Source organism: Eulemur rufifrons, chromosome 7, assembly GCF_041146395.1.
Source record: "Eulemur rufifrons isolate Redbay chromosome 7, OSU_ERuf_1, whole genome shotgun sequence".
Classification (NCBI taxonomy): domain Eukaryota; kingdom Metazoa; phylum Chordata; class Mammalia; order Primates; family Lemuridae; genus Eulemur; species Eulemur rufifrons.
Window position 1 is genome coordinate 28,233,076 of NC_090989.1, and position 144,179 is coordinate 28,377,254.

The 144,179-nt window shown below is 33.8% G+C and overlaps 1 protein-coding gene across 5 annotated transcripts; it reads left to right on the plus strand.

Moving 5' to 3' along the window:
* Positions 1-4,990: 4,990 nt before the first annotated feature.
* LIPI (lipase I) lies at positions 4,991-68,568 on the plus strand. Of its 5 annotated transcripts, none has more exons than XM_069472451.1 (10): positions 4,991-5,147; positions 20,106-20,491; positions 23,028-23,136; positions 24,970-25,071; positions 30,686-30,775; positions 31,699-31,866; positions 33,607-33,711; positions 49,586-49,697; positions 55,581-55,757; positions 68,301-68,568. In XM_069472451.1, the coding sequence occupies exons 1-10, from the start codon at positions 5,039-5,041 to the stop codon at positions 68,386-68,388; spliced, it is 1,446 nt and encodes a 481-aa protein (XP_069328552.1). In that variant the 5' UTR covers positions 4,991-5,038; the 3' UTR covers positions 68,389-68,568. The 5 variants fall into 5 exon arrangements, with proteins under 5 accessions (XP_069328552.1, XP_069328553.1, XP_069328556.1 ...); XM_069472452.1 differs by having other exon boundaries at positions 33,607-33,693; XM_069472455.1 differs by having other exon boundaries at positions 31,804-31,866.
* Positions 68,569-144,179: the final 75,611 nt, after the last annotated feature.

A 144,179-nucleotide genomic window follows, 5' to 3' on the forward strand; every position in this document is an offset into this window, starting at 1 on the left:
GCTCCCAGACTGATAAGAGAAGATTCATTTGTCTCCAAAGAATAAATGAATAAATCATTAGGATATTAAGATTACATTATTCATAAAATAATTTTTGAAAAAAATCAATGCATGCCTGGATATGGGCACAACAGAGTACTAAAGTTTTCTTTACCTAAGAAGTGCTCTCTAGATGTGTCTTTGAAAGTGACCCACAGAGGTTTTAGGTGGACTCCAAAATCATCCTATACCAAGAAATACTGGTAAAAGTAGAGCAATTTTGTGCCTGAAACCAGAATTCTTGAGGATGGTGGTTGAGGGCTGTGATAAGATCCAATGGTTGTACTTTGTTTCAGGGTTGTACTTTTTATACTGTGTGCCAGGAAAAAGGGTTGGTTCTTACTTTGGGAGGATTTTTTTTTTAATCTTAAAAATAATAAAGATAATTAAAAGAAAGGGGAAAGAAAACTTAGAATCTCAGTACTTTGATAAATCAACTGCCAACTGTTAATTTGGCTTCCTTTTTGAAAGTAGTATACATCTACATAGAGCCCTGAAATCATCCTATAAATATCATAAAAGTAATCAGAGCACCATTTGGCCTTTAGTGTGGCATAGTGATGAAAATTCATTTCAAATTGAAGATCCATGCTTTTACTTGAGGGGTGGACCCTCCTCCTCCAAAATATCATCTTTTCTAATGGAAAGGGTCACATCTTAGGAAACCCTAATTTCTTATTGAACTCTGACATTACTTAGTTTTAGGACTTGAACAAGTAATTTTGAAACTGTCCCCCAAAGAGTTAAAGAAACCAGTGACTAACAGAAATTCCTGAGCTTACAGGATGGCAAATAAGGAAAGAAACAACTTGCTGAAATGCTGAAACTTTGTCTTCTTGTAAGATAACAAACTGGCTGAAATCCATTGGAACCAATTTGCCAACTGGAGTCTGCATATGAGCTTGCTGATATCACAGCTGGAATTTCCTCCATGTGTTTCATACCAGCTTCCCCCAAATCTGCATATGTGACCCTTGAGGAGGCGTGAAGAGATAACTATAGATGCCCAAGGACTTTCCAGACCTCCCCTCTCCTTCCACCAATCACCCAGAATCCACCCCCTAAACCTTTTCTAATAAATGTACTATCTTAAAGCCGGAATAGGGAGACAGATTTGAAATGGACTCTGGTGTCCTTATTGGTCCACTTTCAATAAAGCTTCTCTTTTCTGAAAACCCAGTACTATAGTATTGGCTTCTAGTGCATTGAGCAGCAAGCCCATTTTGCTCAGTAATGATTTCTATTTGGAATTCAGATTTCTTAAGGAATGGATTGAACTAAAAATAATTACTTCATTTAACAGGTATTTTCTGAATGCTTACTTTGTATAAGGCAGTCTTTAATCCTTGGAAAAGAAAGGTAAGTATAAAAATCTGCCCTCCTAAAGCTTACAGTCTGTGAAAGACAGACTCTATATATACAAGTACAATCTAAGTGTCAGTACCTTCAGTAGCTACCTTCAGTTGATATATGGTGAAACTATTAGTCCTGTCTCCTTTTTTTCCTTTCTTTCCTTTGTAATCAATAGAGCTATAGTAGGATAGGAAGGGATTAAGGAAACTATCACATTGTAGACAAATAATATATGGTGATCAAATGAATGGATACTTGCAAGTCTCTGTTATATGTAGATCTCTTGATACTTTTTTTTCATTTATCTCATAAATCTTATTTCCTCCTTACCTTCCCCCTCAGACACTGCTTATGTGGGAGCTAAATCTTCAGATTTCATTATAAAATATTCAGTCCATATATACGATTGTGCATGCTATAAACCTTTCACTATACTTGTAAATAATTAATGATCATATTATATTGTTATATTGAAATTTGCATCATCCTTTGTCTACATATTGCATGATTTTGGTGTTCTTATCACATCCTCTTCTGTTTTGGCTATATAAAACTTTATGATGCTTATAATTATAGAGTACTTACTCACTTTTATAAACTCTGAACATCAGCTCATGCACTTAGCTGTTTGTTCAGAATATGAAATCAATATATCATTTTCTTACATAAGCATACTGAGCATACAGTCTTTCCTAATTCATTTTGAATGCATGCATGGTAATAAATCTAGCAGGAGCTAAAAAATAATTCACTTTAGTCTCAGCCTTTGCTGGACCATTAGTCACTTATCAGGTTTTAATGACTTAAATACATGGAACACTCTATAAAAAATTAGCTTTTCTTCATTCATATCAGGATGTCTTATGCTCCTAACTATATGAACACATCAAAAATGAAAATGTACACACACACACACACACATATACACTACATATGACTAGAGCTCCTTTCTCTCTCTTCTTTTCCTAGATCTTATTCTCTTTTGTGGCTTAGCCCAAGCAGCATAATCTGCTGCTTCCCTGAACTCTGCGCTCCAGATTAGCAGTTTGTTCCACCTGTGTGGTTCCATAGTTCCTAGGTACACCTCTGTCAAGCCCTCCTCACTGTGAACTGCTATATGGCAAATATATTTCAGTACCTCAGACAATCTCTAATCTGTGCATATATAATAAATAGTTGTTGAAATAAGAAAGTTTGAGTAAATGAACATCTCTACTTTGTATACCCAGCTAAGTCTATGCCTGTAAATCAATAAGTGTTTAATAAAAGTTGCATAAATGAATCAACAACTAAATGAATAAACTTGGCAAATTATTGATAAGGGACTCTTTTGGATGCTTTTATTTTTTTTGATTGACCTCACTTTTGTCTTCACCTTTTTTTAACTCTCATTTTATCTTTATTCTGATTTTTCCTAACCATATTTTGCCTAAGTAAACATAGCTTTTTATTGTTGTTTTACATTTATTATTTTTTAAATTTAAAGAAATAAATGAGAAAGTAAAAATTACTAATAAATCTATCATGTAGAAATAACCATTTTGCAGGAAAACTTTCCAGCCTTTGAACCATGCATATATACATATAGCCCATTTTAGGAAATAAACAATACTATATATGCTGTACTAATATTTTAGCTTGCTCCTTTCCCCCTAAAACTGTAATGGAGGCTTTCTACACCAGTACATACTAATCTATCTATAGCATTAATTTTAATCCACAGTATGCACATAATTAGACTAATCCCCCATTGTTAGACATTTATACTGTTTTCATTTTTGGCTTTTATAATAATGCTGAGATGAACATTCTTGCTCATGTATCTTTGTGCACATGTGGACCATTAGTCACATACAAGGACCTTCGATGTGTAAGAAAGTACGTTGGATGTTTCTGTAGGAAAGTACCTTGGATGTTTAATTGCTGAGTCAAAAGATAAGATTATTAAACATTTTTGATGCATTGCTAAATTAAATAAAAAGTTGTGACAAAATGTATTGTCATAAACAATGACTCCCAACCTCAATAAACACAATATCTATTATAAAGTACTTAGAAGAATGCTTGGTGCATAGGGCTCAATCGTCAATGTCATCATTATGGGCAGCAGCAGCATCACTTTTGGGTTATTGTTTACATTATATCCATGTCTGTAATCATTTTTATATAATCATTTTTCATATCCAAGGAAAACTACATCAGTACATAAATAATGTCTTACTAAATTATTGACATTTTATATATTTTGTCATCCCCCAATATTTTTCTGTTTAATACAATAAGCATTAATGACCTCAACTTTCTCATATTGACAGGAAGTAAAATATATAATGAAGAAATTCAATTTTATATTTTAAAACTATGCTATGTATTATACTGCCTAAAATGCCAAGTTTATATTTTCCAATATAAACTCTTTAGAAGAATAAAATGAAAATGATGTGCAAGAGCCATAGTAGTGTCACATCAAAAGCACAAAGAAAAAGGAAATTATGTGCTAAATAGGAAAGATTTACCTTTTAATTTGTTAATTAAAAATTTGTTAAGAAAAATCTATTTTGATATGTATGACACATTATCTTTCTTCTCACATTCTGAAATGATATAGTTTACATCCTTGTTAGACAAGTGTAGTTACAGCTAAGTCCTGTGGAAGGACCTAGAATATTTGGTGGTCTCCAAACAAATTATAATGATATCACCCTTTTAAAAATGAAGTTTTACTTAAAATACCCAGAAATCAAACAGGTCAAAATAATGATGGAGTTTCATCAACTTACATTTTCATGATTTTTAAATGAATATCTTTTTGTTTGTAGATCTGAAACACCTCTCCAGACCTCACATTAGTTTCTGCTAATCTCTGATGTAAATTAAACACTTCTGTTCTTCCGGTATCTTTGGAGATTCACAAGCACTTGAATTTTCTAAAAACAAATTTAATATTTGAAGTTGTAATGCATGTGCTTAGAACAACTCTCAATTTTCCTTGCTTACTGAAGTCCACTGCTGGCAGGAAAATAAGAGGACAATTAATTAAACATATTAAAAGAAAACCTATAATAATTTTTAAATGGTTGTCAAATAAAAAAAAAATATGTGTTTTATTTTCAAATTTTAGCCTGAAGAAACAAGCCACAATTTTGAATTTTCAAATAGCCTATGTGTTGGGATGCAAAATGACATAAACGTGAAAAGCCAATATATTTTACATTTGACAGTTTGATGGATATGGATTTCATTATTGATTCTATTATAGTATATAAAGACAACTTAGTTTGTAATCAAAATGAACATAAGCCACAACTTTTTCTCCATATTTCTATTTCTAGCATTTTATAACATCACATTTGGTCTGGGCTTTCAGTAAACATATTCTTCCCGACCACTTCTGAAATCCTGAGGTTAAAAGGAATAAAGAAAGATATAATTAGCTTTTTTATTCCCTCAAATTCAACTTGTGTAGCTGAAGGTTTGTTTGTGGCTTATTGCAGTCTTTGACTTAAAAATCCTTCTCAAAACCGCAAGCCAAATGGGAAAAAACAAACTACCTCACCTTTTTCAACAAAGAGGGAGGAGCAATAGTCAGTGAACTTTTACAGTAAAACCTGCCAGACTGTGACAATTCTACCAAAGAGAAATCTTAATGAATTACAGACTTTCCTTTTGGATGAATCTGAGTGGTTCTTTTACTTTTATCAGATTCCAAATGAGAGTATACATTTTTCTTGGTTTGATGTGCTGGGTAAGATCTGGTAAGATACTTACTAATAATTTGATTTATCTTTTAAAAATTTCATGTAAAATAATCAGTATAGTCTGTTTTGGGATAAAGAATGCTATGACATCATGCTATGAAAAAATGTGCTATGATTATGGGTACTAATTATATCAAACAGATTACTATAAAGAAAGTTTGCCTGTGTATGTATATGTGTACTTGTGTGTGTGTGTATGTGTGTGTTAGGTAAGTTGAAATTTTGTATTTTATTTACTTTGCAGATAATTAGAAACTAGAAAACCTTTAAAAAAGTTGTGAATAGAGAATATATAGAAACAAGAGAAATAATAATTCAGGAACAGAGATATTAATTCAGTATTTGAAAATCATAACAATAAATGTCTTGTTTCAATTTTATTTGTTCAAGTAGCATTCATTTTATGGAAAGTTCTTACATGGATAAATTATCAATTGCAAAGCAAACAAAGTAACCAAATACTACAACTTTTTGCTTATTTAGCATACTAAAAAGCAAAACTGGTTTATGGTAATAAGGTAGAACTTTAATTTCCTGGTTTATTGGTTTATGATAAAAAAATACCAATTGTAGTAGTATAATTTGTTACTTTATGATAATATAGTAGAACTACTTGTTCTACTTTATAAGTAGAACTAATTGTTCTACTTTATGGTAATAAAACAGTAGTAAATTTAAAATTCAAGATAGTTTTCTGTACAGACTTTGTGAAAGCAGATTATTTACATTATGTTTTAAGTCTATTAAAAAATGTTGTATGACTACTTGAATCACCTTAAAAATATTAACTAAAATTTAACATTATTTCCTATGCTTTCAATTGGATACTTAAGCTAATCATAAATTCTGTAAATGATACTAATATGCAGTTTATAACTTATATTTTACTCCTTTGGAAGATTGATAGGCTTTTTACATTTGTGTAATGTATAATAGTGGCACCTTAATTTGAAAGTCAGAGAAATCTGAAGTCTAGGCCCATAATTTGGTATGCCATTTTAAAACAGTTTATAATCATTTTAATATCATAATTTATACTACAAACTTATTTGGAAGACTTTCTGAGATTATTATTTTGATTAGTAGTTAATCAGTTGCCTACATTTTCAATTGGGAAATCTCAAACATTAATAATTGCTAAGTATGTTTCTGTTTTTGTTGACTGTTTAATTCTTGTATGATAATAACTAAAATAGAATCGCAGAACTTTTAGACATTAAAAACAGTATGTAGAACATAAAGAAATTGAAGATTTCAGTGATTCTCACAATCATTTTTATTCCATGCTCACCTTATGCTTTCTCTCATTTTCTTTGAATCTCTGCACAATTAAGAAATTTTATTGATTTTTTAGTAGTTTATTTCATATAAGTATGTTTTATTCTAATTACAACATGCTCCCTTCTGCACTAAAGATTTTGATATAAACCTCTAGGAGGGCATGTCTCATACTTGTCAACATGAAAATCATTGATTACATCTTTTGGAAAAGAAAAAAACCTTCTGAAAAACTGACATTAGTCAGGTGTTTTCAAAAAATTATGAATAGAATAGAATGAGAGTGGAGAGGAAGCTTAACAAACTATTTACAAATATACAGTATATCGATATATGTACATACATATATATTCAAATTATATGCATATTTATTCTTAGTACAGTTGCCCACTCATAGTAACTGCTTATACTGCAACTTTTGTTATTGCTATTATTATTATAGCAAGCATCAGCAAATAGTTTTGTAAAGGTCCACATAGTAAGTATTTTAGGTTTTATGGGCTGTACATTCTCTATTGCATCTGTTCAACTCTGCCATCATAGTATGAAAGCAGATGTAGACAATACACAAGCAAATGAGTGTGCTCATGTTCTAATAAAACTTTGTGGGCACTAAAATTTGAATTTATTGTGATTTTCACATGTCAACAAAAACCATATGTTTAAAAACATAAAAACCATTCTTAGCTTGCTGACCAAACTTGACTCACAGAACATAGTTTGCCAACTCTTGCGTATTTTGGAGGAGATGTTAAAGATAGATTAATTCAGCTTACTCATTCACAGTTGAGGAAAGTGCAATACAGAAAAATGGAGTCATTTTTCTAAAATCATAGAACTTGGCAATATGTGGAATTTCATTTAAGGAATCCATGTAAGAATTCACCTAGGAATCTTGTGAAAACGTAAATTCTTATCTATAGGCTGGAGGTAAAGCCCAAGATGCTGTGATTCTATTAAGCTCTCAGGTGATGCCTATGGGTACCACCACATTTTGAGCAGTGAGGAGGAGTTATAAAACCTTAGTAGCCTATTTCTAGTTCAGTTATGTTTCCAAAACCCATGTAATTTTGAGCCCACTACCTTAACAAAATAATCATTATTTTTCTCTAAATTGTATCTCTCTGATGTGACCAGTGACTTATTTATATTGACTTACCAAAATCAGATTCTCACAAGCAACTTTAATTTATTGTACCAAAGTCTCTTTAATGTAAGAGCAATGTGAAAGAACATTAAATTTGCAATCAAAAGACCCAGATTCATGTCTTGTTGTCTTGGGAAGTCACTTAACCTCCATAAACCTCAGTTTCTTCGTTTATGAGTGGAATTAATAGTTATAACACTGTCTCACTGTGAAGCTCGAAGGAAATAACATAAATATGTGATCTGGTAAATTTTAAAGAATTTTAAATTAGGTTCAAAAATCCACTGTGTTTTTCCCCATATTCATTTTATCTTTAATTCTTTTGGATAATTTCCAGATGTAGGGCTTCTCCATGTGTGGTTTATAGACTACTTGCATCAGAATGGGTAACCCATTTAAAAATGCAGATATACCTATGAAATCAGAATCTCTGGGGGTGTCCTCAGCAAACTACATTCTGAACAAACTTGCTCTATCATTTTTATATCTATTTTTAAACTAATGGTTGGTAATTTCTGGTTTAAAAACTTTTTAGAAACCTACTTTATTTTGCTTGTGTAGTCAGATTCATTTCCAACAGTTTTCCAAACATTTGCCTATTGGTTTCATTCTTTTTTTCAAAAACTTTAAATTGATATACAATGTTCACACACATTTATGGTATACATAGTGATGTGTCAATATATATACTATATAGTGATGAGATCAGGATAATGGGCAAATCCATCATCTAAAACATTTATCATTTCTTTGTGTTGGGAACATTCAATAGCCTCTTTCCAGTTATTCAAAACTATGTAATGTATTATTGTTAACTATAGTCATCCTACAGTGCTATTGAACACTAGAACTTACTCCTCCTACCTGGCTATAATTTTGTATTCTTTCTAAATGTGCTTTGATTGCTTCAGAACTAGGGAATTAAAGATATTTTTGGCTTTTATTTAGCTTTCTGCCATGAGCCTTCAGAGATTTTAAACTTCTACCTAAAGTTTTGTGTTTCAACTGATTCTATGGCCATAGAAACCTGTGTCTTTGTAGCATCAAGTGGGTCAATTGTTTTGTTCCTGGAATTCTGCTGGCCCTAAAGCGTTTTCACTCTTTTTACAGATGAATAAACAAATGAGCTAGTGAACATCTGATAGGATCTTATTTATGTTGCTCAAATGTTTCCATAACTGGTGCCATAAATATACTATTCATGCTTTTCAGATCTTACTGAGAAATGTGCTGTGTCTTCTAATTGTGTGACCTCAGATCATTTAATCTCTTTAAACTTCACTTTCTTCATGTATAAGATGCTTGAGAGGGCTAGAGGCACTTGGGTGTCAGCCGTTCACTGCCAAGGCAGTGTCCCTGCTGCTGGACTGTCTGTTTCGATCCCCTTGTTCTCCTCTTCACAGACTTTGTAACTGTAATGGAAATATATTTCAGAGATACAGCTGAACAACCTAGAATGATTATTCCTAACTTCCTATGTGTCTTTGATATTTTTAACACTTTTACTGCTTCTATAATTTGAAACCTAACACGATTTTCAGCATTCTTTATCGGTGTACCATGCTATTGAGATTTCTGCTGGTGTCCGTATCTTCCTACATATTTGGCAATGAAATCTCATACTGGGCTCCTGCTAGTGAAATTCGAATCACAATAGCATTACTTACTCTAGTCTCTGGTCCTCAATTTGTTAATTTTTCAAACAGGATTGAAAAATTAATACAATCTTTCTGGTCTTGTCAGCTTTTTGCTAGTACCTTTACTTTTGGCTGTTTTAAGTTTTAATTGATTGAAGTCTACTGAAACCATTTTCCTCATTATAAAACGAATATACAAATATTTTAGATATAGAATACTAAGAAAATATTAAAATACAGACTATATAAAATTCATAGAAAAATAAAGATAACTAGAGGACAAAATTTACTCTAATAGCATCACTACAAATACACTTAAGATGTTGGTTAATATCCTACCATTTTTACTCAGTAAATATTTTTATGTGTGCATATATACAAATATTTATATGTTAATAGTGTCCTATATATATGCTATATAGTATAGGTAAAATGAGGACTAGAAAAATATGGACAATACATAGGAATTTATGTATATAGTTCATATATATGGTTTTCATTATCTTTTTATTGTATTTCATTTTACATAAGTGTTTTCTGATGTTATCCCTAGTTTGCTGAAACATAATTTCTTAATTTCTGCATAGTTCTCATCTTATGAATACACCATAATTAATATTTCTCTCATTGTCATATATTTAGTTGAATCTTAAATATTCACTATTAAAAATATTGTGATATACAGTGGTGTTGTCATTCGGCATGATGATAAAATGATATGGCCACATTATTTTAATTAATATTTATTAACCTTTTAAAAGAATAAGCTTATTTTAATAAGTTTTTGAGCTTTTTAAATATTTTATTTTGGAAAATATCTGTTCATATCCTTCACTTTGTGTTTAATTATAATATTCTGTATTTTCCCCTCATTTATAGTCTTTTATATATATATATAGGTTCCTTTCCTACCTTATACTGAAAATATTTTCATAGTTTATATTTTGTTTTTTGTCTAGTTTATAATATTTCTTTATGTACAGAAATTTTAAATTTATGTGCTGTGAAATCTATTGTTCTTATGGTTTCTTCCTTTGCTTTTATGCTAGAAGTCATTCCTCAATCTGAGATCATGTACATATTAACTGTATTCTTATTCTAGTTCATATAACCTTACTTTTACATGAAATGTTTGTAAATAACTGGTATTAAGTTATTAATCCCAGCATTGTTTATTTAAAAATCTATTTATTTTGACACCTTTTGATTGCCATGGTTATCATAGTTAATATAATATATTTCTGGGTGTCCCCATTCTGTTTCATTAACCTATCAATTCTTGGTTCAGTTTCACAGGCCTCTTTTTAATTGATTTACAATATAATTTTAATAATGTCTTTTATTATCTTCAAAATGTTATTTATTTTTGTTATACACTTTTTCCCTCCCCCAAAACTTCCCATTGAGACCTTCATTTAGTATTGTATCACACACATAAATTAATTTGATCAGAATTGATTTTATGGTATTATCTCTTACATTCTGGACCATGGTACATCTCAGTGCTCACTCAAATCTCCATTCCTATATAAAATTTTTCAGCTTTGTAGTTTTCTTTTATGAGTACTTGTATGTATGTTTAATTTCTTTTTTCTTCTTTTTTTTTTTTCATTTATCCCCCTTTTCTCTCTTCCTCTTTCTCTTTCTCCTCCTTCTTCTTCAAAGGATTAGTTAACTTGCAAATGATAGAAACCTGTTTTAAACTAGCTAAAACAATGACAACAAAAAAGGAATTTATTGTATACACCTAACTAAAAATTTTGAATCAAATACTACTGGATCCATGTACTGAAAAAAATTTCCTTTTTTCTTTTTTTATTTCCTTATAGCTTGAGATCTTGTAGGAAGAAAGCTACTTTCTCTCCCAGTGTCAGTATCTCTCCACAGTCAGTATCAACTCTCCCAAAACAATGTTTTATGGACCTATTTGGGTTACACACTCTCCTGTGGTCCATTCCTGGGTCTAGGGTGATTGGGTATTCAGATGTACCTGGGATGGAGAGAGTGTATACTTTTAGAGTTTGCAAAAAAAAAATCAATTAGGATGGGGAGAAGTTTCCAAAAGCAAAGATTGGAGAGCCTATAAAGCTACAAAATATAATCATAGCAATATTAATTGATATTTAATATTGCTATAAAATATTCCAAATATTTTTCTTTTATTATATTTTATGTTGACTATTGTCAACATGAGCCAAACTATTGATTTTTATATGTTTATAAGATTATACTAAAGTTTTTAATTGGATTTTTTTTCAGTTGCTGTCTTCTTATTTTTTAGGTAAAATATCACATGTGAAAAAGAATACTGTCTACATTCTTATGATTATATCATATATCTTTATATTGTCTCATTAATGAGTTAGAGTGTTAAAAATAATTCATAGTGTGATAGCATATTTTTTATACTTTCTTATTTTAGTTGAAATATGACACTAGTGTTTCATCATTGTTATGATAGTTACTAATGGTATGAAATAAGTAGCATTTTATCATTTTAATAAATTATATATCTTGTTTAACTTATTTAAAATTGTATTGATGAGAAGTGTTTTTTCTTATTTTTGTCTTATGCCATATATTTTTGTGAGTATACTATTTGGAAATTTTGCTTTTAGATTTTTGTATGATTGGAATGATCTATAGCTCATATATCATATGTGTGTTTATATTTGTCCTATCTTTTTGTTTGATATTAAGGCTATTCTAGCTTTTAAAAATGATTTGTTAAAGTTGTATAGTTTTCCATTCTTTGCAAAAGCATTGGAGCTTTACTATGCTCTAAGGTTTAAAAATTTATCTTTATTCAGGTAAAATTTAAATACAATCAAATGAACACACTTAACTATACACTTTGATGAGTTTTGAAAGAATAGGAGTTTTGAAAAAATAGGAGAACTGCAACCATGCCTGTCAAGATATGAAACATTTCCTGGACCCAGTTACTTCCCTCCCCACCTCTGGTCGCATATAACCTGGACCTGCTTTCTGACACTATAGCTTAGACATTACTTTTATATTATAGAATTTCATATAAATGAAATTAAATAATATGTAGTTTTTTTTGTTTCTGGGGTCTTTTGCTCAGCATAATGGTTTTGTGATTTATCAAAGTTTTGCATCCATAATAAGCTTATCCTTTGTATTGCTGGGTAACATTAATACATTGTATAGATATGCTACAGTTTGTTTACCCATATACCTCTTGATTGACATACATTTTTTTTTTCCAATTTGGAATAGTTAAGAAAAATAAACTATGAATTTGTTCATGTAGTGGTAAGAACATATTTTTATTTCACATGAGTTAACACCTAGAAGTGAATTTGGGGGGTCGTATAAATGCATATTTAACATATAAGAAATTAGCAAACTTTCCCAAAGTGAGGTATCATTTGTCATTTTCCCAATATATTTATAATGGTTTCAGTTGCTTTACGTCCTCACTAATACTTGGTTTTGTTAATCTTCTTATAGCAATTTTAGCCATTCTACTTGATCTGTAGTGGTATACTATTTGGGTTTTAATTTATATTTTTATGATGACTAATGATGTTTAGCTTAATGGACATTATAACATCTTTTGTGAAATGTCTCCAATGTTCTTGCCAATTTTTAAAAATTGAGTTGTCTTATTATACACATATGTGTACACACACACAGTCTAAATACAACTACTTTTCAGATGTAAATATTGCAAGCCTGTGTATTTATATTCTTTTTTTTTTTTTTTTTTTTTTTTTTTTTTTGAGACAGAGTCTCACTCTGTTGCCCAGGCGAGAGTGAGTGCCATGGCGTCAGCCTAGCTCACAGCAACCTCAAACTCCTGAGCTCAAGCGATCCTCCTGTCTCAGCCTCCCGAGTAGCTGGGACTACAGGCATGCACCACCATGCTCGGCTAATTTTTTCTATATATATTTTTAGCTGTCCATATAATTTCTTTCTATTTTTAGTAGAGATGGGGTCTCGCTCCTGCTCAGGCTGGTCTTGAACTCCTGAGCTCAAACGATCCGCCCACCTCGGCCTCCCAGAGTGCTAGGATTACAGGCGTGAGCCACCACGCCCGGCCTATATTCTTAACAGTGTCCTTGAGGAGCAGACATGTTTTATTACGACAAAGTCCAATTTATCACTTTTTTTATGTTTTAATGCTTATTGTGTCTTATCTTAGAAATCTTTGCTTACCTCAAGATTATCAATATTTTCTCTAAATATTTCGTACACATAGCCTATCCCCTGCCAGAAAATGAGGCTGAAAGAAAGTAAGCAGAGTTGAGAGAATGAGAGGGAAAAAGTATGCATCTAAATTCTCTTTTACTCTAGACCTGGTTTAACGCCCTTACAACTAAAGTCTGACTCTTCTAGAATGTCTACTTAATGTGCCTACTGTTTATTAAGGTTTCTCTACCCCAGCTAGTTGAAACTTCAGTGTCTCTTAGCCTATTTTGACCCCTGGAATTGTTCAGCTTACAGTTCTTTGTGGTTCCATCCTATGCATGCATAGGTTTGTATTCAGCAATTTTCAGATTTCAGAGCTCTTCCTCTGCGTGGCTTCTTCCTCTCTTGCACTCTGCTTTCAAATTCTAGTTGGCTTGGCCCCCTCAAACTCCATTGTTTCTCCCCAACTTGGCAAGACTGCCATGCTCTGATTGGGTTCACCTTTCCTGCATTGCAGTCTGGAAACTGCCTCCAGACCGAAAGCTATTAGATCCTATGGTTTAAATAATTTGTTTCCCTTCTTTCAGATATCACAATCCTGTGCTTTTTGTTGTCCAATGTCTAAAATTTTTTTCCATATATTTTATTCAGTGTTCTACTTGTTTACAGAAGTAAGGCAAATCTGGGATAAGATAGCCATCATGACAAAAACTGGATTCTGTAAGTTTCTGTTTTGTTTTGTTTTAATTGTGATAAAACATACACAAAAATTTAACATTATAGCCATCTTTAAGTGTCCAGTTTAATGGGATTAACTACATTCACATAGTCATGCAACCATTATCACCATCCATCTTGATAATTTTTTTATCTTCCCAAACTGAACCTCTGTATCCATTAAACAATAACTCCCCATTTCCCCTTTTCCTTTAGCCATGGCAACCAGCATTATACTTTCTGTATCTGTAAATTTGACTACTCTAGGTACCTCATATAAGTGAAATCATATGGTATTTGTCCTTCTGTAGCTTGATGATTTTCACTTGGCATAATATCTTCAAAGTTATTCCACGTTATATCATGTGTCAGAATTTCCTTCCTTTCCAAGGCTGAATAACATTCCATTGTATGTATATACCAGATTTTGTTTATCCATTCATTTATTGATGAATAGTTGGGTTGCTTCCACCTTTTGGCTACTGTGAATAATGCTACTATAAACATGGGTATACAAATATTTCTTTGCATTCCTGCTTCAATCTTTTGGGTGTACATAAGAAGTGGAATTGCTGGATCATACAGTAATTCTACTTTTAATTTTTTAGGAGCCACCATACTGTTTTCCACAGCAGCTGCATCATTTTACATCCCTATCAGCAATGCACAAGGTTTCCAATTTCTGTACATCCCTGCCAACAGTTGTTATTTTCTGTTTCCTTTTTACTAGTAAGTATCTTAATGGGTTGGAAATAATATCTCATTTTAGTTTTGATTTACATATCCCTAATTGTTAGTGATGTTGAGTATCTTTTCATGAGCTTGTTGACCATTTGTATATCTTCCTTGATATGTTTATTCAAGTTCTCTGCTCATTTTTAATTGAGTTATGTTTTAGTTGTTGAGTTGTAGAGGTTCTTTATATGTCCTGGATATTAATCTTTTATGAGAGAGATGATTTATAAATATTTTCTCCCATTCAGCGGGTTGCCTTTCACTCTGTTGATAATGTCCTTTGATGCATAGATGTTTTAAATTTTGATCAAGTCCAATTTATCTATTTTTTCTTTTGTTGCCTGTGAGTTTTTTTTTGTAATATTTAAGAAAGCATTGCTAAATCCAATGTAATAAAGATTTTCCTCTATGTTTGCTTCTAAGAGTTTTTATTATTTTAGCTCTATAATGCATTAATATTTCTTGGTCTCTTGCAACAGTTTTTAACTTAAAATTATTTTGTTTGATATTAGTAACAGCATTTCTGCTCTCCTTTGGTTACCTTTTGCATTGAATATCTTTTTCCATCCTTTAACTTTCAACCTATACATGTCTGTAGATCTAAAATGAGTTTCTTATAGATAGTGTATAGTTGGATACTGTTTTTTAATCCATTCTGCCAATCTGTGTCTTTAATCGGGGGTTCAGGGGTGGTTAATCCATCTACATTTAAGGTAATTACTTATAGTGAAGCACTTTTGCCATTTTGTTATTAGTATTCTGTATGTCTTAAAGCCTTTTTGTCTCTCATTTCCTCCATTAATGTCTTCCTTTGCGTTTAGTTGATTTTTTCGCAGCATATTTTGATTCCCCTCTCATTTCCTTTCTTATATATTCTATAGATATTTTCTTTGTGGTTACCATGGGGACTATAAATAATAACCTAAAGTTATAACACCCTTTCTTAAATTGATACTAACTTGACTCCAATAACAAAACAAACAAACAAAAAACCCTGCACTCCTTTACAGCTCAGTTCTTCCCTACTTTGTGTGACTGATGACACAAGTTACATCTTTATATGTTGTGTACCAATTAACATAAATTTATAATTATTTTTATGCATTTGTCTTTTAAATTCTGTAGAAAATAAAAAGAAAAGCTACAAGTTGAAATTACAATAATACTGTCCTTTATATTTTTCGTGTTTTTTACCTTTACTGGAGAACTTTATGTTTTCTGATGACTTCTAGTTACTAATCTAGTGTGCTTTCATTTCTATTTGAAGAACTTGCATTAGCATTTCATATAATGCAGATCTAGTGGTAGTGAACTCCTACTTTTTGTTTGTCTAGGAATGTTTTAATTCTACCTTATTTTTGAAGGATAATTTTTCTGGATATAGAATTCCAAGTTGATAGATTTTTCTTTCAGCAGTTTAAATATATCTTCCCACAGCCTTCTGGCCTGCAAGGTTCCTGCTGAGAGATACACTGACAATCTTACTGGACACTGGACATGGTCTTATGTCTGTAGTTCTCCTTACTCAGGAGGCTGAAGCAGAAGGATCTCTTGAGAACAGGAGTTTAAGCCTGCAGTGAGTGATGATTATGCTCTGCACTCCAGACTGGGCAACAGAGACTGTGTCTCTTGAAAACAAACAAAAAGCAACAACAACAAAAAAACCCCACAAAATCTTATTGGGTATCCCTGTAAGTTTCTGATGCCTAAAATTTTATTTTTATTTCTGAAATATAACAGGATTAAGTCAATTTAATGCCCTTTAAGAGTTTGACAATACACTAGTTTAGCTGTTTTCTATCATTTGATAACCTTTGTTTTTATTCTCTTTACCTGATATTAATATTGCCAATGAAATCAATTATATAATGTCACAATAATACTAAAGTAAAAAAAAAAAACTAACAAACAAACAAACAAAAAAACAACAACAAAATAAAACCCCAAACCCTCAGTCCATTTGATGTAAGCAGCTATTGCTCACACTTGTGGGAGTCAGGTGGGAGTTGGTTAGGAAGCACTGCTCTTCTTGGTTGGGTTCACAAGCATGTCTGGCTGTTGACTGACTCTCAGTCAGCTGGGGTGACTAGTGGCTAGCACACTGGGAAACTTTGCCTTTTACACCTGTCTCTTGTCTGCTAGCAGGCCAGACTATGGGTGTTTTTATGATGATGTCACAGTTGAGGGAGTCCAAGCCCCTATGCGCAAATATATTTCAAGCCTCTGTTTGCATTAAATCTTCTAAGGTCCAATTTGCTAGGACGAGTCCTATGTTTATGTCTATTTCAAGGAGTGGGGTAAGTTACTCCACTTATGATATAACTCAAAGTTTCAAGGCAAATGACATGGATTCAGGAAAGAGTGATGAATTGGAGCCATCATTGCACTATAACACATTAAAATACTTACCTTTTATTTTGTGTAGAATATACTTACTTCTCCATTTATTTAAAATTTTCTGTGTACTTCCTTTAAGTATTTTTTTTATAAAAGCAGATTTTTTTTTTTTTTTTGCTTTTTTGGCAGGGTTTACACAAGTTCATCACTGTTCACATATCATCTATATTTTTTCTCTAGTGTAATTTTTGTCATTTTGTTTCATGCTTTTTACTGTATATTTCCTTTTCCATTTCACCTTGCCTTTTGCATATATACATTATTTTGCTATAGTGTTATATTTTTAGTGTGTAGAAATTTATGTGTGCTATTTTATATAGAGCAGCAGTTAACATTTAATGTTTTTAATATCTTTTTAAGCCCATACTTATCCACTTCTTAAAGTCAAAAAATTTAAAATCTTATAAATCCCTTAGTTGAGGAATTTTTACACCATGCTTACTTCCTCTCTATACTCCTTTTAACAAACATTTTCATCTTATTAGTATAATTTGGACATACTGTAAAATAATAACTTTTGATATTGCATTTTTGTTTTACCCAGTTTTGTAATATTTAAATGTAAATCAGTGTCTAACTTGTTTCCATGATCACTTTCAATCTTTTTATACTGTGAGTTTTTCAGGATCTTGTCTTCAATAAATCTAACATTTATTGAACTGTGACAATGCCAGGAACTGTACTATGTCATTTATGAGTGGCATATTTTAGGAAAGGTATAAAATTATTATGCCACAAACCCTTCTACTTATAACCTTCATTCATTACACTTTTATCTGATGTTTTGTTTTAGAAGAGAAATGTGAAGTCATCAGGACTTTATTCCTTCTCAGAAATAGAGATTTGTAACTTGGATTTTCTGCCTTGATATTTTTAGGATATTTTTCTCTTTCATCGAAATCCAACCCAGTTTCTAGGAAGTCTCTTGGTGAGTTTCATTATCTGATTTTCCCTAGGTTGTGGTGAGCATTTTTCATTTGCAAACCCTGGTATGCAATTATTTCCTTAATTATTGTAGCTGCTGCCCTCTCCCCTCCCCAAAAAATTGCCTCCCCTGGAACAGCAGTCATTTTTAATGTAAATCATTAATCCCTGTCCTATATATGTGTTTCCCTTCATAATTTGGACTCTTTCTTCCTTCATTTCTTACTATAAGTAGAGCTTTCCATGTTTGTTATAGCATTTATAATGTGAATTTTTATTCTGCAATTGACTTTTTACCTTTTCTGAATGGAAATACTTCATTATTTCATTTTCATTTGATTTTGTAGATTTGTTCTGGGTGATGATTTCTTCCTCTTACTTTTATCACGGAGATTCTACTGGCTTATTCCTCATTACTCATTTGAGGGCCGGGTAAAATCTACCTTGGCTTGGAATGCACCAGTAGTTTGGAAGTATTGATTGCATTTGGCCCTTGTCCAAGTTCCAGTTGGTGGGAAGACAGATGTACATGATTTCCTACACAATTTGCACAGTATAACAAGAATTTATATTGCACTGTAGTTCAATATATGTTTCCTCTCCACTCCCTCATCCCCTGCTATTTAGAACAAATGAAAATAACTTGTCCAGGTATCTCTCAGCTGCCTGGGAATTGAATAAAGGTCTTGCTTCTCCTTCATTGCCTTCCTCCTTTTTCTTCTTCTAAATAATTAGATCAATATTGTATACATACTTGAAAGCTAAAATTATTGTAAATAATGCATATCATCTTCAGTGTTAAAATAATATATGTTAGCTCCTTTTTCTGGCTGTTTTTCTTGGCATAGATTCTTAGAAGTTGAATTACTGAAAGTGTACTAATATAATACTTTTGTGAATTTTTAATATGGATTGACAAATTGCTTTCCCAAATAGTTTTACCAAATTAAAATTCCAAAAGCAATATGAGCACATGCTTTCAAAAAAAAAAAAAAAAACACTCTTGGAATTATGTGCTTGATATGAAAAAATTACATTTATAAAAAACTATGAAAAAGAAAAAAAAGAAACCATGGTTTCACTGCCTAGCAGTTACTATTGCTATTAATTTGGCTTAGTAATTTTATTTTCTGCCCTCATTCTCTTTAATATGATAGATAGGTAGACAGATAGATAGATAGTAGATGTAATATACACATGAAAGAGAATACTATAATTGTGAGATTTAAGGTGCTTTATATTTTGTGCTATTATATATAACCCTGTGATTAATGTCTTTACACTTAATATAAATGGTTTATTTCATTAACATAAATCCTAAAAAAAAAAGAAAAGGAAGTATTTATTAAGTTTTCACATGTAAAATTTCAAAAGAATGCTGTATCACCTTATGATCTCAACATTCATGTATACGAATATTTGTTATTTACCCTCACCAGTATTGAGTATTAGAAAAACTTTTCCATTTTTAAAATTTTATAGGGAAACATGATACCTTATTGTTTTGATTTGTATTCATTTGATCACTAGTCAGGTAAAATATATTTTTTCTAATGCTTACCTATATGTAAGTGCTATTCTGTAAACCTTCTGTTAAAGTTCATAATTACCTTATCTACTTTCATTAGTGTGTATGACACTTTCTTTCTTGGAAATATTAATGATTTCCATCACACCCATTGCTCTTGTTTTTTGTTTTGTAAAGATAAAAAATTATTCTTAATGTTTAAACAATTACATTTATTTATATTTTCAATTGTAAATTTTTTATTTCTTTGTTCAGAATATCTTTTTCCTAATCAATTTGTTACTGTAAACATTGTAGTTGCTCAGTCAATCATGTTGAAGGGCTGATGATATGAAATCTTCCCCACCCTCTGCATTCAATTAGGTTCTTTACAACAGCAACAGGAAGCAAATACTGTCCCAGTACTCAGCTTAACTGACATTTTCTTATTTCAGACAACAAAAGAACATGCCTTGAATTTTCTCAGCTAAATGTAAAGGATTCCTTCAGAGATTTATTCAATCCCAGAATAGAGATAATTCTGATGATGTATACAAGGAACAACCTAAACTGTGCTGAGCCGCTATTTGAGCACAATAACTCACTTAATATTAATTTCAACACACAAAAGAAAACAGTTTGGCTTATTCATGGATACAGACCAATGGGTTCCATTCCATCATGGCTTCAGAACTTTCTAAGGATTTTGTTGAATGAAGAAGATGTGAACATAATCGTAGTAGACTGGAACCGGGGTGCTACAACTTTTATTTACAATAGAGCAGTTAAAAACACCAGAAAAGTTGCTGAGAATTTGAGTAGGCACATTAAAAATCTTTTGGTAAGTTTGGGAATTTTATGCACTATACATGCTATGCAATATACAATGTGTTATGCAGTACCACAAAGTGGTAATAAAATATATAATTTTTCCCCATACCCATTAAGAATTACTGCTTTGATGTACTAATGTATTAAGTCATCCTTCTTTTGTCTGACTAAATGGATAATTATATAATTAGACATGACCTGTCTTATTTAAAAAAAAAATCTTAAAGATTCAGTTATTATGTTCTTTTAAGATTTTTTTTTTAACTATACCTGTACCTACTTCAGGATAAAGTAGTGATTTTCTGAGGGCAGAGGGGATAAACTTTACAATTGTTACAATCTTTAGATATCTTTTTAAAGATATGGCTAACATATTTATAGTTAATCAAGTGTGAATTGTTAAAAGTGAGGGAAAAACAGCTTGAAAGTAACATTTTTGTCAGCATTGGAGACAGTTCCATCCAAGTCTGCTCAGGGTTTGTATGGGTCAGGTAAGTTCAGGCCAGTTTCAGGTGATGTTAGTTTGAATGATTCTCTTTTACTAGATCTGTGTCTATCCTAAGAGAAAGGTGGTGTGATGGGTACTTGAGAGAAAGATGGGTGATATATGATTTGGGGGCATTATGGGGCTTGAAATTTGTACTTGAGTTATATTGTGCTGAACTTTCAAGCTTCTGATAAAATTGAACAAACATAACAATCCAATAAGTGGTTCCATGTAGATGTTGTGAGTCAGACTAGATGGGTTCAATGTCCAAATCCATCTCTTATCATGTGTGTGACTTTGAGCAATCACATACCTCTCTGTGCTATGTTTCCTTATTTGTACATTTAGAATAACAAAATTTTATAATAATATTTATATAAATATATATATAAAGAAGTAATCAACTTTGGTTATTATTTTTACCTCTTCAAATTTGGAGAAAACCATATCATCTCTGTAGAGAGGCAGAGGAGGTAATTGATTCACCCATTCTTACCAATAGTTTATTAATTGCATAATTGATTTTTCCTGATGATAGTGGTCTTTTCCTTAACTAATAAACATGTACCTGAAAGAGTGGAAAATGTGAAGGTCAAATAGGGAAATTTAAGAAAATTTTTAAAAATTAGGAAAATTTGTAGTGTTAGATACATTTCATATTCAAGAGAAGGGATATAAACATCAGTAGTACTAAAGTTTGGAGAGATACTCCCTCAGAATTTTGGGCATTATCGTGAGAAATTTGAAGAAAATCATCACTCTGGGCCTGAAAATCCTGATTCTGGTTTCTCATTAGTGGCAAATGCTCCACTTCCTTCTGTAAGCCATTATGTAGGCTGAACAATGGTCTGCCTACAAGTTTCCTATTAGCTCCCTGAGAGCCTGGTGGAAGAAGTGTGCCCTAATGTAGACTCCCAATGCCACCTTTCACAGGCTGAGACTATGAGGTATTCAAATCTTGGCCCTGGATGTTTAGATTCCATCATACTTCAGCTTGTGATTGAGGGAAATCACTTAAAATCCATGAACCTTATAGGATATCATTCCATTTTTACCAGTCTTCCCAAAGTTTTTTGACACAATATTATCAGATAAAACAAGATTAGAAAGATCAGCATAAATTTTGGAGTTGAACAGACCTGGGTTTGTGTCTTAGTACATTTAGGCTGCTATAACAAAATATCATAGACTGAGTACCTTATAAACAACAAAAATTTATTTCTCATAGTTTTGGAGGCTGAGAAGTCCAAGGGCAATGCACCTAAAGATTTGGTGTCTGGTGAGGGCTTCACTCCTGATTTATAGATAGTGCCTTTTCATTGAGTCCTCATGTGGTGCTGGAAGAGTAAAAGGAGCTCCCTCAGGCCTCTTTTATCTGGACACTAATCCCATTCATGAGGGCTCCACCCTCATTACATAATCATTTTACCTCTAAGAAGGCCCTACCTCTAAATACTATCACCTTGGGGACTAAGATTTCAACATGTGAGTTTGGGGGGGACACAAATATTCAGACCATAGCTGCTTAAAATCCATCTTTTCCCTTTGTAGATATACGTGGCTTTGGGCAAGTCATTAAGCTCTGACACTGTTTCCTTAATAAAATGGGAATTGATCAAATATTATTTATTTAGGATTTAATAGGTACCAGAGACACTTAGGCAATAGGATAAAAATGAATAACTCATGAGGCATCTGGGAATATTAAATATAAGATTTATAAGGCACATATTAAGGTAGCTAGCACAAAGTAAACACTTAGTAACATTATTATAAAATGCATTGTTAATTAAATTGTTATTTTGCATATACTCAATATAAGAGATAAAAATTTTAAATTTTTAAATAAAATTTAATGGTATTATTAAAAATGAATAGAGAAAAATCAAATATTTTATGGCAAAAGTTGAACAAATACACAGTTGTTTTGAAACTATAAAGTTTCTTCCCTATCTTCAGAAATGGATTAAACCAGAAAACAATTTTTAAATATTGATGAATGGTGCATGATATGTGATTATTTGAAATGAATATTGTAACACTGCATTTTCAATTGCAGAAGCATGGAGCATCTCTTGACAATTTTCATTTCATAGGTGTGAGCTTAGGGGCTCATATTAGTGGATTTGTTGGAAAGACATTTCATGGCCAACTCGGGAGAATAACAGGTAAAACTACTTTTTATAAAATTATTGTTTTGGCACACTTTTAATCAGCAGAAGTTACTTTATTTAAAATTTAACAGTTACAATAATTAAACATTTTTTCTATATTATATTCAAATATTAGTCTTCATTTTAGTTAAACTTGAAAGTCTTATTTTTTTAACAGAGCTTAAGTTACTCAGATGGAAATGGGAGAAAAAGATTTATTTCTGCACTCCTATCTACATTTTAAGGACACATTATTGTAAGAAAACAGAGGAAAATTTGGCCCATTAAATAGAAAATACTTCATGTATTAGCTAGGACTTAAACTCTGTATCTAATTTTCACAAACTTTGATATATTTCAATTCTTCAAAAATTTTACTTGAATGTCAGAAGAGAATTAAGGGTTGGTATCCAAATTCAAGGGGTTCTGGATCCAAGTTTCCCTCATATTTCCATAACAAAGTTACTGCATCCAGAAAGGTCAATAAATGAGTAATGCTGACATGGATTTTCACACTTTCCTCTGGGGGTGTTAGTAATTTTAGAAATAAAAGGATAATATTCTTCCCTGACCAATTTACCTCTTTTCTTTATTGATGTCTCTGTCCATAGAAGATTTGTAATAATTTCAAGTGTGCATAAAAGATATTAAGAGTTTTTAGTTAAATTGCCAAAAAAGGGGGATGAGAGAGGTGAATAACTTACATAGTTAGGATCTTTATAAACCTTAAGGATACCCCAACTTACTCTGATCAGTTTTAATGTTAACCCCAAATGTACATATGTAAAAACTGAGGTTAAATGAATGAGTGTAGGATGGTCACAAAGCCACAGCTAAGCCAGGATTTATACAAATGTTTTTGGCACCTAAAGCCCATTCCCCTTCAATGATCATACTTGCTCAATTTAAACTGGTGATGATCCTACTTTTATTTTCAATTGTGTTTACACATATTAGTCTAGTTTGAATGACCCCAACTACCAGGCAACTGCTTTGGTTTAAAAGGCCAGCAAATGTGGAAGTTCTATATCAGAATAATTTACAGAAAGAGAGAAGTTTCTATCTCATTCAGTCAAGTGGGCTAAATAAAATAGGGATAATAGAAGGGCCTGAGATGAACAACATTACATTTTACTTTTTAAAATATCTTATCAAGGTGATTTTTTCTTCCATTGCACACATGTTCTGAAAGAACTGAATTTTAGCCCCTCCCCCATCTTTTTGATACTCTCTAGAAGGTCATGAGCTTAGATTTTTATTTAGAATTTAAAATACCCCCAAAATAATATCCGTACTCCATGGAATTTTTAATATACTTTTCTTTTAAGAGTGTATGGGCAACTCCTGTGAGAAATGAATAAGATAGTAATATGATTTACCCCATAGCCCAAATTACATTTATCACCTAAAAAAGCATTTTAGACCTACAGATATATGCACAGTGAACTATTCATGGTAAAGTACAGAGTTCAAGAGAGGAAAAGATGGTATTTATTATTTTCTTCCCCACCTTAGGAAAAGTAGTAGTTATTATTAAATATAAAGTTACTACTGGCTTACTCCTAATTACTTCTTAAATAAAAATGCTCCAAAAAATTCTACAATATTTTGTTAAGGCCTCTGTAGTGTGGCTTAACTTGATAACCTCTGAAGATTAGTAGTATTATTCAAATAATGAAGGTACTTGCTATTCATCCACTTTCATTTATCATTGGATATGTGGTTGGATAGATTTAAAATAAAACTATAAGCACGTATTATGCTTATCATGTAGTAATAATGCAAGAATGTAATATAAATAACACTGTAGACTTGATTAGATTGATAGTTTTTTTTCTTTCATTTCAGGTCTTGACCCGGCTGGCCCAAAATTTTCTGGAAAACCATCATATAGCAGATTAGATTACACTGATGCGAAGTTTGTGGATGTCATCCATTCTGATTCCAATGGTAACCGTGCAGGATTTATGGCTTAATTATTTGAAAGTGGAAAAAGGAAATATAGACTCTGAGGAAGAGGAGAACATAGGAGGAGGAAGTATTGTAGATAAAATGATTTAAAATCTATAATTATAGAATGATGATATTTTCCACTAGCAATATTTCTTGGGGTTAGTGGTTTTCTGCATTGTCAAATGGCACTCTTTTTCTTCAGCTTACCTCCTTCAGGTTTTAAGAAGTGTCATTTCATCCTAAAACATTGAAATAGATAAGAGTTTATCCTGTTCATGCTATTAAAAAATGTATTGATTTGATCACATTTCCCTCAATGTTTAATATTCCTGATATGTTTAGGTTGACATTCTCTCCACTTTTTTTTTGGTGTGGTGTATATCAACCAGAACTGAGCACAGCATTTCAGCCATACATAGAGTGGTTATCCCTAGAGGTACAGAAGTAATTTCTCTATTCTATCTTACCCGAACATTCCTAACAGGGTATTGGAGTTTTTGCAAGAGTACATTGGATAGACACCTCTAAGGAATCAACTGTCATTATGCCTTTTCTGATTTGAATCTGATAATACTAACATATATATATATTGAATACTTCCCGTACATTAAGCCATGTTTTAAGTGCTTTGTGTGATCTTCTAAGTCCCTGTGAGATAGTTAATCATTAGCATTCCCCTTTTACAGAGGGGAAACTAGAGCCAAGGTCATAAGGCTAATGAGTGGCACAACCAGAATTTGAGATCTACCTTTTGATTCCAATGTCTGCACTTAACCAATATGTTATTCTGATTAACTGAATCAGAATGATAGTGAGAAGGTGCGTTGCAGTTGTGGCTATGGGAGGGTATGGTGAGAGAGACGAGAGGAAGTGACACTAAAACTGCTCCTATTTTCCTGTTTCCTCGGGTTTTCTTTCTCTTTTATCCTGGTAATATAACTGCTCCCATATTATTCTGAATTTATCTGGTGGTGATCCATACCAGTTATTTTTTGTTTGTATGTGAAATATATAAATGCCATAGATGACAGTTTTTCAACTCCCATGACTACATGTCCATTAGACTTATAATGGAAGAATCCTGCTCCTTTCTTTTTCTCTTTTTTTGGAATGTAGGTTCACCTACTTCTTATAAGAAGTCAAATGACTAAACAATCATAGTTTTAGTATTATACCTCAACCTTTCATGTCTTTTCTTATTTCTAGCTCTTTATATCAACTTAGCACATCCACACACAACACACATATTGGCCAATTTCTCTGTATTCGCTTGCCTTAACTCTTTCTGAAACTCTAACTTTAATTCTGCCAATGACCTTTTGAATTACCTCTTCATACTTTTTATTATTTTTGTTTGCATATCGTAAAAAAGCATCTTTGATTGTCTTATATTTGCAACCTCTTTTTAAATGTTTAAATTTTTTAATTATTACGGGTACATATTAGTTGTATATATTCACAGGGTACATATGACACTTTGATATAGGCATACAATGTGTGGTAGTCAAGTCAGGATAATTGGAGTATCTGTCACCTCAAGCGCTTTTCATTTCTTTGTCTTAGGAACATTTTTATTTCACACTTTTTGATAATTTCAAATATACAATAACTTATTGTTAACTATAGTCACCCCATTGTACTGTCAAATGCTAGATATTGATCATTCTAACTATATTTTTGCACCCTTTAATTATCCCCACTTCATTTTTTGATGACCCAACATATCATGTCTAATCTGCCACTAGATGCCACATAGTCAGCACCTTTGATTGATCTTTTTATGACAATCACTAATAAGAAACACAGATTTTTGACACTGCATATTCACCTGTTCTAAGGAATTTGTGAATGAGATACTTGGGTTCAACACATACCTGGAAGACTGGCTTTTCCTTGAATTATGACCAATTACTGCATCTTCTATTTGCCCGCAATCCTTGTCCTTACTCAGTTCCATGTGTTAAAGAGCCACATGGCCTTTCAGATTTGTTGATTAGGTAAACTGGGTAAATATTTTTGCTGAGATATTGAAGAAAATTACCAATATCTATTATCCAAAAGTTAGAAAAAAACAGGGAAGGTGAACTGATAGTTTGCAATCACATTTTTGATGGAAGATTTTCTGATGCAGAGACTGGAAAGTGTTTTTGAAATTCTCACATAGGGCTTGCACAACATCTCATCTCTTACTCTTGTTTGGGTCTCCAAACAATAGCACTATAGGAGTAAGAGTAAACCTGAAATAGCCAACATTTCAATGGTCTGTATCCAGGATTCTGTCATCAGAGTTGTCGAGAAAAATCTCATTTACTGAGTTTTGTTTAAGTAGATTCTAGATCATTGGAGCTCCTGGTTAGAAGCTGACAGAAGCTGACAACAGGTTTCTTTGTAGGAAGATCACATCACCTTTGGTCTCAAATTATTTTCACAAAAATATTTAAAAATAAATGTTTAGCATCCTAATAGAGATAGCCAAGTACACTTAAAGCAAAACAGCATACATGAAAACAGCAGAAACAACAGTCAACAGACAAGATCCACAGGCATCGGAAAGAATGTAGTACAGCCATTTTAACAGACTATTCAGCATTATTTATTAAAATTGAAGAAATCTACTCTAAGGCATATAACCAACAGATATACCTTCATATATACATTATTATATGTCTTCAAGAATATTCAGAGTATTAACACTTATTAGTCACAAATTGGAAACAACACAAATATACACCAATAGAGAATGAATACATAAGTTGGGGTGTGTTAATATGAGATACTATACAGCAATGAATGACTACACTTACACCTGACAATGTGGCTTAATTATCACAAATACTAATAATTGGAAAAAATCCAGACACAAAAGCATACATAAAATATGAATTAACTGATACATATTTTCAAAATGGGCAAATCTGAATTATAGGGTTTTGGGAGGCATCCTTAGAAGGTAGAGAAGAACAAAAAATGATTTCATTAAAAGAGGAGATGGCTGTTATTTTTAGGGGAGCAGAGAAGCTTGTGATTGGGTAAGAGCACACTGGAGGCTTCTAGGTGTCATTTCTTGACAAGGGTCTGGTAGCTACATGGCAATTTGCCTTCTAATAATTAATCTATAGCTTTATGTTTTATGTTCTTTTCTGCATGTGTGTTATATTTTACAACAAAAAGATAATTCAAAAGCCATATCTGCTCTCCCCACCCTTCTTGAAACCAAGGGAATGAATGACCCAAGCAGAGCAAGCTGCCCTGCCCCCTCCATCTGATAAAAGGGAAATGACATGACTGAATCGAGGGCTGCTTGTAAGTTAATAATCAAATATCTTTTTGCTTCCCCCGGATTCCTAAGCAGTCCTGTTGGTTCGATTCTACTTCCATGACAGGTTGGAGAGAATGGAAGAATAGTGTCTTCAAACCGGAACCCCTAGTCTTGGAACTCCATGTTGAGTTCAGATATGAGGAAATGTCACAGATCTCCAAAACTGTTGGATTTCTTTTTCTTTCTTTCTTTTCCTTTTTTTTTTCTTTTGCTTTTTGGGTCATATTTAGAAGACTGACCTTCCTTGTTTAAGTTCAACCACCACATGTACTCACCAGCAAATTGGTTTCCCTGATCATCACCTAAGTGCAAATTTGAGAATAACACCAATTGGGTATCAGACTGAGGTGGGGGGTGGGGAGAGGGGATGGGCGTATACCTACATGATGAGTGCATTGTGCACCGTCTGGGGAATGGTCATGCTTGAATAGGGGTGGGGGAGGGGATGGGGGTATAACTACATGATGAGCGCAATGCGCACTGTCTGGGGAATGGACACGCTTGAAGTTCTGACTCCAGGGGGTTGGGCAGGACATGGGCAGTGTATGTGGCCTGAACTTTGTACCCCCATAATAAGCTGAATTTAAAATAATAATAATAAAAAAAAATTTCACGAACTAAGTGGGTGATGGGATGTAAGGCGGGATTGGCTAGCATACTCTCACCATTGTCACGATCAAATCATACATATGCTTCACTGGATTCTAGGGAGTTCTAATGAAGTCATGTAAGTTGTCCTTTGTCTGTCTTTATATACTGAACACCCCCCGCCCCTGTAATGCACACGGTCAGTGTTCTCATGCCCCTCTATCACTGCAGGTTCTGTTACATACTGGAACTAAATCAAGTTGCTGAATCCATATTTTCACTGTCAGATCTGAGTATTTATTTTTGTTATGCTAAATCTATGGTTGACCTCTCTTATTATTTCACTTTATTGTGGGAAACTTTTTGTGTACCAAGCCAAAGCATTGCAATCTTACACAACAGCAAAATATTATCTGAAATCATGGTCCTGAGTATTCTGAGCCTGCTACCCCTTTTCACTTATGGCTTCCCACACAGATAATGGTCTCAGAATTTGTACCTTCAGCAGTGCCCCAAGGGTCTGCAGATCTACAGAAGCCCTTAAATCATAGCTATTTTTTTTTATTTCAGCATATTACAGGGGTATAAATATTTAGCTTACATATATTGCCTTTGCCCCACCTGAGTCAGAGCTTCAAGTATGCCCGTCCCCCAAATGATGTGCACTGCACCCATTAGGTGTGAATATACCCATCCCTTCCTCCCCGCTCCCACCTGCCCAACACCCAATGAATGTTACTACTACATGTGCAAATAAGTGTTGATGGATTAATACCAATTTGATGGTGAGTACATGTGGTGCTTGTTTTTCCATTCTTGTGAAACTTCACTTAGTAGAATGGGCCCCAGCTCTATCCAGGATAATACAAGAGGTGCTAGATCACCATTGTCGTTTGTGCCTGAGTAGTACGCCATATTGCTTCTCTACCCACTGGGAGCAATAGATGTGTGTTTTATGTCACTCTGGCAAGTTGTTCCAGCCGAGGCAACATAGTCTGGATTTTTCCAGTTAGTGAATCTAGCACCTGCAAGTCTTAGGCATTAACATTCAATGTGAGATCAAATCATCACCCTGACCTAAAAGATCCTATGTGACTTGGCTTCATTTCCTTCAGTGCTGCCTCTCACACATTATACTTCAGCCACCTCGGCTTCTTTACATACACCAAGCATGCTTCACAGATCTGGCCTTGGCTCACTGGTTCACATCCTGCACAAATTAACTCAGCTCCAACATCTTCAGTGGGAAATTCCCTAACCAAACTACTTAAAAAGTACAATTATCACCCTCACTCAGCACTTTCTGTCCCCTTGTTCTACTTAATTTTTCCCTATAGCTTTTATTATCTGACATACTGTATTTTTACTTGTTTATTATGTCTTCCTTCCATTCGAATGAATTTTCCACTAGTACAAGGATTTTTGCTTTCACTTATGTATTCATAGCATAAAGAGCTATGACTGACCTATAGTAAACTGAAGACTGGTAAACATGTTAAATTAATGAAATATAATTTCCATGAAGAATTAATTTGAAGAATTAATACCAGAAAACTCATCTTTTATAATAAATAGCATTTATTTTATTTTCAATTCAAATTTTTAAAGAGTCATTTTCAATGGATTTTATAAGAGACTTTGTTTTGTACAAGTTAGTGACCTGATTATATACAGTTTGTGATCCTTGGGTGCTTTTCTTCTCAGGTTTAGGTATCAGAGAGCCATTGGGACATATAGATTTTTATCCAAATGGAGGAATGAAACAACCTGGCTGTCCTAAATCGATTTTTTCAGGTATACGACAATATTTTAGAATGAATTACATGCGATATTTTGGTTTCATCACCATTGCCCATTATGCAGGAGAGTTATTGACCAAAAATTATTTAATTTGACTCTGCTTAGTTCTTAAACGTGACCAGTAGGCATCTCATTTGGTCATGGATGAGACCTATTATGTTATAGTCTCGATAGTTTTAATTCATTATTTTAAACATTAGAAGAAATTATAAATCATTGAGGAAGCATGAAAATATTGTATAACAAAGTTTGATCTCAGGATTTAAACTTTACCTTCACAATATTACTTTACAAACACAAAACATAAACTCTTGACACTTGCTTGTCCTGTACATAGAGATAACTGAGTAGCTGCTCCAGGAGTATAATATTGCTCATTTTAGAGCCATAGCAAAGAAAATGTTATTAGGTCCACAGTGGCAACTGGTCAAGTGGCACATGGACAAAAAAGGCCACTGTAACTAGAGAAGTTTGGTCAAAAGGACGAAGATGTGAGAGGTTGGGAAAGGGAGAGGAAATTATAAAACTTTAATATCACCTGGTTTCATAATTATGTCTGACGTTGGGCGGAAATGTTAGGGGTGAAGATTTAGAAGGGAGAGATGTGTACCCTAATTATTAAGTATAGTGGCACTGTGCATGTAGCGCTTATTAAATGATAGAAATTTAGCATCTTTGTTGTGTTAATGGTTATTTTAGAAAATTTATTATAAATATCACACAAAAGACATATTAAATTTAAGTTTCAGTGTTACTGTTCGTTTAGTGGCTTAAGATAAAACTGTGCATTGTTGTTAATACATTAATATTAATAAGGTACATAGTGTTTAGTAGAACTTATTCTTTAATTTTTCTCTAATTTACTTGAACTTGGCTTGATACGTTTACAGTTATTTTGCTTGTTTTTTAACCTTTAGGAATTGAGTATATTAAGTGTGACCACCAGAGAGCAGTTTACTTGTTCATGGCATCTTTGGAAACAAACTGCAATTTTATTTCATTTCCTTGTCATTCATACAAAGATTACAAGACTAGCTTATGTGTGGACTGTGACAGCTTTAACGAAACATCATGTCCTTGGCTAGGTAAGAGAGCTGGTTGTAGTTACAATAATTCTTTCTGCAAATGAATAACATTATTGTATTTGTAGTTTCTTCTGGTAGTTTAACTATGCTTTATGTTTACTTGTTAATACGTTTACATTTTTGGAAAAGTTATCTGTGGAGATGTGGTACCACAAGAATAAATATTTCATTTCCTCCTAAATAATTTCAGATATTTGATGAGAGGAACTTGATCAACTTTCTTTCTATGCTCAGTATGGTGGGCAAACTTTGTGGCCTCGCAATGATCCTTGTTCTTGATGTACAAAAGGATCTAACTGTATCATCCAACCGTTTTTCCATTTAAGGAAAGAAACTTGCACATTCTTGGCAGCTGTGAGAGGCTTTTTTTTTTTTTTTTTTTTTATTGGAAAGTCTTAGAAGCAAGTGAAGAGGTGTGAGCCATGGTTAGCTTTTCATTTTCTATTAGCAAGTAGACATGAATCATACATGGTTCACACCTTTTAAATCGATAAAGTCTGGTAAGAGCAGTTAAGCATTGAAGCTTCTGATAAATAAAGCCTACCAGTAGGAAATTATACAGAAAAAAGAATCTACATAAAAATAGAATACAAGAACTAGAAAGAATCTCAGAGGCTGGTTTGTTTAGGGTTTTTCAAAGAGAATGCAAGACCCAAGCATGCAATGAATGTGTAAATATTTGCTCAGTATCAGGACAGGATTTTCCCGAAATGTTTCCAAAACCAAAGGGGCTTGAGGAATGGGTAGCAATACAAAGGCTAAATTAAGCTACATGGTACCAGCTTTCTTCAGTAGGACTAATGCACATGGAGAATCTCTAGGAGGGGCATGCACTATGCAGGCTTTGTCAAATTTTTATTTTTTTTTCATAGATCTTTTCTGTCTATAAGACATCATGTGGGATTCATTTTCTTTAGAAATTATGTTATGGATTGCTTTTCTGGTCCCATCCTTTCTTCATATCATGAGAAAATTGTGATTCAGAGTGAAAATATGGATTGCTTAAGGATAAAAGTGAGAACTAGACTGAAATCTCTGAATTCTCAATTCAGTATTCTTTCTACTACATTTAAATCTCAAATTTAAAGGTAGCAATGTGAGAAAAAAGAAATACATGAATAATTATAAGGAATATATTTATAAGTATATTTTATAAATATGTAAATATACAATACATATTTCTATATGTACATATAATGTATGTATCTGAGATATATATTATATTATATACACAATATGCAGTGTATAGAGTCTCGCTATGCTATGTGTGTGTATGTATATATAGTGTATATAATGTATATTTAGGCATACCATATCTGTATATATGTAGGTATAGAGAATTGGGGACTGTACTCATGAAGCTAAATTACAGTTTAAATTTTATATGATCAATTTACTCTGCTGAATTTACTACAAAAATTACAAGTAAAATTCTGAAATTAAAATATACTAGTAAAACCTTCTACAAGTGGACTATAGCCATATGGAGTATGCTAAACTCTGATAAGGTTTTCGGGGAACAAATTTATGAGTGATTCCTGAATTTAAGAATTTTTATTGTAATTATTATAAATAGAATGCCACATTATTTGAAAAAAAATGCCTTTTAAGTTATAAAAATGTATGATGATTATGATAATGATTATTTGCATTTATCCTTTAGCCACTTCAGTGATTTGAAATTTTTCTATGCTATTTGGTGGAAGTTCAATTTCCAATGTTCCATTTCTCAAATCTCAGGTTATCAAGCTGAGCTACTAAAAGGAGTTTTGAGAGAAAGAATGCAAGGAGGAACTCTTAGGACCACTGTGTTTTTGGATACTAGTGGCAGATATCCATTCTGTAGTAAGTTGCTAACATTTTTAATAAATGAACAAATTATTGGGTTTTTATGCTCATTTATATATATTTTTTATTCCAGCTTATTATGGGGGGACAAAAGTTCAGATTACATATGTTGCCCATGTACCACCTATCCCCCCAAGTCAGAGCTCCAGGCGTGTCCATTCCCCAGACAGTGCGCATTGCACTCATCATGTAGGCATACACCCATCCCCTCCCCCCACCCCCCACCTCAGTCTGATATCCAATTGGTATCATTCCCAAATGTGCATTTAGGTGACGATCAGGGAAACCAATTTTCTGGTGAGTACATGTGATGCTTGTTTTTCCATTCTTGGGATACTTCACTTAATATAATGGGTTCCAACTCTCTCCAGGAGAACCAAATAGATGTCGTATCACTGTTATTTCTTATAGCTGAGTAATACTCCATGGTATACATATACCATAATTTACTAATCCAATCATGAATTGATGGGCATTTGGGTTGTTTCCACATCTTTGCGATTGTGAATTGTGCTGCTGTAAACATTCGGGTACAGGTGTCTTTGTCATAGAATGACTTATGTTCCTTTGGGTAGATGCCCAATAATGGGATTGCTGGATCAAATGGTAGGTCTCTTTGAATCTGTTAAAGGTATCTCCATAATGCTTTCCACAGGGGTTGCACTAGTTTGCAGTCCCACAAGCAGTGTATGAGTGTTCCTGTCTCTCCGCATCCACGCCAACATGTGTTATTTTGGGACTTTTTGATAAAGGCCATTCTCACTGGAGTTAAGTGATATCTCATTGTGGTTTTGATTTGCATTTCTCTGATGATTAGGGATGTTGAGCATTTTTTCATATGTTTGTTAGCCATTCTTATATCTTCTTTTGAAAAATTTCTATTCATGTCCTTTGCCCACTTCTTGATAGGGTTGTTTGATTTTTTCTTGCTGATTTTCCTGAGTTCTAAATAGATTCTTGTTATCAGTCCTTTATCTGATATGTAGTATGCAAAAATTTTTTCCCATTCTGTAGATGGTCTGTTTATTCTCGTGACTGTTTCTTTGGCTGTGCAGAAGCTTTTTAATTTAATCAGGTCCCATTCATTTATTTTTGTTGTTGCTGTGGTTGCCTTAGGGGTCTTCTTCATAAATTCTTTGCCTTAGACCAATGTCTGTAAGAGTCTTTCCTACATTTTCTTCTAGAATTCTAATCGTTTCCCACCTAAGGTTTAAGTCTGTTATCCACCGTGATTTGATTTTTGTGAGAGGTGAAAGCTGTGAGTCCTGTTTCAGTCTTCTACATGTGGCTATCCAATTTTCCCAGCAACATTTATTGAATAGGGATTCTTGTCCCCAGGGTATGTTTTTGTGTACTTTGTCAAAGATTAGATGTCTATATAAGGATGGTTTTATATTTGGATTTTCTGTTCTGTTCCACTGGTCTGTGTCCGTTATTCTTTGTACTCACTCAAATTTCATCATGCACTTTCAGGGAAATTAAAAATTTGTTACAGCCAGTTGGACAAATTCAACTAAGGACTTGATTTTTTAGGTAAAATGATCAGATACTTGGGTGATATTTTATCAAAGAAACAATTAAGGCCTCCCCCCATATTTGCATGATTATCCTTCACACCCCTAGAGTTATTTCAGCATGTAACATGTTAAGGAGCCTAACACATCTATCTACACTGTTAACACCTATTTGGGAACTGACACTAAACTACATAAGTACAAAAAAGGGCAAATACGCAATAATCCTCCCAATACATTTAGTGTTAGACAAGAGGAGAAAACTTGTAGAACAAGAGAGAATCTCATAGAAATGTATTAAATAATTAGATTTATGGGGAGGTATTAAAGAAAGCAAAATTATTCTGTTAGGAGATGAAAAGCTGGAAGTTGTACATAACAGTGAATTCTATTATTTAAGTAATCTTATGAGGGCAGTTTCAAGTTATTCTCATTGGCCATGATTACTAGGGGGTAAACATTTATAATAGATTTTCATATTATAACATACTTTAGGTCAGTTGCTGTTGATGTTTTGTAGTTATAGTCACTATCAACTTCAAGATATTATTCTTTAAACATTAGTCATGTGTCATATCATACAGAGTTGAGCCTGTCCATTTTTCAAGTTAAAATTTTTATTATTTTAGATTCACATGCAGATGTAAGAAATGATACAGAGAGATACTACTGTGTATACTTTATCCAGTTTCCTTCAATGGTAACATTTTGCAGCACTATAGAATAACATCACTAACAGTGTATTGACATTGATACAATCCACTCATCTTAATCAGATTTCCCCACAGGAGTGCATTGTGTGTGTGTGTGTGTGTGTTTAGCTCCATACCAATTAATCACATGTATAGCACTATGCACAGTGAGGATACTGAACAGTTCATCACAAGTATCTCTTATATTATTACCCTTTACTTCATGGTTTCTAACCCTTGGCATCCATTAATACATTTCTAAAACTTTGTCATTTCAAAAATATTATAAAAAGGGAACCATCATTCAGTATGTAACCTTTTTAGTTGACTTTTTGTCCCCACTCGGCATTATTCCCCAGAGGTTCATCCATGCTGTAGCATGTATCAATAATTCATTCCCTTTGATTGCTGAGTAGTATTCCATCTATGTGTGTGTGTGTGTGTAATGATCTGTTTATTCATCTGTTGAAGAGTATCTGGGATCTTTTTAGTTTTTGGCTATTCCAAATAGAGCTGCCATGAATATTGTGCACAAGTTTTTTATATGAGTGTGCTTTCATTTCTCTGTCATAAAGGCCCAGGAGTGCAATTTCTAGACATAAACTAATAGCATATTTAGCTTTACAAAAAAAGACAAAATGTTTTTCAAGGTAGCTATATGATTTCTCATTTCCCCAGGTATAAGTGATCCAATTCCTCTGATTCTTTCCCAGAATTTGGTGTTGTCATTATTTTTAAAATCTTATCTGTTCTGATAGGTGTATAATGATACTTTGTTGTGGTTTTAATTTGCAAGTCCCTGATGGATGATTATATTGAATATTTCTTTTATGTATCCTCTTTGGTGAAAAGTGTGTTCATGTATTTTGGCCATTTTATAAATTTGTGTTTGTTTTGTTTGATTGTTTTTTTTTAACTATTGAGTTTCTAAAATTCATGATATATTTTAGAAGTTAGCCCTTGTTAGGTATTTGGTCTGCAAATATTTTTTTATACTCTGTAACTTGTTTTTCATCCTTTTCACAAAGTTCTTTGTGTAACAAAAATGTTGAGTTTTGATGAGAAGTTATTGATTATTATTTCCTTTTAAGTATCATGCTTTAGATGTCAAGTTGAAGAACTCTTTGTTGAGTCCATGGTCCTAAAGATTTTCTCCTATAAATCTTTCCAAAAGTTTTTTTTTTTTTTAGTTTTATATACTACATTTACATCTAAAATCTATTCTGATTTAGTTTATGTATAAGGTTCGAGGTTTAGGTGCATTTGCTCCACATCATTTGTTGGAAAGGCTATTATTTTATTAAGTGCATTTGCATATTTATCAATAATCAGTTAAGCATATTTGTTTGGGTCTATTTCTGTTAGGCCTATAGTCTGTTCTCTATTCTGTTCTATTGATGTATGTATTCATCCTTTTCCAGTACCATATGTTATGGATAAATATAGATATATAATATGCTTTAATATCTAGGTAGAGTAACTATTTTCTCTTTATTTTTCTTTATAATGACTATTTTGGATATTCTAGTACATGTGCCTTTCAATATGAATTTTAGCATATGGTTGTATATGTCTTAAAAAACTTCTCTGGTGTTTTGGTAGGAAATGCATTAAACCTATAGATTAATTTGAGGAGAATTGACATCTTCACCATGTTGTCTCCTAATTTAAGAACATAATATGTCTTTACATTTACTTTCATCCTTTGATTTATTGATTCATTAGCATTTTGTAATTTTCAGCAAACATATCCTGTACATTTTTTGTTACATGTATACCAAGTAGTTTTGTTTTAGAGTGAGTGATTGTAAAGGGTGTGTTTACATTTTGATATCTCCATGTTCATTATTAGTATATATAAATGAGATTGATTTTTTTATATTGAATTTGTTTCCTGGGACCTTATTGAATTTCTTTTTATTTTTAGGATTTTTAAACATAGAATTATTAAAATTTTCTATGTAAGCAATGATGACATCTGCAAATAGAAATACTTTTATTTCTTCTGTTTTAATCTGGGTGCGTTTTATTTCTTTTTCTTGACTTATTGCAGTAGCTACAACTTCCAGATCCTATGTTGAATAAAAAGGGTAAGAGCAGATATCATTACCTTAGAGGAAAAACATTCAGTCTTTCACCATTAAGTGTGATGTTACTTATAGACTTTTAGTAGATACTCTATAAAATTAAGTTAATTTACCCTCTGTTACTAACTTGCTAAGAACTTTTCCTCATAAATGTGTGTTAAATTTTGTCAGATGTCTTGCATGCATCAGTGATATTATCATATGACTTTTCATCTTTTGGTTGTTAATATGTTGGATTACAGTAATTGATTCTAGAATGTTGAACTAGCTTTGCATTCCCACAATAAATCCCACTTGGTCATAGTGCACATTTTTTATACATTGCTGGATTTTGTTTGTTACTATTTTGTTGAGCATTTTTGTGTCTAAGTTAATGAGAGATATAGGTTGGTAGCATTCCTTTTTGTACTATCTTTTCTTGGTTTTCCCATAAAAGTAATAGTGTACTCATACAAGAGTAATACAACTTCATAAAATGAGTTGACAATTTTCCCTTTATTCTATTTGCTGGAACAGACTGTGCAAAATAGGTTTTAATTCTTTGAATGTTTGGCAGAGTTTTCCAGTGAAACCATTGTTTGATATTCTATTGTTTTGCTTTATCAAATTTCATTAAATTTTGAGCGCGCTCTCTCTCTCTATGTGTGTGTGTGTCTGTATTCTTCTTTCTGCTGTCTTTGGGTTTATTTTGTTCCTCTTTTTCAATTTTCTTGAGGCAGGAACTTAGATTGTTGTTTTGAGATATTTCTTCTTTTCTAATGTGAGCATTCAGTGCTAGGAATTTCCCTCTCAGCACTGCTATAACTGTATTCCACATGTTTTGATATATTGTATTTTCTCTTATATTCTGTTCTTTATATTTTTTTGAAAATTACTCTTTGACCATAGGTTATTTACAAGTATGTTGTTTAACTTCCACTGTTTGGATATTTTTCTGTTGTCTTTCTGTTAATGATTTTATAGTTTGATTTCATTACAGTTAGAGAGCAAACTCTGTATAATTTCAATTCTCTTAAATTTGTTGAGGTTTTTTAAATAGTCCAGGATTGCTCTATTTAGGTGAATGCTTCATAGGTACTAGAAATACATGTGTATTCTGCTTTTGTTGAGTAGAATATTATTTATATGTTTATATATACATATGTTGTATGTATTATAAAGTATTATATAATATATATGTTTATATGTATATCAATAAGATTTCTTTGGTCTCAGACATCATCAAGTCATTACAGCATCAACTCAAAGTCAAAAATATTTTCTAAACTCAACAGACAAAAAGTTTGTAATCTCATTGCCTAATTCACCTAAATCAGGTGAATTTGGCTGAAGCCCTAGCCATAATCAACCCTTAGGCACAATTTGTCTCTATCCCTGAATCTGTGAAAGTCAAGAATCAAGTTACCTACTCCCCAAATATGATAATGGGACAGGCATAAGATACCAATTATAGACATTCTTGTTCAAAAGGTTTAAAAAAAAAAAAAGGAAGAAAAATAGTCAACAGCTGCAAGCAATTTTAAAACCCAACCAGGCAAAACTCATTTGTTTTCAAGTGCTGGGAATAATCCGCTGTGTTTCATGGCTCTGCTCCCTGGGTTCACAGCTCCACATTTTTGGCTTCTCTAGTTATCCTCCTTCTTCTTTTTTAAAGGTATGAATGGTAGCATATGCTTGCATATGAGTAGTTCTATCAACCTGTTTCTTGTTTGTGGAATTTTGGGAGGGTCTCACAATGCTCTTTCATTTCGTACTCTTTCTGTTACTTTCAGTCTGAACTGGCAGAGTTTATGCTGCTATAATATTCTCAAAAAACCTTGTGGATCTCTGTGTCAGTCACAGAGATGCACTCCGTTAGACAAGAACCTTTTCCGTATATCTTTTGTGGAGAATACTGCCTCTATTTTTGGCTTCTGCTAAAATGGCTGAGGGAATCTGTGAGTCACTTAATATTTTTTCAGAGCCTTTTGTGTGACTAAATACTCTGACTTTGATTTTCCTGAGGGAAAGATTGTTCAGGCATATCCTCAGCTTTTTCTCTGGAGAACAATTTCATTATGGTCAATCTCATAGTTTTAGCATCTTTTGTAAACTTGCTAGACTGAGGATTTCTGAAATTATCAAGTTGGGATACTTTTTCGTTTACATATTTCCATTAATGAATTTCTGTCTTTCCTCTCAAAATCCACTCTGAGTACCAAGAAGAAACCAGGCCTCAATTTCAACCCTTTGCTTTGAAATTCCTGCAGATAAATATCTAATTTCTTCATCTCCAATTTCTGTTTTCTGCATAATTGCAAAACATAATTCCTCTAAGCTATATACCACTATGCAACAAGGATTCTTTTTCTTCCAGTTTTCAATAACATGTTTCTCATTTCCTTCTGAGTTGTCAACAGCAGCACTCTTAACATCCATATTCACTCCATCAGACATGCATATTTCTGCCAACAGTCTGTTCACAATGCATGTTTTCTCTACCATGTTCCTTAATTCCTCCTGAGTCCTCACTAGCAGAGTTGTTAGTATCCACATTTCTACTAACAATGTATTCAAGGCAATCTAGGTTTTTCAATTATGCTCTTCAGAATTCTTCCAGATTCTTCTCGTTGCCAATTTCAAAGCCACTTTTCCATTTTTATGTGTTAGTTATAGCAGCATCTCATTCTTCATACCAAAATCTGTATTCATTTTCTATCACCACCAGGACAAGTTACTACAAATATAGTGGCTTAAAACAGCACACATTTATTTTCTCACATGTCTGTCGGCCAGAAGTCTGACACAGATGTCAGTGTACTAAAGTCAAGGTGTCAGAGTACTGTGCTCCTTTCTGAGGCTATAGGACAGTATCTATTTTCTTGCCTTTCCCAACTTTTAGAGGCTGTCCACATTCCTTGGCTTGTGGCCTCTTCTCCCTCGCTCAATGGTGGATTGTGTCTTTACATTGCATCCCTTTAGCCCTTCTTCTATATCACATCTCTTTTTCTGAATCCCTCTTCTCTCTTCTTCTCTTAAGGCTCCTTGTAATGACTTTGGACCCACCTAGATAAACCAGGATAATCTCTCTATTTTAAGGGCAACTGATTAACAACTTTAATTCCATTTACAATCTTAATTCTTCTTTGCTATGTGAAGTAATATGCTCACAGTTTCCAGGGATATATTTGGACATATTTAGACACATGGAAATATTTGGGGAGGCCTACCACAATTACAATATGTGTATGTGAATCGTCAAAGTCCAGTGGTATCAATATTTTGCCTCTCTAAGTGAAATGTGGAAACCTCGCTTCCATTTAGGTTCCTTGGCATTCCCCACTTTTAAATATCATTGTCTTGAATATCAGATTGAGTGATGATTTTTTTTGTTTCAATCATCAAATTAGAATTATTTAGTTAATGAACTATAGGATAATCTATTGTGTACTCATATTTCTTTTCCTCTCATTGTTCCTTCTTTCCTCCTGATGCTCCAAGATAACTTAATCAATTCCTTTCTATTTGAAGAAATTGCTTCTGACAATTTTTAAGTGAGATTTTCTTTTAGTTTTTTTTTTTTTTGTCTGGGATCGTCTTTATTTCCCTTTTATTCTTAGAAATACTTTTGCTGGATATAAGATTGAAAATTGATAGCTTTTTCTTTGAACATTTGGAAAATGTGCCACTTTGTTTTGGCTTCAGTTAAGAAATCCATTGCAACCCCAATCTCTGTTCTGAAGATAATGCATCATTTTTCTCTATCTGCTTTCAAGATTTTTATTCCTTTGTTTTTACTTTTTCGGTTTCATTATGATGCGTCTTGGTGAGGATTTATTGAGGTATATCCTATTTCAGGTTCACTCAACTTTTTGAATCTGTGTGTTTATTTCTTCCACTAAATTTAGAAAGTTTTCAGTCATCATCTCTTTGAATTTTCTTTCAGCCTCACACTCTTTTCTCTTCTCGACACTTTACTACCCTAAATTTTACATCTTTTATTATAGTCCCACAGGTCCCTGAGGCTTTGTTTGTTTATTTTTCTTCATCTATTTTCTGTCATTCAGATGGAGTGACAGGTTGATTTGTCCTCAAGTTCACTGATTTCTTCCTTTGTCATTTCCACTCTGCTATTGAATATAAACAGGGAACTTTTAATCTTTTATTGTATTTTTTAATATCTATAATATCTATTTTTTTATAATTTCTTTTTCTTTGCTAGTATTTACTTTTTTCCTTTTTTTTTTCAAGAAACATGGTAATTGACTTTAAAGCATTTTTGTCTACTTTAAAAATCCTTGTCAGATAATCCCAGCACCTAATTCATCTCTATGCTCACATCAGTTGATTGCCTTTCCTCAACAATATTGTGGGGTTTGGTTGTTGTTGTTGTTCTTGGTATGATGGGTAATTTTCAGTCACACCCCAGACATTTTGTCTATTGTGTCCAAATTTGGGTCTTATTTGACTCTTTTATTTTAGCAGGCAGTCACCCTGTTTAGATGTTGGCTTTAGGTATTTTAAGGCTGTGGTTTTTTGATGCATAAAGCTTCAGAAGGACTATTATAGTTTCCTGGTGATTGCTTCTTTTTTGCTTTATACTTCAACTGCAGCATTCCTCATAGATTATTTAGTCAGATTCTGTAACAGCAATAATTTGCCTCTTAGAACCTTTGAATCTTTTTTCTTCTTTTCTGTCTTCAATATTACATTCTGTAGTGTTTTACTTCCATTTCTCTCTTAAAAATCAGTATTAATTATAAATATTACATCAAATACTCACTTATATTTACCAATTTTAGTTTTCTTTTTTCAGAATAAACCTTTTTAATATGTTTGTGAAATGCTTTCAGTTTTTATCTATGTAATTATATATACAATATGAAAATATTTTCTGTAATTTTATTATAATTTACATAAATAAAAAGGTACAATATGTAAGAAACAAACATTTGTAACTTTTTCATATAAAATGATTTAATATTACATGGTATTTACTATACTATCATTGTATTATTTAAAAATACAATTTTAATACATACATAATCCATATAAGCAATATTTTAATTATTTTTCAGTTTTTCTATATTATAAATAATATCTTATCAGATAGACTATTGCATGAGAAAAAACAATTTGATCAATTATTTCGTTAGAGTAGATTCCTGGAAATGTAACTTCAAAAAAACTGGCAGTGGGTACCAATTTTTTAATAAAAATTACATTTTCAATAGAAACGTATGGGATGTTATTAACTTATATCCTCATTATCACAAGCCTAATTGTGTTTTAAATTATAAGAAAAATTGTCATTAGCATTACAATTTTCATTACTATGAATATTAATTAGGTTAGATAATCTTTGCCCTTTTAATTTGCTTTTGTGCATATTGTTAAGCCCTTTTAATATACTATATAAATAAGTGTATCATGTTATATTATGTAATAAGATACACACACATGACACACAAAATAGCCATTTATTTTCTGGACAGTTTTTGTTCTGTTTTATATCTATACTCGTAAATACTTCAGATGATAACACATCATTTGCCTATTGTAGTTACATATTTTAATATTTGGTGGTATACTTTCACCTCAATACTCTTCTCTTAAAAAATGACCTTGAAGAGTTTGCCCATTAATCTTTTCCAGATTTCATTAACATTCAGTTCATTTTTTTTTAATGGAAAACTTCATCCATCCATTGAAGAACATCTTGGTTGTAACTAGTTTTGGCTATTATGAATAAGCTGCCCTAAGCATTCCTCTACAGATTTAGATGTAAATAATTTTTATTTCTCAGAGATAAATGCCTAAGAGTACAAATATTGGTTCATTTTTTTAAGAAGCTGCCAAATGCTTTTCCACAGTGGTTGTAATATTTACATACCCATTAGAAATGTATTAGTAATATATTTTTTCTCCAACCCAACCAAAATTTGGAATTGTCACTCCAATTTCAGTTTTCTACATTTTATCTTATCTCCTTCCCCTTCCTACTCCTTTCTTCTAGGTTTAATTTCATTCTTGCTGAAATATACCCTGGCAGTTGTTAGGGTGGGGAATTCAATGTGGGCTGAGAAAGATTTCTCACACAATTATTAGGCTATGTAGAAGTAAAGATTTATTTATTTTCCTGAGAAAGAAAGAAAGAATGAGACAGATAAAGATAGAGAGAGAAAGAGAGAGCTGAGAGAGAGAGATGCCACAAGTACATAGAGGAAGGAGTGAAAATGCCGGGCAGCTGAGAGAAAGTTCCTTGGTTCTTTTAAAGGGTAAAAATAGCTTTTTTTTTTTTTTTTTCTCTCTCTTCTGTTTCAGTAGACTGATAACAGTAGCAGCTTCAAGATGCCAGGGAGTTCTTTATTTTTTCTTTTCTCCGTGAGGCTGTGTTATCTGAGTCCTTGAAATTTTGGTTTTTGGAGGCAGGAACTGAGGCAGAGAGCTCACACTCCTACTGTCCACTTAGGGCTCTTCAATCCTGAGAAAGAACTCTTAGAGACAAGAAATTAGGTCACGAGTGTTTTAATTAAACATAGGGTAGTTGTGCTGTGAGTTTATTTCCCTTACTTTCTGTCAGGTAATTTTCCTCTGTTAGAAGTTCATAGTAAGGCCACTTTTCACCAGTGACTTTTCACAAATAGTTTGTCCAGTCTTTTTTTGTTTTTCTTGTGAAAATGTACTTACCTTTCTCTCACTCAGGAATGAAAATACAATTCAGACAGAATTTCATGATCAGAGTTAATTTAGCTCAGCATTTTTAATATACTAATTCTTTCATTTTTAGATAAATTGCTCTCAATCTGATTGTTCCCTGAAAATAATTTGTAGTTCTCTTCTGATTGAATTCATTTACTGATTTATTTTGCTTTATTATCATTTTCCAATCTAAATCATCTAAGTCTGAATTAAAAATTAATGATAAAAAGTTTCTGCTATTTCAAAATAGACTCATGTCTTCCATTAACATAGAAAACTCTCAGCAGTCAGCTCTAATTCAAAATTCTCCCTTCACAGAAAGCTAGATTTTCCCCCCAAAACATATTACCTTAATCCTTGCATTTTTTTTATTTAAATGTTCAGGTGTCCTTCACCATGTGACTTAGTGTAAATTTAAATTCCATGTTATTTGGATTTTTATTTAGGCTCAGGGATCAATTTTTATTCACCTGAGACCCACACAACCAGTAGGAGAATTTTCCTAGTTCTTCTTTTTTTATTCAGTCTATAACATGATAAAAACTTTTTATTTTGATCACCAACTTTATTTCATTAGAAAACTAACAGCTTTGCTAATACAACAGTGAAGAATATACAAATATTCATTTTAATCTGAATGCAATTACACTTCATCCATTTAAACAGGTGTGGGATTATAATCTTTCAAAAGAAAGCTTTTGAAACATATTTGGAAATGCAGATCTGATAAAGATGCTTGTTTTCTGCATTGCAAAGGGATTTTTAATTTAATCATCAGGTATTTGTAAGTCACAAAAATGAGGACAGGAAGTTAGTGGTTTTCCAGCACAAATTATTTTTGTGTTGCAGGTTTTCTGATAACCTGAATCTTTTGACCATTACTACCTTTGCCCTTTTTTTACATTTTTTTTTTTTACTTCAGAATATTATGAGGGAACAAATGTTTTGGTTACATAGATCGCTTTTGTACTGTTTGACTGAAAGTTATAAGTGTGCCCATCACTCAGATAGTGTACATTGTACCCATTAGGTATGATTTCTCCCATCCCCTCTTCCCCCTGCCCACTTGTACAACATCTGTTGTGTTATACTTCCTTCTGGGCACATGACTGCTGATCAGTTAGTTCGAATTTAATAGTGAGTACCTGGGGTGTTTGATTTTCCATTCTTGCCATACTTCGCTTAGGAGGATGATCTCCAGTTTGATCCAGATTGCAGCAAAAGGTCTTTTTTTTTTTTTTTTTTTTGTTGTTGAGACAGAGTCTCACTTTGTTGCCCAGGCTAGAGTGAGTGCCGTGGCGTCAGCTTAGCTCACAGCAACCTCAGACTCCTCGGCTTAAGCGATCCTACTGCCTCAGCCTCCCGAGTAGCTGGGACTACAGGCATGCGCCACCATGCCCGGCTAATTTTTTCTATATAGATTTTTAGTTGTCCATATAATGTCTTTCTATTTTTAGTAGAGACGGGGTCTCGCTCAGGCTGGTCTCGAACTCCTGACCTTGAGCGATCCACCCGCCTCGGCCTTCCAGAGTGCTAGGATTACAGGCGTGAGCCACCACGCCCGGCCAGCAAAAGGTCTTAACTCAGGTTTTTTATGGGTGAGTAGTATTCCATGGTGTACACATACTGCTTTTTATCAATCCACTTATGAAACGATGGGCACTTGGTTTGATTCCACATCTTTGCAATTGTGAATTGTGCTGCATTAAACATTTTAGTGCAAGTGTATTTTTGATAAAGTGACTTTTCCTTGGGGTAAATACCCAGTACTGGGATTGCTGGATGAAAAGGTAGGTCTACTTTCAGTTCTTTGCAGAATCTCCGTAGTATTTTTATAGAGGTTGCACTAGTTTGCAGTCCCACCATCAATGTATAACTGTTCCTTTCTCTCTGCATCCACGCCAGCATCTATTGTTTGGGGAGTTTTTGATAAAAGCCATTCTCACTGGAGTTAGATGATATCTCATTGTGATTTTGATTTGCATTTCTCTGATGATTAGTGACATTGAGAATTTGTTCATATGTTTATTGGCCATTATCTATCTTCTTTTGAAAAGTTTCTGTTCATATCTTTTGCCCATTTTTTAATGGGGCTGTTTGATTTTCAGTTGCTGATTTGCTTGAGTTCTTTATAGGTTCTGGTTATTAACCCTTTATCAGATGTATAGCATGTGAATATTTTCTCCCATTCTGTAGGTTGTACATTTGCTTTGTTGATTGTTTCCTTGGCTGTTTTTAGTTTAATCAAATCTAATTTATTTTTGTTATTTTTGTGACTGCCCTTGGGGTCTTTATAAATTCTTTGCCTTGGCCGATATCTAGAAGAACTTTTCCAACATTTTCTGCAAGAATTCTTATGGTTTCATGTGTTAGATTTAAGTCTGTTATCCATTTTGAATTAATTTTTATGAGAAGTGAGAGATGTGGTTTCTGTTTCATTCTTCTATATGTGGTTTCTGTTTCATTCTTCATTCTATCCAATTTTTCCAGCACCATTTATTGAATAGGGCTTCTTTTCACCAGTGCGTATTATTGTCTACTTTGTTAAAGATCAGAAGGCAATATGTGGATGGTTTTTTTTTTTTTTTTTTGAGACAGAGTCTCACTCTGTTGCCCGGGCTAGAGTGAGTGCCGTGGCTTCAGCCTAGCTCACAGCAACCTCAAACTCCTGGGCTCAAGGGATCCTACTGCCTCAGCCTCCCGAGTAGCTGGGACTACAGGCATGCACCACCATGCCCGGCTAATTTTTTGTATATATATATTTTAGTTGTCCATATAATTTCTTTCTATTTTTAGTAGAGACGGGGTCTCACTCTTCCTCAGGCTGGTCTCGAACTCCTGACCTCGAGCGATCCACCCGCCTCGGCCTCCCAGAGTGCTAGGATTACAGGCGTGAGCCACCGCGCCCGGCCTGTGGATGGTTTTGTATGTGCATTCTCTCTTCCGTTTCATTGGTCTATGTCTCCATTTTTGTGCCATTACCATGCTATTTTCATTACTGTAGTCTTGTAGTATAGCTTAAAGTCCGGTAAAGTGATGCCTCCAGATTTGTTCCTTTTGCTTAAGGTTGCTTTGGCTACTTGGCTCTTTTTTGGTTCCAAATGGAGCATAGAATTATATTTTATAGATCTGTGAAAAATGATGTTGGTATTTTGGTCAGGATTGCATTGAATCTGTAAAGTACTTTGGACAGTGTAGTCATTTTAACAATGTTGATTCTGCCAATCCATGAGCCTGACATGTTTTTCCATTTGTTTATATCCTCTGCAACCTCTTTCCTCAGTGATTCATAGTGCTCTTTGTAGATATCTTTCAACTCCTTGGTTAAATATTTTCCTAAATATTTTATTGTCTTTTTAGCTATTAAGAAAGGTATTGAGTCTTTGATTTGATTCTCAGCTTGACTATTGTTGGTGTGTGGGAGTGCTACTGATTTGTGTACATTGATTTTGTAGCCTGAGACTTTGCTGAGTTTATTTATCAATTCCAGGAATCTCTTGGTGGAATCTTTGGGCTTTTCTAGATATAAAATCACATCATCAGCACAGAGCAGTTGTATGACCTCCTCTTTCCCCATTTGGATACCCTTAATTTCCTTCTCTTGCCTAATTGCTATGGCTAGGACTTTCAACACTATGTTGAATAGAAATGGTGACAGTGGGTATCCTTGTATTGTTCCAGTTCCTAGTTGGAATGCTTTAAACTTTTCCCCACTCAGTATGATGTTGGCTCTGGGTTTGTCATACATGGCTTTTATAATTTTGAAGTATATTCCATCTATGTCTATTTTGTTATCAGGTTTTATCATAAAAGGGTGCTGAATATTGTCAAATGCTTTTTCTGCATATATTGAGATGATGATATGATCTTTGTTTTTGTTTTTGTTTATCTGGTGAATCACATTTATGGATTTATTTTGTAACAACTCAATATGTCTTACTGCCAGAAATCATTTGAGCAAATCTGAATGCCCACTTTGTGGGCAAGGTGAACCAAAGTACTTTGTCTGAAGCTGGACAGCCACTCCAAAGTAATAAGTGTGTCTTTACATCTATGTATCAGAAATTGACAAGGTTCAATTATAAGTCCTTTATCTTACTTGAGGTAGCACTAAGCATCAAGCACAAGGCATGAGGTTACTCTTGACTATTTAGTAGCAACAGTTAACAGCTAACATGAAAAATTTTTGTATGTATATTTCTTACAGGATAATTTCATGCATTACATGTTCCATGTAATATAATATATATACATTGTCTTGTAGGATGGGGTGTACAAGACTTGAGATAACTCACAGAGAGTCAAAACTTCCTGTTTAGCCCTGAGAATATTGAGTATAGGGGTGAGTTCACAATCCTTGACCCTGAAGATATACTATACTAAATTTTAGTAAGGGCAATCTGAATAAGAACTACTACGAGCTTCCCCTGTATAGGATCATTTAATTTCACCATTATTTCTGAACAGCCAATGAAATTGGGACTTATGTTTACTAAGCAAACTTGGCTAGTAATATTAATCAGATAATTAAGAAACTTTATCATGTTTGCCTTAGATTTGTTATTGAAGAAGAAAAGTTGCTTAATTGGCCTAAATACTGAATGTTTTTGGTTTGCAGGCCAATTAGCATTTAGAAACTAGTTGGTCAACTCTTCACCATACCTATGACTAACAGGCTTTTCCATTCTTCATTTTTAAAACTAGTCAAAAATTGACAAACATGAAGTAAAATATATTACCTATTTACCAAATGAGTGTCTCTCAATAAAATTATTTGCATATGTTATAGGCACCTAGATTACATCTATATGCATGTGTATGCATATTTGCATATGTACCAAAACAAAACAAAGTTTAAAAAATAATGTGAATTGTATTCTATATTTTTGTTTTGTAGCCTACTATTTTGTTCTCAGTATAATTGTTCTGGATAAAACTATGAAGGATGGCTATATTTCATTTAAATTATTAAACCAGTTTGGAATGACTGAAGAGCCAAAGCTCTATGAGTAAGTACTTTTAGTATTTTCTTCTTTCGTAAATTTAACATTTGCTTTATTGAGTATGTTATACAAATGGTGATTATAAAAGTTAGACGAATGGAAGAAAAACTTTTTTCTTACTCTCTCTTTTGAGCCTTATTCCAATGTTCTTCCTAACCAGGTTGCCTTCTGATTCTCTCCACTGTTCAGGCAACATCATGTTCTCAGTGATGTGAATAAATGTCCAGTGACTTCTGTCAATTGAGTGACACTGTTTTATTAATAGTATTTCAGCCTCCCAAATAATAGAGGAGGGTTTTGTTTTTTCTCAACCTTCTATTTAACTTTATGTGTATTTATATAGTAAATGTGGGTGTATATACATATTTTTAAGTTTAATAATTTCAAAGAATGTTCTCAGCTTGAGCTCGTTTAATGTATATTTGTGTTTTTAATAAATCCTTAAATGAGAATTAATTTTATCTTAAACAGAAGAATAATATAAAACTTCAGGTTACTACTATAAGTGTAGTTTCCAATTTGCTGTGCTAGGCTTCTAGAAAGCCATTAAATAATGAAACTGTTTTCAAAAGGCCCACGGGTGCCATTTCTAGTGATTATATAAAAGATAAAGTTATTGTGACTAGACTTGTAACAATTTGGTTTAAGGTGTTACTGGTTATTGATGACATTGGCATTTCAGGAGTCACAATTTGGTATCCCCAACATTTACTGCAGTCACAGTTTAGGTAGTTATAGTAGTATCTGAATTGACTAATTGACTAACTCTAATATCTGATGGACCTTGGACCTGAGTAGTGACATCCAAACTTAGTCAGCCATTAGCTGTGAGCCACTAAAATGTCCCTGCCTGCTTATTTATTTGCATATTCACAAACAATGGTAGTGATGTATTTAATATTGCAGTATCATTAATACGTAGTTAAAATCCAAAACAGCATTAAAATATAAAGGTAGCCATAGTTCATAATATATGCAGTTTGCTTAGTAGATAAATCTTTACGTTTTGGAATCCACAAAGAAAATAATGATAAAAGAAGCTCATGATGGCAAAAATATTGAGAACCTCTGTACTGAAGTAACATAAAGACCATTCCATCAGGGACTGCCATGGTCATCCTTAGCAATAACATCCTGGGTTACAAGTCAGGCAAAATTTTTAAAATTTTGAGATAAACATATTTTAGCATTAGATTCTATAAATTTAATTTTCTTAAAGTGAATAAAAGCACTGAAAATAATTTAATAGTTGGGTAGAACTGGTAGTAAAAGAATACCAATTATTCCTTGTTCTTTTCCCTTTTGTAAATAACCTTCAGTCACCCAAACAAGAAGGAAAAACAAATTAAACCAGAACTTCAATCCAAATTCTTCACTTACATAAAGGCTCATCTTTTATTAAGAGAAATTTTAAGCCCTTTTAATCTAATTTTGAATACTGAATATACTAAATAATATTACTCCATAATAGTTCATTAATTTAAATTGGTCAAAATTTATCTATGTATATATTTTTACATATATGTATATATACATATGCTCTATGTATACATATATGTATCTATGTTCTATTTATTCTTATCAAAAAATTGCTTTGTTAGCTTTTGAGTTAATTCAGTTATTCAACAAATTATTCAGCACCAAACTTATTCAGGCATTTCACAAAATGAGGACCCAAACTAAAATAAATAGTGTTTTATTCTCAAGGAGGTCTCAGAATACTGGATGAGACTATTGTATAATTACGGCTCTTAGTAATATGCTTTATAATAGAAGACCACTTAATGTGTTGTTGGAACAAAGAGGAGAAGCAAGGAAACATTTGAGGTAAGTTAATGCAGTCGGGGAATAAGGAGAATGTACTTTCAAAACACAGAGATAGGAAAGTACTTAAATTCAGGAATAGCACACAAGCTATAATCCTAGAGAAGTTTCAAACTTGTTCAGGAGTCTGTGAGTCTTGATTTACTTTACAAACATCATACTGTATGTGGAACACCATAAAAGAGTGATGCATTTTATTCAAATAATTGAATTAGTACATTTTTCATGGAGGGATATAAAATACGGGAACACATACACATATGTTATAATCTGTCCATGTATGCCTTGCTAATGGCTTTATTGTTTTTCTGTGAATTAATATTTTCTATTACAGTTATGCATCACTTGACAATGAGGATATGCTCTGAGAATATGTCCGTAGGCAATTTCATCATTGGGTGAACATCATAGGGTGTACTGACAAAAACATAGGTGGTACAGCCAGGTACCATGTTAGGCTATATGATATAATAGTCTATTGCTCCTAAGCTGCAAACCTGTACAGCAGGTTACTATACTGAATACTACAGGCAATTTTACCACAATGGTAAATATTTGTGTATCTAAACATAATGAAATGTAGAAAAGGTACAGTAAAAATATGATATTATAATCTCATGAGACCACTGCTGCATATGCAGTCCGTTGTTGACTGAAATGTCATTACATGGTGCATGACTGACTGTACATTTAATCATGCTTTGGTATTTCATCTCTCTTTTAAATGTCAGAGGAAAGTACTTAAATTCAGGAATAGCACACAGACTGTAGTCCTAGTGCAGTCGTTTCAAACTTGTTCAGGAGTCTGTGAGTCTTGATTTACTTTACAAACATCCTATTGTATGTGGAACAGAGAATTTTAAATGATATTTTATTTCCCTTTTCAAAATTGAAACAGGAATATATGCTCCCTGTAGAAAATGTATAATACTATGTAGTAGAAAATTAGAATTACCTATAATTATATCATCCAAGAATTCCCACACTTCCATTTGGTTTTTAATCATTATTCCTCCTCCTCCTCTTCTGCCTCATCCTCTTTTTTGTACATGCCTCTGTGTATACACACATTATTTTCTATCTAGAAAAATTAGAACCTTATTGAAAATGTGTCCTGTATCCTGATTTTTACACTTAGTGCTGCAGTGTAGTTAGTTTCTCCAGGTCACTAAAAATCACTGAAGCATTATGCAGCCAAATACATTAATACCTGCCAATATAGGATTTTAAACAGGCAATATCAATTTTGGACGTTCATGTTAGAACGATCCCCCAGATGGACAAGTAATGGGGAGATTAGAGGGAACAAGAATGGAGGCAGGAGTCCACAGAGGTGGCTACTGTAATAATTTGTGTGACAGATAATGGGGGCCTGGCCCAAGTCACCGTAAGTGGAAAAGAAGGGTGAGTTAGAGTCTAGAGGTTTTTAGGCTTTAGAATAGGTGTGTGGCGTGTTTTAATGGTTAATATTTGAAAGTGAAGGAAAGAAATCAATCTATAGTGACTTCAAGTACTAAGCTTGGTGGCTATTTAAAAAGTATAGTGTCATTCTACATTGAGCTAGGGGGTACTTGGAGAGGATCCACTTTAATTATTCAGTAAAAATTCTTGAGAGCTTCTATCAACCAGGAACTGTGCTAGGAATTTGAAGATAAAATTTTGGACAAATTAGATATCTTCCCTTACGTTATTTCAGTCTAGTGCAGCAGGTAGACTTTAAAATAATTATAAAAATAAAATGATGATATCCATGATTCCTCTATTCAAACAATTTTTAATGAATGTCTACATTGAGCCAGGGACTATGCTAAGTGCTGAGAAAAACAGTCATGATCCTACCCTCATTAAGGTAACAGCATAATGAGGCATGTAAGGGTAATCAAATAATTATAAAGTTATATAAATAAAATCTGCCCATGAAAAATGTCTTGATGCAAATTATAGTGTGTGTGGACACTTAAAATAGGAGATGTGAATTAGTGGGGTCACTGGAAGTTTCCCTATGGATGTTTGTATTAGCTGAGACCTAAATGGTGAGGAGGAGTCGCTGCTCTGCTGCATTCCAGGCAGAGGGACCAACAAACGCAGCAGGAAGGAGCATGATCCAGTTCAGTAGCTGCGGGAAATCCAGTATGTTTGAGAATAGAGGCAGGGAAAGCAAGAGAGAGGAGAAAGGCAGAGAGCACCTTGCGGGAGTTAGAACTCACAGGCCACGTTCCAGGATTTATATTTCAGTCACTGGGAAGATGAAAACCACTGAAGTATTTTACTTGGGACAGTCCAGCTGGGGCCAAGAATAGATTTTTATTTTGGAAAAATAATTTGACTATAGTGGATTGGAGAGGGAAAAAGCAAGATGTTGTTGCAAGAATACAGGCAAGACACAATGCTGTCCTGGGTTAGAGGATTTGCAGTAGAGATGGAAAAATGAGGATGGATTGATTTGATATTTCAAAGGTAAAGTCAGTAGGGATTTATAATACTTGGATGTGGGGAAGATACCATGAAGGGTGATTCCTAGTTGTTTGATTTGGGCAATAGATGGTAGTGCCATTTAATACTGTAAGAAAATTTGTAAGTTTTAGTGTAGGGTTTTTTTTGTGGGGGGAGAATGTTGAGGAAGATGATTCATTTAGATTTAAACCTACTGAGCTTCAGGCGTCCTTGAGATATCCAAATGGACATGGCAAATAGCAGTAGATACGTGCATCTGGAACTCAGCAGATAGGCCTCAGCTGGAGGCAGAGATTTGGCAGTCGTAGCAAACTTATTTTGTTGAGCGTTTAAACCACCGGGGTGGATGTGAATTTGTGGGGGAAGATAACACATTCCTATTTGGCTATGTTGAATTTAAAATATCCCTGAGGAACGTAGATAACCTCCTGGAAAGGCATTAGAGATGTGCCCAGTGGCAGTATAGTCCGTGAGAGAGGAGGTGGCAACCCCGCCAGGAGAGAGCCAAGATGGACCTGCAGGGGAGTGATGACATCCTTTTTTGGGTCTAGCTGCTGCGAGGAATGAAAAGAAGATGAGAAAAGGAACAAATAGGAATTGGCAGGTTGTGCTGGGTGCCCCACTGGTCACACTTCAGCTGTTCTCTGTGTGATTGTCACCTTTGATTAGGCAAGTCATTGTTGCCTCAAAAAAGAAACTTATTTCAACCATTTTTTTTTAATTCCTCCTTTCTCTTCTGTCTCCTCCTTTCCTCCTCCCTTCCTTTTCTCCTCCTCTCACTCTTCCTCCTCCTTCTTCTCCTCCTTTTCTCTCCTTTGTCCTTAGATTTAGCTCATGAAAGAAAGTGCTGGAGAGTAGGTAGAGTTCCTTTGGGGATCAGACAGGCCCATATTGACATAAATGACTCCAGGGACGCACATTTCTGGCACGTAGGGAAGAAGAATTGAGCAGAGCTGTGCAGAGTGTTCACTTTCACTGTGTGACTTTGGGAAAGACACATGCGCTGATACTCAGTTTTCTCATCTGCAGTTTATAGTACCTAATAAAAGAAATCACTTGTTGAGATGGTTAAATGAGGCTAAGTAAGTGAAGCTTTATTACATTGTAAATACTCAGAAAATTGCGCTTATTAAATACCACCTCTATTTTTTCTTTTGAACCTCAGGCTTTTATAAGTATTCCTTTTATAAGTATCACAGGCTTTATAAGATAAAGTGGCACAGGACAACAAAAAGCTGTCAACTGAGCACCTGGTCTATTCAAGGAACTGTGCTAGTTGTTGAAAAGTCTAAAAACATACAAAATGACTGCTCTGATCTTAGATAAATGTGCAATCTAGATACCTACTCAGACAAAATATCTCACTTTTTTCCCCAAAAATACATTTTCAAAATATTTCTATAAGGGAATGCATTTATTATTATTAATTATTTTATTCTGTTGTGAATTACAATTTAAATTATTTTAATTAATACATCAATGGATATTTTGTTTGGCTGTTTCCTTATAATATTGTTCCTTATATCCTGCCTAATTATGATTACATTGATTTCAGAACTAAATTATGTTTCAAATTAGTAGTGTGCTGAGTATATTAAATTTTCTGTTTAGAAAGAACCAACCATTTTATAAACTCCAAGAAGTCAAGATTCTTGCTCAATTTCTAACTGATGTTGTAACTATTTCAAGCATTGGTTTGACATATTTCCAAAGCTCAAATCTGCAATGTTCCACATGCAAATATAGGATCCAGAGTCTCATGTTAAAATCGCTTACATATCCAGAAAGGTAAGAAAACTAAATTTTGATTTGAATATGTTATCTTTTAAATTTGAAAATACTGATGTGTTAGATAATGGTTTAAGAATTCATATATTCAAATATATTTATTGTGTATTGCATACTGTATGTTACATAAATATTAGCATATGAAAAAGATATAAAATGCATTTTTTGTTTGGATGAAATTTCTTTTGGGGTGACATTACCTAAGCAAAGAAAAAGAAATCACACATAATCATTTCATAAGATGCAACAAAGAGAAAACAAGTGTGACAAATATCTGCCTTAAAACTTTACCAATAATTTTTTATGTATACATATATATTCACAGAGAGGTTTACACAGTCCTGTAGATGAAATCCAATCGCTAAAAACTCTGTAATGAAACATATGGTCACAGAAGACAGAGTCATCATGACTCCCTATGATCTTTATTTTCTCCCAACTTCATTAGGAAGAGAAAAAAAATCCCATTTTCATCTGCTGTATCTAAGATCCAACAGATCACTAGAGAGTCAACCTGAAGAATATACAGGCAGGAGGGAAGCTCTGGGCTATATACTATAACAGCATGAGGAAAAGCTGACCCTTTACACTTTCAAGTTATAGAGTCACCTGTCTTGTTTATCAGTTATATCAAAAATATCTCCATTCCTATTAAAATTTGATACCATTGTAGCTGTTTGGGCACCATTGTCTTGAAGATGCTGGGCTCTAGCAGTGTTTTTCTCAGCCCATTTCATATGCTGTTCTTGGTTCCACGTCCTCACAACCATAGAATTTTTCCCTCATCCTTGTCTTCACGGTATTTATGTACATGTTTGCCATAGAAAAATTCATAGTTTCATCAACAACTCCCCTGTGAATTCATTAAGCACCACTAAAAATCTCTCTTATGTGTTGGTCATCTGTCAATTTGGATATGTAAGTTGTTCCAACAGTAAGCACCAGCTGAGAGCCAATAGAAATGAGTTTGTACGTGGCTGGAAATCTCTCTTCTTTATTTGACTACCATGCCTCCTCTTTACTTCTCTTTGTGTTCCTGTATTTATATATTTGATTTTCCAACTCCTTTCCTATAAATGTTGAAGATAATAATGTGTGCAAAATAAAGCAAAAGTAATAAATGAGAAGAATATGCATTTAGATGAGGTGTATATAGACAGATGAGAGTCGGGAAAATATTTTGAAACATAAGTCATCTTATAATTTTTGGTATGATAATGTTTAGTTATTCAAAATTCAATAAGGTGTCATTATAATGGCAAAAATCTAAGGGTAATTTTATTATCTTTTGCCTTTGATTGAAATACTTATAAAAATAGCAAAATATATGGACATTTTCAGCAAGAACATTAGCAACATCTTTCCCTACCAATGTACATGTGGTGGTGGGGGGGGTCATGCCATGAAGGACTAAAGTTGTAAGATTCTCAGTCCCCAAATGATCTCTGTATCTACTATTTTAAAGGTGCAAAACCTTCACTAAACATAAGAATAGAAATTATATTTATTGTCCTCCAAAGCTAGGCTCCAAAGAGCACAGGGTTGTTGCATCATCATATTCCCTTAGGCTCCCTTATTAATACTTTTCTGAGCATAAACATGGTGGATATAAGCAGAGAATCCAGAGGTTGTATTTTTGCACCCTCTGTTTCTAGAAATTAAATTGAAGGAATCATATTATCCAGGAATAATTTATTTTCCCTAAAGATCATCAATGGAAAGAGAAATGAAGAATTTCTTCCTCTGTCCAGAAGCAGCATACAATGTAAATCTTGGCCAGATACCAGAAATTTAGCTTGAATATTTGCCTATAAAACAACACACAAGCTCACGATAAGAAAGAGAAATTAAGCCCATGTATGTAGACAGTAAAAGAAACCAAGGATAATCCAACTTTGTGTATATGGGCAAATGCAAGGGCAGATAGTCTTCCCATCATTTAAGTAGACGTGAACAAGAAAAAACACAACATCAACAACACGGGGACTAATCAGCAGCAGCAACACAAAAAGGAAACATATAGCAATCACGATTGAGAAATGAAGTGGACCTTTAAAAAGATTTATTATAGGAAATAGAAGGAAGTGACATAAAATAGTGCTCAATATTTTCTATGCTATTTAAGGAAACAAAAATCCATGAAAAAACAGGTGAGGAATGAAATGATGGAACAACTGATTGCAGATACAAAGAGTTGGCTGAGTTTAAAAAGACAAAGATAACATCAAATTTGGTATTCCACATTAAAACCACAATGAGATATCACCTTATGCCTGTTAGAATGGCTTTTATAAAAAAGTCCAAAAACAGTAGATGCTGGTGCAGATGCAGAGAGAAAGGAATGCCTATACACTGCAAATTAGTACAACCTGTATGGAAAACAGTATGGAGATTCCTTAAAGAACTAAAAATAGTCCTACCATTTGATCCAGAAATCCCACTGTGGGGTATTTACCCAAAGGAAAATAAGTCATTTTATCAAAAAGACTCCTGTACTTGAATGTTTATTATGGCACAATTCACAGTTGCAAAGATGTGGAATCAACCCAAATGCCCATTAATTCATGAGTGGATTAACAAAATGTGGTGTATGTGTGTGTATATATATATATATGTGTGTGTGTGTGTGTGTGTGTGTATATATATATATATATTATACCATGGGATACTCCTCAGCCATGAAAAAGGATGACTTAATGCCTTTTGCTACAATCTGGATGGAACTGGAGACCATTATCCTAAGTGAGGTATCTAAAGAATGGACAAACACCACATGTACACACAATTAAATTGGAGCTAACCGATGAGCACACATGTGCACAGAGGGAAGTATAATTCGATGGAAATAAAGCAGAGGGGAGAAAGGAGGAGGGGATGGGCAGAAACCTACCTAATGGGTACAACGAACACTATCTGGGTGATGGCTATGCTTATAGCCCTGACTCAAGCATTACAAAAGTGATTCATGTAACCAACAACATTTGTACCTCTGTAATACTTTGAAATTTAAGAAAAAGTAAGTAGATTTGATCAATAATATAAAAAATATATTTTATAATAACCTATAGAATAAGGAGATATAAATAATAGAGGGGATTAAGTAATATAGATGGGGAAAATAATTGAAATGCAGAATGTGGATACACGTGATGTTACTGAAGAGGAAGCACAATAGAAGAACTAACTGCAGATGTGATAAAAGAGAAAACCCTTCAACCCAGGAAAAGAATAAAATGATCTCAAATGTAAAGGATACATTAAGAATCAGGGAACTAAAAGAATTAATATTTCGACCCGATCTTATAAGTGCTATTTTCAAAATTTTATGAAACAGAAAATTCTGCAAATATTCAAAGAAATTTTCATTGAGTAGAAGATTTAATCTTATAGCAATGGCAATTCTTATTAAATGCACTTACAAGTTTAACAGGATTCCCATCAAAATCAATGGGAAATATTTCTTGGCTCTTCTTATTTAATCTAGAATTAAAAATACTATGATAAGCCAAGAAAGTTAGAATAATGAGTGCAATGTTTACAACTTTAACTATGAAACAGTGAAGCATAATTCAAAACAACAATAACTAAAAATAGTTAGTACTGAAAGAAGAATGTAAATACAGTTTAATGGAATAAGTGGAAAAATCTAAAATAGAATTTTTGAATTGTAAGAATAGCATGTCACTCAGCCACAAAAAACAATGGTGATCTAGCACCTCTTGTATTATCCTGGATAGAGCTGGAGCCCATTCTACTAAGTGAAATATCACAAAAGTGGAAAAACAAGCACCACATGTACTCACCATCAAATTGGTATTAACTGATCATCATTTAAGTGCTTATATAGTAATAACATTCATCAGGTGTCAGGCAGGTTGAGGGGGTGGCGGGGGTGTGCAGTGAGCACCGTCTGGGGGGTGGACACTCTTAAGATTTGACTCGGGTGGAGCAAGGGCAATATATGTAACCTAAACATTTGTACCCCCGTAATATGCTGAAATAAAATAAATAAATAGATAGAAGGAAATACTGGACATGCATGTAAATATTTCTATATAAGAAATTTATTCAGTTTTATTCATAATGCTGAAAAATTATAAATAAATTAACTATTCAATAACAGAGTAATTAGCAAGTTAATTGTGGAATATCTACAATATGAAATGTTAGATAATAATTATAATGGCAAAAATTATCACAACATAATGATTAATGACTCAAATTTTTTCCAAAATCTAATAAATATATATGTACTACATAATTAGGGAAAAATAATGAAATTATTTTTCTCATAAAAGACCTTGATAAAAATAAATTAATGTTGATAATAATTTTGCAGCTCCAGCATGGATGCCTCACTTTATCTTAACTTCTCTTGTTATTTAGCCTAATTGCATTTAGTTCTATAGTTTCCAGATTCTTTTGAAAATATTATATGTGATCTTGAGTTTCAATAACGGCAAGTATTTGCTTAAGAGCAGCCAAAAAGCTGTCTTTAATTTAGAGAATAACCTCAGAAAACCTATTTACATTTATATTATTTGTGCTGAAATCTTTAACATAACACTTTTGTCTTTTAAACTCATGGCTGAAACGCCACAGTACTTTGGGAATGTGGGGTTTGAAGCCCCGAACTCTGAAGGGAGTTTAAAGGCAGCAATTTTGGAAAAACTAATTTTACAATTTTACAAAGTTTGTTCATCCATCCTAAAACTTGTTCTCCACTCTCACTTTCTGCCTCCCACTTTTTTCTGGGTCCCAGCAGTGTAAGTAACATATGAGTATTTCTGTATATAGTGTGAGCTGTGCCTAACATATGAAAAATCAAGTGGTTCTCTGAGGATGAGCTTTCCTTTTGTGTACCATTAGAGTAATTATTGAACTAAAATTTTATTATCCCTAGGAATTTTTAGAAATTCAATATTTACTTATCATATTGAAGCATAAGATATTTTTATTCATATTCTACTTGTAAAATTATTTGTTTCAAATTAATAGTTGTCCTACAATGATCAGTACTCTTACCCACAAGAGTTTTGGGGGACGTAGGAAGACTCTGAGCATAGTTGACTGAGAAAGTTAGCAAAAGAAATCTGCGCTGATTGCAATTTCATCTCATAAGGTAAAATCTTTCTCAGAGTTATTTTCCCTAAACTCAACCTTTTCCTTTAAGGAACCTAGTACTTGAGGAAGGGATTTTTAGTTTTTCCAAGATACATGTTTTAGATGATGCACATGATTTATGGGTATATTGTGAACAAAGGATTGATGATTTCTTTGAAGAATTCATCATTAAAGAGATATTCCTGATAATTTTTTGTATTAATGAACTGTTTTCTAGATGAATAATAGTAGATAAATTTATTTAGCATCTACTATATTCCAATGCTATTTTTGCAACCCTTGCAATAATCCTACGAGGTATTTTCTTTGTTTTATTAGTAGAAGAAATAGACTCAGAGGTGGTGGATAACATATCTAAGCTTTCTCAGCTAAGAAGTGACTTTACAATGATTTGAGGCCAAACCTTTCTTGGGCATTTTAATTTTTTCTTGTTCTTTTTCTTTTGTTTTCTGTTGCTACTATATTTACATTGACAAACTTTTTTCCCACTAAGTAAAATATTCAATTATTCTTATGTGGAACATTTAGAAAATTTAATTCATATGTAATCCTACAACTAAGAGATAACAACTGTTAATATTTTGTCATACTTATAAGCACAGATGTTACAGATGAATCATGCATTTAATTTTTACATTATATTATAAGCAGGGCCTCCGTGTACAATCATGCAATGTATTTGCTGTAACAGCCTCAAGGTTCATTTTTCACACAGAAAAATATATGAATGCAATGTCACTGAATCTATGCTACAGCATGAACCTAGTTATAAGCAATTTTCTTTCTAAGTTAATGGTTACATTGTATTCCATCTTTTATGGAATATTCAACTTACTTATTCCTTTATTGTTAAATCCTTTGTGTTTTTCCAAAGTTTGGTTATCATAAATAGTGACTATGTATGCATAGATAACTGTTTGCATTTTAAAGAATTTTCTTGTTATGTATTCATAGAAGGGGCATTAAAGAGAGGGGATATTTTCAAATCTTCCATCTCATCCCATAATGTTCACACCTTGATACAGAATGTTGGTGAGGCCACAGGCAACCATTGTTCCCTATATGCATTTCCCTTTTTTGTCACTTATTAAATAGGGAGAAGGCAAACAGGTATGTCCATTATTATATTTGTCTTACTATCTTCTTAATCATGTTTTATATAGACAAATGTAATATACAATTCATTCATAAGTTAAATAAAAAATAGGTTGAAGTAATTGTGATATGCTAGAGAGCAAAAAATACAAAGCAAGTATGTAATTTAAACTTTTATGTGAATTCTAAACAGTGGATAGACTATTAAAATTTACTAAATTTATGAAATCTAGATGCAATTGTTTCTACTCAGGGAAAAAGTACTAAAAAAAATACTAAAACACACTTTGTGGGTGTTGAGCAAACTCTTTACATTCTCTGCTGGTTGGAGATGCTAACAGATGCTTGGATAAATGTATGCTTTAAGTTTAATTACCTAGATAATTGCTGTAACCATGTAGTTGCTTTTCCTATTTAGATCTGTCCATACAGATAATGTGCAATTAGTGAGGATTAGCATTGCCAAATTATTGTGAATGTAAGTTATAAAAACGTGACGCCTTATGGTCCAGATTAAACTTTGCATGTACGCAACAAGTAATTATCTCTCTGTGACACCCTGTGATAGAGACCACAACGGAGCTCTCTTTCTAGGCACTTCCCATGGAGCGGGGTCTTGGTACTTAGATGGAGAGGAATATGCATGATGGAGGTGAACTGGGGTGACTTCCGGAAAAAAAGGCTGGACTAAAGCTACTTTTTAAAACTTTATGTAACAGTAAAATTTACTCTTTTTTTGGTTTTGATAAATACGGAGTAACATTTCCCTCAATCAAGAAAACTCCTGGTGCTACCCCTTGGCCTTCAACCCCACCTGCTGGCAATTATTGTACCTGGTTTGCCTTTTCTGGACATTATATAGATGGAATTACAGTTGTTCCTTGATATCCATGGGAGATTCATTCCAGGACCCCTAAGGGTACAAAAATCTATGGATGCTCAAATCTCTTATAAAAAATGGAATGCTATTTGCATATAGCCTACTCACATCCTGTCATATACTTTAAATCATCTCTAGATTACTTATAATAACTAATGCAATATAAATGCTATGTGAATAGTCATTATACCATATTGATTAGAGAATAATGATAAGAAAAAAAGTCTATTCATGTTCAGTACAAACACAACCATCCATTTTTCTTTCAAATATTTTTGATTTGTGGTTCTTTGAATCCACAGATGTGGAACCCATGGGTACGGAAGGCTGACTGTGTATAGTATGAGGTCTTTTAAGTATTTCTTCTTTCACTTAGACACATATGTATAAAAGTCATCCATGTTATTGCTTCTATCACTGGAATGTTATTGATAAATAATATTCCATTATATGGATATACCACAGTTTGTTTATCCATTTATCTGTAAGAGGACAAATAGTTTCTTTGCTCTTTTTAATGTCTGTGCATATAGCTGCCATAAATATTTGGCATACAGGTTTTTATGTGAACATAAGTTTTCATTTCCTTGGATAGATACCGGAAGTGGGATTGCTGGGTCATATGGTAAGTGTGTGTTTAACTTTATAAGAAACTACCAGACTGTTTTCCAAAATGACTGTACATTTTGCATTCCTACAAGCAATATATGAGAGTTTCATACGCTCCTGCACCCAAACTGCACCTTCATCAGTTTTTTGTTTGTTTGTTTTCTGTTTAATTTTCATTTTAAATTTTCTAGTGGATATGTAGAGGTATCTCTGTTTTTCATTTGCATTTCTCAAATGACAAATCATGTTGATTATCTCTTCCATTTGATTGAGGGTATTTCCATTTTTAACTTAATGTGAGTATTGACATTCCTGGGTTTAAAGCTATCATCTTGCTGTTTTGTTTTCTATTTGTCTCATTTGTAATTTGTTCTGTTTTTCCTCATTGTCTGCATTTTTTTTTGATAAATCAAGTAGTTTCATGATTCCATTTTATCTCTTTTGTAGGTTTGTTAGCTATAATTCTTTGTTTTGTTATTGTAGTGATTTCTTTGGGGTTTATATTATAATCTTTAATTTATCACAGTCTACCTTCAAGTGAATTTTACCACTTCATATATAACATAAGAACTTTATAGTAGTATACTTCCACCTCTCTCATCCTAGCTTTTGTGCTATGTCGGTGTACATTTTACTTGTATTTATGTTAAAAACTCCATAATATGTTGGATCATTTTTGTTAAAACACTCCATTAACCAGAGATAAATAATTAGGTAAAATATTATTTATATATCCACAGAGTTACCATTTCTCATGCTTTTCAAACCCTTAATTAGTTGTGCATTTTCATCTGGTATAATTTACCTTCTGATTGAATGTGTTACTTTAATATTTTGTGTAGTGTAATGCAGATGGTGAATTCTTTCAGCTTTTTGTTTCTGAAAAGTCTTTATGGTGTCTTCATTTTGAAAGATCATTTCTCTGGGTATAGAATACTAGTTTGAGAGTTTTTTACTTTCAATACTTTAAAGATATTGCTGTGCCATATTCTGCCATGCACTGAACCTAATGAGAAATCTGTTGTTATGTTTTCTTTGTTGCTGTGAGGATAATGTGCTTTACTTTTCTGGCTGGTTTTAAGATTTTTCTCTTTGTCATTGATTTTGAGCAATTTGATCTTGAAATGAAATACCTTATTATAATTTTTTCATACTTCTTGTCTTTGGAGTTTGTTGACCTTCTTGGATCTGTGGGTTTATAGTTTTCAACAAATTTAGTCTATATTTTCAACTATTTTTTGAGATTATTTTTCCTGTGTCTCTTACCTCCCCTTTGGGGACTACAATTTCAAGAATTTTAGGCTGCTTGAGGTTGTCACACAGCTTACGGATGCTTTATTAATTTTTTAATTCAATTTTTTCTCTGCATTTCATTTTGTATAGTTTCTGTTTCTATATCTTCATGTTCACTGATCTTTTTTCCTGCAATGTCTAATCTGCTATTAATCCCATTAATGAGTTTTTCATCTTAAACATTGTAGTATTCACCTCTGGAAGTTTGGTTTGTATCTTTTTATATCTCTCATGTCTCTACTTAACCTTTTAAATGTATAAAATGTACAGTTGTAATGTATTTGCTGATTTCCACATCTGTGCTAGTTCTGGGTTATTTTCAATAGGTTGATTTTTCTCCTCATGTGGGTCCACTTTCCTACTTTTTTGTATACTTAGTAATTCTTGATTAGATGCCAGATGCTGTGAATTTTATTGTGTTGGGTGCTCTCTATTGTTTTATTCTTATAAATATTCTTGAGGTTTATTCTCAAGATGCATTTAAGTTACTTTATAAAGAGGTTGATCTATTCAGGTCCTACTTTCAAGATTTATTAGACAGGCTTGGATAAGTGCTTAGTTCAGGCTTAATTAGTCCCACTACTTAGACAAGACTTTTCTGTGTGTTTTACCTATTAACCTGTGAATTGTTAGGTTTTCTCATTTGGCAGTGGAAACAGGCATTTTTTTCTGTGTTATTGCTGGGAAACTTATCCTAAGTAACATTTTAACAGAGTATTAGGAATGAAGTTAAGTTGCAGGATACAAAATTAAATTATAAAAATTAGTAGTGTTTCAGAAAAAGAAATCAAGAAGGCAATCCTATTTACAATAATTACAAAAATGGTTTCCCTGAGTGCACATTTGGGATTAACACCAATTGGGTATCTGACAGAGGTCGGGGTTGGGTGGAAGGGATGGGTGTATACCTACTTAATGAGTGCGATGCGCACTGCCTGGGGAATGGACACGCTTGAAGTTCTCACTGGGGGGATAGGGTGGGGGGAGGGGAGGGGTGCACACCTACATGATGAGTGTGATGTGCACTGTCTAGGGAATGGACACAATTGAAGCTCAGACTCGGGGGGATGGGGAGGCATGGGCAATGCATATAGTCTGATCTTTTGTACCCCCTTAATGAGCTGAAAAACAAACAAAAAATAAAAATAAAATAAAAAAAATACTTAGGAATAAATTTAATCAAGGAGGGAAAATATCTCTACACTGAAAACTATAAAACATTGATGAAAGAAATTGAAGAAGACATAAATAAATGGAAAGATATCTTGCATTCATGGTTTGGAAGAATTAATATTATTAAAATGTCCATACTACCCAAAGTGATCTACAGATTTAATACAATCTCTATCAAAATACCAATGACATTCTTCACAGATATAGGACCATCCTAAAATATGTATGGAACCACAAAATAACTTGAATAGCCAAAGAAATTTTGAACAAAAAGGAGAAAACTGGAGGAATCACACTACCTGACTTCAGAATATACTACAAAACTGTAGCCATCAAAATGTTATGGTATTGGCATTAAAAAAGAGGCATAGACCAATGGAAAAGAATAGAGAATCCAGAAATTAATCCACACACTTATAGCCAACTGATTTTCAATAAAGGTAACAAGGGCACACAATGGGGAAAAGACAGTCTCTTCAATAAATGGTGTTTGGAAAACTATATATCCACATACAGAAGAATGAAATTAGACCCTTATCTCACACCACATACAAAAATCAACTGAAAATGGATTCAGTATTTAAATCTAAGCCGAGAAACTATTAAGTTGCTAGAAGAAAATATAAGGGAAAACTCCATAACATTGGTCTTAAGAATGATTTTTTTAAAAATGTGACCTCAAAAGCATAAGCAACAAAAGCAAAAATAGAGAAATGAAGTCACATCAAACAAAAGCTTCTGCTCAGCAAAGTAAATAATTAACAGAGTGAAGAGACAACCTGCCAAATGGGAGAAAATGTTTGCAAACTCTGCTTCTGAAAAATAGTTAATATCTGAAATATATAAGAAACTCAAACAACTCAATAATAAGAAAATAAATAACCCAATTTAAAAATGGGAAAAGGATATGAATAGACATTTCTCAAAAGAAGACATACAAATGGCCAACAGATCTATTAAAAAATGTCCAACATCACTAATCATGAAGGAAATGCACCTGAAAACCACAGTGAGATATCACCTCATTATTAGAATGGCTATTATCAAAAGGACAAAAAAAATCACAAGTGGTGGCAAGGTTGTGGCAAAAGAAAAAAGAACCCTTAAACACTGTTGGTGGGAATGTAAACTAGTAGAGCCATTATGGAAAACAGTATGGAAGTTCCTCAAAAAATTAAAAATAGAACTGCCATATGATCCAGAAATCACACTACTGGGTATATATCTAAAGGAAATGAAATCAGTATGTTGAAGAGATATCTGCACTTCCATGTTTTTTTTGCAACATTATTTATAACCAAGATATAAAAAATCCACCTAAGTGTTCATAAACAGATGAATGGGTAAGAAAAATGTTGTATATATACACAATAAAATACTACTTAGCCATGATACAGAAGGAAATATTTTATTTGCAACAACATGAATGAACCTGGAGAACATTATGTTAAGTATAATAAGCCAAGCACAGAAAGACAAATATTACGTGATCTCACTCATATGTGGAATCTAATAAAGTTGATCTCATAGAAGCAGAGAGTAGAATGTTAGTTACCAGGGGCAGGGAGGGGGTGTTTGGGCAATGTTGGTCAAAGGGTACAAAATTTCAGTGAGATAGAATGCATAAGTTCAAGAGATCTATTATACAGCATGGTGACTATAGTTAATGACAATATATTTTATTCTTGAAAAATGCTAAGAGAGTGGACGTTAAATGTTCTCACCACAAAAATAACTATGTGAGGTAATCAGTATTTTAATTAGCCAAATTTAACCATTCTACAATATATTATATACTTTGAAGTATATATACACTTCAACACATCATGTTTTACCCAATAAATATATACAATTTTATTTGTAAATTTAAAATAAGTAAATAAATAAAATAAAATTTAAAGGCCCTTATATTTCTGTCAAAAAAAGGAGAATATTAGATATGTAGATGTGGCAAAAGAGGATTGATTAAATTACTTTGGCAAAATTTGTCTATGCAATTCACCCCAACTCTTTCATGCTGGTGATCATGATGGAAGGAACCGACTGGCCACTGAACTGAGTTCAGGTTTCAGCTATTTCAGTACCTAACTACCTTTCCCATACAATGTAAGTATTAATATTCCAGCGAAGCAGCAAGGAGAGAAAAAGCCGAAACATAGATATTTTTTTTTTCTTTCTCATAAACATATCATCCGTACACAGCCAAATGAAATAGAGTGGAAATGATCCTGTAGATTTGTTCCCACTCTCTGCTTTTGGAGAACTCGCTAGTTACAAGCTCAGACTATTCTAATGTTTATGTGAGAAGGAAATAAACTTTGTTTTACTAATAGTTGTTTTTTTGTTCTCTCTCTTTTTCTCTTTCACAGACCACCACTTTGCAGGTATAATATTACACTTAAAGAGAAAGAGGAAGTATTTCTTAATCTAGACACATGTACACCAAAGAAAACATAAAATGCCTTCTTTCATCAAATGTACTTGTTTGTGAATTAACGGACTTGTAAATGGGAACAATGCAATCAGACTTTCTTTTAGAAGGCATTGTTCAATCTAAGATTCAGATATTTGTATTTCTTGAATAAATTTTGAAGAATAAAAATATAGAAAATAAAAAATGCATACAGTAAAGCATTCTGAATATATTTTAAAAGTTGTTTATTTCTGTTTACCTTATCTGCTTCCTCAATCAAATATTTATCATTGACCATTTACCTTAGTTAATTATTATTCATAAATAAATACGTCTTTAGAAAAATAGGGAAGTTCAGTGAGTGGCTTCAATACACTGTCTTAAACAGTATCATATAAAACTGTCAAACTGTAGTAATAAAATAAACGAACACATTTGTTTGTAAATTTGTCATTTGAAGAAGTAAATTGTATTCATGTGAACCTAGTAAACTAAAGACAGCTTCTATTTAATGATCTACTTGGCATTTCTTTGGTAATGCTTTTAAATGAAGCCTTTGTTTCTTTGGAGTACAATAAATAACCTACGGATCAAATACTGGTTCCATTACTTACTAATGGTGAGATATTAAGTTAGTTTACCTTACCATGTCTCAGTTGCCTAAAGAGTTTTTGTGAAAATTGATTTAATAAGGTACTTTGAATAGTGATAGTTAACACTTCTGTATGTCACTACATTCCTGGAACCATTTAAATGCTTTATACATATTAATTCACTTAATCATTATAAAAACCCTATGCAATTAGTCTTGTTATCTCCACTGATGAAGAACTGAGAGACAAAGAGGCTAACTAACTTACCTAGGATCATGCACAGAACCAGATTCAAACCTAAGAAGTCCATGTTCTTAATCCCTATGTTAAGTTCATCTCCAAAGTTCAGTATGTTTTAGTCGTTAGTATGTGGATTTACAAATGATCACATTTAAAATAATAATCTAAATGTCTTTAGCAATCTCCAATTTACCTGTTCAGTTCAGGAATTTCTTGGGCTGCTCTCTCTCTCACTTGTCTGAATGTCCCCAAGATTTTATGTGTTTCTAAACCAATCTGTCAATTACAGCCACAGTCTCTGTTCTCTTGTGCCTGATGTATTGTTTGCTTGAGCTGCCATAACAAAATACCACAGGCTAGTTGACTTAAGCAATAGAAATGTATTTTCTCACAGTTCTGGAGGCCAGAAGTCCAAGATCAAGATAGCAGCAGGCTTGGTTTCTACAAGGCCTATCTCTGCTAGACTTGCAGATGGCCACCTTCTTGCTGTGATCTCACATGGTCTTTCCTCTGTGCATGCAAACCCCTAGTGTCTTTTTGTATGTGTAAATGCCCCCTTCTTTTAAGGACACCAGTCAGATTTGATTAGGGCCCTAATAGCCTCATCTTAATTTAATCACTTATCTAAAGGCCCTATTTTTAGGATTTCAAAATATGAATCTTTGGGAAGACACAGTTCAGCCCATCCATAACACCTGCCATTACTCATTAGCACTATAATGAAATATTTTGCCTAACAGTTCATTTAAAGGTGACTTGGGGCCATTGTTGGTGTTCGCCTGGAAAGATGTAAAGATCCTTGAGGTATTAGATATGTGTTCTAAACAGAAGCAAGAAGATCCTTCACTTAATCCCTAGAGATTTAAACAGTGCAACTTGCACCAGTACTGTCTGACAGCCCTTTAAGAAAACAGCTCCTTCAGTTTCCACTATGGTCCTTCCCTCTACAGGCCCCCACCTCCAGTCTCAGAAATACTCCTCTCGTTTCTCTGCCACTTAGATATCTGCTCACAATCTTCCCACATTCTTAAACAAAAACACAAACACTAAAGCAATTTTGATTTTTTTAATGCCTCCCCATTAATTTGCCATATATCCTCAGAAGCTTTTGAATATCAGTTTGTGACGATGACACTTAAAATTAAATAAAATGTACTGTAGATATATTACCAAGAGCAGAAATCTTGTTCCAGTCTTCCTGATTGCTTAGGGCCTCTGGATAACAGAGAAAGCTACAGCCAACTTGCCTCCTGGTATATTAGACCCCTTTACCCTCATAGTGAACCTTCCTTGTCATAGGTGAGAACAGCCTGCCAAGATAAGTTGAAGACGTAAACTTGTAAACTGTTTACAACTTTCCATATTGCAATATCTTCTCCAATATCCTAATGCCTTCCACATTTTTCCAGGTAGAGGTTAACATGAAAAGAAAGCCTCTGGACCTTGCCTTGATGAAGGTGAGAATAGTAAATTCCTCTCACCCTCAAAATCATAGTCTTTAACCAGTATTTTTAATTTTGTTTGACTTTCCCAAATTTGTGGAAACCATAGACCAAAAATAGGAGGGAAAAAATGTACTTTTGGGAGTACTATAATGAGGTACAGGTATTCTATAGCAATTATCTAGGGCAACAAAAAGAACAAGCAGCCATTATGACCAAAATCTGTTACACCCGGCTGCCTTGAAGACACGATGTTCTGGATCAGATACACAAGGAGGCAGAGGGACTAGGTATTTACATTCTTTATTCTTCAGGGTGTCTGCTTGGCATAGGGCACAGAATCTGACTGAATATTGCCTTTCGGAGTCTCCTCAACAACATAGGTTGATTATTTTTAGGTTAATTTTTTAACCTAATAAATTATTTATCTAATTAAATACCATTATCTGTGTTACTGATGTGCCTTCTTGGGTTTCCACTGAATTATAAATTTATATTAAAAATAAATCACCAACACAGCAACAAATCATACCTTTGTTACCCACAATGATAGACTGAAATGGCAAGTGAATACAATCAAAGCCAACTGGATTTTTAAAAAATAAACTATATTTAAAAAATAAATTACATTATCCAGATAGGCTGTAATACTGCTCTAATTTATTGTATAATTGTTTAAACGTGTGTATGTGTTGCTAATATAGATGAGGCACAATTATGTATGTGTGCTTACAATTATTTATATTCATATATTGTGCATCATAACATATGTCTTATGCATTAATCCTGTTTTTATACATTATTACAGTAATAATAGCAATCACATAATGAGTATTTACTATGTGCCAGTGTGGGTTTTAAGTTCTTCACTTGCAATATTTCACTTATTCTTTCAAATGAACTATGTTACGCACTTTTATCATCCTCGGTGAAAGGAACAGAGAAAGAAATCCTTTGGACAATTGACAATACTGGAAAGATATGTTTTGTTGCATTTTGATTGTTATCTATTGGGTAAATAATAGGCATTATGTAAAGTTTGTGAATGAATGAATATATGGATGAATGAACAGGAAATCAAATCTTGTGGAAAATAAGCATGGGACAACAGGAGGTTCTGAGACACTGTGCTGTGGCTGGGGAAAGCCTGTAGGTGACATGGAGCTTGCTGAATGTGACCATCTTGACAAATTGACAAACACACATGCTGATTACCTGGCATGTGCTATTAGATTCTTAAGCTAAAGACACTGCTAAAAATTACCAAAGATCCAAGTTCTGCCTTAAGACACATACAACCTGCTTCTCCAGGTGGCATAAACAACATTGTCAGAGAACGTTAGAGGATGGTTTTGGATTTATAAAATGCAGGACTTCAAAGCACAGATAACATTTTCATTCATAATTTTTTTTGCCCTGTGAACATGCTGTACTTGAAAAAAGAAAAAATCTGGGAGGTGAACAGCTGGTTATGCAGATGGTGTTGATGAATTGAATTTGGATTTCTGTATCATGGCGTGAGTTTCTGGAAGGCTTGGCTCTTGGCTAGAGGTAGAATTTTATTTCACAGGGACATGGGAAAATGTGTTTGCATGCAGGCTAGCAGTCATGATTAAAGTGCTTTAAATGGAACATGATATTGCAGAAAGTGCTTGAAGATTCAAAGCAACAGATCATTCACCCACATTCACTAGGACCCTCTTGAATACTCTTCCAGGTTTCTTTGTTGGGTCTTCATTAGCACCTTCCAGTTCTTAGCTCAGATTTGCCCTCATAGCTTTCTGACACTTGGGCCCTTTCTTGTCCTTGTTCATGGTTAATTTGTTATCTGTCTCAAGCACATGCATACTTTAGCCTTTGCCTCCTCCTCTGTTTACTAGAAATGTTATTTCCTGGCTGTGTTATATTAATAGCGTGGGGTATTATAGCTCTTTGCTTACTTGTCTGTATCCAGCACTAGAATGTGAACTCCCTGAGAGTAGGAAATTTTGTATTATATATCTTGATATCTTCAGGGGCTAGATGAATGCCTGGCCTATTTCAGGGGCTCCATAAATATTTGTTGAATGATAGATGTAAAATTAAACAAGTGAAACAGTAAGTTATTTTTAGCTTAGTGGGGGAAGAGTGGGCAGAGACCAGTGGTTGCAGGCAATTTAGAAGAACAAAATGTTACCCTTCCAGCTCCATTGGCCTTCTTTCTATTTTTCCAACACACTTTGTTACCTCAGGTCCTTATACTTGCTATACCCTCTGCTTTAAATGTTATTCTTTAGATCTTTGCATGAGTGATTCTTCTTGAAAGTCAGGTCTCTGCCCCAATATTACCTTGTCAGAGAGCTTTTCCCTTGACCATCTAAATCCCTCTAATGTCAGTATTTCTATTCACCACTTTATTTTTCTCACTGCCTTATCATTCTCTGAAATTATATTTCTGTTACTATAGTCTCTGCTTTATCCACTAAAAACTATGCTCAATGAATTCAAGAACTTGGTATGTTTTGGTCATGGCTATGTCTCCAATAAAAATGTCAGACTTATAAGAAACATTCAATGCTTATCTGCTGAATGAATGAATGATTGCCTGTGCAGATGTGCTTAATTTGCAGATTCCATAATACATCCTTGTAGAAGCAGCACAATTATTTCTCGCCACCATCCATCTCAACTTTTTGTATTTCAGAAAGTGTGTTGCTTAACTTTTGCTTAATAACAAAGCATCTCAGTGTCTTAAAACAGCAACCACTTTTATTCAGCTCATCATTTTGTCAATCAGTTGTGTGAATCATCGGAGCTGGGCCGACTCTGCTGATCTCTTTGGCTGTATCCTCATCAGCTTGAGAGTTAGAGACACTGAAGGTGACCAAGAACAAGCCACTTTCCTGGACAGTTGGCAACAGCTACACTGGATAATCAGTAAATATGAAAACAAAAACAAATTTATACTTCTATGCAAGTACTATAAAACAAAACAGGGAGGATATTATAACTGACATATAGAAGGAGAAGATTTTCTTGGTCAAGTAGATGAAATTGTACATATGACATATTTATTGTAAGAAGCCATTGATGTTTGAGGGAGCATCTGTACTGAGTTCTCAAAAACAAGAACATACAGAGGGCAAAGAAAGAATCATTATAAAATAAGAAGGAAACCTAATGCACTAATAGGAAAATGCAAAGTGGCTGAGATGAAAAAGGATCTGAAGAAAATAAGTTAAGGAAATTAAAAATCATTAGCAGATTTTAAATTAGCAGTAAAAGTACCACTAACTGTATCATAAGTGATATGTTCAAATATTTGAGACATGCTTCTAAATTGGAAAGGAAAATATTACATGATAAAATGTAACAATATAAGTAGGAAAGACAAAGACTAAAAGTCCAAATTAATGGTAATTCATATTCCTGAAGACTTTCAGAAAGTAGAATAGAAAAGATAAATTTAATACATAATTTTAAAATATGTAAATATAGAGCATATTGATAAGAAATATTAAGTAGCTTAGTGAAATTAATGAAACTGAAACAATTACATATAAGCTTGGTAAAGATTTTATGTTAAGGATAAAGAAAATAACACTATAAGTGGAAAAAAATGAAATTGTGGCAATGAATTATCTGCCACACTAAAATACAAAGAGAAGTAGAAACAATAGTATTTGAAAGAGGAAGGAAGATTGAAATATTGTTATGGTGGAATAAAATATGTAGGCCAAATTTGTTTATGTGAGGTGAATAGGAAAACAATCTCAGCATTTAAGATAGAAACCCAAAGATTTTGGAACATGGAAATCACTAGTATAAAAAGATTCTAGCAGTGAATGTTTTCACCATTGAAATATGGATCTATCTAACTTTAAATAAAAAAATAACAATATTTTATAATTTCAGGTGGTATCAAGAAAGAATGCTAATGGTTGAGAAACAGGTAAGGGACATTAGAGCATGTTAATATATTTTCAATATCCAGAAGGAAAGTATAAATAGTTATTTAGAAAATGTAAGTCCAAAATGTTTTTTAAATATTAAAGACACAAATGAGAGAGAAAAAAGGTGAACTTTGGTTTTTCTTGATTCCTTAGTTAGGTGTTCCACAATATTACTAATATTGGGGTTTTATTTATCTCCTTTTGGCTGCTCTAGGAAGCTGAACTTGATTTTCTGCTACTTACAGGATCCAACAATCTCTGTTCCTTTCATGACATCATAAATCCTCTCTCCTTCTTGCTTCCCAATTCCCACTTTTTTCCTGTTCTCTTTTCTCTCTTCTGCCTTTGCACAACTCCTCAAAGAATTAATTGTCCTGAAAGGCAAAAGACATAAAGCCAGTTTGTCCATAGGAAGGAAATTTTATTTATCACTCTTGTTTAGAATAAATGAGTTCAAATAATAAATTTTCACATGTACACAGGATAAGTGGAATCGGTTTCTGAGAATAAAATCTGAACAGAAACACTCATGAAGCATTATCCTTTCATGGCTAGAAATTCCAGGACATCAGAACACTGAGTGAGATCAGCTAGAGAAACTCTGTAAAAGTCCTGGATGTACCGACTATTCTGGTATTGAGAACACTCAAAGTTAAACTCAACATAACACCCTGTTCAAGGCTACTAAGCAAAGGGTGACGAATCTAGTTCATGATTGCCTCCGCATCTGGCCTTAAAGAGCTGACGTCTCAGGGAATTGGGTTTGTTTTGAAATATTTTGTCAAGATTGTTAAGTGCTCTGCCCACTTTTTCTAGGTGTTTTTTTTTTTTTTTTTTTTTTTTTTTTTTACCAGATTGAATGTATCTATTTATAACTGTGGAATGAACATACAAACCATGAGTTTAGGCATAAACTGTTGTGATGAATAAATCTATAGGTGAAACATGCTACGCCTATATCACAGTCATTATATCTCATCTTACAAAATAAGCTACAAAAGGAAATTGGTCCTCCCTCAGGAATCCCATGTCTTGAGCACTTCAGAGCACATTTCCACTGAACAGGGATGTCTAGGATTCTGACTCTGTTGGAGGATGGCACCTGCAACAGGGCTTGGTAATCAAGAGTAGTTTCAAGTCCAAACTCAAGAGGTAGTTGTCCATGATTCAAATCTTGGTTCAGCCATTTACCGCTGTGTGCCCTTAATGTGACCACTTAAGGCTTCTGTGCCTCAGTTTCCTCAGCTAAAATATATCCCATGGAGACATAAACATCTTATGAGGGTTAAATAATTATAATGTCTGGCACATATTAATGGAATATGCAGAGATATAATAATTATAATCATTATCTTCGTGTATGGTAATTATTACCTGCATGTACAGCAGAGGTGAGAAGCAGGCATTGGTCACCGGTGGCAGCTACCTTAGGAGTTACAGAGCAGATATGCTCCAAGGGCAGGATACATCAGGCCAGGGGTGTCATTGGAGGTCATTAGGAGCTGGTCATGGCACAGATTGATTATAAATCATATGGTCTCAATTCAGATGCTTGAAACATTTTATTAGAGAGTATATCTCAGAACACTTGATTTTGCAGTTCTAAAACATTTGCAGACACTCTCCTTGAAAAGAATGGGGTTACTGTATGCTATACTTAATCACTTCAATCAATCTCTTCAACAAGCCTTTCTCAACTCCTACAACTGAGCGACAGCTATTTGGAAGACCAAGAGGGAAATGTTTGAATTCCTAGACTCAAGGAACTTATATTCTATTAGGGAAGCCACCTGTATAAACATATGTTGCAAAAATATGTGATGATTAGAGAAATAGTGAGTACTCCAATGGTGGTGGTGTGGATAAAAACGCTGAGTATGATAAGCTGAAATGGGGGAGGTTAGGGAAGGCTTGGTGGAGCATAGAGATGATTAAATTGGTTCTTGATGGATGTTTAAGGATTAGCACATGCCAAGGGAGAAGTATGAAGAGAATGTAGCTTGGTACAGTCCTAGACTAGGAGGCAGGAAGGAGAGAGCCAATGTGATACAGACAGGTCAGATTATAAAAAAAAGTTTTGTGTATTATTGAAAAGGCATTATTCCAGTCAGGAGCTATTTAAGATTCTCCAGTAAAGACAGGACATGAGCATACTTCTGTTTTTTTAAAAGATGTTTCTCTCATATGCCTTACTGGAGAGGTTATTATCAACCCATAAGCTGGGACCCTGGACATACTGAGGCAGAATAATAAAAGGAGGTGTTAGGTGTGCAAGGAAAACAGAAGGAGGAGAAATTCAGCATAATAATACCTTGGGATCTTGCTACAATAGCCTGGCAAGAGCAAAAGAAAAGTCCACATACTGCGTAGATGTGGCCCTCTGATGCAGCACAGTTTTCTCATGCCCTTCTCCAAAACATGTTGAAACCCACTCTCCCAGCTCCACTGAAGGGAAAACCTAATGAAAGTCCTGTAACAGTGAACTCAAATGCAGTGAGGAGCAACACCAGAGAAGACAATTCCAGATTGCTGTATACCATACATTTGATGATTATATGGGTTTTATCGCAAAAAAAAAATATATATAGACTTTCTTTCTGGCATTAGCAGGGGATACAGGAACATGCAGGTTGAGTTGACCCTCAAAGTAGAGAAAACTCTGGATGGTATCTGCTATTTAAAGAGGCAGTAGTAGGGGAGGTTCACAAATCCATGCCTATTAAACATATCCTCAAGGAGTTAGATCCATATTCTCTAGGGCTAGGCCCAAATTTCATCATGTCTTTGCCTTTCCTTCTCCAGAATAAGGGTCTTTTATTGTTGTTGTTTATTTTTTTTGTAAAAATTGGAGATCATGATGTGAAAGTTGTGAGAATCAAAATGGAGTCACTAAGGTTAAAAAAGAAAAACGTGATAAATAGAGCTGGGGAAGGTCATAAAGAGAGAGTTCTCATGCTTGTATGCCTGATAAAAATAATCACAAAAGACATTGCAAAACCATAACCTTGCACAAGGCCATAGTAACCTTACACAAACATTACTTCTGCCGAGGACGTCTGCCCAGCAATTGCTTGTCTAACCTTGTACTGGCGTCACCCTTGTTGTTGATCTTTATAGCCAAGGATAGTTATCACAAAACAGTTATCTAATCCTCCTCATTTTTTCTTCAAAAACCTTGGTCTTCCCAACTGCTAAATTTGACTGGCTTTGAAAAAAAAAAAAAAAAAAAACCCACAAACTTTTGTCTTCCTTTACTTTCCTGAATATGCACATGTATCCCATTGCAATACTCTACTCCCTAATAAATATATATATATATTTTTAGAGAACCTCTTTCTGTTATTTACATTGACAACGATAAGAAGTCTAAAATGTTATTTTTATTTTCACTCTCTTCCTAGGAAAAAACCACTGACTTGTACTATTTATATAGACTTATTTATTTACATCCCTGGGGGAAAGGAATTAAAGATCTCGGAAATGTTCTCATTGAGTAGACCCAGATTTTCATGTGAGCAAAATTGAATATGTAAATTGATATGTAAATCATGCTGCAAATAAAATAGTCAAATGTTTACTTGTATTTAATAATTAGTTATACATGCATATTGCATATGTAAGATGATACACTAATTAAGAAATTATCACATCTCATGAAATGCTTTAATTTAACCCTTCATTGCATTTTTGATACAGATTTTTTTTCATTGGTTAAAACTTTAATGGGTTAACTGGCTTTTCTAGGCCATAGTCTTCATGTATATCTAAAGTGTCTGCGTTATAGAGGTTTTTGAATCTATTATGTTGTCACAGGAAATTTCCTATTGCTTGTTTAAGGGTTTCTATCTCAATATGATGCAGAATCCAAAAATACTAAAGGACATACATCTTGATTTCCTGGTCTTGGAGCCAAACCTTTTGCCAATTTCTTATATATCCAACTGGAGTTAAACTATTCATTTTAAGTAATTACTAAAAGCTACATTTAATCCCTCACTTGCAATTTTGATGTCGCACTATTAGGAATAAGTCTTAGTCTTTGCTAAGTTATTTTTCTCTTTTACTTATTTATTTTTTTATTTTGGTAACTTGACTTCCCTGATCTTTATAAATATCAGCAACTAATATAGATTAAAGTGTATTCACAGCAATAGAGTTTCCTTAAATATTGCTTTGTTATTCTAAGTAATCATGACAGCACCCATCACAGGAAGATTTGTGAGGATACAAATGTAGGGAGGATAATTTTTCTGATGAATGGGTCTAGAAAAAAATCACCTTAATTTGAATATGTGTGGTGATCCTTTTATTTGCCAATATTCTATATTCACTGTTTTCTCCTCTTATAGCCCAGCCAATCCATTATTATTCCCCAAATCATGAGTGCCTCTCCAGAATCTAGTCTATCTACAAAGGCAACTTTTCCTATAAGTTTATACTTTGTTTTAAACTCCATTGGCTTCAATGCCAGGGGCTGTAATTTCTACCGAGTGCAAATATGTACTGCCTGCGGGTTCTTGGGAATCATATATATAGCTCAATCCATAAGCACAGATAAGCATGCAGTGTCAGTTTTCTTTATGTTTTCTCAATCTTCATTTCTATTTTAAGCCACCATCTATAGGAAATTTAGTCTCATACAGTTCTGAGATGCTTTCTCCTGGGTTGTTCCATAGTGATAGAGATGTCACCAGTCAGGTATGCTGGGGAGCAGACTGAGGTGGAGATTTGCATGTAGGAAGTTTAATGGGATATCCCAACATACGTGGAGTGAGGGCGGCCAGATTAGGCTGAACAAGAAGTTGAGCACAATTCACTCAGAATCATGGCCCCGTCCACCCTATGGGGATGTTGATGGGTCTGCAAAACTATCTCATATTGGACCAGGGAGGCCAGGCCTTTCTGTCTCCATGGATGTGGAGTGTTCATGGGAATGGCTTGTGAACTTGGATGAGGAAACTTTACTCAGCAGGAGTCAGATGTCAGCACTCCCGGGAGCTGGGGAACGCTGTTTCAGTCACTAGGGAGACATAGAGTGGTGTAGCACAGCCTTGTTAAACAGAAGCAGGGCTTGGAGGCTGGATGGTTGGTTTGATGTCTGGTGTTTGCCAACCTGTCTGTACAAACTGCTGCTCTCCTCTCCTTTGTCCATTTCTGCATGGCCTATTCAGGCCCACCAGCTCACTACTGTTTCTTTACCATATTTGGAGTGCAAAGATCTTCTCATGAGTCTAACCATGGCCCCTTCTGCCTAGACACAACCTTGTAGCTACTTTTTCTTGGATTTTTATGCCTTCTGTGGTCCCCAACTCCTGGGCAGTGGCCCAGTACTGGTCTATGGCCTGTTGGGAACCAGGTGACACATCATACCCTGAGCTCTGCTCCCCCACCCCCATTTATCCATGGAAAAATTGTGGAGCCACACAGCAGGAGGTGAGCTTTGGGCCAGCAAGGGAAGCTTCATCTGTATTCACAGCTGCTTCCTACGGGAAGCTCACATCATGGCCTGAGCTCCGCCTCCCCTCCCACCCCCAGCCTGTCTCCGTGGAAAAATTGTCTTCCATGAATCCAGTCCCTGGTGCCAAAAAGGTTGGGGACTGCTATTCTAGAAAACTGTTTTTAAGTCCTCACTGCTCATCAAGAGGCTTAAATATTTTCTTCTTCTCTTAACAATGGGAAAGGAATTGTAATGGTGTGGGGAATGTATTTTTTTTTTCTAGTTTGGGGAAAATCTTTCTCCTTTTACATGTATATAATTTTTTCTCACTGAGCAAATATCTTCTCCTTTCCATTTGTTTCACGATCCTTCTAAATTCTCATAAAGGCTCAAGCTTTTAGAAGACAAAAGCCATAAAGAATTGTAAGTTATTATTCCTTTTCCACTAAACTCTTTCCTCCCAACCCTTTCAATCAATGAACCTAGGATAGCTTTGCTGCTGAAACTGGACAAAGGGACCTGGGAAAATATTGAAACAAACAAAAAAAAGTCTTTAAAAGTTTACTTGACAAAAACATTACAGTCACTGTATTTGTACTATGGAGTAAATAAAAATGTAACAAAAGAAATAATTTCAAGAGATCTGAAGGAGGGAGAATCCACGGAAGATTGTAGCTATTATCACATTGCAATCAAATTTACAGCTATGGTTTCTGCAGCACACCTTGTTTTCTTAAACATAGGGACTAGGTATTTTCATTAATATATCCTCAGCATCTATGGAGTACTTAGCATATAATAAAATCTTGTTTATATTATTCACATCTTAATAGTGGATCCCACATTAACCTTCTAGTCAATTTCACTGGTTCTCCAAACAAACTAAGTACTTTCTCTTCCATGCTTCCGTGTATAATGTGCATACCCGTATTATAACATCTATAATTTTGTGTTGCAGTTGTTTGCTCACATCATTTATCCCACGTATTAGACCAACAGCTCTTCAAGGCCAGAGGACATGTCCTAGTTATTGTCCCATTAGAGATGTTCATTGCTTAACTGACTCTTCAAACTGAGGGTAACATTTGTAGCTCCAGTAATATAGATGACAACTTAAGTTACTATGTTCTATAAAGTGTACCCCTAACATCTCAATCTACAACTAACTTTATCTTTTTTAAAGCAGAGAAGTGGGATATATATGTTTAGAAGTATATCCATAAAACTAGTTAAATAATGAGATGAATTTAAACCTTTAGATCACTGGAATATCTACTTAAATTGAACTTTTCATTATCCAAAAGTGCCATATGAATGAGGTATATTTTTTAATCCAAACTATATAAGATTTTATTTCTTTTTCATACTATGAGTTGTATTGCAGAGGGTATATGGCAAAATAAAGATCACTTTTAGCAATAAAATACAACATGTTGCCACAAGAGGGCAGCCTTTTAACATGAATTGCTTCTTAGCCATTTCTTGAAATTTTTGAGGCAGTTACTTTAATCCACACAACTAAATAATAATAAAACAATGCAGGACATTCAAGCAGATATTTTGCCTTATGCATGTTGTTTCTTTATTACTGCTAATGAAAAAATATCAATCTATAAGGAACACAAGGGCTGAATTATCTCATTATTAATAAAAAGAAAGATAGGTTTCTTTAGGTTGTAGTTTTCAAACACCAAGATAGTAGGTCAATGTCTGAGTTGAGTTTACCAAACCTCTCACATTAACACATGTGAATTCACTTCGGATCTACCTAAAATTCTAACCTAGCAAAGCCTATTTGGAAGAACAAGACCAATGTGGGAACCTAGGATAAATGAATGTCACTGAATTGTATGTCTCTAATTTTTAACCTCCCGCTTGTCTTAAAGACACAATGTTATTTGGAAATGCTGGTAAAGACTAAAGTGCAAGGTTTGCTGGTGTATGGCTGGTCTTGCTCTCTAAGACATACAGAGAGCAGCCTCAGATCAGCAGCATCAGCACCTCTAGCTGACCAGTGATTTCCCTCAGCTGAGTAGATCCACCCTCTCAAGGTCGTGCTCATGTCCCAGGAGCAACCAATGTACTATAGATGCCTGACCTCCACCTTGATCCAGTTTGGTTTCTGTACTTACTGGATTGGAAAATGTCCAGGTGGTTCCTGGCCACCTGTGGTTTCACAAGCCCCCCAGGTAATTTTGATGCAAACTAAATTGTGAGAACTACTGGCACCTGCTGGCAGAGAGCTACAAAGGCCCAAATCCCCTGTGTGCTTTAAAGATGACTCCTATCTGTTTTTCAGCCTTATTGCCTTCTTCTTTTCACAGCTGGGTCCACTTCTCCTTTCCCGCCCCTCCACCTGTAGGCCATACTTTCCTCCCTGCGTCCAGGATTAGCTCCGACCTAAGGCAGACGGGATTTAAGACGCTGTTATTTAAGACTTATTTCTGCATCATCTCTGACAGAGTTATTCTAGTTGTAATCATGAGGATGCCCTACTCGTGTCCAGTCCTGTGCTCTACCACTTTCTGCCTTGTAATTACCTCAATCTCTGGTAAGTAATCTTCTTCCCCAGTTAAATGTGTGTTTCTGAGTTCCTGCTTTGGTGACTGGTTTAATAGTTTATTCTCACAGCCTTGAATGCCCCACAATGCATCCTACTGTCTGGGCTGCTTCTCCTGAGTTTTGAATTATAAACCTCCTTAGAGTCCTGTTTTCTCCCAGGAATGGATCTCCGTTTTCTTCTTGCTGGTTTTACTCCACCCACAGGCCTAGTTTCTGCCTGAATTTCAAAGTATTGACTAGTGTAGATGTCCTTTTTGTGGGACTTTAATTTCCCGTGGGATGATTTTTCGTCTTACATACCAGTGCTAATCCTTTCATCTTGAATGTAATTTAAATAGTTTTAATCTCTATTACTTCCCAGTAGCAAGGACCCTTTTTATGAGATGCTGAAAGCAGGTCAGTCTCATAGCATGTCTCCTACCTCATGCGTCGACTTTATGCTAGAACCAGACTCTTTCCTCTTTGATCTGTCCCACCAGATTCCAATGTTCATGGCCCAGGAGCAGCCCAAGCAATTCTAGGGTTGATACAAGCTATGCAATAGATCTGATACACATGTATGTATCTCTGTGTTTTCCACAGACACATACACACATACACACCCATATGAAATTACAATGTAGTAGGAAAAGGGAAGAATTGTTTTTCATTTCTGATAGAATTTTAATAGTTGGTCTGTTTTGACAGGTGTTTTACATTTTTCTCTTTATTTTTAAAAATCACTGTTTTTTAAAGTACTGTTTGTTCATTTCATTTTACTTTTTGCTTTTTAAAAAATTTTTTTGCAAGCAAAAATATTAGTTGTATTTAGACTGCTATACTAAGTGCTCTCAAAGGAGTTTGGGAATTTGCTCTAGGACTCTAGGGAACACATTTATTCCTTGAAAGAAAACTAAATTAAATAACTGTTTTTACCCTGTTTTAATTTAACCATATATTTCAAATATATATTGTAGCTTGAAAGTGGCATGCTTTTTTTTTTTCAAAATAAGAGGATGAGAATAAGCTGAGAAAAATCAATTGTCAGTTGACGTAACAATTATAATTTCATGTGTTTTTATTTGGATATGGATGGCAATGCCTAGGACAAAGAAGAAATCAGTCAATTTTCTTAGCAGACACTCGAGTTTTGATGCCTAGGTTAGGACCTAAAGCCTTTTGGAACTGTATGAAGAGAAGGTGTCCTGATCCTTAATTCTTTGGGTCAGGTTGTAGGGGAGAGAGGACACAGAGAGAAGCAAAGACAGCTTAGATCCTGACAGTCAGTACCTGTCCTCATTGTAGACTGAGCTCAGCGTTGATGTTGGGAAGGTAAACAGTTAGATACGGATTGGAAAATCTAAGAATAGTAGTAAAAAGGAAGGTCCTAAATTTCCCCATCCTGGCTTATGTAAAAGCAAGGGAAATATCTGGGAGATGGTGCAAGCATACTGGCCTGATGTAGCTTCTTTGTGATTCTAGAATGACAAATGCACATCATTGTGATCCTGTGGACCTGAGATGAGTACATTGTGTTCCACAGACACGGCAGAGATACCACCTCATACCTGGTAGAATGGCCTTATTAAAAACATAAAAAAAAAAAAAAACCCAAAATATAACAAGTGTTGGTGATGATATGGAGAAATTGGAACACTTGTACACTGTTGGTGGGAATGTAAAATGGTGCTGCCTCTGTGGAAAACAATATGGAGTTTCCTTACCTAATTAAAAACAGAACTACTATAAGATCTAGCAATCTCACTTGTGAGTATTTATACAAAATAATTGAAATCAGGATCTTGAAATATTTATACTCCCAGGTTCATTGCAGCATTATTCACAGTAGTCAAAATGTGGAAATAAACTACATGTCCATTGGCAGATGAATAAGTAAAGAAAACGTGTTGTATACATACAATGGAATATTATTATTTAGCCTTTTAAAATGAAGGAAGTCTTATAATATGCAAAAATATAGATGAATCTGGAAGGCATTATGCTAGGTGAAGTAAGCCAGTCACAGAAGCATAAAGTCTGTATGACTCTACTAATATAAAGTATCTAAAATTTAATCAAGCTCATTGGAAAGAAAGAGTAGGATCATGATAGCTTTTTAAATTAAAGTCAGTTTTACATTCCTAGGATTTGTAAAGTTTTGGTTCCAGGTTAATTCTGGCCTTATAAAATAGATTTGGAATTTTGTCCTTCTTTATTTCTGAAGAGATTTAAAATTTATATTATTTTCTTAAATGTTTAAAAGAATTCATCAGGGTAACCATCTGAATCTGGAGTTTGTTCCTTAGTTTGTTTATATATACATATATTTTATTTTATGTAAAAGTACTTGACAATAAATTTAATTACTCTAGTAAATTAAGGGTACTTCAGATGTTCCATTTTATATTTTGAAACTTTGTGATTATTGGCAAGATTTTTTCAAGAAATTTGACCATTTCATCCATGTGATGAAAATTGGTATAAAATGTTTCACAATATTCCATAATCATGTTTAATGTCTCTTGTATCTATAAACATAAAATCTCTTTAATTCTTGATATTTGTAATTTTTACTTTCTTTCTGTTAATTTTCTCCTGTCTGTTTTCTATGTCATTGATTTCTAATCTTCTCTGTTTTATTTCCTTTCTTCTACTTGATTTGGTCTTAATTTGCTCTCCTTGTTTTAGATTTCTTTTAAGGTAGAAAGTAAACAAACACAAAAATATTTACTCTGAGCTCAGCTTAATTTATCTCACACATTTTGATATAGTGTAGTTTTATTTTATTCAGTACAAAATATTGTGAAGTGTTTCTTTTGATTTATTCTTTGAGCTATGGGTTATTTAAAGATGTGTTGTATAAATCTTCCAATGTCTTAGACTTTCCTAAATAGTTTATTTTTACTTATTTCAACTTATTTCCATTATGGTCAGAGAGCATACTTTCTAAGATTTCAGTGTTTTGAACTTTATTAAGAGATACCTTGTGGTCTAGTTATAGTCCATTTTGATGAATATTTTATGTATAGTATAACAAAACATGTATTCTGTAGTCTTTATAAATATTGACTAGGTCAAGATGGTTAATTGCATTGTCAAAACCATTTTATTCTATTTTTTAATCTAGTTATTCTATAAATTAGCAATATAGCATTATATCTTCATGATTAATTGATATTCTGTCATTGTAAAATGTCTTTATCTGTTGTAATATTTCTTGCTTGAAGACTTACTTTTTCTTGTATTAATATAGCCACATAAGATCTCTCATGTTTGTTGTTTCCATGTTATTTTTTAAAAATAATTTTACTTTCAACTTATCTGTACCCTAAGATTTGACATGCATCTCTTGTAGGCACTTTTCTAGCCTGACAATCTGCCTTTTATTTGGAGTAATTAAATTTCATTTACATTTGAAGTAATTATAGAAATGGTTGAATTAAAGTCTACTCCTTTGGTCTTTGTTTTATTTGTTATATCATTTTTCCTTCTTCTGTTCTTTCTTTCATGACTTTTAGCATTAATTGAGCAATTTGCAGTATTCCATTTTAATTCCTTTATTGACATTTTATCAGAATCTTTTTTATATTATGCAATGGTTCTCTAGGGATTATAATAAACATCCTTAGCTTACCACAGTCCACTTACACTTAAAAGTGAATTTTTTCTTGGAACATGAAAAATTGTGGCAAAATTGTTCCACTTAGCCTCCTGTACAAGCTGTAATTTAAAATATTTTACTCTACATATATTAATAATTACACGGTGCTCTTAATTTTTTATTTAAACCATCAGTTGTTTCTTATCAAAAGAAAATAAAAAACCCTTAGTTTTTCATGTTTACTCACATAACATTCCTAATGCTTTCCATTGCTTCCTGTAGGTCAGAATTTCCATCCAGTGTTGTCTTTCCTTAGCCTGAAAAACTTCCTTTTGCATTTCTTGCATTTAGGTCTGCTGATGACAAATTTTTTAAGCTTTCTTTTATCTGAGTAAATCTTTGTTTTTCCAGGAAATATTTTATCTAGTTTTAGAATTTGGAGTTAACAAGTATTTTGTTGTTGTTGAATTTTGAAGATGTAGTTTCATTACTCTAAGATTTTTCTCATTTTTGAAGAGAAAGCAACTGTCATTTTTGGTTTTGTCCCCATATATGTAATTTATTTTCCTTCTCCTTTTAGCTCTGCTTTCAAGATTTACTCTTTTATTTCCCAGTGGCTTAACTATGATATTCCTACATTTGGTTTTCTTCATTTTTATTCTGTACAGGGTTTTTTGAGTTTCTTGGATCTGTAAGTTGTTTTCTATACAATTTGGAATACTTTTGGTCTTAACTTTCTCAAACACTGTTTTCCATCTCATTTTCTCTTTCTCTACTCTCTTTCTGGGACTCCAATTATATTAGCACTAGACTGGCTCTATTTTTTTTTTTTCCTCTGTATCCTTAACACTTTACCGGAAAATTGTTCTTTATCTGTTTTTCAGTAAGTATATTGATATCTTCTTCTGCCATTTCTAATCTACTGGGAAGCCCATACAGTGAATTTTTAATAATAGATATTCTATTCCTCAGTTTCAGAATTTGTTTCCTTACTTATTTATAGTTTTTATTTTTCTGCTGAGATTCCTCAAATATTTACCCTTATGGCTGTCTATTCCTTAAATTCTGGAACATGCTTATAATAGCTAATTTAAAGTACTTTTCTTCTTATTCCAATATGTGAGCCATTTCAATGTCTAATTCTATTGTTTACATTTTTTCTTACGTATCATGTTTTCCTGTTTTTTTTTTTTATGTCTAGGCATTTTAAATTATATAATAGATTATGTGGTTGATATTTTGTAGAGACTCTAGGTTGTTATTTTATTTTGAAGGATGACTCTTTTCTAACATTATTCACCTTATTGTAATCAAACACCAAACTTTCACTCCTTGAAGTATGCAGCAGTTGAAACATCTGTCCCATTATAATCATTCAGCTGTTGGTTTCTGCTACAGTCTATGGAGTCTCTTTTATATATGTGCAATTTAAGAGCCACTCATATAACTGAATTGAGTTTACAAGTAGATTTTAGATCTTTACTCTCTGTGACATTCTCCTCTTTGACTTTCACTGGTATGGGATTCCCTCCCACTCCACTCACTTTCCCCACTCTTTTGTTCCATCAACCTAGAAATCTGTATTCTTACTCCTCAAGCTAGTAAAATTCTTTGCTTTACTTGTAGACATTTAATTTTTCACAGACTGGCTAGTGTCATCAGATATACAGCTGTATTAATGCAAATGTAAGCCATTGCAGTTATCTTCTTTCAATGTTCAAATACTCTGTTTATGGTTGAATACTCTTAATATTTCTGCCAATTTTCTGTTTTTCATTACCATCAAATGTGTTTTAAATTTTTGTACAGTTTATAATTTTTCCTCTGCATTTGAGTTAGATATGCTCTACTACCATATCGTGTAATTGAAATTTTTGTCTACCAACTTTCGAAAACACCCATGTATATTTGGGAAATTTTCCAAGTTTGAATCCTCTGCAAACATTAGAATCAGGGCTCAAATTCTCAATTTCCCTTGTAGCCAAATGAAACCTAGTCTCAACTAATAAGATATCCACATATTTGAAAATAATAAAAAATGATAAAAAGGCATTGTTTGTAACATCATTTTAGCTGTTGCAAGAAGGGAAAAAGTCACCAACTTTCACTGGTGAATTCTGTCTTCAATGATTGCTTTTCTGTGACTAAGTGGTTAATTTTAGGGTAGAAAAGTGGAATTGACATGGTGGTAATGTTTGATTCTGAAGATATTTTAGTTTTGTCTTTTTAAAATGCTAACTCACTTTTGTTTCTGGTTCTGCTATATAATATGCCTATACAGTATATAATCTCTCATACACAGTTGGGTTCTGGCTTAGTTTCCCAACTTAGATTGGATTTTAATTGGTAATATTTTCACTTTTGAATGACAGAAATGGTTTTGGTTATATTAGGCAGAAATAACAAGAAAGAGGAAAATAAGGAAATATGTTTGTCATCGTCTAACATTATATTAAAGAAACTTTGAAAATTCAACTAACCTCTCTTATAAAAAGAAATAGAAAATTTCTGTTGTTTCTCATTATCTTCAAAGCCATATCAGTAAATGAAATTTCTGCCTTATGAAGGATTTCTAGAATTATGCAATGCTTAATAACATACAGATCATTAGGAGGAAAATGGATAGAGGACTGAAAGAGGTAAGCCCTGTGCAGTAATCGAGAGGGGGAATAGTTGTCTGCATGGAGCCCTACTACTTTCTACCATGGCATTTATAAAATAAAAGTTAGATTCCTGTGAACCTGCTAATTAATATGACTTGCATAGACATTTCTTTAGCCTAAATAGTTTAAGTTTCCTGTGTATAGACTGCATGCATTCTCATCTTTAACCTTTCCATAATTTTCCCTAATTATAGATTCCATTGATTGTTAATAGCAAAAGAATAGTGATAGTTTATAAAGTTATGTTCTAATTTGTTTTTTTTTTTTTTTACTAATGTGTGAAGTGATTTTGTCTTTTATTTCATGGAGCTAATTATATATTCTAGGTTAACAAAAATTCTGGACCATGCTATCAATAGATTAAATATTACAATGACCTCATTATTTCCATTTATTACTAGCCTGTATTATGGCCATATGTAGCTAACGAATTCGCAAAATATTTCTTGAGAGGTGAAAGAGTACCTCAAGTAAATGGTGAAATTAATTTATTTATCTGAATTTTCAATGAAAGTTTTCTTTTTAATCTTAAAGGGGCACTAATGAAATTAGGATGTAAGGACTCTCTCGTTAATGAAATGGCAAAAGTTAAAATGGATTATTTCATTTTTTCCTCATACTATCATGGCTATATGATTTTTAAGCACAATCAAAATGTTTAATTTTTAAAGGCTTCCAGTGTCTGTTTTATTCAAATGTGTGAGCTCCTCACTATAGCTCGTTGGTTGAAATTTGAGCAGCTTTTCTTGCTTTTGTTTGATATAGTTACTGGACAGTCCAGGCCTCCAGAGTTGTCAGTATATATAATATCATATAAACAGTAACTAGACACAGGTATAAAGCACACAGTTTTCAGTGGCAACCTGTGTGCCTTATAATTTTAATCCTATGCAACTGAGAATTAATTGCTTCAATTTATAAATTTTGAAATACAAATAGAAGCACTCTATAGTAACAATAGCATATAATTAAGTTATGTAAAACTTTTGCTTTTGAAGAAAATTCTAAAAGTGCATATAAATTAGTAGCCCATGGAACCTGTAAAGAGTTGCTAACAGGTGAATAGGCAAAGATATCTGTGAATAAAACAAAGATTGAGGCCGGGCACAGTGGCTCACACCTGTAATCCTAGCACTCTGGGAGGCCCAGGCGGGAGGATTGCTTGAGGTCTGGATTTTGAGACCAGCCTGAGGAAAAGTGAGACCCTGTCTCTACTAAAAATAGAAAAAAATAGCCAGGCAGGAGGATCACTTGAGCCCGGGAGTTTGAAGTTGCTGTGAGCTAGGCTGACACCAGGGCACTCTAGCCTGAGCAACAGAGCAAGACTCTGTCTCAAAACCAGAACAAAACAAAACAAAACAAAGATCGATAGAGATGCATTTTTTCTAGATGTAATATCTTTATGTAGAAGGGTCTCCAGAACTATGTAATGTTATAGGATACTGATCACATGGTACATGCAGAAGACAAAAGATGGGGTGGAGGTAAAAACAAAGAACAAACAGAAACAAGCCCTTAGGTGGAAATGTTTTTATAAGAAAAGTATAAGATAGGTGATAATCTTAAAACATGAGTTTTCCAGGTAGCATGTTCTGACCTTGTCATAGATGAAGATAGATCATGTGTTTATGTAGATCATGACAATGACATAAACAATAAAGGCTATTTATTAGACTACTGAAAATGGTTGATAGTGGATAAATTACATATGTTTATGGTAAAAGCAATAAGCTTGATTTTTAGGGGGTGCAATGACTTCCTGAAAATATTCCCCCACAGATTTTTCTCAGAGTGTCCAGTTGGTAAAAGCACAGCTCCAAACAGCTATTTCTATCGATGTTGACAGAATACCTATAGTTCTATTTTTAGAAAGTTTCAAGTTCTACTGTCCTTACAAACTTGTAAGATGAAAATATTAAATGGTAACATTAATTAGATCTAGTCCACTAGTTATTCCATCTTAATGAATGATGTTTATGTCTCTTCATTCATGTCCTTCAAGTTAGAGCAACACTCTGGAGACCTTTTGAGACTCTGGGCCACCAGTGTAACTATGACGTATAACTAATTAGCATACCCTCAGGGGGCTGGTTAAATTAAATTACAAGTAATTTTCTAACTGGGCATATCCTGGCTTAAAGAAAATCTAATAGTGGCTTTCATAAGACAGCATAAGTTTACAGGAAAATACCTTTCATTCAAGTTTACAAAACATGAAATATAAATTTAGGTCTCCAGTTGCAAAGTTTGGTAGCATGTGGATTGTACAGTGAATGTGCCCATGGACAATAGTTACTTATCAAGCAAGTTTATGCAAAAGCTTTGGGACAGGTCCAGCTCTAGGTAAAGTTTGTGAAGCTTTTGACACGTGTGTTCAGAGTTCTTTTCTCTCACTCAGAGGTAACTCACATATCAAAAGACATATGGGCTGTGGGTAGAGCTTCCTAAAATTGCTGGTGGGAAATAGGCCATGCATAAGCATACTTCACTGGCCCAAATTTTCCATTAGTCTCGCAGGAAACAATTGCAATCCTGCAGGTTATTCAATCTCCACACACTCTTGTATATAGCAAGACCAAGGAACATATCTGGTCAAGATATGTCCAGGTTATAGGACATGTCTAAGTATGTTCATCAAGGTCTGTTATGCTTACTGTGGCATTCAGTAAACCAGTTATCAGCGGAACAATACTTAAGGAATAAACACGGTATTAACAACTCTACTTTATCAAAGTTTAGGGAGTCAATCCCAAGTTAGATAATCAGAGCACGTAACTATAGATAAAGTCACTTAAAGGAAAAAAACCAGATCATAAATATTCACTGATATTTTTTATACAGTTAGCAACTTGAGCAATGGAAGATTCAGGCCAGAAAATCAATAGATATGGAGCTAAGTGGCATGCATGGGACTTGCACTTTGAATTTAATCAAACTCAGGTTAAGCAGGAATCAAGGTGGCCTGTGTATTCTCTAACAACCCTTTGCCATTGCCTTTTCATCTATGAGCTCACCCTTTTCAATGTTATGCAGATGCGTGTAGGCATGACTGCCTTTGGTCTTGGTGGAAAATGGTGCCATACATTAGCAAGACTTCACTGGCCACTGTCTATATTACCTCACTGAATGAGCCTTTTTGTTGTTATTGTCTGAGATGACAATGATGACACAATCCAAAGCAGTAGTTGAGAAGTTAATATAAGATGCTTCTGTGACAATTGATGGAATGACCTGGAATTAAATGTGAATAAGTGAAGATATAAGAATGTTGTTCAGACAATATATGATTTGTGGAGATCTAAAAACATATCTGGAAGTGGTTGTAATCTTGCAAGTGTGATTTTTATGTGATTTTCCCCATAAACAGTTGTTTCTATATATGATGGAGCTATAGTGTCCATTTCCCATGAAGTGCCCACAGTATAATTCTAATACAGTCATACATCACTTAAAGACAAGGATACATTCTGAGAAATGCATCATTAGACAATTTCATCTTCGTGTGAATATCCTATAGTGAACTTACACAAACATTGATGGCATAGCCTACTATATACCGAGGCCATAGTGTATAGCCTATTGCTCCTGGGCTACAAATTTGTACAGCATGTTATTGTGCTGAATACTGGAGGCAATTGTAACATGATGGTAAATATTTGTGTATCTAAACATACCTAAATGTAGAAAAGATACAGTGAAAATATGATGTTATAATCTTATGGAGCCACCATCACATATGTGGCCTGCTGTTGACTGTAATGTCATGTGGTGCATGAATGTAATGAAAATTAATTTTACTAATTAAAAGATAGTATTGAAGTGCCTATTGATATTTTAACAAAGGAAGGAAATGTAAATTCTGATCACCGGAAATGGGAATTGGCTTCCTTCCTACTTTCATGGCTATTCTCTGGAAAAACTGCAGCATTCTAAGGACCTGGAATCTCTGACCAATCCTGGAATTCTTTATGGCCTGTATCATGAAGGTCATCTGGTATCAAATGAGGTTAAATGCTAGATTATGAAAACATGAACTTTCTTGTCACCCTGTGAACAGAACAGACATTGGCCTGTTTTGAATGTTTATGCAGTTATTATGGATTAAACTGAATCATGATTTTTTTTGTCCATTTATTACAATGTTAAATTTGGTAGATGCTCTCTTAATATGTGTTGTGAATAGTAAGTGCCATTTAGAAGGGTCTCTTTTCTTCCAGCCATTTTCAAATCATTGTAGTCAAGAGGCAGTGTTAGAGGACTTCACTGACAATGTGAAGTGTGTGTACATATGTATATATATGTATGTGATGTGTGTATATACCTATATATACACATATATATGTATTAATATGGTTGGACAGGATGTAATGTAACTCACAGCAGTCTCAAACTTATTAGAACAATACAGTTTCCTTGGCCTTTCCCCGTGAGCTCTGTATTGAGGAGTTAGGGATAGGCATTTCTTTTGCATGTCCCTTCAGATTTTCCTTATGTAGACTTACTATGAGCTTGGATTTGAAGAGCATCATTAGAATTGCTGTGCTCAAGAAGATTCCTCTATTCTTTCATATAAACAATGACAATTTTCCCAGACCAATATTTCTCCTTTTGAAATTACATATTTTGAATATTAAGTAATAAGTGTGATCCCTTAAAATAACAAAGTTTTGAGTCCTGCAAACTGTGTTTTATGCTAAAGTTGCAAAGACTCTAAATTCTCATTTACTCTTCTTATAGTATTTTGTTTTCTTAATTTAATGGTAAGATCAAAATCACTCTCTTATATTACACTCATGAATCAAAACAATTAAAGTGAACTATTCATTTGTTAGAAACACATATTCCAAGTTCATTAGCTAAAGACATGACAGTCTTCAAAAGACATTAATTTACTTCATAGTATCTACAGCTAAATTTGTACTCATGTTATTAATATCCATAATATTTCTTTAAATTTTCTGAGTACAGTGATAAGTGCAAATAGTGTAAATAGACCCCCTTGATAAACCTACAACTCAGCTGTTGTTAAAACTGCCTGGGTATAATAGTGAGAGACCCACTGGCCAAAAGTGTTGAGAAGTTTTGCAGGCAGAAGAGTGTGTATGCTAATGCAGGGAGCAATCTAAGTGGAGGTCAATTAAAAGATCAAGTATTTATTGTAAGTTTTGCTTAGGTTTCTATAATACTAAGAAGGAAATACAATGATCTGTGATAGTTTTCTCCTTTCATCCCTGGCTACTATGTCTCAATCTTTTGAGTAAGCTGACACCAGTTTATCCAAGACCTGGGTTATTCAACATCTAAGGGTCATATTTCACATTTATTTTTTCCTCATCCCATAACACAGGGCCTATTTAATTCCCTTTGTAGTCTTCTCTCCTACTTATCCTATTTAACAGTTTTCTCAAACCATATTGAGCTGATGAACTTCCCTATCTGCTCCCATGCCTTCTCTCCTCTCCCAGCCTCCTTGACTTGAAGAGACTTACTTTTCTATCACATCTATCTCATCCCATAATTCATTTCTATTTATTTATAATTATTTTATTCTTTTGAACACAGCTGAAGTATCACCACTTTCATAACGTTTTTCCTGATATTTCCAATTTGAATTAGGTACATCCTCATTGGTATCCTTAGTCTTGCCACTCTGCATATAATATACCTGTTTCTTATTTATTTATTTATTTTATTTATTTATGTCAGAATATTATGGGGGTACAATCGTTTTTGGTTCGATAAATTACTTTCATACCATTTGAGTCAAAAGTATAAGTGTGCCTGTCCCTCAGATAGTGTATATTGTACCCATTAGGTGTGAATTTACCCATACCCTCTTCCCCCCTCCCACCTGCTTGATATCCAGTGAATGTTATTTCCATATGTGCATATAAGTGTTGATTGATTAGTTCCAATTTAATGGTGAGTACATGTGGTGTTTGTTTTTCCATTTTTGTGATACTTCACTTAGAAGAATGGTCTCTAGTTCCATCTAGGTTAATACAAGAGGTATTAGTTCACCATTTTTTATGGCTGAGTTGTATTCCCTGGTATACATATATTACATTTTATTAATCCACTCATGTATTGATGGGCACTTGGGTTGTTTCCACATCTTTGCAATTGCGAATTATGCTGCTATAAACATTCAAGTGCAGGTGTCTTTTTTATAGAATGTCTTTGTTTCCTTTGGGTAAATACCCAGTAGTGGGATTGCTGGATCAAATGGTAGTGCCACTTTTAGATCTTTGAGATATTTACATACTACTTTCCATAGAGATTGTACTAGTTTGCAGTGTCACCAACAGTGCATGAGTGTTCCTATCCCTCTATATCCACTCTAGCATTTGTTGTTTTGGGACTTTTTGATAAGAGCCATTCTTAGTGGAGTTAAGCGTTATCTCATATGATTTGTACTTCCCTGATGATTAGAGATGTCAAGCATTCTTTTATATGTTTCTTAGCCATTAATCTATCTTCTTTTGATAAGTTTCTGTTTATGTCTTTTGTGACTTTTTAATGGTTTTTTTTTTGATGCTTTTCTTGCTGATTTGCTTGAGTTCTTTATAGATTCTAGTTATCAGCCCTTTATCGGATTTATAGCATGCAAATATCTTCTCCCATTCTGTAGGTTGTCTATTCACTCTAATGATTGTTCCATTGGCTGTGCAGAAGCTTTTTAATTTGATCAGGTCCCATTCATTTATTTTTATTGTTGCTGTGCTTGCTTTTGGGGTCTTTATGAAATAAAGACCATATCATCCTCTCAATAGATGCATTTGACAAAATTCAGTACCCTTTTATGATAAGAATACTTAACAAAATGGGCATAGATGGGACTTACCTATAAATTATAAAAGCCATACATGACAACACCACAGCCAACATCATATTGATTGGGAAGAAATTGAAAGCTTTCCTGCTTAGAACCAGAACCAGGCAAGGTGGCCACTATTACCACTTCTATTCAACATAGTGCTGGAAGTCCTAGCCAGAGCAATTGGACAAGAGAAAGAAATCAAGGATATCCAAATGGGAGCAGAAGAGATCAAATTATTGCTCTTTGCTGATCATATGATATTACATCTAGAAAATACAAAGGATTCTGCCAGGAGACTCCTGGAATTGCTAAATAAATTTAGCAAAGTCTCAGGTTACAAAATCAATGTGCACAAATCAGTAGCATTCATATACAACAACAGTCAAGATGAGAACCAAATCAAAGACTCAATACCTTTCAAAATAGCAAGAAAAATTATAAAATATCTAGTAATATATTTTACTAAGGAGGTGAAAGAACACTTCAGGGAGAACTACAAAACACTGAGGAAGGAAATAGCAGAGGAAGTAAACAGATGGAAAAATATACCATGTGCACAGATCAGCAGAATCAACATTGTTAAAATGTTTGTACTACCCAAAGTGATCTACAGATTCAATGCAACCTCTATCAAAATATGAACATCATTTTTTGTAGATTGAACTGTCTTTTTATTAGTCTGGAAATTAGCTCCTAATTAGCTCCTAGGCAGAGGCCAGGATTTATTTATTCTCATGTCCATAATGCCCGGAACAGGGACTATTGTCATATGCACATTGTAAGACCATAATTCCTGAGGACATATACACATTGTAGAGATCCATAAAGGCTTGGATTAAATAAAAAAAAATTGATAAACTGGGGAGGTCAATGAACCTAGGTATCTCTAAGTAGATGAAAAGCAAGAGCAGATGAAAAAGTGATACAGGACACCTGAAGTACTGGGAAAGTATAGTCAGCACAAAATTTGAACCTATTTTCTTAGATGTGAAGTAGTTTTGGAATAAACTACTGTGGGTAACAGTGATGAGTAGCCAGAGTAAGTGCTTCCAAGACAGTCAGGGAACTGCACTGAGGGAAAGGGTACTGTTATATGATAAACAGAATTTATCATTAAGTGGAAGATGAAGCAAGAGGCTAATGACCTGTGGATGACAGACCCAGGAAGGTATTCAGATAGCAGTAGATGCCACAATCTTCAAAGAAGATACTTTTGCACCAGAAAGAAAGAATAAGTCTGTAATTTAATAAAAGATGAATATGTAACTATATTCTAATGTGGTCTGAGAACTCAGTGAAGGAATAGGTGTTGATATTAGCCTCCACTTTGCTCACTGACAATAGATACTTAATATCTTAAAAATTGCATTTCACAATGTGTGATTCATAGAGACAGAACATAGAATGGTGGTTGCCTTGGAGGAGGATGGAATGAAGAATCATTATTTAGCTGGTACAGAGGTCCAGTTTTACAAAAGAAAAAGAATTATGGAGATGGATGGTGACGATGGTTGCGCAACACTGAAAATGCATTTAGTAACACTGAAGTTTACACTTAAAAGTGGTTAAGATGGCAAATTTTATGTTATGTGCATTTTTTCAAAATAAAAATTTGAGAAAAATTGCATTTGAAGATATAGGCGATTTTATCCAATAGCTATATGTGTCTGCTCAGGTGTGGACAGACATTTCTGATACCTATGACTGGAAGTCATTGGTATTTCCCAAGGTATGGGAAAATTGATCTCACATGGCCAAGTGATGTGGATGTAGTTGTATTAGGAAATAATGGTACTATAATTATCATGATCATTTACACTTAATACATTTTACATGTATTACTCTTTATAAAGTACTTTGTAGACATTATTACTTAATATCATTCTTCATACCATATTTGTCTATTCTATCTCTGCTGACTTCAGAAAATGTCTTCTCCATAACAGTATTCAATCATCTCCTTCCTTTTGTCAAAATTATTTTTTAGTCTGAGTCTCCAAGACAATATTCCAGACATGCCTCAAAGCTTCCCATCACTGATTCACCAATGTCTTTAGCAACTTTTCCTTGTCCTTTTTAATTTAAAATAGCTTTCAAATATGTTTTCCAGTAAATTGGGGATGTTTACATGGTTTTGTATTTCTTCCTGTTTACTTATGAACATTTATCCATATTGACATTGATTTCTATCTGACCATGAACTACTCAGGTGAAGAAAATGGTACAAGATGGTTAATATGTATTAAGAGATAGATATTGTTCTAGATGTCTTAGGATTATAAACTAGTATAATGCTCACCAGCTCATATGCAAGGCATAAAGTGGTATAAATATGAAACTAAGATACAGAGATGTAAGGGAAATATCCCAAGATCATACAACTACTAGGAAATGAGTTAGGTTTTGAATTTAAGCCATTTGCCCCAAATTCCATGCTTTCAACAATCATTTGTACTGGTTCCTTAAATTATACTCTACTAGAATATGACATCAAATTTCAACTATGCCACTGATTATTTGAGTGACATTGTTACTCTCTATATGACTCAATTTCCTCCTTTGTGAAATAATGAAGTGAGTATATACTTATAGATTCATTGTAAGAATTGCATGAAATGACATATATAAAGGCTTTAGAAGGACCTGTAAAACAATAAGCTCTTATTTTCTCAATAATTTATCAATAGTTTATCAATGTTGTGCATAGTTGAAGTTAAGTGAGTTTGGGGTCAATGAATAGCTGAAATGATAATGCTTAATAGTACATTTAATATATTACTAATGTAATATTAATAAATTCAGTTATTTATTGTTGCATAATATTCATTTTGCTTTTTAGTGTTTTTCTTTTCCAGTTTTTTATCCAGAGACTTTTTAAGTCTTTTAGTGTACACATTATTAAATTTGGTAGAAAGATTCTTATAGGCATCTTGTACTTTGCTTTCCTTATAATAAACTAAATTCTGTCATGCAGGAGAAAATGCATGTTGTTGTTTTTGGTACAATTGCTTAATATTTGCTTTTATTCCCTGTGTGGTGGTTCTGATTTAATTGGTATTTAGAATAAAGCTTGGCACTTATTATAAGCTTCTGTAATTGTGAAATTTGTTTTAATGTCTTCTATATATATACTGTTCTTTCTTTATTTCTTTACATCTTTTGTTGTTTCATAATCATGGCATTTGAAATCTCATAAAATGTTTTTGGAGGCTTGCTGGGAATGTCATCTAGATAGTAATGTATCAAGTTTGTAGCATCTTTAAGACATGATAGAAGATGGAATTCACAGCACAGTAATAAGCATCTCACTTTAGGTTACATATTTATGATTGGTATGACTTTGCTCCCAGAAGGCAGTTAGCAACACAACATTATGATTGTGTGTAGAAGGAAAAACAAACAAGTAAATAAATCTCCTTTTAACTTTAACACTGAATTATTATTGTTGTTATTTGCCAAAATCTAAAATCTGTGAGTGCTAGAGTTGTGAACACTTAGTATAGCTTTACAAATAGTATAAACAGATGGGATTTTTGGAGTACACTTGGTAGAAGAACCTGGACCCAAATGAACATTGTTTGTGACACACCTTTAGACACAGAAACACACATTCAACTCATACATGCCCACGCACACTCTCTCTCACACACTCACACACACTCACAAAGACCCATACACACATTCACACACACCCAAACACACCCACACACACCCAAACACAGCCACACACACTCTAACACACTCACAAACACCAAGACACACCCCACACACTCAAACACACCTTTTTCCTATGGAAGTAGCTCTGGGTGGACAGCTAGAAATTTGGATGAATATTTATCATACATGGTCTGCAAAAGGACAGGGTTTATAAGAAAGTGCTGAATTTAATTCAGAGAAAAGCTATATCAAAAAACAATGAACTTTCCTTATGTAATTTTCCTCATGGGCTATATAATTTGGAGATGGCTTAAAAGCATTAGAATTCTGTGAACAGTCACATATCTCTGTTAATAATATAAAAACAAGCTAAACATTCTTGCTCTGAGTCCAAACAGAAGAACACCAGGTTTCCTTTGAATGGACAGCACGAAGGCAATGTTTACGGATAATCACTACTTGTTTTTTCTCTGTTAATGTTCAATGGTATATACTATAATTTAGAGACTGAAATTACTCAGATCAAAGTTATTTGTTAAGTTTCTTAGAATCTCAGAGCCTGAATGCTTAAATATGCTTATATTTCTGCATGGGAAACCAGGATCTTTGCCAAGTTAGGAAAAGAAAAAGCCATATTCCTATTTCCACATCAGCTTTTAGCCTTCAGTATATTATGTGATTTGGGTAATAAATAATAAAAGGAATTTCAGTTAAATTCAGAAAGAAGCTAGCATAAATTGTTTCTAAAACTAAAATGTATAGAATGGATCTATGATATTAAGGATAAGACCCTCAAAAGTGACCCAAAATATGTAAATGTGAGTTTAGTTTTGGGGGGAGATAATGATAGATTCTTACTGCAATAAATGAACTCAAGTGTCCAATAAAGACACTTCACAGAAAAGTCTTCTAGGAATGGTGTTGGAACAATATTGGTGATTTGAGAGAGTCATGGGGAGGATTTGAGATGCCAGAACCCTGAAGCTGGGCAACTATCCCAGGTTTAATAAAGAAACAAATGGCGAATTCCAAAAATGCTGTATCAATGAGCCTTATATTGATCCTGAGCACAATTTCAAGAAAGTCCATTAAATGGGTGTTTTGAGAGCACTTAGGATAAAAAGCTGGTGGCAGAGATTCACAAAGACCAATTGTGCCAAGCTTAGCTCTTTGACATTGTGAACTGACTGAGAAAAGTAGGCTTTAGATATAGACAATATAGATATGTCCAGGGTGAAGTTATTGTGGAGCTACAATTGTTCCAGCTTTTCCTACAGCCAGTTTCTGAGGAAAGGATGGTGGGTTTGATCCAGAAATTTGTTAGCTGGCAAAAACAAACAAAAACATGAAAGTTTCTTTAGGCTGCTCACTGCTCAGTTAGCTATTAGATCATATGAATGTGTCCTCAGGAAACACAGGATCTCCACACTGCAGACATTATTATAGAGATAAATTTCTTACATTCTCTGCTATATAATGATCTTCAAAAGGCATATTATTTTACTTCACCAATTAGACTGCCAACTCTTTGAAAATAGGCATCATATATATATATATATATATATATATATATTTGTCTCAAAGTATTTACCAAAAGTCTTGTACATTATGGGGGAATTAACTTTTAATTATTAGATTGTTAATTCAAAAGACAATGCATATTGTTATAATCCACAGAAGAAACATTTGTTACCTCCCTAAGAGGCATTCTCTATTTCTCTGGTTAGTAGAACTCCAATTTCATATATGTATTAGGCATCTGTGTTCTTTAATGGGCCTGCCTCAACTCTAGGATGAATGTGGATTAATCTAAGCCAATGGTTTTCAGCGCTATCTGACTCAATGCCTCTACTTAAAAATTAATGTAATGCTTCAGCTAACACAAAGAAGAAATAATTTGAAATCAATTTGTAATCCAAAATGTATGTAAGTGGTGCCAGAATTTACATGTTTAAATACAATAAAACATAACGAAAGTTTCATATGTGCATCCATATCTTGAATTGTTATAAATACAAAGATGCAAAGCTAGTGATGCATATGTTTTATTGGATAACCAAATCCAAAAACTCCCATTCCCATTGTTGACATGATTGATCTGGACTGGCAGAGGTGATATTTTCTGTTTGCTCCTTGTTTCAAGTTGTACTCCACCCTTTACCAGCTTTGTCCAAGTAGAATGACTTGTATTGAATATATCATAGGCTCCCTTGCTCTTTGGCTTCTGGGTGTATTAAGAGATTGAAGGGAAGGAGGAAATAGCCTCATGGATTATATCATAGTCTCCCTCCTTACTAGGTCTCGTTGACCTCTCTGTGTCTTTCACAAGGTCGCTGTTCCCTTGTGTAATCAAGGTGGATTGTTCTCCATGACTCTGCTGCTACTAACTCAGGGCTACAGTGTTACTTATTGTGATTCCTCCATCTTTCTCCACTCACACTTTTGGAAGTATTATAGTCTCTTTCAAAACAAATCCTTGTTAAATGATTTTAATTTGAATATGCTTTTTTCCTATTGAGACTTTAAACAAAATCTACCATCTTTACTCATAGACATAATAGTTTCATGCCTGGAAAATTCATGGTATATTAAAACTATGCAAAAGTACTTGGCACTTATATGTTAATTGCACTTACATTTGGCTTCAGATAATTAAAAAAACCAAAGCAAGTTATTCACCTTCATGACCTTAGAAAGTCTTTCAGGACATATGGCAATGCTTTATTGAGAATTGTCATCCTCACATTGTAGGACACTTCGCATGCCTCTTTTCCAACCCTTCAAATTCTTCCCCAAAGCTTTAAAATGCTCCCACTTAACTTTTCCTGCCACGGGATGTTATCACATGAAGTTGTAAGGCTGGGTTTGCTATAGCCATCTTGAAAACATGGATAGAAAGACAAAAAAATCACAGAGAAGTAGATCATATTGAATTAACTAACCCTTGATACCATCTATTTGTTGTGCAATTTGGTAAAAAATTGCTCTTTGTTTTACTCTAGAATGAGTTGATTATTCTGGCACTTCAAAACAAAATCATTTTGAGAGCAAACAGACAACCTACAAAATGGGAGAAAATATTTGCATGCTACACATCTGATAAAGGGCTGATAACTGCAATCTATATAGAACTCAGGCAAATCAGCAAGAAAAAAATCAAACAACCCTATCAAAAAGTAGGGAAAGGACATGAACAGAAACTATTCTAAAGAAGATAGACTAATGGCCAAAAAATGTAAGAAAAAATGCTCAATATCTCTAATCATCAGGGAAATGCAAATCAAATCCACAATGAGATATCACTTAACACCAGTGAAAATGGCCTTCGTGAAAAAGTCCCAAAATAATAAATGTTGGAATGGATGTAGAGAGATAGGAACACTCATACACTGTTGGTGGAACTGCAAACTAGTACAACCTCTGTGGAAAGTAATATTAAGGTAAATCAAACAGCTAAAAGTAGAACTACCATCTGATCCAGCAATCCCATTACTGGGCATCAACCCAAAGGAAAAAAAAAAGACATTCTATAAAAAAGACATCTGCACTAGAATGTTTATAGCAGCACAATTCACAATTGCGAAGATGTGGAAACAACCCAAGTGCTTGTCAATACATGAGTGGATTAATAAAATGTCATATATGTATACCATGGAGTACTACTGAGCCACAAAACACAATGGTGATATAGCACCTCTTGTACTATCCTGGATAGAGCTGGACCCAATTCAACTAATTGAAGTATCACAAGAGTGAAGAAATAAGCACCATTTGTACTCACCATCAATTTGGTAATTACTGACTTAACAGACTAACACTGAAGGGCACATACAGTAGTAACATTCATTGGGTGTTAGGAAGGTGGGGAATAGAGGATATTCACCTAATGGGTGCAGTGTGCACCATCTGGGGGATGGACATGCTTGAAGCTCTGACTCAGGTGGGGCAAAGGCAATATATGTAATCTAAACATGTAACCCCATAATACCCTGAAATAAAAAAAAAAAACATTTCAACCTGAAACAAAGCATCTTAATTCATTTCATTCTTTCCAAAGTTGCAAATAATTTCAGAGAAAAATATTATACATGTTTAATGCAATATAGATGTTCCTCATATACATTTGGCTTATGTCTTTATAAACCCATTGTAAGGTGAAAATATCATTACATCAAAAATGTATTTAATATACCTAACTTACTGAACATCATAGTGTAGCCTAGTCTATCTTAAATGTGCTCAGAACATGTACATTAGCCTGCAATTGTGCAAAATTATCTAACATAGAGCCTATTTTGTAATAAAGTATTAAATATTTCATGTAATTTATTGAATACTGTACTGAAAGTGAAGAACAGAATAGTTGTATTCTTCTGAATGGTTATCCCTTTTGCACCACCATAAAGTTGAAACATCACAAGTTGAATCATTGTAAGTTGTGGACCATCTGTGCATATATATATGTGTGTGCATAAATATGTATGTATGTTTATATATGTGTGCATATATATTCATTTATGTGTGTGTATATATATGAAATTATAAGGAAGTAAAATTTCTTGTCCTCTCGATACAAGCACTGTTAACATTTTGGTGCTTATCCTTCCAAGATGTAAAATTTTTCATAGATAGATACACACATTTACAGTTTTACACAAAGAGAAACATGTTCTGTGGGTTCTTTGTTTTTCTGCTTTTTCATTTAACGCTATCTGGTTTGTATGGCTGATTACATATAAATATAATATATATTTAGATATATACATATGTATGTATATATACCTGTGTGTATATATATACATACGTAAAATGCTAGGATAAATACTCTTCTCTATAGCCCTGAAACTTTCTTGACTATCAAACCTGGGTATATTTTTAAAATTGGGATTCTTGTTTTAAAGGACCATAACCTTTTAGTACTCACAGTCAACCATTCTCCAGCATGCTAGGACTGATTTTCATTCCCACAAATGGTACTTTGAATGTCCAGGCTGTACAACCTCATCAACACTAGATTTTGTGAACATTTTATATAATATTTCATATGATATACAAATAAAAATTATAATTTAGTTGATTAATTTATTGTTACTCTCTTTAGGTACTATGAAAAAATTTAACTACATGAAAAGGTAGGAAAGGGTTTTTTTTATTGCTTTTGTTTTAGGAAGTTCTTCAGAAAAGTTTGTGATACTTGATTTTTAAAAATTTATTCAAAAAGACTCCTTAAAAGTCTCTTTGATGAATTAGGACACAAATAATTATCACATTAATGAAAAATATAAGTATATAAAATTCAAATTAGAACCTCTACAAGCAATCCTGTCAGCATTAATAATTTTAAACAATTTAAAAAAATGACATTAAAACATAAATGTTATAAACTTGTAATCAGTTAAAGAATAATTGTACTATTTGATATTTTAACTGCTGAATAAAATTATCCAAAATACTTTGATATCTATATTTATTGAAATAGAATAAATATGTCTAAATAAATGTGAAGACAACTTCAAATTTCAGGTGTGATATATTTTTTCTACATTACAACTTGTTATACAGGAGTAAGAAATTTGAATAGAAAATTTTGCCTTAACCATGTCACTTCTTTTCTTTCACCTGCAAAATTATTCCATCAAAAAATAGTTTAAAGGTCAATTTCCATATTTGAAAGCATTTTGTAAAAGATCACATAATGTATTTCATATTTGATTATATTGTTTTAACTGTGTAAATATTGTTTAAATCTATGATGTTCTTTAGTGTTGATTATGATACAAAACAAATTTATCTGCAATACTAGGCTCCTGTTAATTATTAACTTTGAAAAAATTAGGTGTATTCAACCTCCTCTGAATTTTAATTTTTGATGTAAAGATTATGGAATCTCAGATGGAAAATGAATCAGTGTCTGATTATATTTTGGAAATCATGATTTGCTCACCCATCCAATCAACAATGTGTATTAACTTGTCTTCACATTGCATACATGTATAATACTGTGATCACTAATGTTTGCAAAGGTGAGTTTCCAGTAATGCCTTTGTGAAATCGTCAGCTTCACCACGCCTAGGCATTTTTTTTCTAAGCCTTTCTTTCTTTTCTGCTATCAATAAGTGCCTTATAAGAGATAAACAAGTAGGAGAAACTAGAAAAGAATCTTAGTCTAATTACATAACTAGCTTCCCTATCTCATAAGAATTTTTGTCTCTAAATAACTCTCATTTCCATTCATTTTCAAGATATTTTTCTTTCTTCCCTTTCCAACACCAGACTTTGCTCTGTTTGTTTTCTCTACCTTTATGCAGAGACACCTACAATAAAGAAAACAAAAATAACTATGACATATTCAATACATCTGCAAGTTTTTCTTTGCAACAGAAAAGAATGTATTATCTGTTTATAAAGGAAAAAAACAATAAAAGTATGAACCAAGAAAGCACAGAAGGTAGTAACCACATTTAGATGTTTATCATGGAATCATCTTTATAATCCATCTGTTACAGTTCCACAGAGAAAATTATGAATAATTGTGCAGTTTCTCCTCATTTTATAGATTTAGGCTTTTAAGACATACAGCACAAATTTTCTTTCTTTCTTTTTTTTTTTTTTGTATTTGATTAAGTGACCACCAGTTAGATGATGGAGCTTTGTGGGACATACAGATAGTCTTCCTGTAGCTTTTTGATGTAAATATTATAGTATATTTTACATTCACTTAGTATTTCAAAAAGCATGCTTCATTAAAAACATATAAGAATTACATTGACAAATCACAAAATTTAAAAGACAGAAGAAAAAATAATGAGTTTTAAAAAGTTCTAGTCTTCAGGTATTCTTATCCTTTTTAAATGTAAGCCTAGTTTTATTCCAGGTATGTGATCCTGGTGATATCACAAATTTTAAACTTGAAAAATTGATCTCCATTGGGAATTGCCTATGTATTAGCTTTTCTAAATGCCAAAATGTTTTGTTTTAGCCATGATGATGGCAGCAAATCAGGTCTCAAGGAACTGCAGCTTCTGATATGGCCTCAGCTGTAATTGAAGTTGGCTGTGATGAGGACTCAGCTTAGATGCAGGACTGGACAGCTGGGAGGAGGACTTGAGGCTTAACTAGGCAAAGAGAGGAGATTACGCAAATTACTAACAATTTTGAACTGTAGGTTGTTATGGGTAGGAGCTTCAATACCATCAGTAATCCTGAGATGGAGAAACGAGGAAGGCTAGGCTGAGTATTTAATTTGTTTGGCTTAGTAATTAGGGGAGTTTTGAGTAAACAACTTCCAGCTCTTTTGTCGTCTAACTAACTCAGTGTCATTCTAGGACATGGGCCCAGTGGAAAAGAGTGCTGATATCTGCCAATCCATGGGCATGGTATGGTTTTCCATCTGTTTACATCCTCGGCTATTTCCTTCCTCAGTCTTTTGTAGTTCTCACTGTAGAGGACTTTCACCTCCTTAGATAAGTACATTCCTAGGTATTTTATTTTCTTTGTTGCTATTGTGAAGGGTCTTTGATTTGGTTGTCAGTTTGACAGCTGTTGGTATATATGAATGCTACTGATTTCTGTACATTGATTTTGTAACCTGATACTTTGCTGAATTTGTTCGTCAATTTATGAAACAGGATCCGTAACTCTCACCTCTCACAAAAATCAACTCACTATGGATAACAGACTTAAACCTAAGGCATGAAACCATAAAAATTCTAGAAGAAAATGCTGAGAAAACTCCTATAGACATTGGCATAGGCAAAGAGTTTATGAGGAAGACCCCAAAGGCAATCACAGAAACAACAAAAATAAATATGTAGGACTGGATAAAATTAAAAAGCTTCTGCATAGACAAGGAAACTATTATGAGAGCAAATAGACAACTTACAGAATGGGAGAAAATATTCAAATGCTATGCATCCGATAAAGGGACAATCTATATAGAACTCAGGAAAATCAACAAGAAAAAATCAAATAATCCCATTAAAGAGTAGGCAAAGGACATGAACAGAAACTTTTCAAAAGAAGACAGACTAATGACCAATAAACATATGAAAAAATGCTCAACATCTCTAATCATCAGAGAAATGCAAATCAACCACAATGAGATACCATTTAACTCCAATGAGAATGGCTGTTATCAAGAAGTCTCAAAACAACAAATGTTGGCATGGATGTGAAAAGATAGGAACACTCATACACTGCTGGTGGGACTGCAAACTAGTAAACCTTTATGGAAAGTAATATGGAGATACCTCAAAGAACTACAAGTAGAACTACCATTTGATCCAGCAATCCCATTATTGGGCATCTACCCAATGGATAAAAAGACATTCTATAAAAAAGACACTGCATTCAAATGTTTATAGCAGCACAATTCACAATTGCAAGGCTGTGGAAACAAACCAAGTGCCCATCAGTACATGAGTGGATTAATAAAATGTGATATATGCATACCATGGAGTACTACTCAGCCACAAAAAACAATGGTGAACTAACCCCTCATGTATTATTCTGGATGGAGCTAGAGCCCATTCTACTATGTGAAATATCATAAGAATGGAAAAACAAGCACCACATGAACTCACCATCAAATTGGTATTAATTGATCAATACTTATGTGAACATATGGTAGTAACATTCATTGGGTGTCAGGCAGGTGGGAGAGGGGAAGGAGGGGATGAGTATCTTCACACCTAATGGATGTGGTGCGCACTGCCTGGGAGATGGACATGCTCATAGCTCTGACTCGAGTGGAGCAAAGGCAATATATGTAACCTAAACATTTGTACCCCGATGATATCCTGGATAAAAAAAGAGTGCTGATATCAGTCAGAAATATCCATCCTGAGTGTAAGAAGCAGTCATTTGGGCCAAATGATGCTTCTTTTCCTTTTGTGATGTAGAGTGTGATTTCTTTTCACTGTCTGTCCCTCCATGAATGAGTGTTGGTCAGAGGACAAGTTGGTTAGATTTGAGGATGGAAAGAAATTCTAGCAGAAGTGCAAAATGAATTGAGAGCCAGAGAAGTGTCTCTCTTTGTACCAGGGAAGGCAAAAGCTGTGGAAGGCACAGGAAGAGGAACCAAGAGGCCAGACAACCCCATTGTTTCCTCTATCTTGTGAGGGTGAAATTGTCAGAAACATATATCCATAATTAATCAGAGGCTTTTTAGAGAGTAAGACTTCTAATAGATACCTGAATAGCTGAAGTCCTTCTTCAGTATTATACAGCACTGGAGGACAGATTTTCACCATCAGTAATTAATCATTTATTCAGCAAATAGATATTAAATTCAAGGCGTAGTCCTAAACTATGCAGGCAATTAAAAGGGGAAAAAATTGAAGGGCATTCCTTCTGCCTCAGAGGACATAAAAACCCTAGTTGCTAACTGCAAAAAATGGGAATCCTATATCAGGTACCTGGGTTCCACTGTAACTGGGACTCTGCTTTTGATGTGTTCTTTTATTCTTTTTCTGGTAAACCTATCATGTGGCTCACTCTGTACCCTTGCCATGGCTCTTCCTCCTCCCTCACCGTAACTGCCTGCCACGGCCTTTGATTGTTTCTTTTGAAATGTCTGGTTACTTTAGAGCTGCAATGGAATGTGGTTTGGGTCTTTAGACTCTGAGGCTAAGTGATAGTTGAAGCTGTCTTGAAGCTCAAAGACCTTTTGGGGAAGGAATTTAGCAGTCAAACTACTAAAGTTGAATTTTTTCTCTGTCTCTCATACATATGGGGCTGAATATATTGTTTAATTTCTACATCAATGATATTTTAATAGCAATTCATGCAAATCAGTTCTGGTGAAAGTATTATCCTACTCCAATAACAAGTATGTATTCCTTGCTTAAATTTAGTGTAAGTATAAGTTCCATATGGTATGAAAAGCTATCTTTATGTATTGCTGATATAGAATATACCATATTGTGTGAGTTTTAGGACAGTCCAGGTAACATTTTCAGGCAAATTATCCTTTCATTTCTGTTTATAGGACTTGAAAACTTTTCAGTTGCCATCCACCAGCTAGATCACAAACTGAATTTTACATGCCTAAATTTATTTTCCTATATATAAAATTATCTGAACACTTTTTCAAAGCTCCCCCAGATTAAAAACCTATGGCTTTGTGAAAATAAAAGGAAAGTAGTAATTTAAAAATTGTATTAAAAACCAGAATCATATACTGAGAGAGACTGTATGTTCCAGGTGTCCACAATGGATACATTTCTTTTTCTGTGTATTAATTTATCAGAATTAAAAATAATCATTCAATCTTGATTTTTCCATTTAACAGTGTTTTTAATAGTGAGTTTAGATAGTAAAAGGGTGCATGCCATCATCCATAGTTTACCAGAATATATCAACCCTGGAAAATTTCTTCAGCTATCACAAGCAACCAAATTTTGAGATTCGAATAAGGGTTAATTTGGTATGTGTTTATACAGACTGATAAATCTTGCCATTTTAACTGTGTAATTCAAATATAGGATAATCCAAGAGAGATGGATAATTTCTGATATCTCAAGAGAACATACATTATTTCCAAGGGATTTAATATTGAAATTAAAATCCAACTGACTATCTCAATGGATGTTTTTTCAGAAGAAGGCCAAATATTTCAGACCCCAACAGTGTCCTTCAAGTTGTTGGTAACTAATAATTGGTAGATCTGTGACTCAAATATATATGGGATTCCACAAAATTCTGTCTCTCTCCTATCAGCCTTTGTGGGCAAAAATGGTTTTAATGAGGTATGTGGCTAATTGGAATTTTTATTAGCAAAGGTCCTCTTGTTACTTGGTGATCAGGGTGTCCAAGAACAGTACCCATAACCCATTGGCTTTTTGTCAATTTTGATTCCTTTTTTTAGAGATGATTTCAAATATAGAGATTTTGGCTTTGGTTTACACATGTGGCGTGTTTGTAAAATAATCATGCCTTGAAATATTTTTTTGATAACTAAACTAAATACCCAAGCCATTTATGATTTTTTTATAATTGTCAAAAATGGCACTCAAATATAGTACTAGATAAGAATGCCTGATATCACATTTATTTCTGGGACTCTTGAAAATTCTTTTAATCTACATGTTTAATTTATCCCTGCATAATTATCTATAACTATAATTATTATTCCTGATAGGTAAAAACATTTGTGTGGTTAACATTTATAAAATGCATTGTAAATGAAAATATGCTTGAGTAGAAGTAGTATTCTGCAAATATTACCCTAATTAGGACTGCTAATTTTTTCCAAGGATTGAAGATTCCTAAATCTATCTCTTTATCTTTCAACTTTGGTTTATAGGAACATCTCATTATAATGAGCAAAAGGTCTATTTGATCATTAATGAGCTAATTTTAACACTTCCAAGTAACTGCTTGTGACATAGCTAATTTGTAATAGGATTTTGAAGTACAAATTACATAGTTCTGCTTAAATATTTAGAGTAAAATAGGGACACTATCTATTTGCACTCCGTATACACAGCTAACTCCATTTTGTCCCTAGAAGAAAGGTTTAATTTTGCAGGTTTCATCCACAAAATGAGGTGTTAATAAGCTACATCTTTATTCTCACTTTTAAGTGATTTCTTTTTAATCATAGTACGACATCACTATAGTTTGTGTGGAAATAAAAGACATAGCTCATGGTGAGAAAAAGATTCCTTAAAGAGGTAATTTTACCTTCAGCCACATTCAGGATATCTAGTCTTTTACAGTAAGGACAGAAATTCATAAACAATTGTTAAATTATGCAGCCCTCCTTGGAGATGTTTCTAAATTACATTTCTCTTGTTATATAGCTAGTTTTCATGTATTCACAAATGAGACACATTATAATCATTAATTCAAAAGCATAGCATATCAATAAAGTTTATAATATAGTTTACTTTGGAAAGAATGTGCTGAATGAGTTATTAAAGCAATGTTATTAGTTCCCAGATTTACCATAGAAGAAATAAAACACCCTTATGAAAATTTCCCAGCACTAAGTCCATTTAACATCTGTTTCATATGCCCTTAAGTTCTTCAAATGTTATTGCCAGTAACAAGAGAGTACCTGATAATAAAATCATTCTTCTTTGCTCATATTCTTCTTCCCCTCCTAATGTGCTCACAGGATACTGTCCCTGTCTTGATGGGAACAGTCTGTTTCAGAGTTTTTGTGGGTGTGGAAGGAAGAAAATGTTTGTTAATTTTGCTTCCTATAAAGTAAAGTCAGTTAACAAACTCCATTTATCTTCATACTAATATCTTGGAATTACCAGCTGATATCTATTTGGATTTTGAATTATAAAAGAAGATAGCTAACATTTGTTAACACTATGTTCCAGGAACTTCATTGATACCATTTCTTTTAACTATCACAGTTATTCTTTCAATTAACGTTATTTTTCGCATTTGAAAAAGGTGGGACCAGAGGCTTTGAAATGTTCACTTGCTGTAGATTTCATAGTTCGCTAGAGGAAGAAACCATGGTAGAACTCAGGTTTGTGTGATTCCAAAATCACGTGCTTTCATAGCTCCAAGCTAGATAGAAAAGACAGAAACTGGTCCCTCCTGCAACCAAGGAAACATTTTCCACCAGAAAAGTGCATTATCTTTAATCTTCGAAGATAAAATATGTAGCAAAAGCTCAAGACTAGACTTACAAGTAGTGACATGGGCAGCAAGGACAGATGTCTAGTGACATAGTGATATAGAGTTGCTATGAATATCTGACCAAAAGTCTCTCATGATTTCCAAATCAGATGCACAATGGCATTTAATGAGAGTTCCATGAATCATTTAACATCAGGCTCTGAAAACAGAATTATCAAAGGAAGATTAAGATTTTCTACAGCAAAGATCTTATCCAGATAATAAGGAAACTGTATTAAACAGAAGACTTTATTCCCCAGGCAGTCTGGTTAACAATTCCCCTTGTTCAATTATATAAAATATGATAATTGAAAAAATTATAAAAGTTTTAAATATGTGCTTAATGTAATTGGTTAGTTTTCGTCTTGGAATACAAAGGGCAGATATTTTGTCAAAGTATTTTTCTAGTCTTTTTCAATTTCCGTTTATGGAGAGTACTGGAATGGGGATAACTTAGATAAAATAGCTATTTTTCCATTAAAAATTTAAAGTCAAAATGGAGGTAATTTTTAAGAAATTTAAAAAACTGCCTTTACTGAATTCTAATCAATAGATTGACAGTTTTTACCCTGTGTTCAATGTAACTCTTTCCTACACACTCCTGTTTTAATTCTAATTGATATGAATACTATCTAATCAGAGATGACTATTTGCCATCTTGATTTTTCAGTTCTTTGAATTCCCCTGCTCTAATGACAATGTTATCCACCTGAACTGTTTCTACTCATAGCACTTCTGACACCAAATGTGTGGGCTTATTCTCATACCAGCCAGTTCTTCAATTCTCAAGACACTGACTGGTGTCCTACCATTGAATTCAAGTCTGACACTGTCTACCTAGAGAAAGTGTCAGATCCCACAAGTTAAGGACTCAGTTCCACAAAACTCATGCCCCCCTGCCTCCCTGCTTAAACAGCAATCTCAGGCCTCCCATAATTCTGAGCAACTGGCTATGAATCAGGAGTTCCCACAACCCCTTCCCCAGGTTCCATAATTTGCTAGAATGGCTCACACAACTCAAAAAAACACTTTATTTACATTTACTGGCTTATAATAAAGGATATAACTCAGGAGCAGTCAAATGGAAGAGATACATAGGGCAAGGTATAGGAGAAAGAAAGGAGCACAGAAGTTCCATGTTCTCTCTGTGTGTACCACCCTTCCAGGACTGTGATGTGTTCACCAAGCAGAAGCTCTTCAAACGCCATCATTTACAGAATATTATGGAGGTTTTATTACATTGGCATGATTGATTAAGTCATTGGCCATCGTTGATTGACTCAATCTCCAGCCTCTCTTCCCTCTTTAGAAGTGAGGAGGTAAGAGGGCTGACAGTTCCAACCCTCTAATCCTACTGTGGTCTTTCTGATGACCAGCACCCATTCTGAAGCCAATCTGGAGCCCCCAGCCACCAGTCATGTCATTAGCATAAACTCAGGTATGGTTGAAAGACATTTATTATGAATAACAGGAGATGTCCCTCTCATTCCTATCACTCATGAAATTGCCTTTAGGAGCTCTGTGTCATGAACTGGGGAGGAAGACCAAATATATATTTCATATTATATCTCAATGTCACATCATCCTACCTCGGGCACTCACTCCTATATCACATATTGTAGGTCAGTGGTTCTAACTATTGTGTGCCTAAAAACTTCCTAAACGTGTTAAAATAAGAGACCATTGGGTTCTACTCTTGGAGTTTTTGATATGATAGATCTGGAGTGGAGCCTTAGAATATGCCGCTCTAACAAGTCACCAGATGATGCTGATGTTGCTGGCCCACAGACAGTGTCATTACTTATGACAGCAATTTCTCTATACTCACAATTTTATTTACCTCATTCTCTGAGCTTCTCCTTTAATTATTTCCTTTAATACCTTGACTTTAAAAATCTTCCAATGTCTCTGGGACCTCCAAACTATTATCTTATCAACATTGATTTTTAACATTGACCCTCACCCCTTAATCTAATCTCTTACCTTTTTTCTTACCTAAATTCCATGGTCAGTCATCCCCATGCACTCTCAACTTCCTTGTTTCTCATTCACTTTGTTGAATCAGCTTGGAAAATAATCAACCCTGGTTAGATCCAGATTTCTACCTAATCTTCACCTACACTTAAGCAATTGGATATGTAGAAAAAATTGCAGAACCACACTATTTTTCCCACTTGAAATTTATAACTAAGAATCTCAGTGCTGCATTTCAATCATACTTCATATGCCCCAGTCCATTCACTTTAATTTACCTGAATAACAGTTTTGCATCTTTTCCTGTCTCTTAAACCTCCAACACCTCCTCAGAAATCATCATTCTGTTTTGGTTCCTGCTTCCTTGAAAACATTGAATCAATGAGAAGAGCACTTGCATAGACTCCTAATACTATTTATACCCACTTTCCCACGTATTCACCCCTATACTCTGTCTTCTTACCCATTATTATGTGTGAACTACCTGGTTCCATCTGTATATTCTCTGATCATCCCTAATTTACCAGTAAAGAAAATGAGACTAAAGTTACTTTCTCATTATCATAATAGCTTAGATTCAAACCCAATGAGTCCCTTTCTAAAACTGGGATTCAAAATCAGTGTATTTGGAAGGAGAGAGCCTAATAAAAGAACAGGGCTGGAAGTATCCTGGATGAAGCCACTGAGTGAGGAAAAGGATGCTTTTACTACTGTCAACTGAAATTAAGGCTGCTGAGGCAAAAATAATTTGCTAAAAGTTTACTGGAAGCCAAATGTGGGGGTCAACCAGAGAAGACATACCAATAAAGGTGAGAGTTCTCTAGAGTCTGTTACAAGTTGGAAGGCTTTCATAGCAGACTTTGGAAGAAGGGAGGAGAGGTCCTCATGCTGGAGTTTTTCTTTTTCGTTAGGGAGTAAAACACAGACATTAAAATCATTAGCTATATACAGCAACGTGCGAGCTAAAATATCTACATGCAAGACAATCAGTAAAACTTCATGATTCAGAAATAAATCAGCATCCTTTTCTACATTAGTAGGTCATATGTTAATCAGTATATCAATGATTTGAGGAACTCACAATAAGATCTTTATTCAGAGAAAGGATCTCACCATGAATCACAAGACCTACTCAAGGTAGGTTAATTTGGAAACCTGCTTACTTTGAAAATAAACTGCCAAATGTGATCTATAGGCTATCACTATTATGAACCCCTTGAAGTAAACCTTCAGCATTCTCATCTGGACCAATTTCAGCTCATTTTCTCTAGGGAGCTGACTAGGGTTTGGGATTTTAAGAGTCAATGAGCCATTATTCCTCATTTGGAGGTAAAAAAGCTTAACATGCACATTATCTTCAGGAAGTTCAAAACATAATTTATAGATCAAATGCAACTCTAGTAATTGTCTTCTGTCAGGTCTTTTCTAATCTATCTGAGTGAGAGGAGTGGAGAAACCCAGAACTTTTTGAGATGCCTGAAATTAGGGAAAATTTTATAACCAACTCAGAGAAGAAAAGAGCTCAAAAAAGGAAGGTTGAAGAAATAGAAAATAAACTTCAAAGATTTTAACTTTTTGATAAAATGTCAATTCTATATAAGAACAGCTTATGTTTGTGTGAAAATAATTTGGTCATGCACATCTGTAATATGTTCAATAATATATTATGAATAAGTGTAAAAATCCTTAAAAAAAAATTCCCCAGTTGTTTCTCTCTTTTCTTGAGACAGGGTCTCACTCTGTCACCTAAGCTGGAGTGCGGTGGCATCATCATAACTCACTGCAACCTAAAAGTCGTAGGGTCATGCCTGAAATCCTAGCACTTTGAGAGACTGAGGCACGAGCCATAGCACCCACACCGCCAGTTGTTTCTTAAAATATCACACAGGCTTTGACTTTGGTTATGCCTTGGAAAAGTGTCAAGATTTTTGTGCATCTATTAGAAAGTTGCAGCTCAGAATATCTATTGTGTTCTAGGTTTAATTATCTAAATTGGTTAATAAATGGAAAATTTGAACTTTATGCACTGAGATTTTATTAACTCTTGAAAAATAGTGCACATGGTAGAAATGACATTCATTTGACTATATCATAATATTTCCGACTTTTTATGTCCAGCTGCAGAATTCCCCACCCCCTCACCTTTTGGCATCCTCATTGCCCAGCATTTTTAAACCACCTCTACTGATCTACAACTCTATTATATTTTCCAAGAGGATGCATTTCCATAGTTCTGCCTTGTTTTGACTTTCATTTTTCTTTCCATTTTTTTGACTGCCATCCAAACGGTTTTGGCTTTATCAGAGATTTTTGCTTTATTGTTTGTCACCTCATTTTTTCTAGATTTTCATAATTTACTGCAGTTATATATGCCTAGGCTTTTGGTTCCTTTACAGATTTGTTTTTAAGACTTCAAACTTTTTCATTTTATTTTTAGTTCATGATACTTGCAAAAGTCTGTACCCTTTGGATTTTTCACTTGCTTCATCATCACATTCTTGTGTTTTGTTTTCATTTTAAAATACCAGAAAGTAAAATGTCTCAGCAGCTTGGTAAGTGAAATAGTTTATTTATAACTCAAAAAAAAAAAAAACCCTCTTACATTTTGTGAGATATCTGCATATAAGTTAAAAATTTATGTATAAATTACTAAAAATCCTTATATTTCTATGGGATTAAATGACATTTTTTTTATCATTCTGTGCAACCATTGGTACAAAATTTTTTATTCCTCTGCTCTAGGGAAATAAACATTTGTTATTAGTAGTAGCATGCAAATGTTAATGTATTCAATTATACATTATTGAAACACTATTAAACTTAAGACATGGAAAAGCATGAAACAAACAAACAAAAAAGCATGTAATTTATCTTTATTCATATCAGACATCTTTTCCTCTCCTGAGAATAAAGATTAACTAGTGATGTGGAAGCAAAGTGACTAGGGGACAGTGAGGGGTGTAGGGGGGAGAGAAGCCATGATTTGTAGAACTTGCCCATTTCTGTGGTGTAAATGCTCCCATGATGGCCAATTTCAAGTTGCCAGAAGTCTGGCAACCAACGCACAAGATTTCTGAAAATTTGATAATCAGTCCTCACAAACTGGTACAGGCCAGCATAAGGCAGCTCCACAACAAAACTGAAAATGGTTATTAGTCTTTACTAGGTCCAGATATCTTTGTACATACGTTGAAATATATGACCCTTAAAAAAAAACAATTTATATACATATTTGACAAAATGTTACAGTTCCACTCATGGATCCCTTTATAAGAATCCCCTTCCTATGAGTGCTTGTAACTCAAAGAGTTGAGACTTTATGATGACATAAAAGACTACTCACAGATGACAATTTATAATTCAATCTCAACACTGTGGCTTCAATTTGGGAGACAGATGTTTAACTACAGCAATAACTGCTTCTTCTCAGAGAAACTTAGGAACCATCCAAAGAAATGCCCTTGGTTGCCAAAACTTCTCCTCTTCCTGAACACACCATATGAAAAGCTACATTTGTTTCAAGTATTGTATGCAATTTTAGTACTTTCAATTAGTAGCAATCTTCTTTTGGAACTATAGAGGAGGGAAGGCTGTCCCTCTACCTTCTGAGGGTTCTATAACCGAGTCTATGAAACAAACTGATAACAGGTTGATTAAAAGGAGAAAAGGCATACGAATTCATTATATGCATGGGGGCATCACAGGAAAGAAAAATGAATACCAAAAAAATGAAAAGAAAAAAAGAAAACAGTGAGATTGAGGAGCTTATTTACCGCTTCGTAGGAAAGACAGGAAGGGAGATGTAGGCAATTTAGAGGAAAATAAATGATTTGGGGGAAAGATGAATGGGCCCTGAGGAGAATAGGTGATAGTTTGTGACATAGTCTGTCTGGGTGTCATGTGGACTTCTAGTGTCCTTTCCTGTGATAGGAGTAGTTAATCTTCCCTGGTTGATGAAACTTCCGGGACAGGGATTGATGACAATTGAGTTCCTTCTGGAGGATCTGTCTTTAGGCAAATAAGGGGAGTTCAGAGAAAGCTTCTCCTGCATTTGCTACTTATCAAATGCCTTCCATTCAAAGTAATCAGTATACCAAAGCAGTATATTTTGGGGTGGCATTTTCTGAACTCCATCAGAACTCTTTTCAATCCTATTTCTATCAGATAATGTGAGTAAAGAATGACTTTTACTTGTCACTCGCTTGCTTATTGGAAAAGCAAATTTTCTTTTCATATTTTGCTAATTTTGTCAAGTACAAAAACGAAAGTTAAATTAAACAAATTCCTGAAATTTTCTGCTCTATTGTTATAAAAAAATTTCTAGAAGCTGTCCTTATAAGAATAGCAAAAAGAGAAAAAGATAATTCTCAATTGCTATTTCAATGTTTCTTTGTCTATAGTGTATCTAATTAAAAGGCAAAACTCTCCATTTCAGTTTTATATGCATCAATTGCCTGATTAGAAAGTAAATTCTCTATCCCATATAATCTTGTGTCAAGAAACTTGTAAAAAAATACTTTAATTTTATTGCTGATAAGTTTGCAAATTTAAATCTCAACTTACTGTGATGAATTTATTTACTTTGTGCTGACAAGACAGTATTGTGAAGCTTTGTTTTCCAACTCAGTTCTAAATCTGCAGTGTATCAAAGTCTCCTCATTATGCTTTCGATGTTATGATAGATAAATGGTATCTTCACAAAGATACATTCATTCTGGTATTGAAAGTGCCTACTTAAAATTCTGCACGAATAGTTTTATTGAAAAAATATGTAGACAAGCCATTAATTATACACAGTGACTTGGAACAAATTCTTATAAGAAGCATAGCATGCCTTCCATTAAATATACACATTTTATACAAAGTTACTGAAAGGCTTCCTGAGGTTAAACAATAAATCTTTGAAACTTAATCACTGTGCTCCCCCAAAGGTGATTTTTTTTTATGACACACACATAGGACGTACAATCAGATCTTAGTTTAGTTTATAAAACTAAGCAATATTTTTACTGCATTTTGCTGTTTGTTAAAAATCTAGTTGCTGAAAATAAGTTGTTCAATTATCTTCCTCAATTTCTTTTTGTTTTATTTTGTAATTATTATTCTATTTTGGCTCTCCTTTAGAATTGTGAAATATCTTGAATCAGAAAATGCAGAGACTATATAAATGAGTGAGAATGCACCCTGCCATAAGACTAGATCTGGAAAGTGTTTCTTTTGTAGATTATACCTTGAATTATAAGTACAATTTTATTCGAGGCACATGAACCATTTTCCAGCTCATATGTTTCACAACAGTACAGAATTTATTCTTTTATTTGGAAGGAGATAGAGCAGATAAATGATCACTTTATTTCTTACAGTGTTGACTTGGATATTCTAAACTTGTCAATTTATATGGATTAATGAAGACTCTTTACATGTAAAATTCATTTTTCTAATAGTATAAGCGTACACATAGTCACTAAATATACACAAATAGGTGAAGAACCCCCCCAATGACTTTGCAAAAAAAAAAAAATGCCTTATAATTCTTAATATCTGAAGACCAAAATGGATTGAAAACAAACATTTCTGAAGGAAAAAGGGCAGAAAAGCTAAAATATATGATAAGTAAATTCCTCATTGCTACCAGATATATGACTAGCATTGCATTTTAATAAGTGCTAAATTTTTCTTAAAAATGTCCTAGGAAGATAGACTCTCTCAAAAGAGCTACTTCCACAGATGTCATTCTTGTGACTGGTATGAGAGAATTGTTCTCTTCATTTATTAGTGGCTTCAAATGAAAAAAAATCAGAGAGCTAAATCCTTTCTAAGAAGCCTTAGAGGAGCTTGTTGTTGTATATAAAAATATGAGCCATATTTCTGATTCGAATTTTAAATTATAAAATTCTCTTTATTCTGTCTTCTGCATAAGAAAATGTACTGACACTCTCTGTCCAGGCATGTAAACCTTCTTACTTGCTATCACTTTGGATGCTCAAGACCTAGAATATTCGCTAGCTGAAAGGCTCAAAGAAGCATCTCAGGACAAAAAATAAGTCAAATACACAGAAATAGAGAATAAAACGTTGGTTACCAGGGGTCAGAGGCAAGACATGAAGAGATGTAGGTTAAAGGATACAAAGTTGCAGATGTGTAGGATGAAGTCCAGGGCACTAATGTACAACATGAGGACTGCAGGCAATAATGTGGTATCATATTTGACATTTTGCTAAAAGAGTTTTTAGGTGCTCTTGACACAAAAGAAAAAAAAATGGTAACTGAGAAGATGAATATGTTAATTTGCTTGACTATAAAAACCATTTCACTATGTATGTGTATATCAAACCATCATGTTGTGCACATTAACTTCTCATTGGGCTAGCAATTGGGATCTATTCTTTTGGCCATTTTACTCTGTTACTGAATAACAAAAAGTAGAGAGATGTGTTATTCATTCAGCATACTCCAGGTATTAATATTATGGCATATACTGGGGGAGTGGTAATAGAAAAATGGGATCTCAAAACCTTCCACCTCAGTTCTCTTAAACTTTATCTTATGTGCCATGTAGATACATTTCCAGTAACACAGAAGAGAGACCAACTGGTATAAAATTGTTCCTCCCCAGATGCCAAATAGTGCCAGCCTTGAACGTGTGCCTGACTTTTGATTCCTGGCTCTAGTCATTTACAAACTCAAATCTCTCTTTTGTTTTTTTTTTAAGTAAATATATAAATTTTGGCCACACATTATTTAAATTCTTTCCTGGAGTCTTAAGCTTCTGTGCTACCACATTTTCTTGGCTTCTTTATGCCTCCAAGATCACCCATTATTCTCCTTTCTAGGCTCTCTTCACTCATCCACTCTTCAATTCTGGTGCTTCCCAGGAGCTGGCCCTCCACACTCTACTCTTACAATCTATCTTCTCTGTAAGTGATTTTTATTTACAATCATGGCTTCAAGAATACCCGTAATTTTATGCCTCTTCCATCTGTAGCTAAATTTTCAACATCTCTTTTCATCTAGAGACCATGTGGGACTCCCCAGTGAGCTATTCCACAGTATTCATAAACTCAACATGCTCATTACTAAATTCATCTTCACCTCCCCCACACTCTCCGCTCCAACTTTCTCCTTTTCCTGCTTTCCATAGGCCAGTTATGGAGATACCACACACCTGGTCATCAAAGCCAGACACACCAGCCTCACCTTCACCACCTTTTCATTCATCTCAACCCCTGCCCTAACTGTATCCATTAAGTTACCAAATCCTCTTGATTTTACCTCTGATATATTTCTCCTCTGTCCATCTTCATATTCCCTGCTATTAGTATATTCCTCCATCATCCCTCACCTGCACTATATCATATATTCTTTCAACTGTTATTTTTCCTTTGTCTAGTTTTACTCCAACAAAATCCATCTTTTTTTTATTTTATATCAGAATATTATGAGGGTACAAATGTTTTGGTTACATTTTATGTCTTTGACTCGCCCAAGTGAGGATTAGAGGCATGCCCTTCCCCTCTACAATGCTCACTGTGTCCATTAGTTGTGAGTTTACCTCCCCCTCAACCCCCTAATCCCTTGAGAATATTACTACTGTTTGAGCACCATAGTGTTGATCAGTCAGTGCCAATTTGATGGTGAGTACATGTGGAGGCTATTCTTCTGATCTTGTGATACCTCACTGCGGATAATGGGCTCAAGCTCAATCCAGAAAAAATATAAGAGGTGCTAGATCACTTTTGTTTCTTATAATTGAGTAATATTCCATTGTATACATATCCCAAATTTTAATAATCCACTCATGAATTGACAGGCACTTGGGTTGTTTCCACATCCTTGCAATACTGAATTATGCTGCCGTAAACTTTCAGGTGCAGATGTCTTTATTATAGAATGTCTTTTGCTCTTTTGGGTAGATGCCCAATAGTGCTATTGCTGGATAGAATGGTACAATCCGTCTTTTTGACACTGCTATGTCCCTTAAATCTTCCGAATAAAACCAAGACTCTTATTCTGAAATATAAGATCTTCAGGATTTAAAGAGAGCAGCTACAATCCTTTGCTTGACATTCAAAACACCTGGGAAATGTATGAAAAACACAGGCTCCCAGGCCATTCCCCCTGAAATTCTGATTTAATTGGTCTGGGAGAGAGTCTATGCATAAGTATTTCTAAAACATCCAAGGCATGCAAATACGCAGCAAGAGCTAAGCACTTTGGATTCTAGCCGTTTTCTGCCTCTTTTGTCTGCCTTCCTCTACTGGGGACAGGTAACAATATTCCTCCCTTCCTCCCTCTCGTGTATTCTTCCTTCAATTTTAGAGACAAAGTCTCACTCTGTTGCCCAGACTAGAGTGTAGTGGTCTGATCATAGCTCACTATAATCTCGAATTCCTGGGCTTAAGCTCTCCTCTTGCCTCGGTCTCCTGAGTAGTTAGGACTACAAGTGCACACCACCAGGCCCCACTAATTTTTTTTATTCTTTGTAGAGATGGGGTCTCACTATGTTGCCTAAGCTGGTCTTGAACTCCTGGACTCCAATCAACTTTTCTTTAGCCTGCTAAAATCACTTAGGGGCCTAAATATTACTTCTCCACTTGCCCAGCCCCCTATGACTTTGCACATACACTTGATTCTCACCCAAAACACCTTTTCTTCCCAGCTGTCCTTCCCACCTCTAGCCTAGTTCACTGACAATCTGCTTCAACTTTTCAGACAGCTGAAAAGTTGATGGCACTAACACAGCTTCAAATGAAGCTATAGGATGCCCTCAACATTGCTGTCATTTTCAATATTGAAACAGGTACACTTTATTGTAATTATGCTATGTTTGTTCTGTCTCTTCTGTTAGGCTGTGGGCTCCTTTAAGAAGGGAATGTGTTATTTTGTTCTGAATTCTTCACTCTATCCCATTACCTGGAACAGAGTGGATACTCAAAAAAATTAAAATCAGCTTTAGGGTATTATTATTCAAGGTAGGATTTTTGTATCTGATATTATATAAGGCTGGATGTTGTCAAAATAATTCAGAAGTCTAATCCCCCTCTTACCACTTCCTCTGAGTCACCATAGTCTGCCATAGACGGTTAACTGGTCTATCTTCTTTTAGACTCTTGTCCCTCCGTAGTCTTTTCTTGACACTGGACAGAATGATCTTTGAAAATAAATCATTCCAGTGATTTCCCATCAGCATGGTAAGGCTCTATGTTGGCTACTTTCTCAGGTGATTCTCCTTGCTCACACAGTGGCCTCTTTGATTCTTCTCATACACATTGTGTGCATTGGCCTCTTGACATTCTTTCCCTATACTTTGCATTATTCTCTCTCCTATGCCCTGTTGGCTTCACTTTATGATCTAATCACCTGAGTTTCTTTGCCCCGTGGCTTTCTCTTGAGTTCAGCAAATAGGAGGTCAGGTCAGGAGACTGGAGGACTGGACCAGAAGGAGCCTGGGGTACTTGTTCCACTGTTCTTCCTCCCCAGCCACATCCTGGCATAGCCTGTTTCCCTGCCAGTATAGCTCCCAGTGGGAACTCTTCTTTTAAGTCATTAACTCTCACCAGGTTTCATTGACACTGTTTTTCCTTTTTGACACTTTAGATTTAGGAATGTTAAAGGCTTCCCACTGTTTCCAATCTCTGGTGGTCCCTTACCAAGCCTTGTTCATTCCTTTAACCCAGTTCACATTTCTGCAAAATATTATTTTCATTAGAATAACTTAACCCTTTTTTGTGTGCCACCTGCTTCCTGCCAGCAGGTTGATTGCTGTACATGTCAAGCAGAGTGCTTTTATCCAAGGCTTTCGTACTTGCTGTTTAAGGTCTCCCCTAAATGCTGTTCTTAAATATATGAATGGCTCATTCATTCACATCATTTACGTCTCTGTTCAAATTAAACCTACTTGGAAAGAACATCTCACTGAAAATAGCCTTTCATCCCCAACTCCATTCACTTTATCTCTATCCTGGCTCTATTTGCTCCATAGCATGTCTTACTATATTAAATTATTTATGTTTTTTGGTTATTTGCTCATTCATTCATTTGTTTGCTTCCACTCTAGAATGTAAGTTCTTTGAGAACAATGCTCATTCCCATAAATAGGTGCTGAATATGTTTTTTAAAATTTCTTTTTATTAAATGAATAAATGTTACTTTTATGACTAAAATTTCAGAAGTTGGTTGAGCTCTCTGAAATTCTAGTAATTCACAATTCTAATCATGTTCACTGGTTAGATTAACAAGTTCTTTGCTCATTTTTATTTGTACTATGCTCACCAGAAATTATTTCACTCAATGAGAAGAGTTACATGTTAATACTTTGATTTGAAGCAAACAATTAATGTTCATGTAATATCAGTTATCTATAGCTCTATTTTCTCATAGTCTATTTAAATTTATTTCATTAGCCTTCACAGGATTTGAATGCCTTTAACTTCTAGAGGCTGTCCTTGAGAGGAGATCAGTATTGCTTCTTTAACGGATTAGAAAAAAAGATTAGGCACATGGAAATACAATGATTTATGTCATGTGCTTGGTATGCCTAATAATTCCTTTCCTTTAGGACTCCTTAACCTCTGCTTCCTTAGTATTGCATTTTTACTTCTTCCTTCTACCTGGTATCGTGCTCTTATTTTTTCAACTGAACACTGAGCCATGATGCTTGTTATCTGAGGATGCTATTAATTTGTACTTATAGTCATCTTTTACAAAACTCTGGTCTCAGCTTCCTGATTAATTCAGAGTCACTCACTCCTAGGCATTTTCAACGATACCTAGTCAGTGGCTGACTTCTTTAACTTCATCCATAGACTGTTGCTCTTGCCAGTTTCCCAGGCTCTCTCTGTATTTACTTTCACAGCCTGGAGCACACAAATCCTGACTCTGTACATACTGAGCAAGTTAAGTCCATTTTATTACTTGCTAGCAGCACTATTGTTGCTTTTAGTTTTCTGTCTGGTTACTTGGATTTTGCGTGCTTTCCTATTGTTTATAGCTTTTTTCTCACTTAAACATCAACTTTTTTTTCCCCCTTAACCTAGTGTCCATTCTAGTCATCTTTCTTTTCTTTTTCCATTCTCACTATTCATATCTAAGTGTTGGTCACCAACTTCCTTCACTACTACAATAATGATAAGAATGAATAATAGTTTAGTAAGTATCTAATGTGTGTCATGCAGTATCCTAAGCATTTTACATGCCATTTTAAACTCAAAAAAAAGTTTAAAAGCTTTCTGTCCATCCTAGTCCAATGTGATTGGCCTAGACACTTATTTAGCTTTCAGAAAATATTATCTAAAATTTGTCACCTGAAAAATGAGACTATAAAAAATCATATCTTATGTTTGAAATCACAATAATTATTTTATAATATCACTGAGATTCAATTATCTCATATTATATCTGTTACTACCCTTTTTACCCACATGGGTATTATATCTCTCTACAAAGTTAGCCCAGTGCTATGTCCAAAGTATTCAGTCAAGAATGGGTGGCTATTGCTTAATTTTTTCCTCTCAGTCTTTCAGTTGGTCCTGCCCATCCATAGTTAGTGAAATAGTTTTCCCACTTTGACACTTTAAAAGCATATCATTCTCAAATTTATTAACTTGCCTATTACATCAAATTTGAACATATTCTTTTATTTTTTAAAGACCACCTCCAGGCGGCAATCCTGTGGCTATTGCCCTCAAACAGACTCCAGAAGAAATTCTTTTCCAGCCATCTAGGGCTCACTTCTCTCAATGACTGGATGCCTGTGACACTTCTTTTACTCATGACTTTCCCCTACAAAAAAAATCTCCCCCCAAGTCTTAAACTACGTTCTCTTACTTATTACACCCATTCCAACTATCCATTGTGTATTCATCTCACAATATTTAAGTATCAAAATTGGCCATAGGCTATAGAATGAATTAATTAAGATTCTGTATAATTACTCTGATCATGAAATCATACAATCTTTTAACTATGGAACTGAAAGGCCCTTAGAGGTCATTCAGTCTAAAACAGGGCCATTTGTGAAAGGTGGTCTTCTTGACTCCTATACAACCTTATGATGTACCAAATGCAATTGTTGCTAATATTCTTTATGAAATGGCTTTCAGACTTTGAGATTAAATTGGCTTTTCTGAAATCTATGGATCTCTAGAAAAAACACAAAATTTATAATCTCTTTGGACAGCCTTTAAATATGTAAGAATCAATTTCTTATCTTCTTTGAAGGAAACTTGGAATATCCTAAGGTTTTCTGCATGTTTTATGAATTGTAAAGCACTCATCATTTTTATTTTTATTTTTAACACTCACCATATTTTGAAGTTATTCTTGAAGCTCTGCATTGTGTCAGCATCTCCCTTGAAATGAGAGACTTATGAAATAATCATAATATACTGCTTGTGGTCTGACAATATGGTAGGTTTTTAATCACTCCTATAATGCAATATTTTTTTTATCAATCTTACAGTTTATCCTATATGAGTTAAGTATTATTATTATTATTAGCAGAAATTTAGCTTGCAGTGAATTAATTCATTCTGATCTTGGCAAAATAAAATACTTTTAAGTTTTCCATCTATATTCACTTATTCTTTAATCCACGAATCCACCTAACATTTGTAAATGAACAAGATTTAGGTAATAAGCACTATCATAACTGCTAAGGATTCTGAAAAAATATAAAATTGTACTTTTATTACAGAGAAAGAGAATAAGACAAATGAACCAAACTTATACAACATAGTGACATGAGTTTTAAGTTTGGGTATCTTAAAAATATATTTCATAAGACTAAAACTAGAACTTGATACTTGTTTCTACTAGATTTGGTTTTATATACTTAGGCATATTATTTTTGAGTCTGATATTAAGTAAGCCAACATATGTTTGCAGTCCATATCTTTACCCATGCCATTGATGAAAATACTGAATAAGTAAAGTTTAAAGAAAGTGGCATCCTGAACTTGCTACTAGAAACTTCTCTCCAAGATGAAAAAGGAATAAAAGCAAGATATTTATGATATATATCATCAATAAGGCATATGAAATCAATGTGACCTTGAAATTCTTCCTCTTCATATAGCCTACTTAATATTCTTTTGCACAAAATAAAAATATTCCTTTTAGGAAGAATATTTACCAAATTTTCCTTTTTTATGCCTATTGTGATACAATTATGCCACCTCTCTCCAATACTGCCTGATAGTCAATGTTATCTACTATACTGTTTAGGAGTGTAGGCTGTGCCACACTCTATGGGCACAAAAATTTCCTCTGCCACTTAAAACCTGGTCACATCACTTACTCTTTCTGTGCCTGAGCCTGATACAAAGTCCTACCTCCTATGGTTGTTGTGAGGATGAAATGAGTGTATACCTGCAAAGCACTTAGTATTTAAATACAACTTAATTATAGTAATAATTACTACTATCACTATGATTGTGGTTATTATTTCATTAACTTCATCAATGAAAGAAAAGTATAGAAGTTGAGTTAGAAAAGGCTAGAATGGTGTTGAAGTTGGGTCCAGTGAGGTAAAGAGAAGAGTCATGACAATTCCTTTGATAAGAGAGATCCAAAAATAGAATCTGTGCTCTCAAAATCCACTTCTAAAGCAGAGAGATATGATAGCTGGAAATGACTTAAAACTATCCAGGTAGTCAGATGAGTTTTATTCTAAATCCTTATCTTGTTAACAACCAAAAAATATGAACTCTTCTCTTTGTGCAAGTATCTATTTTTCGATGTTAAACAAATCTGGGTGCAAATCCTTTGAGTTTTGAGGTGATCATAGTGGTATTTATTCAGTCTTTCCCTCAGGTTAACACATGATTGTTTCAGTTCATCAGATTAAAATCAATGTCTGGAAATACAAAGAACTGTATTTTGTAGTTGCTCAAAAATGAATCTTCTCCAGTATGGAATGAATAATTGCATACCCAGTCCTCTGTACACTTTCTCTTTTGAGTAACATATCTCAGAGTGTGCTTCCTTTTTCTTTTCAGTCTACACTAAAATTCAAACCACTGTCACTGGGTCACACACAATCACTCAAACTAAAAAGCTATCTGAAGTAATTTTCTATAACTAAGCTGCCTTTGGGAAACTATATAATTGGTCTGCTTCACAAGACAGTCAAATGAATGCAAATGTGTTTAGTGCTCCTGACTTTTTTCCAGGTAGTCCCCAGGGCTCACATTGCCTATTCTTTTTCCCATTGTAAATAGACGACTTTATGTATTTTCAAACTTTCATTTGTATGATAATAGTGACAAGAGAAATAAATATTCTCCAAAAAGTCAAAGATAATTGTTAGGCCACTATTTTAAATGCTAGTCAACCACAGGGCTCTACTGTTTGGGGGATACATATAGAAAAATATTTTGAATGATTCCTTTTTTCCCCCAGAAAACTTTGAGGGGTCAAATGTATTTTCTTCTTCTTAAGTTTCAGTTAAAATATACTTTGCATTCTCTCTGATCTTAGGCTTTTGATGTTGTGTGCAATGAACTGAAACATTGCATTACAAAAGGAAATCTTTATACAGTTGACAGCTTGTAGGTCTCCAAGGAATCTATTCAATTTGTGTCATGTCCTGGCTCCCCATAGTATCAAAATCCACACAGAATTGCAGATATCTTAGAAATTGTATCTAAGAAACCAAGAAAAGCATTATGAAATTTTTTCCTTAAAATAAAAAGTAAAAAAAAAAATGGGTTCCTGTATAACTTAAGTAAGAGCAGCAGCCTAGAACCTGGCATTTAGTTGATCCTCAATGATGATGTGTTTTCTAGATCTGCTAACCTAAGATTATATGACCCTAATTTTAATCAGACATTGACTTTGACCCAGCCTGTTTGTTTCCCCTCAAGGGGATGTAAGAAAATCCCATTTGTTGGGGGAGGGTAATTTGCTATTATGTATCAGCGTTCATCACTGGTGTCACGTGGGATGGGATGGATTCCCAGTGTGGATAGGAGTGAATTGGAACTTCTGGGTGAATGTTGACTCCTATCTATGGAAGATATAGAAAGTGAAGACTAGAGAAGCTGGATCTATTATCAAAGTTAAATAATGAACAAAGTGCTATGAACGGAATTAAAATCTTACCAAGAAAGAAGGTAAACAGTTAAATACAGGCATAAAATAAAGAGCAGGGAGCAAGCAGCAGGAGGAAGCAACCAAGGAACATTGTGTTTTTCAGCTCTCCAAATTTACTTTACTTAGTTTCTGACTATGTAATTTGCGGTTGAAAAGCCTTCTTGTAAAGATACAGTTTCTATGTGGGCAGCTTCCTTCACAGGCTGGAGTGATTGCATATCTGCTCCCACCTGCTTGATACCAGCCATTACTTGTGCAAAATGTAGAACAGAAAGTTGTTGTTTACAGTGTCCTCACTGCCCAGATGGCTTGAGTGGTTTCTAAACCCTACCTAGATCTCCACTCTGACCCCTTCAGATCCTTTGCTATTTCCTTTCCATGCCTGTGTCCCTCCAGTTTTTCTGATCTCTTCCCTGATTAGATCTACTCTGTCTCAACCTGCATTTATGGTATAACCTCAATTCCTGGTTGCCTGCTTGTCTTTTTCTCCAGCCATATCTTGATCTCTAACCTGTGTATGGGGTCCTGACTCTGCACCATTCAGGTGGTCACAATTTATCCACAGCCTCCATAGGCTGATGTCTCCATGTATGGCCCACACTTGGCTCTTCATTCATTAGTGAGTCAAGTATCTGACTAATTTTGTTTTTATCCTGCTGTCCAACTAGGAAGTAAATAATTAAGCAGCAGACTTGAAATACATTCTCTCTTTTAATCAGAGTTTGATCTCTGGGAAAGAAAATGACCCAATCAAATTTCCTTGTAAGCATACTAATTACAGATATTCTGGTAAACAAACAGATTATATTTGCTGTGGCAGAATTCTCATTTTGGCAATGCTTTTGGCAAGATATACCTGATTGCCCAGCATTGTCGATAGCAAATAGACATGTAATCCATGGATTTATGGGACATGGTTATCTGAATACAAAATAATTATATTTCATATTAAAAATGACTCCTTCTGTGTACATACTCTCACTCCATATGTATTCTGGAGACCTCATATCTTAATCTGTGCCAGGTGCAACCTGATGTGGTAAGAAAAGGCCTAGAGAGTTACGTTGGTGGTCTTGCACCTCTCTCTGTTTGTCTTTCTCTTATGATTGTTTCCTTGAAATTACTAGTAAAATTTGTAATGGATACTCGCTCTGATTACTGTGATACTGAATATACACCTAATCCTGTTTGCATTATTGTGCTCACCCAATATCCTTTTGCTATAATTCCTTAATGTCCACAGTTCTAAGGCTGAAAGGCTATTCAAATCTCAAGAATTGAGATAGTTTCATCATAAAGTTCTGTCATGAGAAAACAAATTAGTGTGGATATATGAAAAAACTGATTTGGGAACTTCAAGGCAGACTATGGCTCTTATTTAAAGTTATTTATTTTTAACATATAACATCTGTAATCTCCCTCATAAATATCCATCCATAAAAACTATAAACTATGTTAATGTAGTTCCTAAAAAGCTACCTTTCTTTATTCTAGAAATGTTGGAAAGTTGTAAAACAGAATTATTAAAAGTTTTTTAGGTAAATGTAATGGTATATTGCAACCTGTGGCAAGCATTTATTTCTTAATTGGAAAGAAAACAAAATGGTTGTGACTAATAATTACTAAGTAACTATGAAATGCTAGGAGTGTGCTGACATGTGCTGTGATTAACATGTGTTAATTAAATTTCCTAAACCTCACAGTTTTGTCATGTGGTGATTATTATTTACAGATGAGAAAACAAACTTGAGAAATTTAGTGATAGTCCTCAGATTATATTTAGCAAATGACAGAGCCGGATTCAAACTGAGAGCTAATTCAACATCCATGATCTCTTTGCTATAGCATGCTGCCTAATATAACACTGATATAAGTACACATTATCATGGGGTTACCTTAGAAAAGTGTTGCCATGGATTCTATACAATTGTTAGAACACTTAATGATTTCATAATAACTGACATTTTTGATTTCCTGTTTAAAATTCAAAACAATTAATAGTGTTTTACTTTTTGATATTTTAAACATATATAGCTATATATTTTCTATTTAATCAAATACTGTCAAATTATTTTCTGCAAAACAGCATTATTTATTATAGTCATGTTATCAATTTTAATTTATTGATTATTTGGTTATATGTGTATTGGGTTTGTTTCATAATTACATAAATGCCATAAGCATAAGGAGTTTGATAGTTTTATGTTTAGACATATAAAAGAATTTAGATCAACACTAGGAGCCCACGATTTTTTTTTTTCTTTTAGATAGGTTGATACCTTGAAAATTTGGAGAAACAGAGACTAAAATTCTTGTGCTTTGACATTATTTATGGTGGCCAAGCTAAGAGGTTTACGATTTGGCAGGGGAAAGAATGCCTTGGGCATTCTGATTTTTATGGTGGTTATCACCCAGTGCAAATCAATAATTTTTCCATTAAGATATCTTACCCAAAGTTGTTTATATATTTATTGGTGCAAGTTTTTTCGAGCCTGGTTAGCTCTAGTCCCTCACTTGAAAAGTAAAAGATCAGATAATCAGTGAAAGATCACCTAATATTGTTATTCGTAGCCCACCTTCAACTCCATCTTAAATTTTATAGGAAAAGTTAAAAAAAAAAAAGGTCCATATTCTTTAGATGAGAAATTAAGGCATAAAATGTTTACTTTATCGAAATCATAACACATGGCATACCGAGAAGATGAATTACATGTGTGGGGAAAGAAGGAAGAGAGGTAAGGACAGGTAGAGAGAAGACTGTATCATAAAATTTGACTTGGAGATGGGAATGATATTTAAGAATTGGGATTCTTTTTTTTTTTTTTTTTTTTTTACTTTTTTTTTTTTATTTCAGCTTATGATGGGGGTACAAAAGTTCAGGTTACATACGTTGCCCATGTACCGCCCATCCCACCGAGTCAGAGCTCCAAGCGTGCCCATTCCCCAGACAGTGCACATCGCACTCATCATGTAGTTACACCCCCATCCCCTCCCCCCCACCCCCCACCTCAGTCTGATATCCAGTGGGTATCATTCCCAAATGTGCATTTAGGTGATGATCAGGGAAACCAATTTTCTGGTGAGTACATGTGATGCTTGTTTTTCCATTCTTGGGATACTTCACTTAATAGAATGGGTTCCAACTCTCTCCAGGAGAACCAAAGAGATGTCATATCACCGTTATTTCTTATAGCTGAGTAATACTCCATGGTATACATATACCACAATTTACTAATCCATTCATGAATTGATGGGCATTTGGGTTGTTTCCAAATCTTTGCAATTGTGAATTGTGCTGCTATAAACATTCGGGTACAGGTGTCTTTGTCATAGAATGACTTTTGTTCCTTTGGGTAGGTGCCCAATAATGGGATTGCTGGATCGAATGGTAGGTCTACTTGAATCTGTTTAAGGTATCTCCATAATGCTTTCCACAGGGGTTGCACTAGTTTGCAGTCCCACCAGCAGTGTATGAGTGTTCTTGTCTCTCCGCATCCACACCAACATGTGTTGTTTTGGGACTTTTTGATAAAGGCTATTCTCACTGGAGAGTTAAGTGATATCTCATTGTGGTTTTGATTTGCATTTCCCTGATGATTAGGGATGTTGAGCATTTTTTCATATGTTTGACAGATATGGAAAAAATAATTATACACTTTGTATGGAATCAGAGAAGACCCCATATAGCAAAAGCAATTTTAAGCAATAAAAACAAAATGGTAGGTATTAATTTGCCAGACTTCGAACTATACTACAAGGCTGTGGTTCTTAAAACTGTCTGGTATTGGCACAAGTGCAGGGACACAGACCAGTGGAACAGAACAGAAAATCCAAATATAAAACCATCCTCATATAGCCATCTAATCTTTGACAAAGCAGAAAGAAACATACTCTGGGGACAAGAATCCCTGTTCAATAAATGGTGCTGGGAAAATTGGATAGCCACAGGTAGAAGACTGAAACAGGACCCACAGCTTTCACCTCTCACAAAAATCAAATCACGGTGGATAACAGACTTAAACCTTAGGTGGGAAATGATTAGAATTCTAGAAGAAAATGTAGGAAAGACTCTTACAGACATTGGCCTAGGCAAAGAATTTATGAAAAGACCCCTAAGGCAATCACAGCAACAACAAAAATAAATGAATGGGACCTGATTAAATTAAAAAGCTTCTGCACAGCCAAAGAAAGTCACGAGAATAAACAGACAACCTACATAATGGGAAAAAATTTTCACTTACTGCACATCAGATAAAGGACTGATAACAAGAATCTATTTAGAACTCAGGAAAATCAGCAAGAAAAAGTCAAACAACCCTATTAAAAAGTGGGCAAACGACATGAATAGAAATTTTTTCAAAAGAAGATATAAGAATGGCTAAGAATTGGGATTCTTAATTCAACGTCTTTGACTATTAAGAGTTTGAGATAATCAATCAGATACCTGAATTCAATTTTTCTTCCCAGTCTAGTTTTGTTTTACCTGAATATTTTTTTCCATTAGAATGAATTAGTTTGAGGGAAGCTGCCACCATTCAAAATTGAGCTGTCATTTTTAATACTAATTCCATGAATAGCTAACTTATTAGTATTTTAAAATGTCTACATTTTTAATTGTGTGTAATATCATGATGTTTCATAGAGGTAGGTACCGAGATTATGCCCATTTTAGCAATGGAGAAGTAGAGAAATAGACTATGTAATTTTAGTAGGTAGCAGGGACAAATTCAAACCTTGGAAATTTGACTCTGTACATCTTCGTAGTTACTGTATTGTACAGCTTCTTGATGACCTGGTAAATGACCTTTGCCAGTCCATAGTTTGGCTTTTTAAAAGCCTCATTAGCAAACATATTTATGGATCTTTTAGTTTAAGACATGAAATCTATAATGGTTGCTATTAAGTAGAATTGATTGTCTGATGCCTATGTCATAGCCAACTCTTATTCAGCAACTAAAATTGGTCTGTGATGCCAAGGATTGAACACAGAATGCATGCCCACTGGTCACTAGTGACCTATTTATAATACTATTCTAAGGGCTGCGCATGAATATTTTATAAGCTATTATAGCATGTTTCTAGGCTCAATGTGTGACGAGATATTTTATCTCTATTATACACTAAAGTGAACATTTTATTTTAAAATTAAAACTTTTAATAATTTCCTTTATTATTTCAAAGTTTGCTACTTCTAGATTCAAAATGTTACAATAATGCCCATGATTTTATGAGTAAAAATGGTGACTGTTTAATTTGAAATTGAGTAAAATACATGGGAACATATACACAATGAGGCAGCCTTACTCTCAATATCATCATAGTTCGGTTGGTAGAATTAGCTTTTGACATAATTGAAGTGTTGACTTAACCTATATCCTTATTATGAGGAAAAAAGGGATATGTATGAAATGAAGTTTGTGTATGGAAATCTAATTATATTTTATTTTTCTTATATGAATATTTTATTTTTATTTGATGTATATTTATATTTGATTTTTATCAAATCATGCTACTTTAAAACAATTACCATATTTTGTAATTAATATAATAGGATTACCCTAATCATAAGATAATTATATTTTCCCATGATAGATATTTCAAAACATTTTGTCATTATTTATGACAGATACGCAGATGTACATATACATTCCTTACTTGGTTGCTTTCATGGTGGAGTCATCAAGTTAAGCTTTTTTCTATTGAATTTCCAATTTGTGGTAGGTAGCCAGATGTATCTCTTTCAATTGATTTAATAGCAGGAGATAGATTCACCCACACTCCTTCTGCTAACATTATGGTGCTATAGCAAGAAGAGAGCTTATAAAAAGCAGCATGAGTAGTATTATGATTAGATTCTTTAAAAAATCATGCCAGTGAAAAAATGACACTTAAAAGTGTCCTTACATTGAATATATTTCCAAACACAAATAAATTTTATTCCTCCATAAAAATGAGTTAAAATGGTTAAAAAAATGTAGTATCATGGTTATGCTTTCACCACACCAATAGCTAGCGAACATTTACTTCTGTGAGTAAACTCAGTAGTTCCATCTGTAGCCAATTATTTCTGTATCAGCTGCTTGGTTGTTAAAATTATTTAGCTGTTGTTGAAACAGATTATGTTCCTCATTCTGTTAAATAAGTTAATATATGTAAAACATTTCGACCAGTGCCTGGCATATAGTAAGTGATATAGAATATGATGTGTTATACTTTTTCTTAAATTAAAGCTCAGCTTTTTTTGGCAGATTTTGAGATGAGACAATGTAACTAACTTTCTAGTTTTAAAATATTATATACACACACGTCATTTGAAATGTATCTGTCAATATAATAACTATGAATTTATTCCAGATTTCAATGGTTCTTTTACATACATTTTTAAATGCCCCTTCTGAGGAATATCACATTACAAATTTTACTCTTTATACTAGAAATAAATAACTTATGCAATATCACCTCATATAAATTTCATAAAACATAATTGTATACTTTAAGTACAGCAACTTGTGTTAACACAAACTTTGTACTTGGTGGAGGCTGTTTGCCTTGTGAACCTATGAAGTATTTTTGCATAATTAAAACTTTCTAGATGTCTACTTTAAAAAGATCTTAAACATTTTATAAAGCATTTCCCAGTAACCTTTCCACCAACATACATATGATTAGAAGTGTGTGTCTGTATGCATGAATGTTGGAACTCTACATTGCAATAGATAGATATGGATTTGTAAAGAACCATGTGAGAACTTTGAATACTGATGAATTCAAGAAATTTTGCTCTGTGCTAGCCAATATGAACTATGGCCCAACCAAGAGAAGGACTATATTGATATTTTGACCAACCTCCAAATTGTATGTATAATGAAAAATTTCTACTAAACTTGATGTCAAGAGAAACCACCTCTAATTTTTTCTGTTGTTTTTTTGCTGAATATAGTCTATATTTTTCAGATGAAAAATGTCACCTTCAAAATAGTTTCAAAAATCCAATACCAATAAATTTTGATGAGTACCTGTTAACATTTGTTAAACTATTAAGATATACATAAAGACAAATCTAACATGGCATTTTGTTTTGCATTGCTATTTAAAAAATGTTTATTTTGCAGTCATATGATTCTTTAGTGACTTAAGTTTAGGATGCTTCTGTTTATTGCTTACCCAGGCTATGCTTTTAAAGTAAATGACTCATTTGCCATTTGAGACCATTTTAAGCCTAGTTGGACTTCAATAATAAATGCTATTAAACAAAGAGCCATTATAGCTAAATTTACCTTTACCTTTGTTTCTCACTACTGATTATACACGAATTTACCAGATTAACAGAGTATAATATACAATTTGTTATTAATAGGTAGACTTCTATAGGCCCAGAAGTAGATAGATTCTATGATCTAAAAACGTCAATATGTGAGGCAAAAGACATAAGGCCATGAGTATACCAAACTCAGTCAGATTTTTATCTTAAGTCTATAAGGCTCTACCACCTGGGATAGGATATGTTCACCTTAGGGAAACATCTCATGATTGAAAACCTATTATAAATCGTCATTTAATATGCTACCAATAAATTAAATGACCTGCCCCAAACTCCCCAGGTAACAGGAAACATAAAAAGCGATCGATAAGATAAAGTTATTTGTAAATTCTGAAAATTGACATCTGCTCTGTAAGTGGGTTAACATGAAGCAAGGCAGAATGTCACTGAGTAAGGGGACAAAGATAATAGTGCAGATATTAGCACAATTGTTGAACGTTGGTCCTGTAATTCAGAGGGGGGTAGACTGTGCAGTTTTCTAGCTGTGTGACATTAATCAAGTTTCTAAACGTCTTTGAGCCTCAGCTGCCTAAGATGTAAAACTGAGCTATTAAAATCCACCTCCTTATGTTGTATAAGAAGTAAATGGAGAGGATTTAGATAAGTCTTTGGCACACAGTTTGTACTCAATAAATTGAAGTTATAATTGTGATTGTAATTGTTATCATAATAATAACATAGTAGAGTTAGATATTGGCCATTTTTTTCACTGTGACTCTAATAATGTTTAACCATGTCTGAGAATGAATCAGTAATTTAAGAAATGAATGTTACATAATTTTTTTGCCTGTGGAAAGTGACTATTCTTTACCTCATTTTCCTTAAATTTATAATTTGGCTCTCAGTGACACCATTGCCATAGTTGCTTAGATCTCCTTGCATCTCTTTGGCCTCTTAATCTGTTCATCCTCTGGAGAAGATGTCTGTTTAAAATTTTTTCAATGACTTCCCCTTACTATGGGGGTAAAGGCAGCTCTGTTTACCAGAGTTACTAGGCATCCAGCCTCATCTCTCACTGTGGTCCCTGCCCCTGGGTCCATCTGTGCTTATTTTCTCTGTCTAGAACTCTCTCTCTTCTCTCTCCCTGTCCTTTCTCTTCATCCCTAAGGACCCTCGCATATGGCTGTGTGCTTTGTGTATCTTCAACATCTTTCGTATCTTCTTCCAAATTGTATATTCCAAGAATATTATTTTAAAATATTTATTTGTTTCATGATACTTTTGGCATGAAAGAACTAAAGCCCTCAAACGGTCTTTTCAAGATCACATAATTGGTCAGATATGAAACTAAAATTTCAAGTCTTCAGAGTCCAAATTCCATTCCACTCCATTTCATTTTTGGAAAACTCTAGTTTTATTTTATGCCACATATTGCAATTATCTTCTATAATCAGTCCCCAAGTGCTATCAGTGGCTTTAGCAAGTTTTATTTCAAAATTTTATTTTTACTTCCATATACCTGATTATAATTTATATTACTTTATTCCAGCTCTAATCTAGGAACCACTTAGTTAATTCCCTCCTCATGTCCCAAATTCCAATAAGTGCATAATGCATAATGTTTCTAGAATAATCTTTCTAACTTTCAGATCTATAATAATATTGTCTCTCTCCTGCTCTTAAAAACTTAAATTTTACCCAAAGTATGCAAAATTAGCCTCCATATACAGTTTCAGATTTAGGTGCAACTAGATAGCTCCCTCTCTCTCTCCACTCTCTCCCACCTGACTACACTACAGGGCAAAGACTGTATATTGCTCATTTTTGAACCAACACCCACCACAAATACACATATACAACCAGCCAGCCCCTAGAAAAGTAGCAATACTGAATATTGCTGATGCTAAACTTCATGGTCACATAGCACTGTGACATAAACCAAGTTGCTACGGTCACATTTCAAGGAGAAATTTTAATGCATATTTAAAAATCTCTTTTGCAGGATGTTAGCCTTTAGAAAAAAAAATCTATATCCTTAGTAGTCATATAGGGTATAACCCCACACTTTTCAAATAAAAAAACTCAGAATTGTTACTAACAAAGGGAAGAAACAGAGTCTGAACAGAAACAGTTCTTGTGTCGTCTGTCTGGGAAAGCATAGGGAATAAAGCATCAGATCAGAAGCCATTTTCAAACAGCACTTTGACTCAGAATAAATGAATAATTTAAGGAAACTTGTTTGTAACTTTAATGTCTTTAGTAAAGCATTAAGGTCTAGTCACCCTTCACCACTCTCCACTGCCTCCTCCACTCACCTTCAACAACAAAGTTCTACATCAAAGTGATTCGCTGCTGGACATTTCAGCATATTAATATGACATTCTAATTAATCCAAATAAGAAGTCCTATTTCTCTTAGGAGCTAATGATCAGAGAATAGCAGTGATTAGTCATGTCAGGTTAGACAATTTCATTAATCTCATGTTTTTGTACATAACCAAATTGTCAGAAAGCTACAGTCCTTGCAAAAGAAGACAGCTGTTTACCACTATTTCAGATAGAATTGAAACGAATCCAAATGGCACAAAACAGATAAAGAGAGTTGAAGAAAATGAGCAAGAGTAAAATCACGAAAGGAAGAGATTATTTAGCTACTACTTTGTAACATGTAGTAGCAGCTTTACATTCCAAATCTAAAATAGTCTGAGACATCCAAGAGTACTCTTCACCAGTTGGCGACACTTCCACCATATGCTCATTGTTCAAGCCTTTTCCTATCACTGGAGTGTAAGATAGAACTAGCCAATCACACCAAATGTGCTTTCAGAAGAAAGTCATCTAGTTCACCATAATAAAAAATAAAAATAGTTAAAGGATGATGGGATCAATCTCAGTAATTTTCAAATTTCACTTAAAAATATACAGCAAGGAGTTTATTCAACTATACTTTCAGGAATCATTTTAAAATATGAAAACTTCATAATTTTCCTAAGAAGTAAGAAAAAAATATTGACATGTGTTACATGGAATGCATAATTTTATTGTGCTAACTGAATTGTTAGGATTTGAAAATGTGTTCCATGTTTTAGCATAATATTTGGCATTTCTAACATGGTTATCATTAAAGAAATCGGTAGTGAAATTCATAGTGATAGTACGGTACTTAATATCTTACAAATTATTTATAGAAGTACACATGGTGGATGTTAAGAAAGACCCCATGGACATTTATATAATGTGAATGAAGCATAATTTTTGTTGCCCAAAATTACAATGGAAAAAAATTCCTGACTGAAAAAGAATTTAAAACATCTCCATTTAAAGAGTAAACAGCTTCCTTTTTAAAGCAGCTTGAATTTACTCCTAACTCAAAATCATGAATCACATTTTCTTGGATGTCTTGGTCCAACTTCTTGTAATGAAGATGTCCTCACACAGTTGCGGAATACTTCCTAGCAGTGATTCCCACAAGCACTGCCAATGATTAAGCATGTTTAATTTATGGAGGAGAATGGAAACTGTGATGGCTTCATAAAATGGCTTCTGCAAATTTTTTAAAACTTTTCTCATCACTAAATGTGGTCTCTATTACCTATCCATAGAAATCTTGGTGGACCTGTGATGCCTCAGGAGAAAGTGACATGGTGAATTCTCTGAGGCTAAGTCATAAAAGGCCATGCAGCTTCTACCTGGTTACGCTTGATTGCTTTCCCTTGGAATAGTTTGTCTTGGGTGTATGATACTGGGACTAGGCTACCATGCTGTGTTAAGCCTAAGCCACATGGAGAAGACACATATTGGTGCTCTAGTTGATAGTTCCAGTCATTGAGTGATTGCAACCTAGGTGCCAGACAAATGAGTGAAGACAACTCTAGGTGATTCCAGCTACTTAGACCTTCCCAGCTGAGGCCTCAGACCTTGCAGGCAGAGGCTAGTCTTCTTCTCTGTGCCCTGTCTACACCCCAGACCCCCAGTAGCATGAGTATCATAAAATGTCTGCTATTTTATGCCACAAAGTTTAGGGTGGCTATTATGCACCAATGGATAACCACAAACACATGTAATTATCAAGATAATTTTATATGCTATTTAATAAATTAGTGTACTTAGAATTCTACATATAATAAATATAATCTTTACCATAACCTAAGAGAGAGAGATTTTTAATCTGCTTAAACATGAAAAACTAGAGTTTAGAAGTTAACTAACTTTTCTGAGAACACTCTACTTTTAAGTGGCAGGGTTGAAATTGAAAACCAGGTTTGCCCATGTCTGAAGGCTATTTTTAAAAAATTATTGAATTCTTTCCAGTCATGTTTATGCAAGCTAAAAAAGGAAACCATCCTCCTAAGTGGTTATTTTAATGCTTCTCAAGCTCAATATCCTACATATTGTCAAACATGATTCAAATTAACCTCCCATCATTTCAGTGAAGAAATACTTTTGCATAACATATTCTGGAGGGAGGGGAAGTTGCTGAGTTAATATTTCAATTAGTCTGATATCTGACTCTTTCTTAGTAGATGCCTAAAATAGGCTTGTTAAAAGAATGAATGAATGAATGAATGAATGAGTTAACCAGTTCATATTAATTTAGTAGAGAGGTTTTTGAAGAAAGTTCTAGCAGATTGATTGATGCTTTCATAAAACAATGCATAAAACAGTTCTTCATTATCATATTTGCATTTTTCTGCTCTATTTATTGTAAGATAAGAGTGGTAGATATTTGTGGGTTTTTTGTTTTGTACTGCTTTGTTTTTATGGATGAGTCTTGCCATGTTGTCCAGGCTAAAGTACAGTGGCTATTCCTAGGCACCATTATAGTGCACTGCAGTGTCAGACTCCTGGCCTCATGTGATTCTCCCTCAACCTCTTGAGTAGCTGGGTCTATGGGCATATGCCACCATGCCCAGCTGAGAGTGGTAGATATTTATTCCTTTCATTACTTCAAACAAGTACAATTTTTTTTATTTAAGTGGACACTTAATACTCTTTAATAATGCTTGAAACTAGAAAGCATAGAATGGAGATGCAGAATGAATCAGGATTGTTGAGTCATTTTCACAACATGAATTGAAATTACTGCACAACAAAAATAGATGTTTTCCAATCATCACAGAACTATAAGATTCAAAAAGGTAAGATACAGGAAACATGCTTAACATTTTGGAAGTTAAAGTACCATATAAAATAGTATCTCATTAATATAACCATCATTAAAATATTGCCATCTTTAAAGACATGATATTGATGTGTTTGCTAAAGACTTTTTGTTGATGTTTCTATCATAGTAAAAATCATATAAATAAAGACAAAAGAGTGTAAGCCAATATAACCAGTTCAATACATCTTATACTATCATTGGTAAATTATTAGGTTAATGATGCTTTTAAGTGAAAAGTAGCTTCAGGAAGTCATAGAGGATAGTAAGGTTAAGCACTTAACTGATGGAAATCTGACCATTCATCTCAGATTCATCACGGCCCAATCTTGTATTGATTTTATTTCATAATGGATTAACTTGGCATTATAAGATTTCATAGGGGAAAATTTTTCTATAAAGATATGGGCAAAACAATTATTCAAAAAACATTTGGTCTATAGAGGAAAGGTCTCACAGGATGAAATTCTGTTATGGGAATGTGAAGCTAACAGATGCTTTCTGAAGACTTTTTGCTAATTGCAAGTACTACTTGCAAATATAGTCCATCAAACGAATTAACAAAGAATAACACATTAAGTAGCTATGACATTTTTTAAAAAGTGTTTCAGGTTTTATTTTTTTACTTTGAAAAATGTCTACAAAGTTGTGATTGCTTCATGGTATACCCATGCAGCAATGAATCTTCACATATTTCCCAAATTTTTAAGAGTTTACTCGGCAGATATATGATATGCAAAATAGAAAAAAATCCCTACCATCATGTTGTTTTCAGTTTAATGAAGGCACCAGACACTAAGCAATCACTCAAACTAGGCAGTGAACAAAGCTAAGAGGTGAAGTGCATGCTGCTGTGAGCGTGTTATCTAACAGGAGCATTTTACTCATTAAGTGAAGTGATGTTTATCAACAAACTCTATACTGAATTAAAACACAGCTCCACCTGTCAAGTCCAGGTTAGTTCTACCAACCAGAAAGCTTGAAATGCTTGAAGAATTACAAGTTGACTCCAACTAAGTTTGAAAACCTATTTTTCTAATCTAACTCCTTCTTCTCCTACTGTCATCTCCTTTCTAGGGATCAGTTTTTTTCTCAGGATGATTTAAAGAAGGGAGTATGAACTATTTTTAAGAGAAATCTTATTCTACACACTACCACCACATCCCAGCTGCCGAAAGTACAAAGCCACGAAATCACACTTATCAAAGGAAAGCACATTTAGGACTTCAGCATTCCAGGGCTGGTGGAGTTTTGCTCTGCTGGGGTCTGATTTCTTATAGTCTCTCTGTCTACAGGAGAGTGAAGATCAATGCTATATGTCTTGTCTGCAGCCCTCTTTCTCTTGGTTCCTTATTTCCAATGGGGGACTTTACAAGTCCCTGAGAACAAGGAGCAATCACTCCTATTCATAGTGCATTGTATCTACTACTATACAGAAAACATAAACACTTCCCCCTAAGAAGCTACAATACCTACAGAACCATAGCTCTGCTAAAACAATTGCAGAGCAATTTAAATTACCTTTAACAGCTGGGTTTTCATACTAAAATATCTGCAATGGGGATATTCTAGCTTCTCCCAAAGTAATGGTTCATATTTGCTTTACATATATGTAAAGAAAGGAATGATTTATGTACTTTTCATGAAACCAAGAACACTATTCCTTTAAACTGAATTTGTGTCCACTTCTTGCTAGATTGAAATAATATGTGGCTTTCAAAAATTCAGTTGTTTCTGTTCCAGGTTTCACTCAACATGGTTGAAAAATTTCAAGGCTAAGTGTGAGCCAGGGTACCTTCATCATGTACACAATTATAATTTCTGATTACTAACTTGATGAGGAGGAAACATTGATGGACATGTTAAAAAAATTAGTTCTATATAGCAACATATTAAGTTACAAAGTACAAATCGGACCTGCAGACCTTTAAGCTATTGTTTGTGTATACAGTCTTTGCATTTGAAATACAAATCAGGGAAGTTAGCTAAAACCATTCATTCAGGCTTTCCATATTTTAATTTAGGCACTGTAGGTAGAAAGATAAATAAGACATTATCTCTTTTTCGAGCTTTATAATATAGTTGATGGTCAGAGAGGTACACTAATAAAAGAAATACACACTAGTACGGATGGTGTGAAAGATGTGTACAGAGGTTATGCTGAATATACCAAGGAGAGAACTGATTGTTCTACCTGGGATCAAAGTTTAAAAGTCATGATAAATCATTTGAGGAGATTTTCTTAAATGAAAAATGCATTCTTAAAGTTGAATAAGTCCATTTATAATTATCAATAGTTTGGGTTTTCAATATTGAAAATAAACATTAAGTGCCTATTTCGTGCACTTTCATAATTCTTCACTTGCTTCCTGCTGCTGCCTGCAACATAGCAGCCTCTCCAAATACCAATGTTTTGTGCCCTCTAAAATGAATCTCATCTTAATTTTAGCATGAATAAAACATAATAAGGGTGATGAATCAACCACCAGAAGCTCACATAAAATATTCCAGGAACAAATGAAAGTGACATTTGTTTAATAAACTCCTTTTATATCCATGCACTGGCTTGTCTCCACTGAAAGTAAATATTCAAAGCCATCATGATTGAACTAAAAAGTAACAGTAATATTTTAGGTTCTCTCTGCTTATACTTCATTAATGTCTAAAAGCATTAGATTTCATTTTTCCTCAATTCCAATAAAGAATGTTTTGCTTACTTTCTGCCAATGTCTTTTCACAAAATGTAAAAGACGGATTACTAATGATTTTCTTTTGTGCT

Coding starts and splice junctions, on each gene's coding strand:
- LIPI (XM_069472451.1), top strand. CDS start 5,039: ATGAATTACAGACTTTCCTTTTGGATGAATCTGAGTGGTTCTTTTACT. Junction 31,867..33,606: donor AACATCATGTCCTTGGCTAG/GTAAGAGAGCTG, acceptor CTCAAATCTCAG/GTTATCAAGCTGAGCTACTA. Junction 49,698..55,580: donor GAAGAGCCAAAGCTCTATGA/GTAAGTACTTTT, acceptor TTTTCTGTTTAG/AAAGAACCAACCATTTTATA.